At 42.5% G+C, this 144,179-nt stretch overlaps 1 protein-coding gene and 1 long non-coding RNA gene across 6 annotated transcripts; one reads left to right on the top strand and one right to left on the bottom strand.

Annotated features, from left to right (window-relative positions):
• Window positions 1-48,859: 48,859 nt before the first annotated feature.
• On the top strand, window positions 48,860-119,068 carry POT1 (protection of telomeres 1). Of its 4 annotated transcripts, XM_083699179.1 has the most exons (20): window positions 48,860-49,191; window positions 60,355-60,427; window positions 61,591-61,682; window positions 68,392-68,496; window positions 70,880-70,924; window positions 71,908-71,958; window positions 73,994-74,108; window positions 82,192-82,322; window positions 88,387-88,677; window positions 92,252-92,407; window positions 100,776-100,939; window positions 101,644-101,720; window positions 102,510-102,551; window positions 103,426-103,582; window positions 105,744-105,949; window positions 108,660-108,795; window positions 110,271-110,365; window positions 112,880-112,971; window positions 115,557-115,662; window positions 117,057-119,068. In XM_083699179.1, the coding sequence occupies exons 1-20, from the start codon at window positions 49,069-49,071 to the stop codon at window positions 117,164-117,166; spliced, it is 2,367 nt and encodes a 788-aa protein (XP_083555305.1). In that variant the 5' UTR covers window positions 48,860-49,068; the 3' UTR covers window positions 117,167-119,068. The 4 variants fall into 4 exon arrangements, with proteins under 4 accessions (XP_083555305.1, XP_083555306.1, XP_083555307.1 ...); XM_083699180.1 differs by lacking the exons at window positions 60,355-60,427; window positions 61,591-61,682 and having other exon boundaries at window positions 48,892-49,191; XM_083699181.1 differs by lacking the exons at window positions 48,860-49,191; window positions 60,355-60,427; window positions 61,591-61,682; window positions 68,392-68,496 and adding an exon at window positions 69,185-69,352.
• Window positions 119,069-127,808: 8,740 nt separating this feature from the next.
• LOC310825709 lies at window positions 127,809-139,588 on the bottom strand. Of its 2 annotated transcripts, none has more exons than XR_014555469.1 (3): window positions 139,266-139,588; window positions 138,228-138,418; window positions 127,809-128,116 (listed from the first exon to the last, which is right to left on the bottom strand). It is a non-coding gene; the product is annotated as an uncharacterized lncRNA (long non-coding RNA). The 2 variants fall into 2 exon arrangements; XR_014555470.1 differs by lacking the exon at window positions 127,809-128,116 and adding an exon at window positions 131,241-131,350.
• Window positions 139,589-144,179: the final 4,591 nt, after the last annotated feature.

The raw sequence follows: 144,179 nt of genomic DNA, 5'->3' as shown, positions 1-144,179 counted from the left end.
TCAGCAGAGAGGCCGGCTGCAGAAGCATCTCCAGCAGTGGCTACAGCAGGAACCCAGGGCCAGTTACAGTTTATTTTGTTTTTTGTGACGCAGCACATAGACTAGGGATCCACTTAAATAGAAAGAAGGAAGGTTGAAAATTGAAGGAATAAAGTAGTCTGACCATAAATGTCACATACATATACACATGCATATGCAAGGTGTGACGGGAAATTCGGTGAATGGTCACAGAAATCAGACAGCGAGAAACATCCGAATATAAAATCAGCATCAGAAACCCATGAAATGCTCACAACTGTGTACGGACATGAAGCTGTAATTCAAAAGATGGTGCATGAATGGTTTAAGCGTTCCGTGAAGGGCGGCAAACCATCAAAGATGACCCTTGGTCTGGCAGACTGCCAACGAGCAGAACGGTGGCAAATGTCGGCCGAGTTTGTGGGATTGATGCGGGATCAGTGCTTGTCCATCTGAATGATGGTGGGAAAATTGCATATTCCACGTGAAATCATTACTACTGAGGTTACTGAGTTGTCCCACCCTCCATATTTTCCCGATCTGGCCCCACCGGATTTAGGGGAGGGTGGGAGAAGCTCTGGAGCCGACTGCCACTTAGCAGGTAAGATTCACCTTCTGGTGTGTGGGCAGGATGGTCCCTCCCCTTACCTGGCCAATCCCCTGGCAACGCCTCCCCAGGCGTGATTATGTGATTGGCTGAGGTAGGCAGAGACCTCCAGGTATCCAGCCTGGGGAGGATGAAGCCAGCCCGAACTACCAGGAATCGCACTGGGATCCGGGGGGCTGCGTACGACCACACAAAAGGCATTCCCATTTGATGTGGGGAGCGGTCATTCCAAAACTGAAATCTGTGCTGAAAGGGCACAGATTTTCCAACATTTCGCACATCCAAGCTGCTGTGACGAGGGAACTGAAAGTGGTACGAAAAGAGGACATCTCCAGAAGCTTCCAACAGTTCTACGAACATTGTCAATAGTGCATTGTATCAGAGGGAGGCCTGTAAGGTATGCATGCTTGAATATTTCTCGCTGTTTGATTTCTGTAACCATTCACCGAACTTTCTGGTCACATCTTGTATATCTCCTTCCCTGTTTGGAGGAAAGCATCTTGAGGAAGGTGAGTTTTGGATAAACTAGTTAAGCATACACCCTGTTCCTACAACCATATTAAGTGTCTTCTTGGCAATCAGAAGACACTCCATGTTTTCTTCTATGTCACATCTAGTTTGGCCCTTAGAATTACTGATCAGGCTTACGTATGTATATCTCATTTGGGGAAGGGCTGTAGGTCACCAACCATGCCTTACATGCAACAGATCCTATGTTCAGTCCTCAGCATCTCCAGGTAAGATGCAGAAGGACCACTGGCTGAAGCCTGAAGACACAACCGAGTGAGATGGACCAACACTCTGAGTTGGTATAAGGATTTCCTGAAGCCCCTACATGTAGGACCACTACCACGACATTCCCCACCACCATGCATATTCATGTTGAGCTCTTATAGTGCCTAGAAAGGCCTAATAGAACAAGGAGTTACATATTTTTATTTTTATTATAAGATTTCTAACCCATCCTTCACCATAAGGTCCAAAGGCAATGTGTCTCATGTTGCAGACCAGAGGTAAAAGTGGATCCAAGGACTGAAAAAAAATTGTAGACAACTTGTGCAGAAGACTGCATGTATGCTTTCATCAGTCGAATGCACTTACCTTTTCATCTTTTTTTTTTAAAAAAATCAACTTTCCCTAAACAGGTATTCTGTCTTCTTACTCTGTGATGAGTAAGAGGAAAGAGGGAAGGCGTGGTATTGGTTAGAACCGATCATTTGCTCTCCAAGCCAGATGAAAAAGAGCTCAGAACCACCAGCCTTCCATGCAAATATTAGAGCTCAATAGACTTTGGCCATCACAAAAGTTCTTTGTTGATGGCACTTATTTTAATTTAAAATAAGAAAGTTGCTTCAAGGAGGAGGCTAACCTTGAATGCTGGTCATTCATGTTCTTGAAAGGAAATCTCTGCTTTTTCCTTAGACGACTGCTCATGTTCTGAAATGAAAATCAAAGATTATGTTCTGGCATGAATAGAGATGCACAGTATGTAGAATGAAATGCAGTTTATTAACAGAACACTGGGTGGTGGGTGATGCCTGTTTCAGGATATGCAAAACTCAAGCCATGCTGCAAGTCAGCCAATAGTGGATGACACTTGCTCTTCCCATCTTATGCCTTAGGAAGAATATTCGTTACTCAAGCATCCTTAATATGGTTTCTATTTCTGTCATATACAGTGATACCTTGATTCCCAAACGCCTTGGTTCCCAAATGCCAAAAACACGGAAGTAAGTGTTCCGGTTTTCAAACATTTTTCAGAAGCTGAACATCTGATGCAGCCGTCAGCTAATGTTTCCAGGGCACCTGCACCAATCAGAAGCTGTGCCTTGGTTTTTGAACATTTTGGAAGTCAAAAGAACTTCCGGAATGAATTAAGTTTGGCACTTTTGTTTTTGCTATTTATTTTCTGTTTCTGAGGCTTTTTTGCTTAATTTGTTTTTATGACTGTGTGGAACCCAGTTCAGCCACGGATTGATTGTGCGACTGCGGAAATGGATAAAAGCCCCCACATCCAAACAATGACTATCATCAGTGCAGGTAGGGGGAAAATTAATTTTAATTTTTATCGTCTACAATACTGTCTTATTTATTTTATGGTACAGTACATTGATTATTGCTTTCATTTTATGGATCAATGGTCTTGTTAGATAGTAAAATCCATGGTAAATTTCTGTTTTAGGGGTTGTTTTCTATGGGATAGCATGCCTTGGTTTTGGAATGCTTTGGTTTTGGAATGGTCTTCTGGAATGGATTAAGTTTGAGAACCAAGGTATCACTGTACTACCATGACAAATGGCCAAAGTATTTTGTAGTCACAGTACAGTGGAATTCTACAAGCAGCAGCAGACAAAATGTAGGTACCGTATCATATGCATTTGCATGTCGAGTGAGTGACCCTTGTGTGATTCTTGTCCTTTATTAAATGGAAGTTGCAGAAGTCATGATCCAGATCCATGTGAGATTGTATGTGCATGCGGACATTTGTGCCCAGTTGCTATTTATTAAAGAAAAACTAGGTCAATGTATTAACGTTACAATTTTTGGCCCTGAGTTCCACCATAATCGCTAAATGCAAGCACATCCCTATTATGGACTACAATTTGATGGGTACAACTATTAGCACAGATCTGGGCTGAAGGCTCTAAATACAAAATGGCTGGGTGTTACTTGTAGTAATTTCAGGATCGTTTTTCTTACCAGAACAAAATTGGTGCTGTACTCTGCAGGGAGAGCTTTGACTATAATGTGTTTTCCAGCTTATTTTTCAGTATGGCATAGGAAGGATTTTTATTTTATGTGTTCAGAAGGCACTGAGATGCTTTTTTCATATTCATCCAAAATCATGAATCAATATATGTTCTTTGGTACTCCAAATCCATTTGTTCCGGGTATCATTGTTATATATTTTCTTAAGAGATGAAATTGCTTGATGTCAGTTGTGTTGCTTATTCTGAATTAAGAATCAGGTCAAGTTCTGGGCAAAGTTTGGGTGTGTCTTCTTCTTTTAGTCCAATCGTTTTATTCAAAAGAGAGAAACATGGTTTCTCCCCTAGATGTCAAACCCTTATTATCTCCTGAAATGACTATAAATTGATTTCAAATGCCTGGGCCCAGAATGTATGAGGGAATTATTCTTTTCCAAGCCAGCGCTTGTTCTCTCCTTCTGAGTAGATTGGAGCCATAACTTCAGAATCATACAGTCATACCAAAAACCACTTGGATAGCTCGACTGACAATATACATTTAGCATCACTATTCCTTAGGCGTTAGCCAATAGATGCTTGAATATACCTGTCAGTGATGGAGCCTTAAATGTCTCCCTAGACAGAACCATACACTGTCCCAATTGCTGTAATCATTAAAGACTTTTCTTCTTCTTAATAGCTACCCGAATCCTTTCCTTCTGTAGCTCCAGGCCATTGCATCTTGTCATACATCCTTCTGAGACTGAATAAATCCCAATCATTCATTCTTTTACTGTTACCTTGACTGTATTTATAGACTATGCTGATGCCTCCCATGAGCCTCCTCTCCTCCTTCTCTTCAGATCAGGGTAAGGTAATACTATTGTTGCTTTTCTTTATAGCTTTCTTCCTTTGTCTTTCTGAGCTGTGGGGCTAGAAATGAATGGCTCGCAGCAAAGTGCCATTGTGAAGTCCATTTACTCTTTATCTATTGCTCTTTCTGAGGTATATATACCAACGCTCACAGTCTATTTTCCCTGCAAAGCCTTTGTCTTGCTGTGATGATTGGTGCTGGTGACAGCACAGGCGTGTGGATGGGTGTATTTTAGGTAAGTTGTTTTGCAGCCTCCTGCAAGATGGTATTGGAATGGGTTAGAGAACTAAGAGAACTCAGCCCCTACATGGGAAAGGTGACTTGAGTAACAAAAGATAATGCCAGCGATGAGTTTTTTAAAAGAGTATTCCAGGTATTCCGTTTGCCAAATAGCATTATCTAAGAAATCCTCCAGTTAGAGGAGACCTGGTAGGTCATCGAGTTAATGGTGGATGGTCCATTAGTGTACAGTGGTACCTCGGGTTACAGACGCTTCAGGTTGTTAGGATTTTTATCCACCCATGCTGCTCAGTAGTAGAACTATGGTTGTTTATATCTTGTGAGTGTCTGAGAGTGTGAGACCCAGGAAGTTTTAGTACTGTTGGAGTATTGCGTGGACAGGCGGAGTCCCCAGATCCCGCCGGTCCCCCCGTCATGTGGAATAACGACTCAAGACAACGTGCTATGGGATTAAATTGGCCACAACTTTATTAAATTTCAAATGTGGGTAGACCTTGGCTCAGGCATTGGGCGTTCTCCCTCCCCAGTCCCCAGCCGGGGACCTAGGGAGCATCAGGGTTATCCAGTGTGGGGGGGGATGGGCCGGCTCTGGAGAACATATGTTCAAGCAGAGATAGCCGCCCCCGTTACACCGCCGCCGCAGGGGAGAGCTATGACAACTTTCGGCGTACGGTCAAAGCCTCCCTTCAGAAACCCCCTTTAATGGGGAACCCTGGTATCGCCGCCGTAAAAAGGAAGATGGACAAAAGGATTCCGCCCAAGGCCTGATACCGCCAAATTTGTGACGTTTTGCTACGGGAAAGGCAAAACCTGCCAATGCAGGGAAATTCCTTTCCAGCCCTTTAACAGCGACCTTAACGTAGCAGCGCCCACATACCTGTGAAGAAAAGTTAACCTGCAAAACCTGTGAGGAAAAATTAACCTGCAAAATAAGACATTGACTGAGGGTGGGTAGGATGGGAGAAGCTCTGGAGCCAAGTGAGAATTCCCAGGTAAGATCCTCCCTCCTTTGTGTGGGCAGGTAATCCCTCCCCTACCTGGCCTGGTCTCCTTGGCAACTCTTCCCCCAGGTGGGATTGGACAGGTGACTGAGGTAGGCGGAGACCTCCAGGTATCCCACCTGAGGGAAGGCAAAGCCAAGCCTATGCTGTTGGAGCTGCTCCAGATCTAGGGGCTGCACGCGTCCACGCAAAGGGCGCCCCCCGTTTTAAGCGGGGAGCGGTCATTGTTGGAGAGTTTGGTTTCACTTTCGTGTGTGATGCTTTTCTGTACTGCTTGTGATGGCCTGGGAATCTGATTCAGAGCCTGAACCTGAAGAATCCCAGCCTGCACAGGAGTCCCCACCTCCAGGGCCGGCTGAGCCGGGGCTGGGGCTTGAGCCTGAAGGGTCCTCACCTGTGCCGGATCCTCAGGTGCAGGCATCAGCTGAGTCTGCTAGGGCTCCTGAGGTGATCGAGGACCCATTGCCTGCAGGTGCTCCTCTCCCAGCCCTGTCAGGGGAAGGTGAGGTTGCCTCTGGGTCCAGTACCCCTCCAGCCTCTCCTGAGCTGCAGAGGCTCAGGGCAGAGAGGCAGAGGGAACTAAGTTCCCGCAGGAGGAGTGCTCACCTTCAGGCCAGGGGAGGTGAATCACCTGTGGGCCGGGACCGCCCTAGGCCTCAGAGGAGATAAAGGCCAGCCAGCCCAGTCCCAGGTTGCGGGAGCAACTTCGTTGGTTACCTGTTCCTGCCAGCACCCTGTCCTGCTTTCTGCCAGAGTTCCTGACCACGCCCGACTCCCTACCTTGGACCCCGCTTCTGGACTCCCGTTCCTGCTCCTACTCCACTGTCTTGCCCCTGGTCACGACGTCCTCAGCCAGGACTTTGACCGCCCATAAACCAGACCATGACAGTTCTGCTAAATGTATCACCCTCCTTGTTCTTGGAGACAAGGGCAGAGGGAAGAGGACAACAGTGAAACTGACAGGTTGCTGTGGATCCATCGCAGCCTCAGCCTCCTCCTCTGCTTCCTCAAACGTGTTGCATGCTCAGTCTCCAACCCGTCTGCACCTCCTTCTTCCTCTGATCTGTCTCCTGCATCCCACCACCATTCTCCTGGCTTGGGGCCTTCCCACTCTGATGCTTCCCTGGGGGTGATCCCCAGCTTAGCCTTGCACCATTCCTTCTTCGTCTAGCCAGTCCCTTTCATTTATCCTATTTCAATGCACCATTTCTACATTTCCTTTGGCCACTAGAGAAAATGCCATTCCCAGGATTGATCCCTGGGTAGGTTTGGAGGTCTTTTCCCATTAACACTCTTCCTCCATAGTGCACAAGATCAATTTCTAATCTATGCTAAAGTATTTTTATTCGGCTGGTATTTATAAATTTACTATATGGCACACTATCAAATGATGTGCTGGAAGGCCGTTATTGAGCCACTCGGCTCCTGTTATCAAATAAATCAGTAATTTGTTGAGGATATTACTAGACGATAGATCTGCTTGCCAGGACTTGTTTGTAATAAATGTGTACTGTTGGTTAGCCATTTGTCCTCCTCCCCCTCAAATGTATACATAGTTGAATCACTTTGCATCAAATTTGCTGCTCCGTTCTGGAATGAAAATTCATTTGATGTTTTTGTCCTAGTCATTACGGAATGCTTGCTTTGCATTACTTCCATGGAGGTCCAAGGCAATACAGCACTATGGAACTTGTGGTGAACCTATGGTCCTTTAGAAGTCATTGGACTCCAATTCCCAACCTTAACCACTGGCCCTCCTGGTTAAGGGGGTTAAGGTAGGAGCTGGGCTGCAACAGCATCTGCACCCAAGGTTACAGATCCAAGACGCTGGTAGAAGGGGGCATCGGGGTCCACAGGAACTATGAACACCTAGCCAAATATGTAAGGAATAAAACAGAAGAAAGGCATTGCCAGACCAGAAAGGTCATCGGAACATGAGAAGTTGCCTTGTACATAATGACAGTAGCTCTCCAGGATTTGGGGCAAAGCACATTCTCAGTCTTTCTTGGAAACGCCAGGAATTGAACTAGCGACCTGCATGTAAAACTGTTGCTCTGCTACTGAGCTACAGCATACACCTCGACTGTCCCGGTAAAACTGGGACATCCCATTTTTTTCTCACCAGAGGACAGCAGCCATTTTAGGGACCATGATCTTGTGTTGCAATCTCGCCAAGAAAAAAAAATGAGTCTTTCAGGGCCAAGATCTTGTGAGGTTCCACATGGCTCATGTCAGCGAAGCTCAGATCCTGACAGGAGGAGAAGAAGCAGACACAGAGAGAGAACAGTTAAAAGCAGAAGAGGAGGGGGAGAGCAGCTGTAATCTGAGCTCTGAACAAAGGGGAGACAAAAGACAAGGCTGGAGTGACAGGCTGCTGCGTGAGAGCTCTAATAGTGAGTCAGATGTTGGAATGCAGGAAGCATTGTCTCCCGAATCTCATAGGATCTCAAAAGTGGCAGAGACGCACAAAAGACACGGGAAAAGAAGGTGGGGGCTTCCGTGTTGGGGAAGGGGGAGGAGCTCAGTCCGGGCAACTCCATCTTCTGGGTAGGACAATGAGTAGAGGAGCTCCATCCTAGTTTGTTGTTTTATAATTAACAGCCAGAGTCGTCTCACATTTGTGGAAGAGACCAAACCATAACAGCTCATGTGGGAAGATGCCTGTCCAGAGTGAAGTAGAAAAGCGGAACGCTGGAAAGAAGGCAAAAAAATTCAATGTGCAACTTCCTTGAGTCAAAGGCATCTCTCCCAGCCTACCTTCAGCCAACCTGCCCAAGATGGAACTCTCCCTTTGTTCTCTCCTTTTTTAGCACACCTTGTTAAAGACTGTTCTCCTGTCACCTCACACCCAGTTACCCTGGCAATCTTCCAAATCCCCAGTCTCTGTTCACACTTAAGGGTGGAAGGTAAGGACAGTTCTCCTGTGTTGCTAATGGCCCTAAAATAGCCCTGTATTATTTTTTTAATGGTCCTAGCTTAGCCAGGTCATTTTGCATAGGCTGGCTCAGGAATTCCTCTGCAGCTTGTATTCCTCCCTTCACACCCCAAATAATCAAAACCCTACCATTTATCTATTCCTAGGGTTTAGGAAGGGACGCAGGTGGCGCTGTGGGTTAAAGCCTCAGCGCCTAGGACTTGCCGATCGAAAGGTCGGCGGTTCGAATCCCTGCGGCGGGGTGCGCTCCCGCTGCTCGGTCCCAGCGCCTGCCAACCTAGCAGTTTGAAAGCACCTCCGGGTGCAAGTAGATAAATAGGGACCGCTTACCAGCGGGAAGGTAAACGGCGTTTCCGTGTGCGGCTCTGGCTCGCCAGAGCAGCGATGTCACGCTGGCCACGTGACCCGGAAGTGTCTCCGGACAGCGCTGGCCCCCGGCCTCTTGAGTGAGATGGGCGCACAACCCCAGAGTCTGTCAAGACTGGCCCGTACAGGCAGGGGTACCTTTACCTTTACCTTTAGGGTTTAGGGGGGTCCCCGCTTAGACTTATTTGTAGCTCAAGCTCACTCGGAGGGCACCATGTTGGCTATCTTTGCTATTTAGTTAAAGAAGAAGAAGCATGGGAAATGTATAGTGTGGTAGAATCAAGGCCTTATGAAACAGTGGACAGATTGGCACCATTGTTTAGGACAGGGGTCAGCAACCTAAGGCCCATGGGCCGCAAGCGGCCCACAGAGGTCATTTGACCAGCCCACAAGCCACCCCCGAACTGAGTTGCCAGCTTGTGCACTGCGCTAAACCAGCGCGGCACAGCGCGGCACGGCACAGGGACTCGCTTCCGCGGCACCAACAATCGTGTCTGCATGCGTGCAGATGCCGAAAATCACGGGCATGATCCGGCCCACGGAGGGATCTCCATGGGACCAATCCAGCCCAGGCAAGATAAACCTTGCTGACCCCTGGTTTAGGACATATGGGCAACTTGATTTAAATTGGCCCTTTTACTTGCTGATTTAAATCATGCCCATTTCCAAACCTTGAGTTGCGCCTCAGCATTCATAGCCAGAACAAGCAGCAAGGAAGTGCTGGAAGTAAGGTAGTGGAGATTCTGTTTTGTACAGGCCTGTTCTCTGCAGGCGCCCTGAAAGAAACAGCTTATGGTAGCATTGGTTAAACTATGGGCTGGATTTATTATCCTGGCCAGTAAACATTGGCTGCACTAAACCACATCCGAAGGGAAAGATTTCCAAAATGCCCAAGTTATTTAAGGGCGCAAGTATTCCTATTCAATCAGGTAGCTATCTGAATGCAAGCCATCCCACTGAGACCACTGTAATAGGCTGCCCAATTTCATGTCTCAGCTGTGAAAGCCATGTTGCCTTGCCACAAAAAGTTACACTGGAATATGAATAAAGACAGAGGGAAAAGGACCGCAAACTGCCATCGACTAATTAACTCACCAGGGAAATACTAAGCCAGATTCCATTTCCACTGGTTGCTGCTGGGAACTCTGACAACCGGCTGAAGAGGCAAGGTCAACGACTGATTTCCATTTCCCCCTGAAATCGAGGAGGCAAAAATGGCTCAGAGCTATTCGACGCAGCATGTTTCTTGCAGCAAATTCTGAATCGGCAGCATCTCTTTTATTCCGCCTCTTTGACTAGAATGTAGGGCTTGGATATTAGAGATCCCATGTCTAATTCCTGTTCTGTCACGATGTTCATTGGGTGGTCTCAGACAAGTTGCTGTCTTTTTGCTGAGCGTAACTTCTAAGATTGTTTCGAGGCAAAAGCATTGTTTTACGCTTCATGTAAAAGCTGCAAGTTACAGTATATGTCGTTCAAGCAATCCGACATCATTTGCAACAGAGCTGCAATAGGTAGACTTCAAGCTTGTTGTCTCTCCTTTATTTCATTTTTTTTTTACAAGGACTGCCAAGATTTATTTAAAACATGCACACACACCAGAGCCAGGTGAAAAAGACATTCAGTTGGAATTAATGAGAGCAGTGTCTCTGGACACCTTTCTGTGCTTAAGAATTTGTTTTTGGGCCCAGAGCTGAACTGGGCCACAATACTTTCCCACAAAGCCCATTCCTAGTCAGCTCTGGTCATTTCAGTAGCTTAACATTGACATTAGGACACTCACTTTTCTTTCTGTTGTTAAACACTTGTGAGTCAGAAACCTTTGCTGACCCATACCCTCCAACATTTCTCTAATAACAATAATAACAATAATTCATTATTTATGCCCCACGCATCTGGCTGGGTTTCCGCAGCCACTCTGGGCGGCTCCCAACAGAATATTAAAGGTAAAGGTAAAGGTACCCCTGCCCGTACGGGCCAGTCTTGACAGACTCTGGGGTTGTGCGCCCATCTCACTCAAGAGGCCAGGGGCCAGCGCTGCCCGGAGACACTTCCGGGTCACGTGGCCAGCGTGACATCGCTGCTCTGGCGAGCCAGAGCCGCACACGGAAACGCCGTTTCCCTTCCCGCTGGTAAGCGGTCCCTATTTATCTACTTGCACCCGGAGGTGACTACTGGTAGAGCCCACCTGCGTCCTCAACAGAATATTAAAAACACGATAAAACATCAAACATTAAAAACTTCTCTAAACAGGGCTGCCTTCAGATGTCTTCTAAAAGTCAGATAGCTGTTTATTTCCTTGACATCTGATGGGAGGGCGTTCCACAGGGCAGGCGCCACTACTGAGAAGGCCCTCTGCCTGGTTCCCTGTAACCTCACTTCTCGCAGGGAGGGAGCTGCCAGAAGGCCCTTGGGGCTGGACCTCAGTGTCCGGGCTGAATGATGGGGGTGGAGATGCTCCTTCAGGTATACATTTTCAATGAAAATAGGGGTGCCCTGTTCCATGATAATAATAATTTTATTATTTATACCCCACTCATCTGTTTGCGTTGCCCCAGCCACTCTGGGTGGCTTCCATCATATATAAAAACATAGTACTATACTGGGCTGCCTTCAGATGTCTTCTGTATAGTTATTTATCTTCTTGGCATGAGGGGTCACATGACTCCATACCCTCCAACATTTCTCCGATGGAAATAAGGACATCCTAAGGAAAAGCAGAACATGCTGAGATCAAATCAGAAACTGGGACAGCTTCTGTAAATCTGTAAATCTAAGACTGTCCCTGGAAAATAGGGACACTTGGAGGATCTGCAAATTGACTACTGGTGGAGCCCAATTGTCTATCTGTCCCTCAGAGAATTCAGAGCTGTTATTCCAAGGGGCTTATTACAACCATGTTTAGAGGGACGCAGTGGGGATAAGGGAAGGTGACAGTGACCTACAGCAAGGCTAGGGTGCAGGAGAATCAAAGGACCATACGATAACCCTGCTGAATCAGGCTAAAGGCCCAACTAGACCACCATTATGTTTTCCACAGGGGCCAACTACATAGATGCATGTGGGAAGCCTGCAAACCCGACCCAAGCGCAACATGCACCGCTGTCCTATTGTCATTGGTGGTGCTTGAAATAAAATTGGCCAAGGCAGGGCTGAGTTATGCCCAATCTGAGTTCAAAGTACTCACTCATAGCCATTGGTATAGGCGAGATTTCCCTGTGATGTTGTCAGCTTCTATACCATACAGACTCTCATTAGCCGGTGTTAATGAAAGTGTTGGCATGAAATCCTGTCTCTGGTCCTCTGTCTTCTGTTCTTCATTTTAAATGAGACATTGTGGCACTTTTCAAAACTTATCTACCCCCACCCTTACCAGTCCAGTCCATGCAAATAGTTTCTGGGATTATTCTTGCCGTACGAACCGAACTTGCTAGTTTCAGGTGAAATTTATTGCTGAGAGAGAAAGCTGCCCTTCAGAACACCAGATCAATTCATACAATGTGAGGAATTGCATTTAATTCAAGCTACTTGAATTATTTCATTAACTTTTGGCTTTGCTTTGAACAAATCAAGGTTGATTTGGGGCCTATCTGAGAGGTTTAATCTCTCTCTCTCTCTCTTGTCTCTGTCTGTCTATCTGTCTCTTTCTCTCTCATATAATCATAGCCCAACGTGGGGCTTGAACCCATGGAGTGTATGAAGAACTCTCTCGCAAACATTACTCTTTGTCTCCCTTCCTCACCTCTTTCCTTAGGGGAAGGCAATATTTGGAAACCTTTTGAATGAAAGCAAACACACGTTCCCAAGTTTGGCTCATATTTATATCTGTTTTTTCTCCCTTCAGTTCCTGTCTGACTTTTCCATTTTATTTTCTAGACTGAAGATGAGTGACTCCACTGCTCGCAAGTCATTATAATGTGCAAATGCCGGCGTCTCCAAGGAAGGCTGTTGTTAGAAATAACAAGGATCAAGTGCTTTTATTTGAAACACAGGATATTAAGAAAAGGAGTTGTGGGGATTAGCGAATTCACTTTCCCCTTTTAAAGTTGTCAGCCAAGAGGAAAATCAAACAGCACTCCCTTCTGTCACACACACACACATAAAAAATGAATAATAAATATTCGCTTTAACCCAAACATATTTTTTGTGTAAAAAAGGGAGGGGGAGAGCTCAGTAGGGACACCGTTGGGCTTATGAGGGAGTGTAGGACATTTCACTCCAATAGTTTACGTATCCCACTCTGCATGAAGCCACATGAGGGACCCAGCAAATCTGACCCCAGGACCTTACAGCTGTTGAGGAGTCAGCAGTTAGATATCTGCGGTCCTAAAGATAGTAATTAGCAGTCTCTGTCTCTCAAAGCATCAGGAGAAGGTGTTTGACTTTGCAGTTTATGTCGGATGAAGAAAGGGGAGGTAGGAAATAAAAGCAATCCTGTGTGTTGTCAGCCCTGCCGATGTAGCTGCGCTCACAAAAATGTACCAGTGTCTGCAGAAAGATCATGGTCAAAATGAACAGATTTGCACCTTCATGCTTTAACCCCTCAGTGCCCATGCCAAGGATCTGTACAGCAAATCTTCTCCACTTCCCAGTGGGGAGGAATTGTGGTGGACCGTGTGGCCACCTACTCCCCACCGGGGGCAGGGGACTTTGTCCCCCGTTGCCCGGAGGATCCTGACCACATCAGAGCCCAGTCAGCCAATCCGCTGGCCGGGGGCGTGGCCAGGGCAGTTAAAACTGAGGAGCGAGCCAGAGGACTTCCTCTTGACTTGCTTCCTCAATCATCCACCCTCCCTCCCTATTTGCAGCTTAGGCACTGGCCTTGCTATGGACTTTGGTTGGTCACCTTGGTTGTCCGAGGGGCCTGGTAGGAATTTTTCCACTTGGCAAATTGGCACTGGCCACTTGGTTTTCGCCTACCTCGTAGCAATCATCACAACTTTGTTAGGGTTGCGGTTAGGCATTGTTTGACTCAGAAATAGTACCTTGGGTTAAGAACTTTTCTTCAGGATGAGAACAGAAATCACATGGCGGCAGCAGGAGGCCCCATTAGCTAAAGTGGTACCTCAGGTTAAGAACAGTTTCAGGTTAAGAACAGACGTCCAGAATGAATTAAGTTCTTAACCCGAGGTACCACTGTATTTAGTTTGGAGTGGGGAGGGGAATAAGTGGAAGCTATCATAATGTTGTCACACACCTATGATGAGCCTGAAGAAGTTGCTCCTTCCTAAGCCACATCAAATCAGTTTCGTTATTTAAAAGTGGGCCTGTTGTGCTAGGGCGAAAGAACACTTACATCCACTTCAATTGCACAAGCTTAAACTTCTGACATGTTATTGAATCCCCCCCCCCCCTGAAAAATAGCAGCAGCCTGGAGGCAGCCAATAATAATGGAGAAGGAAGATTGAGAGATGCTGGCAAGCACACAGCATGCCAGTAATGTTTACAGATTTATTTTATTTTTATTTTTAAAAAATCTAACTGTTTGCAAAGTTAATAGAAGGAGTGAACAGGCTTTAGGGTGAGTTTGTGTGATTGGGTTTATTTGTTCACAGGCAAAGAGCAAATACACAAATTTCACACCGTCTGCTTTTATGTTGATCATACTTCCCCCTCATACATTTCTTAAGTGGTTGGCAACTCTTCTGCCTGCGTATCATTTCCATTTCTTATTGGTTTGAATATTCTCTCTGAACTCACGCCGTGAGAAGGGCTAAGGGAAGCCACACATTCTCAGACGAAGCAGAAGGCAGGGGTTGATGATCATTACAACTGTGCTTTTATAGGCACTTGAAAACAGGGCACTGGAAGAGCTTTCTTTAAATCACTTTTTTTAAAAAACAAATGGGGATTTAGGGAACGTTTCACGAAAATATCTCTCTCCGACATTTATTATTTGAAATAACAAAAAGGGTAAGTTTTAAATTCAGAGATGAAAGGACATTTATGCTCTCATTTAGAAACTCAATTTTTCCCCGCATGGCTGTGTTGCATGGTGAATTTAATCAACACATACATTGGGTAGGGAGGGCAGGCGGCCGAGATGGTAATCTTCAGGCACAAAAGAAAACGGATTATGGCAGAAAATAGTCAATCCAAACTGCATAGGTTGATTTCATTTTAATCTCGATGACACCATGACTGGGCAATGGTGTCACAGCGCTTCAAAACGATTTCCACATTGGCCAGTGTCTCTTGTGAATCTGTGACTGGCCAAAGGTTTAAAGTAGCTATAGGCTGGTATTTGATATGGAAAGTTAAAACACACACACACACACACACACACACACACACGACTCTATGATAGCTATCGTTTTTTTGCAGATGATAGAAGCCTGATGTTGCTTCAGATTTCAGCAGAGGTAGGAGCTGGGCAAGGTTTTAAGTTCTGCTGTTGGATTAATTCAAGAACCCTTTGCATATGTGTGCACAGAAAGAGTGGGGGAAGATATAAATTAATGCAGTCACAGGTGGTGACTTATGCCCATTGAGCTTGCTGGAACAGATGTGCACCAGCTCTAGGGGGCCCACTCGATATTTGTTGGAAGGGGGCAGCCCCCCTCAATGTTGAGGGGCCTCAACATGCGGGTACATATGTGAAATCACTCACAACGTGCAATGTGGGTCACGGCTTCAGTGGCCTGCCACCCCAGTGCACTTGGCCTCCTAAAGATGTGATGTTGTGTGTGCAAACGCTCGCACCATGCGCCACATGCATGACATCGTGTGTGCACGACACACACCCTGTCCCCTCGATCTTGGGTGTAGGAATAATGGAGGACGACGGGAGGTTGGATGCAGGTGAGCCATGCAGAAGCAAGCTGGCAAGCATGCTCCAAGTAGGCTGCCAACTAGCTGTGCAGAGGCTCCTTTTATTAACAGACATCAACAATTGGAAACAGTAGTGAAACCACTCTGAACATGACGTATCTCCATCTAAACGCATTTCCAGCGTTATCAAACACACGTGTCAGCAGGTGTTTCCCTAAAATGTTTTCCCCGATACTTGATTACATCTGCGTCCCTGGTCATGCTCCAGCCAAGCGTTATGTCTAGTAACCAAATCTGTGAGAGGACAAACGGTCAGGGGGAAAACCCTGTTTACTAGCTAAGAGGCCACAAGTTCAGGGAGAGTGGGCGCGAGGCTCCTTGGTACGTTGTGGCAAGCCAGGTGTGAGGTGTGGCTCAGCACAGGCGGAGCCTTACTCCCACACTTTTTTTAAAAAAAAATAATTTTTATTAACCAGCCAATCAAATCAAATTAAATCACATCACATAAATTCCGAATTACAAAGCCGAATTTTAATTTTTTTGTTGGGGGGACCCATATTTCAAGATCCGAAGGGGGATTCTGATCATCTTCTTGCTACTGCGTTAATGTCCAAATCAGTCCAAATCAATCCAAACAGAGTTCATAATTCTATCCAGTCTTATCTTGCTGTTTCCACATCACATCTTGTTCATATATTTTCTCTTTTTTCTTTATGATCTCTTCTGATAGTCTCCTTAAGCCGATAAACACCAATAATAATCCTGTGTGAATTTTTCCGTTCTTCCAATCCTCAAATCGAGATGGTTTCCATATATCCTTGCCTTCATAGATAACATTGCTCTTTCCATCATTAATCTCGCAAAACTGTCACTCTTAAGTCCCTCTGAGGAGTTTCACCCACAATATAAAAACAGCTCTATTTCTCTATTTCTCCTCCCAGACTCAAGACCTCCGACAGAACTTCCCAATATGGCGACAGCATTTTTAACTGTGTCATTCCAAAGCTCTTATACATTCCACGCTCTTCTTAAAACATGCTTTGGTTCAAAAGTTTATCTCCACACAGCCTTAAATCCACAGCTTAAGTCCTTAATATGACATTTCTGACTTGTGAGGGGAGGGGATTCTTGTTTAATCACATAAGGAAAGAAAGGAAAGTTTTTTTCCCCTCCCCCATCAGTCATTTGCCATACCGAGTCTTGGCGTATCTTCTCATATTTATTCTTGTTCCTCCGACTCGTCTTGTTTTATCAGAGATCTCTTCTGTTAGCAGTCTTTACTCCCCCTCCTTCCTTGAGATATGTGCATTCCTTCATCCAAATTGTTTCTTTTGAAGTTCTTGCAGCTAGTAGTGTGGATCAGGGATGGCGTCCAGGAGTGCCGAAATCCCACAGGAGGGCTTTGTGCCTAGTGCCCCCATCCCCACAAATTTGGGGGTGGTATAGGGCAAAGCAGGTAAGGGCAGTCCCCCCCACCATCCTGGGGGGGGAGGGAGGCTAATTACTCCCATCAGAGCCTCCTAATTACCTCGTGATCAGCAAGCCCTAGGCTCTATAGTTTAGACCACAGCGCCACCCGCGTCCCTATTATTATTAAATAGGATGGCCCTGTTTTCATTGGAGAAATGTTGAATGGTATGTGTACATTGACTAGTGAATTCAGGATCTGGAAAGGGGTTGAGGGGTTGTTGACAATGCAGGGCTGTTAATGTTTGCTTGCAATGCTGTTTCTTTTAGCCCAGGAAAGGAGAGGGATCAGGGAATCTGTACCTAAGATGACAGTGGACATCTATTTCGCTGTGCCTGAACAGGACATCTGTATGCACATAGCACATACACTTCATGTGCAGAAAAGCAAGAAACACTTGCCTTCTAAAGCTAAAGAGCTATTGAGAACAAAGTTGTCACAATTACATAGAGAGGCATACAGAAGAGCCTTTTCTGTTTTCTAAAAGAATTTTTAAAAAGCAAACCCATGGACATAGAAACATAATATCATTTCTTTCCCCCATCTTCTTCATTTAGTTATCTTTCAGTAACTACCGCATTTCATCATTTAGCTGAGAAATTGGATGCCTTGGGGCTTGGCTTTTATCACGCACTAATAAAATGAAGAGAAACAGACCTTTTAAAAATAATCACCCAAATAGAGCCTGTCAGTAAGCATTAGATTCAGATGTGGCATCAGCTCAAAAAGGTTATGTTGCAATAGAATACATTAAGCTTATCTCATTTGCTTCATGCAGGTAAAGTTGCCTATTGTTTACATATTTTCAGATTTTGGCAGGCACATTCTCGGCTATTTTGCAATTTTAGAAAAATGCTGGTAGGCTGAGAGATGCTTAAAGCTAGTAAAATATATGTTACTAAAATGCATGCCCAATTGGTAGAGGGTCAGAGCCATTTTGATTACACAAGAGACTATTTATCTCCATAGCTTGCCTTCTAAAGTCACAATCCTATATATACTAATATATCCTGTATGTACTAATGCATGCTTACATGCCCTTAAAAGCTATAAGAGCTAAGCACAGGCTCTCCATATCGCACCTTCAATTCGGAATGCATTCCTTTGACCAACGATTGCCAACGTGCTAGAAATGCCTTATGTGGAGAGCCAGTGTGATGTAGTGGTTAAGAGCGGTAGTCTTGTAATCTGGGGAACCGGGTTCGATTCCCCGCTCCTCCACATGCAGCTGCTGGGTGACCTTGGGCTAGTCACACTTCTCTGAAGTCTCTCTGCCCCACTCACCTCACAGAGTGTTTGTTGTGGGGGAGGAAGGGAAAGGAGAATGTTAGCCACTTTGTGACTCCTTTGGGTAGTGATAAAGCGGGATATCAAATCCAAACTCTTCTTCTTCTTCCATATATTAATGGACTCTAATGCCTGTCAGGCCGACACAGCATGGCCAATGGTCAGGGAAGATGAAAGTTGTAGTCCAACATCATATGGAAAGCACTACATTGGGTATCCTTGACCCAGTGGTGTGGCGTGGGCTGCTAGTGCCCGGGCAAGGCAAGTATTGTGCCCCGTAAGCTGTAGTTCCTGGTGGCAAGGGTGGCAAAGAAGGGTCTTCCCAGCAGAGAGAGTGAAGCTGGGGAGGGGGCAGCAGCTGTGGTCGATTATATTATATTATATATTTATTTATTTATTTAATGGAATTTTTACACCACCTCCTTCACACACACTTTTTAAAATGCACCATGTTCTGTATCTGATGGTGTAAGGCATCTCATTTGGTACTTTTGTGTGATACAGCCTGCATTCTTTTCATTTGTCAAATCACAAAGAAAATTATGTTCCTTGCTATTTAATAGTCATCCCAGTAATTATTTCAATGATTTTGGTGTACTTTTTGTTATGTATGTGTACATTGTATGTGGTCTTGGGTCATGCCTGAACCCATCTACACTTCACTTTTCGCAGCTTGTCTCTTTCTCTCAGATGGATCTTCCCTTTTAAATACCAGACAGGTGGTGTGAGACCAAGATAGGGTGGGGAAAAAAACCTATTACACAGATGGATGTATCTATTTATTGCAAAGCACACAGGGGTTGTATTCCTCTGAACCGCTGAGGATTGTTTGTTTTATAGGTCACAAGAAAAGACAGCACAAGTCATCTTTCAGCTACCCATAGTCTTAGAAGGATGCCAGAATAACCCTATTTGTTCCGATGCTCCAGTTTAAGGAATAAGTTGACTTAAGCCTCATAAGGAAAGAAATGGGCGCTTTGGTTTTGGACAGATATCTCTCAGTTTGTTTGAATGCCAATTAACACAACACAACACTGGAAGAACTGGATTCATGAAACTGATTTTGGGCACGCAACAAAGCAGTAGTTCCTACGATGTATGTCTTAGCCTAATTCTGATAATGTGTACAGATATTTTAATATCTCAACACGACAGTGACCTCTGTTCCACAAATCTGTATCAGTTTTATCTCACTTAAACTTCCATGTCGTTCCCCCCAAGAATTCTGGGAATTGTTGTTCAGTGAAGGTACTGAGAATTCTGTTAGCTAGAGATATCCCTAAGCCAGTATGGTGTAGTGGTTAAGAGCGGTAGTCTCATAATCTGGTGAACCGGGTTTGATTCTCTGCTCCTCCACATGCAGCTGCTGGGTGACCTTAGGCTAGTCACACCTCTCTGAAGTCTCTCAGCCTCACTCACCTCACAGAGTGTTTGTTGTGGAAGAGGAAGGGAAAGGAGAATGTTAGCCGCTTTGAGACTCCTTCGAGTAGTGATAAAGCAGGATATCAAATCCAAACTCTTCCTCTTCTTCTTTTCATAGAACTACAAAGTTCTCTGCAGGGAACAGGGTATTAAAAACCAGTTTGGATCTATAAGTGTAGATGTGCCCTGAAAGTTGATGGTGTGCTAAGCTGCCTTTGAATATTGAAAAATTAGCATTCGGATACACAATGTCCCTGGCTTAACCCGCATTTTAGTACATTTCAACGAATATGTGAATTTGAGCTTTGGTGCTCAGTATAGTGGCATCTGTAGGATGTTATGAAGAGCACATAAAATAACATATCTTTAACCTCAGATTTGGTCCGTGTTTATTCCACAATCTCTCCCAGCAAAATTGAAGTCAATTCTATAGCTCTAAGCAGATGTGATTTCAAAAGAAGTGCCTGGATATATACACACTTGGAAACTGCATGAAAGGGAAGCACACAAGAGGCAGTCAGGTTTCTATGGTAGAGAAAGATTGGATTCTCATGACTTTTTAAAAAGAAATCAATGCAAGGGAAATAACTTTTTGAGTAGATGTGCGTATGTTGAACCAATATTGTGAATTAATCCAAATGTTCTGGAATGTGCTCCAAACCAATTTGTGATAACATCATTATCATTAGTCAAATGGACTCAGTAATGGACTGTATCAGAGCCAATAGGTAAGGTAAAAAACAAAAAGTAAAGGACCCCTGGACGGTTAAGTCCAGTCAAAGGTGACTATGGGGTTGCGGCGCTCATCTCACTCTCAGGCCGAGGAAACCATCATTTGTCCACAGACAGCTTTCCGGGTCACGTGGCCAGCATGACTAAACCACTTCTGACACAACGGGACACTGTGATAGAAGCCAGAGCTCACGGAAACGCTATTTAGGATCCTGCCACAGCAGTACCTATTTATCTACCTGCACTGGTGTGCTTTCAAACTGCTAGGTTGGCAGGAACTGGGGCAGAACAATGGTAGCTCACCCCATCACACGGATTCGAACTGCCGACCTTCTGATCAGCAAGCCCAAGAGGCTCAGTAGTTTAGACGACAGCACCACCTATGTCCCTCAGTAATGGGCTGTTTCAGAGCCAATAAGCTGAAGCTGAATTCTAGGAAAACAGAGGCCCTGTGGGTGCTTCTGAGGTTTGGGAGATTGGTCAATTGTTCAGGATGGGGTTGCACACCCTCTGAAGGAATGAGCATGGAGCTGGCTTGTGGGCACTCCTTAAACTTTGTGTCTTCTCAGGTGTCTTCTTCGCCCAGGAATGCCTTTACTAGATACACTCATATCAGATAAACGTGTTCTTAGACAGGAATAGCTTGGTGATCATGGTCCACACATTGATAACTTCTGGGCTTCAGTACTGTAATGTCGTTTATGTGTGGTTGCCTTTGAATGTAGCCCAGTGGTTAAAGGTAAAGGGACCCCTGACCATTAGGTCCAGTCGTGGCTGACTCTGGGGTTGCGGCACTCATCTCGCTTTATTGGCCGAGGGAGCCGGCGTACAGCTTCCAGGTCATGTGGCCAGCATGACTAAGCCGCTTCTGGCGAACCGGAGCAGTGCACAGAAATGCTGTTTACCTTCCCACCGGAGAGGTACCTATTTCTCTACTTGCACTTTGACGTGCTTTCGAACTGCTAGGTTGGCAGGAGCAGGGACCGAGCAATGGGAGCTCACCCCGTCGCAGGGATTCGAATCACCGACCTTCTGATCGGCAAGTCCTAGGCTCTGTGGTTTAACCCACAGTGCCACCCGCATCCCAGCCCAGAGGTTAAACGAGGGCAAAACATTGCTGCTAGTTTGTTGTCCTTGGCTGCTGGCTGCCACTTTCCTACTTTTTAAGCAGAGGTTGGATGGCCATCTGTCTTGGAGGCTTTAGTTGATATTCCTGCATTGCAGGAGTTGAACTAGATGACCCTGGGGCAGGAGGTCCCTTCCAACTCTACGATTCTAATATCCCTATTCAGGTAGATGCATGGTTGTAAGGGAGCAGGTGGCGCTGTGGTCTGAACCACTGAGCCTCTTGGGCTTGCCAGTCACAAGGTCGATGGTTCAAATCCCCACAACGGGGTGAGCTAACATTGCTCTGTTCCAGCTCCTGCCAACCTAGCAATTTGAAAGCTGTGGACGTTGCTGTCTGTGGACAAACACTGGCTCCCTCAGCCTGAAAGTGAGATGAGTGCCGCACCCCATAGTCGCCTTTGACTAGACTTAACCATCCAGGGGTCCTTTACCTTTTTCAATTTAGATACATGGTTATACTACTTGTATATAAAACTTTGATGTTGTTTTATTTTACTGTCCTGAGTTTCCCGGAGGAAGAATAATTGGTAGGAGAAATTCAGAAGTCGATTGATTCTTTTCAAGGCACCTGGGATGACACTCACTGGACCTGTAGCTTTTCTCGTGATGGTTCAGTATATCTGAAAATAATCCTCTGTGGCAGTATTAAGCACTAAGGGGAGAGCAAAATAATAAAGAACATGTACAAAAATGCATATACAGTGGTACCTCGGGTTAAGTACTTAATTTGTTCCGGAGGTCCGTACTTAACCTGAAACTGTTCTTAACCTGAAGCACCACTTTAGCTAATGGGGCCTCCCACTGCCGCCATGCCGCCGGAGCCCGATTTCTGTTCTCATCCTGAAGCAAAGTTCTTAACCTGAAGCGCTATTTCTGGGTTAGCGGAGTCTGTAACCTGAAACGTATGTAACCTGAGGTACCACTGTATACTGGAGTGAAGTGTGCACCACAATGAATATATTAGTGAAAATAACAGAAAATGCATTCTATCAGGGACAATTGCTTGCACAAGTGTGTATAATAGTAAAAACCGCAGACAAAATTTTTGTTTGTTGTTGTTAATTAATTACTCTTTGGTACATAAACTTCAGCTCCCAGAATGCTTTGGGATGGGGAAATGTGCTTTAAATGTATGGTGTGTGTGCAGCCTGAATTCCTTGAGTATCCGTACTTGGGAGTGTCAGTGGTATAAATTAAAGGAGCCACTATCCAAAGCAACAAAATGGCCTCCAGTTTTTTCTTCTTCTTAAAACTGTAGTATCACAGCGACTGTTTTATGTATAGCCAGAAGCTACTGCCCCTATAACAGGGAGTGCGGGACCATTTACATATTATTTTGCTCTCCCCTTAGTGCTTAATACTGCCACAGAGGATTATTTTCAAATATACTGAACCATCACGAGAAAAGCTACAGGTCCAGTGAGTGTCATCCCAGGTGCCTTGAAAAGAATCAATCGACTTCTGAATTTCTCCTACCAATTATTCTTCCTCCGGGAAACTCAGGACAGTAAAATAAAACAACATCAAAGTAGGTTAGAAGGGTTACCTGCTTATAAGTCACCTCTGCTGTTTCATAAAAATCCTTACCTGTTCCTTTCGGGGGGGGAAATGCAATTTAATGACAAGAGAGCTGTAAATTAAAATTTTAAAACCTGAAGTAAAATTCAGAAGGGATATCTCCAGTCTTCCTTACATAAAAATTTCTGGGACACAGAGGTCAGGCTGCTGGCTTCTGTTTTTAAATGAGACCTGAGAGTGACTCCTTCTCTGTCTCCCTTTTGTAATAACTACAAACCACACTCCTGTGGTAATATGATATATAGTTTTTAATTCAAGGCTTTCCTAGCTTCTACGTTTATTAATTTGGATTGATGAAAGACATTGCAAGCTTTCGTCTTATTTCTGAATATTGCCATTTTCCACCCTCGTTATTATTGTCATCACCTGACATTTACATTTCGCCTTTCCTCCAAGGAGATCAAAACAGCGCATCTGATCCTCCCCTCCTCCATTTTATCTCCACAACAACCCAGCGAGGTAGGCTTAGCTTATGTATCATAACTGGCCCAAGGTCACCCAAAGAGCTTCATCACAGAGTAGTGATTTGAACCTATTTCTTCACAGTCCTAGTACAGAGCTACACTCATGGTTTTTAACATTAAGGGAGAGTTAAGGAATGGTTTTGATAACACGGGTCCTAGTTTTTACATTCATAATGTGTTATTGCCTTGTCTTTTTATTGCTTAAATTTTAATCATGTTATGCTATTATATCGGTGAAACTCTGCTCATATGTCCCTATGTAGTGTTTTTCCTTTCTTTACTGTATTCAAACTCTGACCCCACTCCAATGGTATTCGAGGGGTGCAGATAATAAAGGACAGGGACGCAGGTGGCACTGTGGTCTAAACCACTGTGCCTCTTGGGCTTGCCGATCAGAAGGTCAGTGGTTCAAATCCCCATTGCTCAGTCCCAGCTCCTGCCAAACTAGCAGTTCGAAAGCACACCAGTGCAAGTAGATAAATAGATACCACTGCAGGAGGAAGATAAACGGATTTTCCGTGTGCTCTGGTTTCTGCCAGGGTGTTCCGTTGTGCCAGAAGCAGTTTAGTCATGCTGGCCACATGACCCGGAAAGCTGTCTGTGGACAAACGCTGGCTCCCTCAGCCTGAAAGCGAGATGAGCGCCGCAACCCCATAGTCACCTGTGACTAGACTTAACCATCCAGGAGTCCTTTAGCTTTTTTTAACCTTTATAACAAAGGACAAAGAGTGAGGGAGGAAGAATTAAAATATGATACCAGAAGGCAGAGCAGAACAACCAGCAGGGAAAGAAACAGTGTTTTGGGGAAATGGCGTAACCAGGTATTTCTGACATTTGACCAAAAAAAAAAAAAAAAAAGCCAATGTAAAAAAGTTTTAATTAACAAATATGTCCTGTGACGTTTTAGAACAACATATCTAATAATGTCCTAATAGGGGGAAATAACGTTAAACAGGTCTGTGTAGATCCAGCCCTAGTTTGACACAGTAACCAATGCACCACACTGTAAAGATTCGTAGACTTGGATGTCGGTCTCATTAACAGTCCAATGTGGGTTATTAGGATTACTTATGTAATGGAGTGCTCTTGGAAGGCTATGGCCTAATGCCATTCTGTAATGTTATTTGATATAACAGTCTTTAAGAAATGCTTTTCAGATGTCATTCAGGTCAACAGTATGTGATTTTCATGGCATCGCTTCTGAACTTGCCGCCTTCTGAGCCTCGAACAGAACAGAATCCTAAATAAGGTGCAGAAGCACCTGTGTGGTTTCAGGTATAACCGGATGAAAGAAGGGAGAAAGGTGACCTCCAGAACAAAGCTCTTTGTAGTGGATTCCAGGGAAAAATATGGAGCCTGAAAGAAATTGCTGAATGTGACTACTTCGCTGTTATACAACTTTTGCTTTCTTTAAAACATCACACATGGCCATCCTCTGTTTGGTTCAACAAACAAGATGGCCTGGAACATAGGTAACCAAATAATTCAATTTAGAGGTCTATATACTAGGCCTTGTTCAATCTCCAAGGTGATATTTCTGTCACAAATCTGAGGCTCTCGGCTATCATTTCAAAGTTGGCACAAAGCCTTATGCACAGGGAAACGTGTCTGGAAGAATGAGACCATGTTTGACCCTGCCAACATGAATAAGGAAAAGAAAATAGCTACGCATAAAGTTTCTGTGTATGTTTTCAAATTTAGTGGGGCTTACTCCTTGAGAAGAAATCCTCCCAGACCCTCCAAGTGTCCCTATTTTCCAGGGACAGTCCCAGATTCACAGAAGCCGTCCTGGTTTCTGATTTGATTTCCAGATTTTCCTTAAGACATCCCTATTTTCATTGGATAAATGTTGGAAGGTATGGAATTACGTGATCCCCAAGCCAAGGAGATGAGTAACTATACAAACTTTAGAAGACATATGAAGGCAACCCTGCATACAGAAGTTTTTAAATGTTTAATGTTTTTTATGTTTTCTTTATATGTTGCAAGCTGCCCGGAGTGGCTGGGGCAACCCCATCAGATGGGCGGGATGTAAATAATCAAGTTGTTGTTGTTGTTGTGGAATAGGATGTCTCTATTTTCATTGGAGATAATTATCAGCATTCAGTGACACTTTCCAGACAGGCAAAAGCCCTCGAGAAGGATGTGAAACATCAAAAAGGATGTGAAGCTAGGCCAGTGAGAAGTGTGGCTTGGGGAGAGTCCCAGGAGCCAGATAGAGATGCTTGGAGGGCCACATTAGCAATAGCATAACGTGGGTTGCCAGTGTCCGGGGCAAGGCACAAAAAAGCTGAGGCATCACCATGGGGAAAGGGGGCTAGCATGTTGCTGTTGGTTCTTCTCTTCCATTTTTAGAGCAACCTCTGTGATGCAGGGTCTCCCGGGAGGTGCCAGATGAAGACTCCAGCAGCCCTTCTGTGCTCACCCAACACCAGCCACTTCATTTTCCCGTAACACACCCAAAGGAAGCTCTGCTGGTCTTGCCCAGGAACTGGTGTGCTGGAAGCCAAGACCCGCACAGTAATCTCTTTGTCTGCACCAGGTGCTCCAGCGGTGCCATTCTGTGCCTGTGGCTGCCTGCTCCCATACACAGGCCTGGGCTGGGGGTTCTGTGGCACTGTAGGGGTCCCAGCCACCTCCATCCCCAAGCGGGGGCAGGAGGAAGCCAAGGGGGCCGTCCGGTACAGCAGCAACCCATCGCACCTGGTAGTAATGTCAGCCATGGCATGAAACACGTGTGGTGTGTGTAGCCTGAGAGTGAAAAATGTGGACCTGAGGCATTGAAGGGGGCAGACAGTGAGAGGGGACTCCACTCTGACAGGGGAGGGCCTGGCTAGCCCCCTGCTCCCTGCTTGCGCAGGAGATTGGTGCACTGTGCACACCACATGTTGTCAGGCCAGAAAAAGAAGCCACCTTCCTCCAAGTTTTGCAGAACCTTTGGGATTGCTGTGGCCCAGTGGTATAGCGTGGGTTACGCCCCTACGAATTTTGCACCCAGGGCAAGCGCCCCTGTGGCTCCCCACAGCACACCGCTGCATGTTGGGGCCCCAAACCTGAGGTTCTCCACACCTATCCAGGCATAAAATGCTTCCTGTTCCAGTTCAGCCTTGCTTTTTGCTTGAGAAACATGGTCTTCCTGAACTCTGGCAGATTCTTGTATCCTTGTTTATTCTTTGGTTCTGTCTTCTGGCTTGTGCATCGATCCTGACTCCTGCCTTGCCCTTCAGGTCTGATTTGCTCTTTGGAACTGATATCTGGCTTGTCCTACATCAGGGGTCAGCAACCTTTTTCAGCCTTGGGCTGGTCCACGGCCCCTCAGACCATGTGGGGGGCCAGACTATAGTTTGAAGGGGGGAAATGAACGAATTCCTATGCCCCACAAATAACCCAGAGATGCATTTTAAATAAAAGCACACATTCTACTCATGTAAAAACACACTGATTCCTGGACCGTCTGCAGGCCGGATTTAGAAGGTGAATGGGCCTCATCCGGCCCCTGGGGCCTTAGGTTGCCTACCCCTGTCCTATATCTTCTCACTTGAGACTGCTTTCTCCAGAGCAGCCAAGGTGGTATTATCCGTTCAGAGAAAACAGGCAGCTCTCAGGAGTCATCCTAGGTCTGAAAAATATGCGAAGCAGGCCGCTTGGATTGGGGTCTCAGAGGGAACGGTTGAAGCCTTTGTGAACAAGTCACTTCCCATTGTAGCGGGTGCCACGAACCAAGAAGAATTCTGTCATTTTGTTCTGCTTTCCATCGCAAGGACAGAATGTCAAGCTTTTGGTATTTACAGAGCTGCTGGGGGACGCGGCAGAAATTGATTCCCAACTTCCTGTGAAATATTTTGAGCAGGAGCAGGCTGGGTTTGTGAAAGCGGGGAGCCGCTCTGCACTGCAGACGAAAATGTCAGCGATGGTGGCAGAAGTCAAAATGGCTGAAATAACATTTGCACAGCAGCTAACGAGAGAGAAAGGATTTCGTGCGACATTTGGGCTTCTTGACACATAATTGACACAGTAATGCCAAACATGCTGGCTAATGCTCTGGCTCTTGGGCAGAAGCAATTGGGCCCAAAATTGCAAGTCACATTTCCGGCCTTCACAGGGCTGCAAATCCTTCAAGAACTTTGTTGGTTTTTATGGCTATCAAATGACATTTCTCTGTAGGCCTGTTCAAGAGCTCACTAGCTTACATTGCTGCTAATATCAGGATGAAAGAGAGCCATGTGTGGAAAGGGCTTCTCCTTTTAATGAAGAGTTCGCTAACTTGATTTGACACTGAAAGCAGTTTAAAATGACAAAGTCACACACACAAAAAGCTAGCTTTATTGCTCAGATGTTCTTTTCACACTCCTGGAATGAATTTGTGAAAGCAAAGTAGAATGGTACATCGTGTTTTAATATATACAAGTACAATAAAACATCAGAATAATAAGTTTGGAGTCAAAGGTGCACAGTTGCGCAACATTTCAGGAAAGTCTGTTTAAACAAAAACATTTTGAGTACATGCTGAAAACTTTGCACATTTGACACCTTCCTGATATCAATGGGGGGGGGGAATCCTATCATTTCTCTGTGCATTCGCTGCATTTACAGGGTCCCAGGTGGAATCAAACACACATAAAAAAACCCGCTGTGAAAATGCTAACATTTTGAACAATATATTGAATTTGCCATGAGCTCAGCATCGCCATCTAGTGTCACATTTGTATAATGAACTTAAAACGTTATATTTGCAGCTGTGTAGCTGAGTCCCCAGAATGCAAGCTTTGTGCGTACAACTTGTATGCATCCGAACTCTGTGCATACAGGGGCAATGAAAACAAGTGGAGCACAGGGACATAGGAAGCTACATTATGCCAGGTCATATGCTTCTACATGATTTTATATTGCCATGTTATTGATAAATGAGTAAAGGCTTTAAGGTTAAATGTATTACAACAGCAACCGCAGGTCTGCAGAACATGCACAGTGGTCCATGCCAAATCCCCCAAATTAAGCAAAATTATCAGAGCCATGCAAGTTCAGCTGGATTTACTGAATACAGCTGTATAATAATAATAATAACAACAACAACAATAATAATAACAGCAACAACATGCAGTGAAGATCCCAAATCTCACTAATTCTCCAAATTTAGTCTTTTAGCTAAGACATTCTAGCAGATCTGTTAACAGCCCACACAAGACACCACCACACTGCAGTATTTTACTAATTTCATAAAAATGTATAAACCGCTTGATTGTAAAAATCCTCAGAGCAGTTTACAAAAGGAAACATGACTTTAGACATTATAATACAGGGAAACATTTAAATGTATTTTGCAACAGAGAGGATACATACTATTTAGATCTTCCAAAACTAATGCTACCGTTTTAGCAGAGTCTATTCTTGCAACAGCAGCAAAAAATGCAGTAGGTTTTAAAATTCATGTGATGGAGCATCTTCTCTGGCCTTCTTAAGCAGCACAGTCTCCCTGGGAAGAAGCTGGGGATAATTCTGCCTTCAGGAGTAATATTTTCCGCAAGCAGCTTGTTCAAGTCTACATCTTCCCTACCAATTCACTGTTGTTTTTGGGAGTAGCATCTCCTGGAAGCTCCAGCATCTCTGCTGTCAGATTTTCCAACACTGAAGCCATGTTAATACTACTTACAGGACCTGCACTTTTTCAGCAGGGGGGCGGTCCACAGTCCCTCAGACCTTGTGGGGGCCAGACTATATTTTGAAACGAAATAAAAATGAACAAATTCCCACAAATAACCCAGAGATGCATTTTAAATAAAAGGACACAGCATTCCATGCAAGAGCACCATGCAGGTCCCACAAATAACCCAGAGATGCATTTTAAATGAAAGGACACATTCTACTCAGGTAAGCCATACCCCCCACCACCACCTACTCTCCCCTCCCTTCTCCACAGCACCGGACAAGCCCTAGTGGCTGCTTACCTGTGTCCTGCGAGTGGCAGTGGCTGAGCCCTGCCCCCTTCCTCTTGGCTCTAGGCAAGGCAGGGAGAAGCCAGGAAGAGGGAGGGAGGAGGTGCCGCTGAACGCGCTCACTGGCGCAGCCCCAATGATCAGATCCACACTGATCCACGCAGCAATTCCCGGACCGTCCGCGGGCCGGATCCAGACAGTAACTGGGCCAGATCCGGCCCCCAGGCCTTAGTTTGCCTACCCATGCATTAGGCAGTTGAATGTGCATGCAGCCTCTGTCCATTTCCCCGGGCACTGGTAACCCACAGTACGACACTGCGTACCCTTCAACATTTTCTACTGCAAAACTGGTCTGATCCTCATAGAACTGGTTCTTTCTTAAAGTCATCAGGCTTTGCAAGCTGAGCCAAGGCTGCTGCCTTGTTTATGCAGGCATGGCCCCTCTCTTCATTGCAGTCGAGAATAAGTTTCTACACTCAAGAGAAACCTCCCCCTATCTTCCGGATCCTCAAAAGACATTTTCAATGAGTTTTGTTTTTGTTTCTTACAATAGGTAAAAGACATTTACATTCTATTAAATAATTAAGCAATCACTTTAAATCTGGACGGTTTCTTATTTGTTTTTAAAAAATCTTTAATAAGATATTATGGCATAAACATTTTCAGGCATATGAATATTGGCCTCGCTGGAGAACACTGGGCTAGCAGCTGTTATGGCTGTTTAAAGTACTATTTCTCATTAGCCGACTGCCTCCTAAGCAGAATATTGGAACATGATTTGATATTGGTTCACAGGTGACATCTACTGATTTCTTTAATTCTACTTCTCCGAAGCTCTAAGCTTTCCTTTAGGAGACAGATAGTGCTTGCAACTAAAAGGACATGGCTCTCCAGCCCTCTAGTGGCTCTTGATACTAAGTACAGCACGTTGACACAACCTTGATGGCAGAAAGTGAGGAGGAATTAAAGAACCTTTTAATGAGGGTGAAAGAGAAGAGCGCAAAATATGGTCTGAAGCTCAACATCAAAAAAATGAAGATAATGGCCACTGGGCCATCACCTCCTGGCAAATAGAAGGGGAAGAAATGGAGGCAGTGAGAGATTTTACTTTCTTGGGCTCCATGATCACTGCAGATGGTGACAGTAACCACGAAATTAAAAGACGCCTGCTTCTTGGGAGAAAAGCAATGACAAACCTAGACAGCATCCTAAAAAGCAGAGACATCACCTTGCCAACAAAGGTCCGTATAGTGAAAGCCATGGTTTTCCCAGTAGTAATGTACGGAAGTGAAAGCTGGACCATAAAGAAGGCTGATCGCCGAAGAATTGATGCTTTTGAATTATGGTGCTGGAGGAGACTCTTGAGAGTCCATGGACTGCAAGAAGATCAAAGGCATCCATTCTTAAGCAAGTTAGCCCTGAGTGCTCACTGGAAGGAGAGATCCTGAAGCTGAGGCTCCAATACTTTGGCCACCTCATGAGAAGAGAAGACTCCCTGGAAAAGACCCTGATGTCGGGAAAGATGGAGGGCACAAGGAGAAGGGGACGACAGAGGATGAGATGGTTGGACAGTGTTCTCGAAGCTACAAACATGAGTCTGACCAAACTGAGGGAGGCAGTGGAAGACAGGAGTGCCTGGCGTGCTCTGGTCCATGGAGTCACGAAGAGTCGGACACGACTAAACGACTAAACAACAACAACACAGCACGTTGGCCTCTAACCTATTTGCTTCTTTAAATCTAAAGGTGAATGCCTGGCACTCCTTTAAAAAAACAAACCTCTATAAACACTACCAACACCATGGTTTTCCTCAGGGGGCTTCCTAAGAAGTAGCTGTTCCTGCAGATTGCCGTTGATTTGATGGACTATGAAAACTCAGGAGAAACTGCCAAATTTATCAAGCCTGAACTGGCACATAAAGTCAGATTGTTTGACAAAAGAAGTCATGTGAAAGCCATTTTCGGGGAAACATTTGACAAGCTGACAGAGCTTCCTTTGAAGATGTACTGGGCAATGTTACTCAGGGATAAAATGGTGGTTGTGTTGTAAGAACTGCTGTCAGCTCTGGTCTCCGAATGCTGCTTCTCAAAAACTGCTGCTGGGTGCAGTTCAACCTTTGCAAAAATCCCGCAGATCACAGGCAAAAGGCATCCTCACTGTCACTTTGGTTTTATAGGAAAACTATGTTTATTAGGTTGACCTATTCTATGACACACCTCAAGCCTTAAGGCAGATCATATAATAGGTCAAGTCAATTAGACTTAAGGTCTTCCACATTCAAGTTGATGCAACCAACCTTAGCCAATGGGTTCCTTCAGAGGATGAAACTTCCATCAGTCTTGGCCGCCACAACACAATTCAAAGTGTTGGTGCTGACCTTTAAAGCCCTAAACAGCCTCGGCCCAGTATACCTGAAGGAGCATCTCCACCCCCATCATTCAGCCCAGACACTGAGGTCCAGCTCCGTTCTTAGGGCCTTCTGGCGGTTCCCTCACTGCGAGGTTACAGGCAACCAGGCAGAGGGTCTTCTCAGTGGTAGTGCCCGCCCTGTGGAACGCCCTCCCATCAGATGTCAAGGAAATAAACAACTATCTGACTTTTAGAAGACATCTGAAGGCAGCCCTGTTTAGAGAAGTTTTTAATGTTTGATGTTTTATCGTGTTTTTAATATTCTGTTGGGAGCCGCCCAGAGTGGCTGAGGAAACCCAGCCAGATGGGAGGGGTATTATTATTATTATTATTATTATTATTATTATTACCACCCATTTTTATAGATTTCCACACAGGAAGTGACAGGAAGTTTAATGCATGAGGTGACCTTGCAGTCACTAGTCAGGTGGTCTTGGTGATGGCTAAGCATGGGTTCTGAATGCAGTAATCCAAGTCTAACAATTGACTATGGAAGCTTGGTGAATCTTCATATGAGAAGAGGAGAGATGACGTTCACAGAAGTCATCGGGCAATTTTAGAACCATGAACTTTTGATTCAGCCCCAGCACCTTTCCAGAGAAGGACACAACTACATAATCAAGGACACAACTACATAATCAGCCCATTTTCTGTCTCATCCCCCTGTTCTGCAGCCAAGGTAGATGTAATCTTCCTTCTCTGAATCTTGGTGGAGGCTTTTTAAATGTAGTTAAGGAGACTGTAATTACTTTTACATTGATTTAAAGGAAATGTATTATCTCGGTCAGACTTTTAGTTCAGCTTTGAGGTCTCACAAGGCCCACCAGCTGTTAACATCTTTTAGCTTTCATGCCAAGTTTATAAAATATTAAAACTCTACTATGGGGATTCTACTTCTTAAATGATCAATATCCCTAACTCCTTATTGTTCATCTCTTGCTCCTTGAAGAATTTAATCAAGTTAATTTATGCCCTTAAACAAGAATGGCATGGTTCCTTCGTCCACTTTCAATGATGTATATTTATATACCTATACATGTGTATACCTAATTTACATTTTATATAAGTATTTTTTTGGAGGGGGGGTTAAAACCCAAAAACCTGCATTTTCATCACACATAGTCCATGGCAACCGAAAGCCAGCTGGAATATTTAAAAGACAGACACTGCTTCTGGAAAATACTCAGACACAAGTTTGGGAAAGTCTCCAGAACCAGAGATTCCACAGCTGGTATATGCGTATACGATATGAACAGCACTAAAATGTAACTAAACATTGCAAAGGGGAAGAGAGGAGAGGTGTTAAAATACCTTTTTTGGGACCAGGTTCATATCTAATTAAAAGGAGAGCCACTGCCAGTCCAAGTCGACAACACTGGTCCAAATGTACCAGTACAGTGGTACCTTGGTTCTCAATCAGTTCTGGAAGTGCGTTCAAAAACCAAAGCATTCCAAAACCAAGGCATGCTTTCCCATAGAAAGTACTGCAAAACGGATTAATCCGTTCCAGACTTTTAAAAACAACCCCTAAAACAGCAATTTAACATGAATTTTATGAGACCATTGAGCCATAAAATGAAAGCAATAATCAATTTACTGTACTACAAAATAAATAAGACAGTATTGTAGATGATAAAAATAAAAATTACATTTTTTTTTCTTACCTGCATTGATGATAGTCATTGTTTGGATGGGGGGCTTTAATCCATTTCCGCAGTCACACAATCAATCATTCACTCACTCACTCAATCAATCAATCAATCAATCAGTAGCTGAACTGGGTTCCACACAGTCACAAAAACAAATTAACCAGAAAGCCTCAAGAACAAAAATGCAAAACAAATAGCAAAAACAAAAGCTGGAAACTTAATCCATTCTGGAAGTCCGTTTGACTTCCAAAATGTTTGAAAACCAAGGTGCAGCTTCTGATTGGTGCAAGCGCCCCAGACACATTAGCCGACAGCTGCATTGGATGTTTAGCTTCCAAAAAATGTTCGAAAACCAGAACACTTACTCTGGGTTTTCGGCATTTGAGAACTAAGGTGTTTGAGGACCAAGGAGTTTGAGAACCAGGGTACCACTGTAACCCAATTCAGTTATAAGGTAGTTTCATATATTCAAACTTGGGTACATTATATTGCATGTCTTGATGTCATTGTGCTCAGCGACAGCCAGTGATGTTGAATGGGAGCAGGGAATTGAAAAGAATATTAGGTTCGTTCTACTAGATGTTATGCAGTAGGGTGCTGGAGTGACGCAACTTGGGGTCAACATTTTTTTGTAACAGCTCTACCTTTCTGTTTGGAAACTTTTAGTTTTGTCCTGGTACATACTTGCTTTGCATTATCTGCCCTTATAAAATATATACCTGCAGTATATAAATTCAATAAATAATCCTTAATATTTTTCAGAGAACAACATAAGTCTACAGACCTCCCCGGATTTATAGAAGCTGTCCCGGTTTCTCATTTGATCCTGGAATGTCCCGCTTTTCCTTGTTGTTGTTGTTTAGTCGTTTAGTCGTGTCCGACTCTTCGTGACCCCATGGACCAGAGAACGCCAGGCACCTCTGTCCTCCACTTCCTCCCGCAGTTTGGTCAAACTCATGCTGGTAACCTCAAAAACACTATCCAACCATCTCGTCCTCTGCTGTCCCCTTCTCCTTGTGCCCTCCATCTTTCCCAACATCAGGGTCTTCTCCAGGGAGTCTTCTCTTCTCATGAGGTGGCCAAAGTACTGGAGCCTCAGCTTCACAATCTGTCCTTCCAGTGAGCACTCAGGGTTGATTTCCTTCAGTATGGAGAGGTTTGATCTTCTTGCAGTCCATGGAACTCTCAAGAGTCTCCTCGCTTTTCCTTAGGACATCCCTATTTTCATAGGAGAAATGTTTGAGGGTGTGGAGTTATCAGACCACCAAGTCATCTGAAGGCAGCCGTGTATAGGGAGGTTTCTTAATATTTTATGGTTTTTATATTTTTTTTTATATGTTGGAAGCCACCCAGAGTGGCTGGGGCAACCCAGTCAGATGAGTAGGGTATAAATAATAAAGTTGTTGTTGTTGTTGTGCAATAAGACGTCCCTCTTTTCATCAGAGAAATATTGAAGGCCATGGGTCTATCATAATCACATCAAACATCACTTCATCTTGGCACAATGCACTAGGAATGCATGCTGTGCCAAATTTATGGCAATGGCACATTTCATATACCCTTTAACAGCTCTGACAGAATCTGGAAGTAAGAATTGTTGAAGGAAATGTGGAGTGATGGGAACGTATTGTCACATGTGGTGGGATTGGCCATTAGTTAATGAATTTTGGAAAGGGATTGGTATAGAAATATCGGGAATTGTGGGTTGGAAGGTGGGAATATCTAAATTAATGGTTCTTAATAGTCTGAGTGAGGGACGCAGGTGGCGCTGTGGGTTAAAGCCTCAGCACCTAGGACTTGCCGATCGAAAGGTCGGCGGTTCGAATCCCTGCGGCGGGGTGCGCTCCCGCTGCTCGGTCCCAGCGCCTGCCAACCTAGCAGTTCGAAAGCACCTCCGGGTGCAAGTAGATAAATAGGGACCGCTTACCAGCGGGAAGGTAAACGGCGTTTCCGTGTGCGGCTCTGGCTCGCCAGAGCAGCGATGTCACGCTGGCCACGTGACCCGGAAGTGTCTCCGGACAGCGCTGGCCACTGGCCTCTTAAAGTGAGATGGGCGCACAACCCCAGAGTCTGTCAAGACTGGCCCGTACGGGCAGGGGTACCTTTACCTTTACCTTAATAGTCTGAGTAGCACCGGGTTAAAAACAAAAGAGGAATGTAAATGGGTAAAATTGATGGTAATTGCAGCCAGACAGGTTATAGTGAGTAATTGGAAAAATGCAAAAGAGCTAGGGGTGAACCAATGGAGGAAAAAACTGAATAATATTATAATTTTAGAATATCTAACAGTGAAGATACACAGAGTGAAAGGGTTTAAGATCAGTGAAAAAGAGGAGGATTGGTTGAGAAGATATTGAATTATTTGGGTAGGTTTGAACAATTTGGGGCAATTAAAATGTTAAAAGTTAAATAAACCTTGTGGATGGAGAAGTGTTAACGTATATAAAATTGTACATATGGTTGATTTGAGTATGTTATTATTGATTATGTATACCCAGTGTATCAGCCGCCTGGGAGGTTTCACTGTTGGTGTTTGGTTGTTGGTAAAAAATAAAAATTTAAATATTTATATATATATATATATATATTTAAAAAAAACAGCTCTGGGATACAGTTCTAAGGAAGGCATCAGTCCTTGATTCCTGCCTGTCATGTAAAGTGAATGATTCCTCATTCTAGAAGACTGCCAGCCCTAATCACACCCAAGCAACCCTAAGTAACATAGTGCATGCAGAAGCATGGAGAATCCCCACCGATAAGGTCATCAAGCCATAGCAGTGCTCCACTGACCTCCTCCCTAAGCAAACCTTTCAAGTGAATTCTGCTTTGAAGAACTCTACAGCCTTTGCAGTTTCATCAGATTCCCAGCTGGCTTCTTTCAAGGACATAGCCGAAGACAGAATTTTAACAAACGTGCCCGACCCAGCATAACTATTATCTTTACCGAGATAAAATGTCACAGCCATGAAGACCCTTTGAGAACGAGGACTACATATGTTTGACAGCCTGGAGTCGGAAAACCCATCAGAGCAGAGCCACAATAATATTTAGGTGAATCATCCTCCTTTACAAGAACAGCAACACATTTCTTGCCAATCAACACCTGCCCAAACTGAGACATGCAAGCTTCATTCAAATTATGAATTGTGGGTGAGGTGCTTAATCTGTGTAGTGAACCTGCTAAAAACTTTGACAGTGGATGGCTATTTGGAAGTTCATTGAATTCAGTGGAATTCACTCCTAACTAAGTGTGCATGGGACCTCAGCCTTACTTACATACAGTGGTACCTCAGGTTACATACGCTTCAGGTTACAGACTCCGCTAACCCAGAAATGGTGCTTCAGGTTAAGAACTTTGCTTCAGGATGAGAACAGAAATCGTGCTGCAGCGGTGCGGCAGCAGCAGGAGGCCCCATTAGCTAAAGTGGTGCTTCAGGTTAAGAACAGTTTCAGGTTAAGAACAGACCTCCAGAATGAATTATTTAACCCAGGGTACCACTGTAGTTTCCATTTAAAATATGATGTTACTACCAGCCCCTAAACGTACATACAACATCAGCAAACCAGTGAAGCAACAGTCCAAAATCCGCATTGCTTTTATGCACTCGGGTTGGCGCCTTGTATTGTTGGGAATTCCATTCCACCCTTACGGCAGATATGTGGGATTGTTACATGTCACATGTCTGTTTACATTCCAGCACAGATTGCTGGAGTCCTGTGAGCAGAACATCTGCTCTGAATTGCTTTTGTTTTTCTCTCTCTCCGAGAAGAATCACAAGGAGCAAAGTCATGTTTTCTTTGTCCTGATTTATGTACAATAAACGTAGTCTAGTATCCATGCCTTGAGCCGGATCTCTTGTGTGTTTATTCTGCTGAGTAATGTGTGCTCATGGATTCACAGCAGTGTGAGTTGCGGGTGTATGTCGGAGGAGGATGACTGATGGATCTCTGGAACAGCAAGGCTGAGAAGGGAGACTCTCCGGCTGTGGCCAAGCCAGCTGGCTTTCCATTCCACAGTTCCAACATGTATATGATGATGATGATGTTGATGATGATGATGATGATGATTTATTTATACCCCACCCATCTGGCTGGGTTTCCCCAGCCACTCTGCGCAGCTTCCAGCAGAATATTAAAATACAATAATTCATAAAATATTAAAAATGTCCCTAAACAAGGCTGCCTTCAGATGTCTTCTAAAAGTCCGATAGTTGTTTATTTCTTTGACATCTGATGGGAGGACATTCCACAGGGTGGGTGCCACTACCGAGAAGGCCCTTAGAAATGAGCCTTAGAAATGGCACAAATAGAAAATCAATAGTGAAGGCTGTTAGGGCTACTAACATTTACATTATAGACTTCATAAGATAATAATAATAATAATAACAACAACAACAACAACAACAACAACAACAACAACAACAACAACAACAACAACAACTCAGAGTGGATAGCACAGAGTCTGTTAGTTAGCTATGAAGCCCATACTGCATTAATGTTCCATCTCTGGGCAACATTGCATGTTAAACAAGTTTATATGCCAACTTGCTTTGCTATGTCTATAATCCCTGATGGATCGTTGACAACCAAAGCTTTATGCAGGATTCCAAAATAATAAAAATTATAATGCTACGTGAGCAGATTTGTGGGATAATTAGGCATAAAGCAGTACTAGGGGTGATCTTATGGGTTGTTGGTGTTGTTGCTTAGTCATTTAGTCGTGTCCAATTCTTCGTGACCCCATGGACCAGAGCACGCCAGGCACTCCTGTCTTCCACTGCCTCCTGCAGTTTGGTCAAACTCATGCGCTGACTATGAGGGCCACTCCATTTCTTTTACGGGATTCTTGCCCACATATCTTATGGGTTAGCATTCATGTATTTAGGAAGTCGGTGGCATTTCCCACACCCAGTGATATTCTCTTCTGGAAAAATAGATTGTGACTAGAAAGTATCTTGTTCAGTGCTGTCTTGGATTTGATGCCCGTTAAACTTCTAAACTGTATAATGCACTTAAATTTTAGATTATAAGATGTTCAGAGTAAAATTATTTCGGGAGTGTAAACAGTCAGAATGACTGCTATGCTGCTATGCACATAGATAGTAGTGAGAAGTAAACACTGATTTAACGCAGCCACCTTCCACCTTAAGATAAAATCAACTTTTTGAGTTCCATATGGAGTCAGCATGCAGCAAATTAAAAAATACTTTCAAAACCTCTGTTATCTGCTTTTGACACCTCAAATCCAAAATTGCACTTTCTTTCCGAATAGACAATATATGCAAATAACAACCTTTTTATTCAGTAGCTGAATTTTTGGAAGGTACCTCGGACGATTCACTAAGATGGAATGACATTCTGCAGTTACCAAGCCAGGTAAAAAAACCTACAACAGCAGGGTAGACATTGTCTACTGAAAACTCAAAATTTGCCTCAGGTATGTTGAACATACCTGAGGGACAAGGGTGGCGCTGTGGGTTAAACCACAGAGCCTAGGGCTTGCCGATCAAAAGGTCGTGGTTCAAATCCCCACGAAGGGGTGAGCAACCGTTGCTTGGTCCCTGCTCCTGCAACCTAGCAGTTCGAAAGCACCTCAAAGTGCAAGTAGATAAATAGGTACTGCTCCGGCGGGAAGGTATGCGGCATTTCCGTGCACTGCTCTGGTTCGCCAGAAGCAGCTTAGTCATGCTGGCCACATGACCCGGAAGCTGTACGCCAGCTCCCTCGGCCAATAAAGCGAGATGAGCGCCACAACCCCAGAGTTGGCCACGACTGGACCTAATGGTCAGGGGTCCCTTTACCTTTACCTTTATGTTGAACATCAGGCCACCCCAGAACAAATTTCTCATTCTCTTCTTACGTCTCTGATTTCATGCCACTGAAATAAAAAGAAAGCCAGTTAGCTAGGATCACCTGACAGGTTCATCATTCTGCTACTGATTTGATTGAAGCATGTTGAGTAACAAGGATTGCTTCCATCCATGACAACTGCTAACCACATACACATGAAAAACCCTACACAACTGATATTTATGGCTATACAGTGGTACCTCGTGTTACATATGCTTCAGGTTACAGACTCCGCTAACCCAGGAATAGTACCTCGGATCAAGAACTTTGCTGCAGGATGAGAACAGAAATCGTGCTCCAGTGGTGCAGCAGCAGCGGGAGGCCCCATTAGCTAAAGTGGTACCTCAGGTTAAGAATGGACCTCCGGAACAAATTAAGTTCTTAACCCAAGCAGTGGCGTAGCGTGGGTTGTCAGCACCCGGGCCAAGGCAAGTAATTTTTGCCCCCTAACCCATGGATTTGCGCCCCCTAACCCGTGGATTTGCGCCCCCTAACCCTAACCCCCAGATGTTGCGCCCAGTGCGGCCGGCCCCCCCTGCACCCCCACGCTACGCCACTGAACCCAAGGTACCACTGTATATGTTTTAAAACATTGAACTATAGTTATAAAGTAGATACACCAATCCTCTGAAATTTCCAGAACTAAATGGTGAAAAACCAACCATATTGGGGGGGGGGGGTGTAATATTTAAATAGGCTTCTTGAAAAAATACAGAGAGAGTGGAAGACTACTTTTACGTGAATACAGTGGCACTTTATTGAATTTACTAATTATATTATTGGGCTTTCAGTTATTGTACTTTACTACCTGCATGTTCTTGCTAAATGTCTCGTGCCATAAGCACCTGTCATTATAATGGATGCACCACTGTACTATAGAGGAATTTTAAATATTAAATGTATTCTGTAATCCCATTTTCATTTTAATTAGCCGACATATAGCAGTGCTACATTTATTCCTGAGTTTGCAAGGAAAATAAAGAATTCATTGCTTCTAAACTGTTTTCTTCGTTCCATTATTGTAATCCCAGGATATGCATCACACAGGGACATTTGCTCAATGGGAAGCAATCATATATATATATATATATATATTTGCTTTATATATATATTTTTTTTATATATATATATGCATGCATGCAGTGGTTTCGGTAACCAATTTAAGGACACAGGCTGCTTTATCAGTGACAAAACCAAAAAAAACTACTGTCACTGTTGAGACAGCTGAAGTTTTAGTACAAAGAACTATACAGAAATATCTTTTCAGCAAGGGAATATTACAACAGAATGCAGAGCAGTTATTATACCCAAAGATAGATACAAACAAAAACTAGACTATTGTTCATTTTAGCAGAGGGCTATTGGGACGACAAGATAAGATTAATTGAATCATTTGCGAGTTTGACAATAGGATGACACAGCTAAACTAATTAGGCAAGTACAGAAAGGCAACTGGAGGATAATTAGCAAGTGTATTAATTTAGCAAAGGAGATATCTCATTTTAAACAAAGACACTGCCTTAGTGTACGATGGAAAAAGCATTTTCAGATTTTAAATTAATGTTTTCCAATTCTCCTGAAGGACTTGATCCCAAATCTAATGAACTCAAAAGAACCTCTTCTGATTCCATACCCATTTGGCACCATCGACCCAAAGCTAAGCATTGTCAAGTCCCATTGATTTCAACAGAAGAGTTTAAAGCACATACTTTGCCGCCACCCCAACTGAAATTAAATGGGACTTGAAAATCCTTGACTTTGCTGCATGGTGGCTGCTGTGAGCAAGTTGGCTAAAGTGGCTTTGTACATGCTATGCATGCATTTAGCATAATCTGAAAATTGCTCTCACAAACTGGGAAGATACCATGATATGGTCAGTGCATTAGTTGTGCTCACTTCTATCTGTATAGCTCAGTTGGCTAGAGCATTGTGCTGATAATGCCAGGTTTGCAGGTTCAATGGGACGACTGCATATTCCTGCATTTCAGGGATTGGACTAGAATATAGATGGGACTCAGGATCCCTTCCAACTCTAGGATTCTTGCTGAAACACCTTGACCAAGGGTTGCATATGCTTATTGATATATAAGAATCAATTAATCTGAAAGAGCTACCCTTAAGCTGCTTCTATATGTAAGATATCTAAACAAACCAAAAACCAAAAATATGTTCCTTTTTGCACCCAGAAGTTTAATTTGCCCAATTGTTGACTCTGGCTTCCATTTCTTGTACAGTGGTACCTCTGGTTGCGAACAGGATCCGTTCCGGAGCCCCGTTCGCAACCTGAAAGGAATGCAACCCGCGTCTGTTTCTGCGCATGCGCGTGACGTCATTTTGCGCATCTGCACATGCACGAGTGGCAAAACCCGGAAGTAACCCTTTCTGGTTCTTCCGGGTCGCCGCGAGACACAACTTGAAAAGACATAACCTGAACTGAATGTAACAAGAGGTATGACTGTAATCGTTTAGGTTCTCAACCTAGAGTCTATCTAATCATAATTTTAACCTACCCTAGAAGCATTCTGTAACTCCTTGCCAACACTCAGTCATTTATTAGTGTCAAAAATATGGCCAATTTTCCAAGATATTTTTTTCCAGCTGGCCAGCCTACAGGACGCAGAACAGCAGTGCGTACTAAGTGCCAAGCAGTGAAAGCCTGCTCCAAAAGTAGGGAACAGTTAACACATCCAGCCAATTCTGCCTTTTTAACCATTTGTGCTTCTTAAAAACAATTGTTTTAGACATACAATATAATCGGAAACATTTAACAGTATGCCATGACTCGTGAAGAGGAGTGCTCTGATGGTGTTTCCTGCTTGGCAGGGGGCTGGACTCGATGGCCCTTGTGGTCTCTTCCAACTCTATGATTCTATGATTCTATGAAGAGTTGTAGTGCAATGTAAATTTTACGTATGCTAATGCCAGATACTGCTACTTGAGTTAGCAGTCCAAATTCCAAATTCAAATGAAAAATATATTTGTTGAAAGAACAATAATCTAAAGTCCAATGGCCCAAACCTAAAGCATGTTATGTCTACCTTTTGCCAGGCTTTGGGAAATCAGATCCCTCACACGGTGGCAGAAAAGACTCAGAGGAAAACAGAGAAGAGTTCTTACCAATTAGTTTATTTAATAATCATAGAGAGAGACAAAGGAATGGGGTCTCTCTCTAGAAATAGCATTGCTCCAAGGAAAGTCCCAGCCCACTACGTCATCCCTATTCTTTGTCACCCCTGCATTGGTTAATCTGAGCTTTCTGCTTCTGAGCTTTCTGTTCTACTACCCTCAATGCCTGCCTGGTCCTGGGAGGGGGGTCAGGAATGCTTTCCAAGGACACTGTCAGCTCTCTCTCTCCCCTTGTGCTTCTTCTTCCTGATGTTCCTCCTCCAATATTTTCCAGCTTCTCCACTCTGCAGCCTCTGAACTGTGCCCTTCTGCAAACCGCTGTTCTAAATCTATACTGTCCTCCTGTTCTCAGGAAAGTTCAGGAGAAGTGGGGGGTGGTCCCCACCATTCCTCCTCAGTCCAGACCCAGACAGCTTTAAGCCAATATATCTGACTTTTAGACATGGCTATGTGTTTTCACTTGCTGTGTTTTTCACTTGCTGTAACCTGCCTTAGGTTTTTATAGTGAAGGGAAGGCATGAAATCAATTTGACACCAGAATTCTAACTAGATGGACCTTTGTTCTAGTCAGTGCTGTTTTTCTAGAAAAAGTGATGCCGGAACACACCATCAACACCTCGCTTGTTGTCTTAGAATGGGCATGGTGCCCACCTGAGAGGTGCTGGAACCCACCTGTGAGGTGCAAGAACTGAGTTCCACTGAGTACCAGCTGAAAAAAAAGCCCTGAACTAGTTGAGCAGGACTCTCCTTATATTACTTTATGCCACAGAAGTCAATAGATGTCCTTTTGGGTGGGACAATCTCAGTCTATGGGACTGCCATGGTTAATCATCCAAGTGCCCACATGCTGTATTTCCATGGCTCTCGGGATTTTGTTACAGAGAAGCCAAATGACGTTTGTTCCTTTAGCATTCTCACATTTAGGCAGTGGACTGTCATATGTCCTACTTTTCAAAATCTTGCCTAGAATTAAGCTACTACAATCATGTTATGTTATGTATGGTACACCACTAAAAACTGGACTTTGAGTGAATGATATGTATGCATCTCAGAAAAGCAGATTTTATTGTCCAAGTGTCTGCATGTGAATTTATGCACCTCCATATGTGTCAATTGAGATCATAGAACAAATCAACATCAGGATTAAAGGAAATTTTTCTTTAGTGCTCTACTACTGAAAGAAACATGAAAGTATGGTTACTTTCGGGCACCTATTTGACAAGAATACTCAAAAAAGCATATAAATGTTTTGGGGCCAAAGACTGGGGAGTGAAATATACTCGGAGTCAAGTGTGGATTTCATGCTCTTTATAGTGGTGAGGAGGAATGGAAGTTTCCCCAGAATGTCTGCTTTATGTACATTATTTACACAATGGGCCCCACGTGATTGGCTAATTCTGGGATTCACCTGTAGGCCAATCAGGTTGCAGATTCACTTCCACCTGGAGCTGGATTGGGTGGCTCTTGTGGACCAATCAGACTGCTGCATTCTGAATCCTATTGTTCTAGGACCAATCAGAATGCTGCCTTTTGGATCCTATTCAACTCAGTACATAACAGGAGAGCACCCAGGCAAGTAGCTTCATCCTGACAGAACAGAAATAGGCTGCAACTCTTATTCTAAGGCAATGTCCTGAGCAATGATAGTGCTCAGCTCATCTGCTTAGTAAATGAAGGGAGGAATCCCAGCCTGATTCAAATTTGGATCACTGCTTGTTGTAAACAGGGCCAATACCTGCAGCAACATCATGTGATCTCCATCAGGGCATCAGAAGAGTTCTGCCGCATCGGACCATAAGTTTACCTAGTGGCCAACCAGATTTCCCCAAATTTATATGGGTAGCAAGGGAAATAAAAGTAATGTACCCCACATTGACAGCAGAGAGATGATCCTAAAGCTGTCTGTGACACTAGGGTAAACACTATTGCAACCAAAATATTTAGTTAATCTACAGTAGTTTGTGGCGGGAGTCAGGAACCACTGTGTCCCAGCCAGCATGTAGAAAGAGAGTTAAAGGGACACAGGTGGCGCTGCGGTCTAAACTACTCAGCCTCTTGGACTTGCCAATCAGAAGGTCGGCGGTTCAAATCCCCGCAATGGGGTGAGCTCCCGTTACTCTGTCCCAGCTCCTGCCAACCTAGCAGTTCGAAAGCACACCAGTGCAAGTAGATAAATAGGTACTGTTGCAGTGGGAAGGTAAACAGCATTTCCGTGAGCTCTGGTTTCCATCAGTGTCCTGTCGCGCCAGAAGCAGTTTAGTCCTGCTGGCCACATGACCCGAAAACTTGCTGTGGACAAATGGTGGCTCCCTCAGCCTGAAGCAAGTTGAGCGCCACACCCTCTAGTTGCCTTAACTGTCCTTTTACCTTTTACTAACTTCAGATAATGCCCTAATGAATTTATTGCAGGTACTCTTGGCACATTCTTTGATGAAATCATTTAGTTTCCCTCTCCCTACGTTAGATTTATTTTGTTATTTACTTGTTATTTGTTTTCTGAACCATTAGGTCAAGATAGGCTTCCTTGCTTTGCAGAACAAACTACTCCAACCCATATGCTCACACTAAAACACACACCAGTTTTTTGAATTAATTTGGACATTTGAAATGCCCCCCGTGCTTTTGGTTTAATGGTTTTTGAATGCATTTGCAGCTGTGAGTGACAAGAGATTTCCTTTAACAAACAAAATATAAAAAGAATCCATTTTGTAGAACCTTTTGTGACAGAGGGCTTTAAGCAAGCTTTTGCAATCAGAAGATTTCTAATAAGCATGTGGGAATTTTTCACCGATGGTACTGGGCCTCTGTATTTCAGAATGAAACTTAATAGGACATTTCCTCCACTGACTTTCCTTGACATTCCTATGTTCCACAGTTGTGGTGAATGAAATAACAGTTGAGAAATAACTTGACCCTAGGTTCTCTACCTCCCAGCACTTATAGTCACAGACCATGAAACTAAGTTTCAGTGCTTAGTGAAACTGAACTGATTTAATTCCTAACGGGCAGAAAAGGAGGACTAGACCAGGGGTCAGCAACCTTTTCCAGCCGTGGACCAGTCCACCGTCCCTCAGACCATGTGGTGGGCTGGACTATATTTTTTTTTGGGGGGGGGGGGATGAACGAATTCCTATGCCCCACAAATAACCCAGAGATGCATTTTAAATAACAGCACACATTCTACTCATGTAAAAACACCAGGCAGGCCCCACAAATAACCCAGAGATGCATTTTAAATAAAAGGACAATTCTACTCATGTAAAAACACGCTGATTCCTGGACCGTCTGCAAGCCGGATTTAGAAGGTGATTGGGCCGGATCCTGCTCACAGGGCTTAGGTTACCTACCCCTGGACTAGACATATTAAATATTTAGTTTCTTTGGAGCCATAAATTCTGGGTAAAAAATAAGAGTTCAGCTCCTAAAGATTTCATAATACATCATTACTCTGCCACATTTTTGTGAGCATGAAGGTTTTCTTAGTGTCTTAAACAGTGTAATCCTATCCAACCCTACTCAGAAAAGAAAGCCTAATTGACTTCAATAGGACTTACTTCCAGATTAGTGTGAATAAAATTGAAGCCTTTAATAGTTTAGCAGCGGACTGCAATTTTGTAGCACATCCATTTTGTTAATTCTGTTGAAAGTTAAATGTTACAAACATTAAACACTACAGTATGTGCAACTACATTGAACAATATTATTTGGTTAATTCCAGGATGCATAATCCTATGCATAGTAGATTAGACGTAAAACCAGCTTTAAGTGTAAGGTATGTGTATGGGATTGTAGCCTTCATTATATAAAGGTGTTTATAGCGCAGTCTTAAGGATGTTCACTGCATACATCTTTAAGTCCATGTCCAATGGGATTCACTCCCTACCTAGTGTGTTTAGGTGTGCAGTTCATAAATATAATAGAATCATAGTACTGGAAGGATCATCTAATCCAGGCATCCCCAACCTGCAGCCCTCCAGATGTTTTTGGCCTACAACTCCCATGATCCCTAGCTAACAGGACCAGTGGTCAGGGATGATGGGAACTGTAGTCCAACAAAACATCTGGAGGGCTGAAGGTTGGGGATGCCTGATCTAATCCAACCCTCTGCAACGCAGAAATATGCTGCTGTAATTTTTTTTGCAAAAGAATGTTCAGAAATTGAGGACTATCTGGGCATTATTTCTAACGATGACCTTGAAATTCTGGAGAACATCCTGGAACAGCCAAAAAAACAACCCAACATTCTATTCTATTACTAGATCAATTTAATTATGCATGTTTACACAAACTGAATACATTATCAAAATTACACAGAGTAGGGAAATTATTTTATTCAACAGCCCAGCCATAAACATGCTTATGCAGAAGGAACTTCAACTGAGTTTAGCAGAACTTGTGTCTGAGTAAACATTATAAGAACTTGGATGCAAGTTAATCAGATTTCATTCTACCCCTTTCATTAGACTGAATGATAATTGCAACCGTTTAAATACTCTTCTTAACAGCAACCCCCAAAGTAGATTAGGAATTCTTTCCTAACTGCAGATGGATGAGGAAAGAAAGAGCTATTTAATGGGTGAGACAGAACATAATTAAGTGGTGTGTGTTGGGATTAAATAATGATGATGATGATTCTAATTTCATACATGCATCGATGAGATGTGAACTGGCTGTAACTATTCAGGCTGATAGCCCTATTTTGTATTTTTATGCTGTGAACCGGCCTGAGATCTTCAGATAAAGGCAGTAAACAAATTTAATAAATAATAATAATAATATGAAAACCTCAAATTTGTGTGGACTCTTTGCTCTGTCTTGAAACAGAATTTATTTTTATTTGTATTATTTCCAGGCGGCTTACAAATTCTAAACAAATAAAAAAATGTCCAGTAGCACCTTAGAGACCAACTAAGTTTGATACCCAGGACAAACTTAGTTTGTCTTTAAGGTGCTACTGGACTTTATTGTTATTATTATTTTGACTGCATCAGACCAACACGGCTACCTACCTGAATCGAGATTAAAAACAAGAACGGCTAAAAACACAGAAAAAACTAAAATTACAGTTTTCATTTCACTTTTAATTTGTATACTGCTTTTCTATATAACATTCAGCCCTTGTATATCAACGGGGAACGGGTGGAGAGGGTGGCGGAATTCAGGTTTTTGGGAGTGACTATCGATCAGGGCATGACTTGGAGCGCAAATACCACTGCTCTGGTGAAGAAGGCCCAGCAGAGAATTTATTTCCTCAGACTTTTAAAGAAGAACAATCTGAGTGAGAGACTGCTGGTGTCCTTCTACCGAGGCTCCATAGAGAGCATTCTCACATACTGTATTTGTGCCTGGTTCTCCAGCTGTACAGCTAGGAAGAGGAAGGTGCTCCAGAAGGTCATAACCACAGCCCAAAGGATTATTGGTCATCCCCTCCCATCTTTGGAAGAACTGTACGGTTCCCGTTGTCTTAGGAAAGCAAATAATATCCTGCAGGATGCATCTCACCCGGGACACAGTCTGTTTGTACTACTGCCTTCTGGCAGGAGATACAGAAACATCAAGTCAAGGACAAATAGACTGAAAAATAGTTTCTATCCAAGAGCTGTGGCCTTTTTAAATGCAGTAACTCGATAGTGTGACCTGGGAGTTTGATGGGTGTGGGTGTGGGTGTGGCTGGAATGTGGTTTGTTTGGTTGTTGTTGTTGTGTTGCTTTTGTTGTTTTTAAGGGATGGCATCCAATTTCGTTGCACTTGTGCAATGTTGCACTTGTGTAATGACAATAAAGAATCTATCTACATTAATACCCAAGGTGGTTTTCAGAAACAACAAAATATCCAGCAAAGAACATACGCCTTATAACAATCTGATCCAATACAGAAATTCATAATAAAACATAATATTCAACAATATTAGAATAGCACAACATGGGCAGTTCAACGCTGACAGAATTAAAACCATATACATGTATAAGTAGATAAATAAATATTCCTGTCTTTGTGCACCCAATTCCCAATACAATCCTATGTATGTCTACCCAGGAGAAGCAAGTTCCACTGATTTCAGTAAGAATCTCATTTGTGCATTTCAACCAGTTGTTTCCCATATACTTGGGTCTCCAAGCTACATAACTACATTTCCCATCGTCCCTCACCGCTGGGCCCGCGAGCTAGGGATCATGGGAGTTGTAGTCCAAAAGAAAAAGAGAGCTGGAGGAACTCAAACCTCCCTCCCAACCGTTACTTCCCTCGCTGCTCGCGTTGCCCGGCGCTGCGGAGCTTCAGTTTAGCACAGTGCGCGTGCGCCTGGCTCCGTTGGTAACGTCTGGGCGCCGCGAACCATAGAGAAGAACGAAGCCGGTGCGCACGCGCGGCCGGTAACCCACGAAGCGTTTAAAAAGCCCCTCAGCCCCCGGGCCCGGTTTGCCATGTAAATAAGGCTGCCTAACGGACGAAGTGGTCGCTCCTGCCTTGCCTTCCTGTGAGGCCTGACCTTGCCTTCAAAACCTGGGTTTGCAGCGGGAGCGCCATGCCACTTGAAGAGATCAGGGGCTCCTTCAGGGTGTTTGAAAACTCTCTGCGGGGAAGCCTCCAAAAAGTTGGTTTCGAGCATTTGCAGGTGGGCTGTGACTGCGCCAGCAAGTATGTCCAGGTAAACTCTTTACAGTATTATTATTATTATTTCCAAATATATTTTATTACATTTCTACAGATTCCACATAGAGTTCCAATAATTATGTGTCTATGTGTGTGTGTGTGTATATATATATATATATATGCTTTCGTAGATTTTCACGGGTACAGGAATGCAGGTTTTGGTGTCCTCGGGTGTCTTCCCGTGTAAAAGTTGGGGTGTCTAGGCGACGTTTCGACGAGGTCTCACTCGTCATCTTCAGGCTGGTGCTTTCGGCTTCTTGTTACTGGAACAGAGCGGGATCTCAATGTTTGAGTTCCTATAAATACTGTAGAGGGGGTGTGGTGTCTAGCCTCCAATGTTCTGGGCAGAGAGGAAGTTCCCAGGCTAGTGTGCCTTTTCTTCTTTTGTTCCTTAATTACTTGAGAGATACCTTGAGTGATTTCTTGAGTGATATCCTGAGTACCACTTAGGTGGGTCATTAGGTGTGGATTAGTTGCTAAAGTCTTTGTGTCTTGACCTCTTGAACTTTGTGAAGGGTTTTCCTGAGAAGATGGCTGTATTGCACTTAGTTGTGCTTTGGCTTGGCTTCGTGTATAGGGGCGAGCTGTGGTTTTGTGGCTTGTGTCAGCCAGATCTGTGTAGGGATTGCAGGGGGGTGCAGCATCCGGAGGTGCCACCATGGACTGGCTACTGGATGGTGTCAGTAATTCATCTGTGGAGAGGGTCTGGGTTTGGGTCTGGTGTGGTTGATTGGTGTTGGCGTTCTGTGTGCTCTTTAACACGGAACATCACCACAAGAGAATAATCATGGAAGCCATCGAGATAGAGAAACACCCTCACAACATGAACAAGCGTGACGACACATCCCGCTTGCCAGACATCTGGAAATTAGCCCTCCCCACAAAAACTGACACCAGATCCAGAGGCACACAGAACGCCAACACCAATCAACCACACCAGACCCAAACCCAGACCCTCTCCACAGATGAATTACTGACACCATCCAGTAGCCAGTCCATGGTGGCACCTCCGGATGCTGCACCCCCCTGCAATCCCTACACAGATCTGGCTGACACAAGCCACAAAACCACAGCTCGCCCCTATACACGAAGCCAAGCCAAAGCACAACTAAGTGCAATACAGCCATCTTCTCAGGAAAACCCTTCACAAAGTTCAAGAGGTCAAGACACAAAGACTTTAGCAACTAATCCACACCTAATGACCCACCTAAGTGGTACTCAGGATATCACTCAAGAAATCACTCAAGGTATCTCTCAAGTAATTAAGGAACAAAAGAAGAAAAGGCACACTAGCCTGGGAACTTCCTCTCTGCCCAGAACATTGGAGGCTAGACACCACACCCCCTCTACAGTATTTATAGGAACTCAAACATTGAGATCCCGCTCTGTTCCAGTAACAAGAAGCCGAAAGCACCAGCCTGAAGATGACGAGTGAGACCTCGTCGAAACGTCGCCTAGACACCCCAACTTTTACACGGGAAGACACCCGAGGACACCAAAACCTGCATATATATATATATATATATATATATATGCATATGTATATGTATGTATGTATGTATATTTATTTATTTATGTATCTCTCTGTCTCGACATAATTACTTCAGGTAAACTTTTTTTTTTTAAAAAAATTCCAAATATATTTTATTAAATTTCTACAGGTTCCACATAGAATTCCAATAATTATGTGTCAATGTGTGTGTGTGTGTGTGTGTGTGTGTGTGTATATATATATATATATATATATATGCAGGTTTTGGTGTTCCGTGTTAAAGAAGAAAAAACTTCCTCTCTTTTCCAACACATGAAAGAAACAGGACACGAAATTAATTTTGCAGATTCCAAATTGCTCTTTAACACGGAACATCACCACAAGAGAATAATCATGGAAGCCATCGAGATAGAGAAACACCCTCACAACATGAACAAGCGTGACGACACATCCCGCTTGCCAGACATCTGGAAATTAGCCCTCCCCACAAAAACTGACACCAGATCCAGAGGCACACAGAACGCCAACACCAATCAACCACACCAGACCCAAACCCAGACCCTCTCCACAGATGAATTACTGACACCATCCAGTAGCCAATCCATGGTGGCACCTCCGGATGCTGCACCCCCCTGCAATCCCTACACAGATCTGGCTGACACAAGCCACAAAACCACAGCTCGCCCCTATACACGAAGCCAAGCCAAAGCACAACTAAGTGCAATACAGCCATCTTCTCAGGAAAACTCTTCACAAAGTTCAAGAGGTCAAGACACAAAGACTTTAGCAACTAATCCACACCTAATGACCCACCTAAGTGGTACTCAGGATATCACTCAAGAAATCACTCAAGGTATCTCTCAAGTAATTAAGGAACAAAAGAAGAAAAGGCACACTAGCCTGGGAACTTCCTCTCTGCCCAGAACATTGGAGGCTAGATACCACACCCCCTCTACAGTATTTATAGGAACTCAAACATTGAGATCCCGCTCTGTTCCAGTAACAAGAAGCCGAAAGCACCAGCCTGAAGATGACGAGTGAGACCTCGTCGAAACGTCGCCTAGACACCCCAACTTTTACACGGGAAGACACCCGAGGACACCAAAACCTGCATTCCTGTACCCGTGAAAATCTACGAAAGCAAATATATATATATATATATATGAATATGTATGTCTATTTATGTATCTCTCTGTCTCTCTTTCTCTCGACATAACGACTTCAGGTAAGCTTTTTTAAAAAATCCTAAATATATTTTATTAAATTTCTACATGTTCCACATAAAATCCCAATAATTGTGTGTGCGCGTGCGCATACGTGTGTGTGTGTGTGTTATATGTGTGTGCGCGCACGTGTATCTCGACTTCAGGTAAACATTTTAAAAAATTCCAAATATATTTTATTAAATTTCTACAGATTCCACATAGAATTCCAATACATCTGTCTGTCTGTCTGTCTGTATAATATAGACTTCACATCCCATTTTCCATGTTTTTCTCTCCCCCCCTTTGCTGCACCCCATTTCCCTCTTTTATATCGTAACCATAACACAAAAATAACCAGTTTTTTTCTGTTGCTCATAGTTCAAATCCTGCTCGCACATTCTTCATACTATAATATCTCTTTAAATAATGTTCAGGTACCCTCAGAAAAAAGCACTGGTTATTAATTTGATTTATATACTGCCCTTCAGCATAAGATTTCAGGGTCGTTCACAGGATAAAATACAAGGTAAAAGCACATGTAAATAGTCAACAAAAATAGCAAAACAATACCCCCTGCCTTCTGCAGTACATGACTGGGGCCTGGGATCATTTTCATGGGTCACAAGTTGTGTAGCACTGCCATGGCCTTTTCTTGCTATTTTTAAAGGACGGTTGAGTGTATGGCCATGGAAATAACTTTATTAGGCTTTATGTTGCTGCATATTTCTAGGAGAGACTGATGTTGTGCTCAATTTTTGCTTGTGGGCTTCCTGTAGACATCTGTTTCATCACTGTTAGAGCAGGATGCTAGACTAGATAGGCCTTCCATCTGATCCAGCAGTGTTGTTCTTAGGTTATTTATTTAATATTTTATTGTTTCATAAAACCTACACACCGCTTTATTGGTAAAAACAACAACAACCCTCAAAGTTGTTTATCACTAGGTTAGTGCTGAGCAAGATCTAGTGACATTCTCACCAACAGTTGCTTCAAATTTTCTTTTATGCAATAGTTTTGCCTGCCTTCTTTCTGTAGCCATCAGCTTCTTATAGATTTAAGTTAACTTGGGTTCCATTAGTTGAACACTCCTGAGAGTTGCTCCACTGATCTTTCCTGCCCTGTAGGATGTGAAGGCTCCCATATACATGTGAACCACTCCTGATCTGTAGACGTTTTAAGCAGAAGCTTGTAATTTTAAGTGCACTTCTCAATCAGTTAAAAATTGTAACATGTTACAGTGATACCTCGGTTTTCGAGCATCTCGGAAGCCGAACGATTCGGTACCCGAATTCTGAAAACCCGGAAGTAATTGCTTCCATTTTTGAACACGTCTCGGAAGTCGAATGGCTTCTGCTGTGTGTTTTTCTATTTTTTCCATTGACTTGGACAACCGCCCTTTGATTCTCGGTTGCCCAACGTTTCAAAAGTCCAGCAGTCTTCCGGAACAGATTACATTCGACAACCGAGGTATGTACCACTGTACTTGTGAATATTTATTTCATTTATTAAATTTGTATACTGCTCCCTGTCTATTCTCATTTCCTTTTTGGAGACATGGTAGCCCTACTCTTATAGTCAGATCCTGAACAAGCTTACTTGAAAGTAAGTCTTAACTGAGTGTTGCTAAAATTAAAAATATCCTGTGCTTTGTCTTATCTATATAGTCATAGCATGCTCTCTTTCTAGCATTGCTTTTTTTATTACTGGAACCATTAGTAAACTTGGAAGAAAAATATAGATGGCTTGGGAGCTTTTCATTTAAGGCATAAACTTAAAAAAGTGTTGTGATAAAAAAATTTCCAGTCTGGTGACTTAATGGACTTCTTTTTTCTTATAAAAGAATCAATGGAGTCTTCCAGATTTATGGACATTTTTCAAAAAACTGGAGGAACTGCACCACAATGTAACTTTTCTTTTTTATTTCCTCAACATAAAATCAGCACAGTTTGCAGCAATAATTTTCAGCTGTCTAGTAGCTGTTTCAGAACAAGGAATACGCGTTGTATTGCTCCATCTGTGGCTTCAAATGTGTTCTAAATTCAAGTGCTTAGTGCTGGTGGTACATTAGGCCTCTTGTATAAACTTTACAGAGTAGAACACATGAGACCAGTCTTCTTCAACATGTTTGCTTTAATTTGATGATGATGATGAATTTAATTTTAAAGCCTTTTATCATTACCGGCACTTGGGGGTGTAAGCTGAGAATAGTACTGTTAAACTTGAATTTTGTTTGCTGTGGAAAAAAGCTTTTCATCAAGAGCATGCAATTCAGTCATCATTACGGTTTCTTTGCTACTTTTATCTCCATGTACAGCATAAAGCCAAATATTGTATTTTCGCGTCACAGCAAACTGAGAATTACAAAAGAAAAAATCAATACAACCTTTTACTCTTTATGTAGGGTAAAATGGAGGTTAAAAAGACTCATGAATTTTTGTGATGTCAGGTATTTTTAATTCACACTCTTCTCCAGGAATACCATTTTATCTCTAGCGCACGAAGTTCACAGTACAGTGGTGCCCCGCAAGACGAAGGCCTCACAAGACGAAAAACCCGCTAGACGAAAGGGTTTTCCGTTTTGGAGGCGCTTCGCAAAACGAATTTCCCTATGGGCTTGCTTCGCAAGAAGAAAGCCCATAGGGAAATCTCCGGGGACCTCTTTTAAATGCTAGCGGTGGGGAGCAAAGCCTTCCCCCCCCCTCCGGCCTTCAGAAGAGGTCCAGGAAGGCCGGCGGGGGCCGAAAGGCTTTGCTCCCCACCGCCAGCATTTTAAAAGCAGTCCGGGATAGCAGGGAAGCACTTCCCGCTATACCGGATGGCTTTTGAAGGCAGGCAGAGGGGGGGAGCAAAGACTTTCGCCCCCCACCGGCCTTCAGAAGAGGTCCTGGACCTCTTCTGAAGGCGGGCGGGGGGCAAAAGTCTTTGCTCCCCCCTGCCTGCCTTCCGGGAGAGCGGAGAAACGCAGCGCTGCGTTTCTCCGCTCTCCCGGGAAGGCAGGCAGGGGGGACAAAGACTTTTGCCCCCCGCCCGCCTTTAGAAGAGGTCCAGGACCTCTTCTGAAGGCCGGTGGGGGGCGAAAGTCTTTGTCCCCCCTGCCTGCCTTCCCGGGGGCTTTTAAATCGCCCCGGGACAGCGGATAATTCCTCCACTGTCCCGGGGCGATTTTAAAATGCTGGCGGGCAGCAGCGCTGCCGCCCGCCAGCATTTTAAGATCACCCCAGACAGCGGAGAAGTCCTCCGCTGTCCCGGGGCGATTTTAAAATGCTGGTGGGCGGCAGCGAAGGCTTCGCGGGCAGCAGCGCTGCCGCCCGCCAGCATTTTAAAATCGCCCCGGGAGCGGAGAAGTCTCCGCTGTCTGGGGTGATCTTAAAATGCTGGCGGGCGGCAGCGCTGCTGCCCGCGAAGCCTTCGCTGCCGCCCACCAGCATTTTAAAAACCCCGGGACAGCGGAGGACTTCTCCGCTGTCTGGGGTGATCTTAAAATGCTGGCGGGCGGCAGCGCTGCTGCCCGCCAGCATTTTAAAATCGCCCCGGGAAGTCTCCGCTGTCCCAGGGGCTTTTAAAATGCTGGGGGACGGCAGCGAAGGCTTTGCTGCCGCCCGCCAGCATTTTAAGACCGCCCCAGGACAGCAGAGAAGTCTCCGCTGTCCCGGGAAGGCAGGGGGGGGGAGCAAAGACTTTCGCCCCCCACCGGCCTTCAGAAGAGGTCGGGGGACAGACTGTCCCCGGACCTGGTCTGAAGGCGGTTTCCATAGGAACGCATTAATTGATTTTTAATGCATTCCTATGGGAAACCGTGCTTCGCAAGACAAAAAACTCGCAAGACGAAAAGACTTGCGGAACGAATTAATTTCGTCTTGCGAGGCACCACTGTAGTTATCTTCATACATTGGAGACATTCCTTGGATGTAGTGCTTCAGGAGAGGTATGGAGGGTGTAAGGTCCAAGGCTCAATATCAGTTTTCGATTAATAAGCTGCAATTTGGGAAGAGAGCTTTTTGACAATGACCTTGGCAACATATCAGTGTTTCAGCTGCCACTTCCATCTTCTTTCAGTGAGGCATGGAGAATGGTTGTAGGGTATACAGTGCGTCTTCTGCTTGGATTGAAAGCCACATGTTGCAAAAACGGCTGCATCCTTCTTTTTCTTTTTTAACTGTGGCCACACCTGCCAGCATGCACGTCTCATCCTCCTGCTGGGGGTTCAAGAGTGAACATGGCCCTCTGGTCAAGAAACGTTAGTCACTTGCTGACGGGGGCATTTAAACAATCAGTGTTCAAAATTAACCAGGTGCATTTTGTACCTGGTTTTTGACCACCTACGACCAACTGAAGCTGCCTGGGCACCAGGATGGTGCCTGACATCTCTATCGTCTGGAGGTGCATGCCTGGGAATCATTGGATCTTGTCTTTTCACACACTTATACCCCGCACTGTAGAATTCTATCAGATTTATTTTATCTGCACTTTCGGAATGAATTTCAGGAACCAAACTGCTTTTTCTGTGCAGCTTGAGCAGGAGTAGTCACCATTAGGAAAAAGAGGTCTGAACAGGACCTGGATCAAGTGACTTTTCTTCTTTAAGTCCTTTAAGTTCTTTAAATTCTTAACTTAGCTAAAGGTTATCATCTGAACTAGCCAGATGTTTAACCGAGAATTAATCACAGTTGGTCCATCATTTGAAAAATCAGGCGTTTGAGCTGTCTTACCCCAAAATAGTAAGTAACTAGACATTTCGTTTTGGCAATTGTAACGTTGGTTTAAGAATCCATTTGGCATCTAGTTTATATATATCTGAGTTTCTAACACTGCTGATGACATGTGACACCCTTATTAAAACATCTGCACTGGCTGCCCATCTACTACTGAGCCAGGTTCAAAGTCTTTGTGTTAATTTACAAGGCCCTGTACAACTTAAGTCCAGGATACCTTATGGATCACCTAAACCCTTATATCTTAGCTTCTTTACTAAGATAATCTGCAGAAGGGTTGTTGTTTATCCCCGAAGTTGTCGAGGCACATCTGACAACAACAAGAAACCAAGCATTTAGTGTCATCAGCCCAGTCCTGTGGAATGTATCGGTACAGGAATATAATCTGTGGCTGATTTCTAAAATAGATATGGGGCACCGAGGTGGAGGTGGGGGGTAGAATGCCGTTTAAAGTTGTTAAAGATCACTGCCACAGTTGGTTTGTGTTCAAAGAGAGGCTATTTCTCGTTGTGCTGGCGCTGGCGCAAAATATATGTTCAGTACTCCATTTGATTGTGATAGATAATTTCCTCCGAGGAAACTTGCCTCATGGTGAGGAGAGAATTTAATGCATCTGAAAGCTGCCTGAAGAAGCAAACAAACTAGGTGACTGTGAAAGGCTGGCACAAAGAACACGGTTAACAAGGAAACTAGCTCTTGTTAATTTGACAGAAGCAGTTATTGGGGCATCTGCTAATGTGCCAGGGATTGCTCTGGAGGACGCACATCTGCTTTCTACCTGGAAGCAGCTTTCAAATATATTATGATGATCACAGTGGTTGTACTGCATATTTACTGTTGTTCAAGTGTGATTGCCGTGTAATACATAGGCTCAGAACAGACAAATATATCCTTGGTGTACAAGCAGAGATGCCAGAGGAAAAAAGGCAAGTTGTAATTCAGGCAGTTTAATACACAGTTCTGTTAACTACTCCTGACTCCTTCAGCTGTGTATAACATGTGCAGCGTTCAAGAAATTCTGCTATTCTTGAGAGAGACAAAGAATATGCCATGTATCAAACCAGGGGAGGAAAATTATTTCCGGATCTGGCCCACATTCTGAATTGGGTAGCTTGGAGCATCCCCACAGTTGCCTTGCTTTTTTGCAGTACTCCCAAGCAGTGTTGGAAGCTCAGATATATAAGCTAGGTAAAATGGCTCCTTAAACCAGGGTTACAGTTGCTGAAACAGAATGCCTATTTGCCATTTTGGGGCCAGACTGATTGACAGTCATCGTTTCTGTACAACTCTTTGGTTCCTGAAATTCGTTGTGCAGCTAAAGTATCACAGATAGAATTCTGCAGGATGTGTTGCTAGTACAGTGGTACCTCGGGTTAAGTACTTAATTAGTTCCGGCGGTCCGTTCTTAACTTGAAACTGTTCTTAACCTGAAGCACCACTTTAGCTAATGGGGCCTCCTGCTGCTGCCGCCACGCTGCCGGAGCACGATTTCTGTTCTCATCCTGAAGCAGAGTTCTTAACCAGAGGTACTATTTCTGGGTTAGCGGAGTCTGTAACCTGAACCGTATGTAACCCAAGGTACCACTGTATGTGAAAACAGTCAAGATCCAAGGATCCCTAGGTATGCACCTCCAAGATAGTGCAGACATCAGGTGCCATCCTGGCACCCAGACATCTTTATTGGTCACAAGTGACCGACAGCCTGGTGCGAAGCACGCCTGGCAAATTTTGAACACTGCTCCCAAGTACAAAGTGAAACAGATCTGCAGGGACCATATTTGCCCACTCTTCTGCCCCAAGGTTGGGATGAAAGGTTGGGCGCATCATGATCCGCAGAGAGCAGTGGAAAATTCACCATGGCAAGCTTAAAAGTGTGGACCTTGGTTGGTCTATCCTGAGAAATCATAGAATCTTAGAGTTATACAAAATCTTTTTTTTAAAAAAAGAATTATAGAATCATACCATTGCAAGGGTCCAACCCCCTGCAATGCAGGAATCTCAACTAAAGCATCCATGACAAATGGCCATCCAACCTCTGCTTAAAAGCTTCCAAGGAAAGAGAGACCAAATGTAGAAGCTAGGTTTGGAGCCCAAATCGGTGGCATTCTTATGCTTATGTGATGCTCTGCTGAAGAAAGGGGAGGTGATTTTTTACACATTCCTGCTCCTCCTGCCCCCGAAAATCAGCTCTGGATTGTTGGGGGACCCTCCAGAACAGCATGGCTAGGTTTTGCTAGTCACTACAGAGTGAATCAGCAAAAATTAATTCCCTTGGACTTTGTTAAGTGGGAACTGCTGGGCAAATGTTCCTCCCACAAATGGAAGGAGCCTTTCCATTCACAGAAAAATGCCTCTAGATCCAGTCCAATGATTTTTAAAGATATTTTCTGTAACAGTATTGAAACACGACACAGTTTGACAAACTATTTGGTTACATGAGAATTGCTCATGTAAATAAATAAACATTTACTGAATTTAAAACACCAAACTCCTTAAAAGTTAAAGGCTGCCATGGCATAGGTTCAGATGGGCCATATTTTTCATATGCACAGGAATTAATCCTTAGTTGAGAGAGGGGGATATGCAGAGCAAGAAAGAGCAGTATTTCGGGCATTCAGGCTGAAAATTCTTCGGTATTTGGGCTGAAAATTCTTCGGCAAAAAGTGTGCGCTAGACCCACATCCTAACATCACAGTGTGCAATTAGGTGTGTACATTTCATTCAAACTGTCCTGCTTTGAGTGGGAAGGCCTGGAGTGGGCTACAAAGGACATTAAGCTGGCCTGGTTAAAAGCCTGTTAACACACAGGAGCTCTGGTAATACAGCAGTGTTTCCCAAACTTGGGTCTCCAGCTGTTTTTGGACTACAACTCCCACCATCCCTCACCTGCTAGCTAGGGATGATGGGAGTCCAACAACAGCTGGATACCCATGCTTGGGAAACACTGTAATACAGGATCCCTGACTGTGGGGAAGCTCCTAAGCCAGGTATGAAGAACCTGTGGCCCTCAAGATGTTACTAAACCATACCTCCCATTGTCCTTGGCAGTTATTGGCTGGGGGTGATGGAAACTGTAGTTCGGCAATTTCTGAAGGGCCACAGATTCCCCACCTCTGCTCAAGACTTGTTCGACCAAACGTGCTTAAAAAGTCCCTTCACTTTCCCACAGGGATATTGGAGTATGGGGCTGGCACAAGGGTTGGGAATGGAGGCTAAACACCTGAGGAGGGTTTAAGTTTGTCATGTTTTATGCAGAGCACAAATGAATATGGGATGTAGTTGGAGTAGGAGTGGCCACCATTCAGCTGGAAGACTAGCTTTTGTTGGTCAGCTGCAAACCATAAAAATGAATGTTGCCATTTATTTGGAAGTTATTGAGGATTCTCTTGAGAGGCACAGGACTCTCTGTTCTACCAACATTCTTTGGTCCAGAAAGTAGTGGACAGATATTGAGTAGTTGGTCCCGCCATGCTTCTCCATTTGTAAAAGGAGGCTGACGATTGACTGCTCAGGATTGCAGTTAGGTTGTTAGATACAGATGAAGAAAGCAATTATAGGTTTGTATATTTTATGAAGCACTTCGTTAATTGTTCTGCCACTGTAAAACCTGATGCGATGCTGCTGTTGTGGAGATATTGCACATAATCCGAAAGGTCTGGGTCAAGTAATGAATATGATTGATATTTTCTATTGGAAATATTTTCGACTTGCTAATTAGGACCCCCTCCTCTCCAAATTTCTCATTTCAGGGAACAGTTGCTGCTTCCTATCCATTAAGTAAAGTGGGAAACGGGACATCTTTCTTCAAGATTATACTTCAAGGTATTTTAACATATAGTTTTTGGTTGTACTACTTGTGCTCCACAGGCAAAAGTTGTAGGACTGTAATAATGGGGGTAATAACAGATATAGTGGAAGATCTAAAAAAACAACAACCAGTGTCATATGCTTTTACAAATGGGAGAGATGATTTATTTGAGGAGGCATCGGGAATTCTGAAGTCGAAGTATTTTGCAAATTATAATAATATTATTTATTTAACCTACCGTTCACTTTTTAAACCAAGTACGTCAAACCACTTTACAACAGAAAAAGAATAACAAATACAGTAAAACTAACATGACACTAAGAGAGCAAAATCTGAAGCATTCATATTTTTGAAAAAGGAAGGTCTAAAACATCCCATCCCACTGAAGAACACCATGGATTATCAAAAACTAAAGGCCTGCTGAAAAAATAAATGCTTTTGCCTGGGCCTAAATAAATAATGGTGGCTCTTCACTTGGGAGAGCATTCCATAATTGGGGAGTCGAGACTGAGAAGCCTGCTCTTTTGTCAATACCTCCCTTGCAGGGGGAACACAAAGATGGGCCTTGAATGATAAGCTGTTGCTCTGGGTTGGTTCATAGGAGGAGAGGTGGTCCTGGAGTTACTGGGGTCCTGAGTTGTGGAAGGCTTTATAGGTCAAAACCAGCACTTTGAATCAAGCCAGGAAATGAATTGGTAGCTTGCCATCTCCCTGCTGAATTCGGCACCTGCTGTAATTTCCAAACCATCTTCAAAGGCAGCCCTACATATTATGCGTTGCAGCCGTCTATCCTAAAAGTTACCAGAGCATAGACAACAGAGGCTAGGCCTTCCTCTGCCCTTTTTTAAAATTTCACAGTCCTTATCTTGTCTTTTGATGTCGGTCCTCACCAGCAAGGTTATCTGGACTTTCAACTACAACCTGCTGCTGTGTGCTTCATTGATTGCCTGGTAGAATAGAGCTCATTTTGTGGTCCTTACTCTGGCCTTTCGGGAGCCGCCTTATGTGCAGAGATCCCCCCCCCCCCCCCTAGTTTCATAGCTCACAGGCGTGAGTGTATTTTAATGTCCCTGGCCTCTCAGCGCTTGCGATATCCCTATGAAATCAGAGCTGCAAGGCTTTCCTTTAGTATATTCAGATAAATGTTACAGTGTCACTGTTCCTGTGTGTCTTTCAGAGTCAGAAAACCCATGTTCTAAGGCCGGTGCTATCAATACTTATATGTTTGGGAAGTTGGCAGAGGATTGTGCCAGCGCTGTACATCAAGGGGTAAATGCTTTTATTTCTTTCATTCTTGGATGTTTATTTCTTCTTGTGAACTGTTTTTCTACTGATCTTGTTGACCTAAGTGTGTTTACACGATCAATGCATGCGGCTGCCTTTTTGACCGGGTTAAGGTGCTGACTTGTGTTCAAATGAGTAGCCTCTGTGGCCCGAAATCCCTGGGTGCTATTCACCCACGCATTTCGTGTATTAAAGCTGTATTTGTGTTCCTTTTCGTCACTGGAATCTGATTTATTACTGTTTGCTTGAACAGCACTATGGCATCACCTAATGGCAAAACAGAAAGAAACACCTCTTCAAAATAGTACTCTTTGTCTTCCACCTCAGTGACAGGGAACCAGATGTTGTCGGATTCTAGCTTCCATCAGCCCCAGCCAACATGACCAGTGGTTGGGGAGGAGCACAAGTTTCCAACCCTTGCTGTAGTTACTTACATACCCAACAGGTCACTGAGATCTGTTTTTCCTTCAAGGTCTATAGATCTCAGAAGCCTGCTCCACAGTAATGCATAGCAGGTAAATTTACAGCGTCTGAAAGCCAGCAGGCGCATTTTGCTTAATGTCTGCACCATTTGGAGCTGCATGCCTTGGGATCCTTGGATCTCAGCTGTTTTCACACACTAGCAACACATCCTGTAGCATTCTATCTGTGATATTCTAATGGTGCAATCGGAATGAATTTCAGGAACCAAAAAGTTGTATTGCAAAACATAACTTTTGATCCGTCTGGCCCCCCAAATGGCAACTAGACGTTCCGTTTTGGCGACTGTAACTCTGTCTTAAGGAGCCATTTGGCTCCCAGCTTATATATTTGAGATTCTAACACTGGTTAGTGGGGCTGCCTGTTCCATGGAAGAGTATTCTTGTTGAGATACAGCAGACACCCATTATCTACACTTTCTGGAACAACTGGGATTGCCTTTAAAACTGTTTTCCAGCTTTAGCTATCTGACTATCTATTTAGCCTCTCTTTCTGAAGTCCAGTATGAGCCATGGGTAGTCTTCAACTAAATTTTAAGTAGATCCACTGAAATTACTGTCCATGACTAAGTTAGATCTATTGATTTCAGTAAGTCAACCCCAAGAAAACTTTACTTACTTACTTACTTATTGAATTTATATACCGCCCTATACCCAGAGTTCTTAGGGTGGTTCACAGAAAAGATCATAATATATAAAATCAAAAGAAGAACAATAACCCAATAACACCCCTCCCCAAATAGAGCCACATTTCAAAAGGGTATTGAATAGCTGAACACCCCTTTTTTCCCTAAATGCCCTTTATAAGTAAACATCTTAAGACTAGTTATCTGCCCAGTTGAAACCTATCTTAATTACCAGTCATGCCTCTGTCATTCTATTTAGTCCTCCCCCCCCCCCATTTGTAATGAGCAGCTTTGCTTGCTGACTTTTATCCCAGCACAGCAAAAGATGTGTAAAAGGAAAAAAGAAAAGAAAAAAGGGCCCTGTGGTAGTGGTGGTCTACCTGCCAGTATTATAGTATAGATTGGGCACTGAGAAATGATTTCAAGTTAACTCTTCTACCACATCGTTTAAAGTGTCTGAAACTTAATTAGCGCTTTGCACCATTCTTGATAAAAGGAGAAGTAGTAAAACAAGGCCCAAAGCACCAATTAGGAGATCACAGAGATCAGTACTGAGGACCTGTACTGGAAACTACAGCCCTTGAGCTGGAAACTTCAAACAGAGTTGAACTAGCAACAGAATATTCACACCTCCCTTGTGACTTGAGCCGTGGTTATGTGGACTTGTTCGTGTGGTTTTTAAGAGGCTTACTATGAATATGATAGAGGGAGGATAATCTCAGTTCCTTTAAAAAAACTCAAAATTTAGTGATCAGGCCATTTTAGCAAGCCTGTTGAACTTTCCTTCTTTTTAAAAAAGTCATTGATTTAAATAGTAAATTGCAATGCAAGGAATTGGGGGTGCCCCAATGGGAGACATAAACGGTAACATAGGAGAGTATATGCATATTGTTGCTCCTATGAATACCACTATTTTCAAAAAATTACAGAATATAGCACCAAATGTGCTTGATGCTTGCATATTAGGCATATGTAGAAGATATACCTGTGTTATGAATTTCTGTATTGGTAATGGGTGCATTTCATAATTTAGTGCTAAGAGCAAAAGCACCATTCTTCGTGAACTAGACAGTCAAGTTGCGGAGCCATCTTGGTGTAAAACTTAAGAAATTATTAGATTACATTCCGAACTACTTCATTCTGCACCAGTCTAAAATTTATCCCCATTAAATTGGGGGATTTAGTCTAGTCAGCTGTCCAACCCTGACTTGGCAACCAAACTCCAAAATAACTTGTGCGTGCAGTAACATCTCAAAATGCTGGAACGGGAATGAAATATCCAGGAGCATAGCTCTTTTGGTTTACAACTTACTTTACACCAATTTTAGAAATGTACATTGCAGTTCTGTGTGTGGCTTTTCGGAACATATGCCCTGTTGAGTTCATTGGAGATTCCTCCATTCATTCTTTCAATTTCTATGCTGCCCATCATCCGAGGATCACAGGGTGGTTTACAGTATAAAAACACAAAAATACAAACTATGGAAACAAGCAAAAACAACACACACACACCCCAGTTTAAATGGCCAGATTGTTTAATTAGCCAAAGGCTCAACAAAAGACAGTTTAAAATCGCTTCTTTGAAATATCAAGCAGATATCGTGCCTGAGTTAGGTGCCTTTTTGATAACTAAGGAAGATTGTCCACAAATGCTTCAGGTTTTCCGTCTCCATTTCTTAAAGGCAGGTTGTGGTTCATATGTAAGAAACTTTACCCATGGATTTTGTATTTGTTTTCTTAACAGAGATACTTCTCATTTTTATTGAAAGGAAAATGGAACAGTGGCATAACTAACTCCCCTGCCCCCCTCCCAAAATGGTGGTACAGAATAAAATTCATTGCACCCCGGTAATTCCATTGCACATTAAGCTTTGTTGGAATTTGTTCTAATTCTTTTTAAACAATTGAATCTGTCTGTATCACTTAAGTTAGCAGTCTCCCACCCACCCCGGAAAACATTAAGGTTTGGGGTTTTCAGTCATTTAAAAGAATATCATCAGAGACTGCTGAAGTAGCAAAAAGAGTAATCATAGCGCCACAGTTTGCTAAAAATTCAGCCTTAATCGGAAAGCTCTTTTATTTATTGTAATCAAATAAAAACACGGACAAAAGACATGCAGTAAAAGCTAACGGGAGTGTTGTTGGTACAAGATTGAATGCAAAAGATGAAGGGCTGAGGCTAAAATGCTTCTCAGGAAGAGCACATCCATCTGGAAGTACTTAGGGGGCGCAAGCAAAATTGAGACGGCGCTTTAAAACCCAGACAATGCCAGAAATAACTATGGTAAAGGAGCCTTTAACTTGCATTGCAATTCCCTGTGCTCAGTTTCATTTTCTCAGGTATCTAGCTTAGTTTCCCTGCCTGTCAGTAGTGCAGTCTATCAACCTTCTCTTTCACCCCCTCCCTGCTTCCATGGGAGTTTGCCATGTAATAAGCTGAGGGATGAGAGGCAAGTGGATAGCTCTCTTTTCCTCTTTCTTTCTCTTTAACCTGACTGCTAATGGTCCAATAACTGCTGACATCTGCAATCTTAGATGGCAAGTGCTGCATGCAGAAAATCCAGTACCTTTAACTTCTTCACTGCTGAAAGATATCCAGCTGCTCACTCATAGCAAGCAGGTGGATCTGGGCCAGCACTGAAGATGTTAATATACAGGGCATTTGACTCTCAGAAAGAGAGAGAGAGCACTTAAATCTAGCCACCAGCTTGGCTTGACTTAACTAGAAACAGCATTGTTGCTGTAACTCCTTTGAGTCAATAGGGATAAACAAGGTGCTATGTTTGGACATAACAAGAAAGCAGTGAAACAGTATTTCAGTAGTTTGATGCCCTGCTTCTTAATTGCTTTTCTACTAAAGAAGGCTGACCCTGAGAAAGCCACAGTTCACATACGGTTTTCTAAACAAAGCCTGCCCCGTCAATAATTTTAACTGTGCAAGGCAAGCTGAAATGAATATAGCTGTGCAAAACTTGCAAGTGTGCTTTCCCAAAAGTTGCAGTTGTTGCTGGTGCAAGGTAATTTTCTGGGAGATCCCGAGCTAAGAAACTAAGATCTTCAAGCAGTAATTAAAATTTGGGGCTTGCCTTTTGAAAGTTATGTCCATGTTTCTTAGTAATTTGGGAATACAATTACAGAATGTAAATGTATTCTCTTTTACTCTCTACACATTTTCTGTTTTAAGTTTGCAGGCTGAGATACTGTGGCCCCTCTGGCTGTTACTGAACTACAGTTCTTTTCATCCCCGCTCATGCTGTCTGGGATGATTGGCGGTGGAGTCCAAGAACATTTGAAGGACCACAGATTCCTCTCCCTGATCTCCATAGTCAAAAATCTATTTGAATGATGTGTTAATTTAACAGTTCTGCAGTTTGTTATTCATTCCCCAATATCATCAATATAAATGATATGTTACTACATTTGATTTTGATTATTCAACACACCAGTCTTTGAGAGTGATAGATCGTTAACATTTGGCAAGAGGATGCTACCTGGCACCGATTGTAGTTTGGCGTCCAATAGCATCTGCCAAGCCTACAGGTTTTCACACTTGCTTTAGATAATGGGTGGAGGTTTCTCTTTCCTGTTTTTGTTAAAAGTGAGCTTTAAATACCATGTGCTCCCTAGTTAGTGTTAGAAATTCAGATATATAAGCTAGGTGCCAAAACAGAATGCCTAGTTGCCATTTTGGTTCCTGAAATTCATTATGATTGTGCAGATAAAATGTAACTGATAGAATTCTGGAGGATGTGGTATTAGTGTGTCAAAACAGTCAAGATCCAATGATCCCCAAGCGTGTACCTCCAGATGGTGGAGCTGTCAGGCACCATCCTTTCACCCAGACATCTTCACTTGGTCGCAAGTAGCCAACAGGTGCTAAATGTGCCTAGCTAATTTTTTTACTGGAAAAACAAATATGAAGTGTTGCTGTTTAAGCCCTCTGTGGTATAACTATATTGAATTTTGTGTATACCACCATCCCTCTGTGGAGTTGGAAAACCTAAGTAACTACTCTATGGTAGTTTTTTGTTTTGTGAATGGTGCTACGGACCCCCTGGGTGGGTTTTGCAGAGCCACTGGGGTCCGCGGACCTCCAATCAGGAACCACTGCTTTATCATATCCCCCCCATTTTTATTTTAAACTAAAAATCTGCAAATGATACACAACCCTCCTGAGTCTCCCTTTGCCATGTTGGATAGATCAGATAGGGACCTCATAATAACAGAATCAAGTAATAGTGATTTGCTAACTATTCTTTCTGATTTGGGCCACTAATCGGAGAGAGTGAAGTTTGACTATGTTGTACTGAAATGAATCAGATTTCAGTGTTGAACTGTGCACTTATATTGATTTTAGTGGGGTGCATTTACCTAACTTTATGTAGATTACATCCCCTTTTTGACATTAGCTTCAAAAAAGATGCACAGAAAGAGTTTACCCTTTGTCACTTTTCTGTAGAAATCAGAAAATGTGTGTATGTGTTTTACTTTTCCTGTTTGAATAATAACTTTCTACACTACTTATTCTTGCAAACTGGTACATAACCTCCACCCCCAATCCAGGACTATTTCATGCTAGTGTTATTCCATTATTGCTTCGGCTTAGATTTCAAATCACTGACATTTCTTTTTTAAAAACAAAACAAAACCTACACTACTTAAAAATGCTATAATGGAAAGTGCCATTACAAAAGTCAGTCTCCATAAAATGACATCCTTTGACGTTAACGTCAGTATGGCTGTTGAGCAAATACCTTATTTGTATAGGAGGAAGCAGAGGGATTGCAGTAACTATTTTTCTTTCTGATTTATACTACTGGCAAAGAGACCTTTTAGAATTGAGTATTGCACTCATCTCAGAATTTTTATAACAAATATCTTCTATAAGTGACTTAGATTGTTCATCACCTTTCAAGCTATTTGAATTTTTCAGCTTGCTAATATTGTTTTGTTGGAAGAGTTGTTGTTGTTGTTTTTTACCCTAATTTTCACAGTACCGAAAAGGCCATTTTGCTCACTCCAGTCATCAGATATCAGAAACCAGTTCTTCGGTGCATTTTTTAAAAAATTCCATTTAAGTTCCATATGATCGATTCTCTTGATTTATCAATTTCTTGTTTGTCACAGATAAAATATTTAGCTACTCTTTTGTTATGTAAATACTGGCAACATTCAGACCATGAAGCTTTGCCCCATTGCCCTAGTCTTATGAAAGATGAATTGTAAGTTTTCGTATTGTAACATCTAAGTTCACTGATGACCTGCAGATCATTGGAACACCTGTGTATGCTAAAATATGTAATTAGAATCATAGAATTGTAGAGTTGGAAAGGAAACACTATCCTAGCTAAAGTCAATGACACATGTCAGTGGAAATTTTAGACCTGGATATAAATATTTCATATTGAAACTTTGGTTGCATCATACTTTTACATTTTTCTTTTCTTTTCCAGAGGGTTTCCTAATCAGCAGGGATTTGTCATATTTTCTGAAGATCCAGGGAAATGTTTCATCAAATGATCTGATCACTTAAGGACTCTGAAAATATGATAACTAATAGTAATAATGATGCATTTTCTCTCTCTACAGGACATCATGGTGGTAGCTGGATTCAGCATGGCTAAGTCCACCAGTGAAGCTGATGGGCATTGCTGTCGGCTAGAAGTCTCTGACGAAGCTGGGTCAACTATTTATGTATGTTTTTCAAGCTTTTCTTCTCTCCCTTCACTCCAAAACTTTCTTAATAAGAGTCTGAGAGGCTGTGGATTACTAAAAAGCACATCAAGGTCTGCTTTAGACTTGCATTTGTGTATCAAACAGCAACCCACCAGAAATCTTAGAATTGGAAAGGGACCACAAGGGTCATCTAGTGCCGCCCAGAGTGGCTGGGGAAACCCAGCCAGATGGGTGGGTTACAAATAATAAATTATTATTATTATTATTATTATTATTATTATTATTATTATTATTATTATTATTATTATTATTATTTATTATTATTGTTGTTGTTGTTGTTGTTGTTGTTGTTGTTCTTATTGTTATTGTTATTATTTTGCACAATGTGGAGCTCGAACCCACAACCCTGAGATTAAGAGTCTCATGCTTTACCGACTGAGCTATCTCTGGTGATAAGGAATCAGATGACAGCAATCATAGAGTTTGTGGCATGTGGAAAACTATTTTTGATACTGAACAGGGTTTCTAAGCAATCTGACACACTACGCGGGCCGCTGCTGCCCAAAGGGAAGAAAGTTAGCATTACTCAAATGCTTTGAAATGTGTGTAGCTCATACAGTGCTGTCTCTTTAGCAGTGTTTATAGGGTAGTTTTTGAAATGTGTAAAGTCCTATTACTTCTCTTTCTCATAAAAGTGTAAGGCTGCCATTGCTGGGCCTCCATTGGAGGATTTGTAGAGCCACATCACAATCCTGGATTTGCATGATGTCGGAACAGGGGAGCAAACACGAGGCAGGATTTAAGATGGAGTTTTAAAGAACAGCAAAAAGTTTGAGTAAAGCAGAAATAGAGGGACACAGAGGAGCTGGGGCAGGTAAGGGGCTTGAAGGGGCTGTGAAGGGAGTGCAGGGCTTGAGGGAGTGGAGCTGCAGAGCTAGAGAGGCTGGAGTTGTTTTGTGGGAATGGGGTGGCTGAAGGAGGCGATGGCGGATTCGGGTGATGAGGTGTGAAGGGAGGGATGGGACTAGCAAGGAGGGTGGCAGCAGCAGGGAGCTTGGTAAGCAATGTGAGCCGGGGCAGAAGCATATATATTTACAATGGTACCTCTAGTTACGAACTTAATTCGTTCCGGAGGTCCGTTCTTAACCTGAAACTGTTCGCTAATGGGGCCTCTTGCTGCCGCTGCACAGCCGGCACATGATTTCCATTCTAATCCTGGGGCACAAAGTTCTCAACTCGAGGTAACCGGCCTGAAAGTGAGATGAGCGCCCAACCCTGTAGTTGCCTTTGACTGGACTTAACTGTCCAGGGGTCCTTTTCCGTATATGCACACACTCCTGGGAGAGTATTGGATGTTGCTGTGGGAACCCTAACTATTATGACTTGGGCCTATAAGTCCAGTTGTGCTGTATTGAAGTACCGTATTGACCTGAATATAAGCCATACCCAAACATTTAAAATTGGAGGGGGGGAGGAAAAAAGAAAAAACCACCCAAATATAAGCCGCTCCATTCCTTGCTGCTCCTGGCTGCAACCTTGCGGGGGGGGGGGGGTGAGCCACACTGCGTTGCTGGCAGCCTTTCCCCTTCCTCGCTCTCTCCCTTCCCAGCCTTGGGGGAGAGGACGGGGAACTACTCGTGCAGCAGGCACTGCTTTGTCGCACTCCTGGCACTGTTTGCCCCGCACTCCTGGCTGCATACCATAAGGTCGCGAATATAAGCCGCACTTTAAGTTTTCACGGTCGGAATTTGGGAAAAAGGTGAGGCTTATATTCAAGCCAATACGGTAGTAGCAATCTACAGTGTTGCTGCTTTAGTTAATGGGGAAAGGCCCCTTGCCAGATTTCCAATAGTATTAGCCTTGAATTGACATAGACTTGGAATGTTTGAGATTGTGCTGAGTTGGCAGAGTGTAGCATACCTTTTCGGTGCTTTGTGTCGTTTCTCTGGGATAGCAAATATGCTGTAAATATATTTACATAGTGATAGCTTTATTTTGGAGAATGGATAAGAGAACTAATATTTCTATAGAGTCAATGGATTTTAGCTCTGATCTCAAAAAGTCATGTTACCGTAAGCCCGTCTTATAGTACTTGGAGGGATGGTTTTTGTAATTTATTTACTCAAAATTGTTTTAGGCTGCTGCTATAGGTGCAAGAGCAAGACCAGAAAAGAGGTGGCAACACTATCTGTAGTCAACGGAATTCTGCCCAAGGTTTTCACTCCTCGCTAAATACATTTCATAAAGATAATACACGAGTACTCATACTGGACTCTAAGCACCCAAGGATAAGTGGTTTTGACAAATGCAACTGAAATGTGAAAAATGAGATGCGCACATTTTGTATAAAATTTAAATTTGAAATTCTTGAGGGATTTGAAGTCACTTTGTTGTTTTGTAGATAAAAATGAAGAGGAAAATTAAAACCAGAGAAAGCACCCACCAAGTAGGTATTCTGTTACTGTATCTTTGTAGCATTGAGTGTTAAAAACGCTGATAATAAATTCATTCATATTATTTCTTAAAGACTTGTTTTAAATTGAAAGAGCTACTTTGAGTGAAGTTCCCTTTTGGATCCACACGGCAGTGTAAAAAAAATGCTATGGTTTGTTGTGTCATCCAAACCTTGACCATGGTTTGTTTTCAAACAAATCACTCTGGGTTTTTATCACATGACAAGCCATAGTATGGCTTGCTTGAGCTCTGTGGATGGGAAGAATTCATTCTGGGGCCAGCATGGCAGAATAAAGGCACATCCATTATTAACTCATATACAAAGCCAGGTAAACTGACTTATCATGACATGCAAACTAGGTCCTAGGTAGCCATAGAGTACATTTGTGCAGTATGTTTTATAATATACAGAAATTTAAATTACCAAGGGAAGAATTATCCCTCAATCTATCCCAGTACAGCCTGGGAACCTTTAGGAATATTTTAAATCCTACCCATTTGATTTGCCTTTTTTGAGCTCAGGGCTAAGTTGTGAAAGAATGGAGGGGTTTTAGTGAATTTTTCTTTACTTCAATTTTATTTTGATATTGGCCATAATAGAAATATGCATTATTAAACTATTCTGTTCTGTTAGTTTGTGGGCTTTTTTATACTGACCCCAAATGTTTGAGATAAAGTAGTCTATAAAAATATAAATGTTTGTTAATTAGAATTGTTGGTTTACATAAATATTTAGGTAGTATTTGCTATATGTTTGACATAAGACAATTCACTTATATTACAATGTAATAAAAATGCATACATTTATTATTTCTATCTTTGAAGTTACCTATACATAATAGATTAACTTCCAGCCTATATTTGTTCAAAGAACAAAGAATGTCCATCTTAAAATATTGGAATAAAAAAATCTGAAATGATCCTTATTGTCTTCCAGTTTGTTCTAACAATCTTCAGTTCTGTTTTTCTCCGCAGGTTTGTACTAGGTCATCCAGTACAATTACTGGTTCAGAAACTGTAGCCATGGTAAGTTTTGTTTTGGTGTTTCTTTTATTTTTGTTTTAAATTGCAGAAGGCATCGCGAGTTCAGTGCCTGAAACAAGTTTTACAGCAACTTTAAGATGGCCTGTAGAAATGGCGGTAGATCTCAAAATAATTTTGCATTAGCTGCTGTGGGGAACACAATTACAAGAGGAATAAGGCAGAGAATAGGTGTCCAGAAATTTTGAATAAATCCAAACACATGCTAGGTTTTCTCGTTTGGACATCTTTCTTTACACTGTGAGGCTGGGAATGCTTTATGAATGTGTTTTCCAGCTACTTTAATTTGTCTTACGTATATAGAAAAATTCTTTTCAAGCAGCCCCTCTAAATAAAAAAATACACCAGGCTGTAGAGGCTCAGAAACTCTGGCAAGTGTGCTAAATTTCCTGAACATCTTGGAGGTGGTCTGCAAGTATTATGACTGTTATTAGGCTAGCCAGCAGAACAAGGTGATGACAGAAATAATTAAAATGCCTGTGGCACCTTCTACTGGTTGCTGGAGAAAGTACAAAAATTCATGTGTTCCAACAGCCTTTCCAAAACCTTATTAAAGCAAATTTGCTGTATCAGGAGAGGGCAACATGTAGATTTTTTGACATGTGTACAACTGGTTGGCAAGATTCTATACTCACTAGGGCCAGACTGAAATTCTAATGTGTCAAAAATCAATTGGGAAAGATCAAAAATCAGTTGGCTTTCTCATTCTATATGTTGGACCCATGTGTTTTCTCTTCTCATGTAAGTAGCTTACACACTTATTTCAACCACAGAATGTACAGCAAATGGGTTTTTTAAACATCCTGTGAAATGATCAATCGACATGTGTGATAACTATTAAAACCATGGAAATTAATCAGTGCTATTGTACTAGAAACATTTAACTTACAATTGGACCTGGTGGTTTTTTTCTGTTAAACTATACAGATGGTTTAGTTATACAGCAACATAAAGATCTGTGTCATTGTATGGTGTTGGCAACAATAATTTTGTTGGCAGATAAATGAAGTTCAGCAATGATACCAACCATTAATAAATACAGAGAGAAAATGTAGGAATTTGCTTCAATGGCCAAGCTAGCTTGTTATGTCAGAGAACATAACAAGATGAATTTGCAACAAATGAGTAGGTGCTTATTAAATATAGCAAGGATTTAATCAAAACATGTTGTGGTTTTACACTGTTTTGAAGTTTGGTTTGTTGAGGATAATTAAACTAATTATTTAATCTATTCTTGTAGGTTATGATATAGGTTCTTGTCTCTTTCTTTTTTCCACTTAGATTAATGCCTTTTGAAATAATAAACAAATTTGTATCTGCAAACGTTTTATAGCTTTAACTCTGCAGTTGTACTATTTAAACTAGAAAAGCAAAAAAAGCTAGTGTTTCTGGAATGGTCTGATATTTGCTGTTTGCCAGGAAATAACACTTGGCTGTCTCATAAGAAGAGTCCTGCAGGATCAGACTTGCAACATATATAACAGTCATAGCTTGCAGCAATTGATAGCCTTATATTCCATGAATCGGTCCAATCCCCCTTTAAAACCACCCAAACTGGTGGCTGTCTGCCTCTTGTGAGAGCAAATCCCATAGTTTAATTATGTACTGTATAAAGAAGCACTTTCTTTTTTCTGAGCTGAATTTCCTAACATTCGGCTTCATTGGTTCCAGATTCTAGTATGAAAATAGTCACACACACCCCAACAGCATTTTATACATCACAAAGCAGATCCACTCCCTGCTCACCTTTTCTGTACAGTAAAAAAAAAAAATAACACCCCACCCCAAATTGTTATAACCTTTCCTTATAGGGGAATTCTTCCAAAGGAGGAAGGAATATTCTGGTGGAATGACCAGTAGCAAAGAAAAATGTTTTGTTTGATGTTCATAATGGACCTGATATCTAGGCCCTGTACATAAAGAAAGTTTTGGCAAGAGAGAGAAGAAGAAGCTGCTTGCCACTTTAAAATAGCTACAGAATTTGACTTGAATGTGATCGCTTTCTGCTCTGTCTTGTTAGTCTGTTGCCCCCAGCTATACATACACCCCTCTGAATCTTGTTAAAGGCGGGACTATTGTCAACCTCTATGGTGCTGTGAAATTCTTCAAGCCTCCATATAAATGCAAAGGAACGGGTATGTATTATTAAATATATAAAACTCACAAAGTGTTCTGCTTTTAAAAAAATGCTCATAGCAAATATGATTATGGGTCATTGTATGATTTCTGATCGGCTTGCCGATCAAGAAGGTCGGCGGTTCGAATCCCCATGACGGGGCGAGCTCCCGTTGCTCGGTCCCTGCTCCTGCCAACCTAGCATTTTGAAAGCACATCAGAGTGCAAGTAGATAAATAGGTACTGCTCCGGCGGGAAGGTAAACGCGTTTCCATGCGCTCCTCGGGTTCGCCAGAAGTGGCTTAGTCATGCTGGCCACATGATCCGGAAGCTGTCTGCCGGCTCCTTCGGCCAGTAAAGCGAGATGAGCGCCGCAACCCCAGAGTCGTCCGCAACTCGACCTAACGGTCAGGGGTCCCTTTACCTTTACCTTTATGATTTCGAATAAACTGCTCAATGCTTCCTGGATGCTTGGATTCCTGTACAGCAGCCTTTCTCAACTTGTGGGTCCCCAGATGTTGTTGGACTACAACTCCCATCATCCCTGAGCTCTGGCCTTGCTAGCTAGGGGTGATGGGAGTTGTAATTCAACAACATCTGGGGACCCACAGGTTGAGAAAGGCTGCTGTAAAGAATGCTTGCTCAGATTCACCTTGGTGAGCCACCTTGGTCTGTTCCACTCTTTCAGTAGCTTCTTTTACGACATTCCCACGGCAACTTTTGGGTTCAGTGCTGTGTGCAATTGTGCACATATTGGTCGCTCCTAAAATGGGGGTTGCCTGTTGTGCTCAGTATTCTCACTAACTCCACATCAAAGTTTGGAAATGGGAGCTGCTTGTATCATAACTTGGAGTTTATAGTGGTTAGGGCAGATGAAACCCTGACCATGGTTAGCTTTGAAAAGGAAAGAAATTCATGCTAGCATGGCTAGGAGATTAGGCAGCCCAATGTCCTCGGCAATAGTTGAAAGTTTTATTCATTTGTGGAGAAGCTATGGAAACCTCCCTATTCATTGCACACCATTTGATACAACGGTGAGAAACTCAAGAGGGATTTCTTTGCTCTTTGCATTGACAAATAGAGGAACATAGTCTTTGGTCATGGTGTTTGAAAATGGATCCTTCCTTCACTTCTTTTGTTTAAAAATGAACATGACTTTAGTCGCACAAACCCAACATGGTTTGTGGTAATGGTATTTAAACATAAAACTGTTGGAAATATTGAAAGATAAGTGTTTTCACATCCCAGCTAAGAAAAATATATATCAATAAAGCACCATGAGGTACAATAATTTATATGTCAGACTTTTAAAAAATGGATGGGGTAATTAAATTTGGTATCAAGAACTGGTAATGGTCCATCTGTTATTACAGATATTACACCATATGCTTTGTCTATTTTTCCACAAAATGAAATTAAAATGAATATCATTAGTTTCATCTCATATTCACTTATAAACTAAAATTATATTGCAGGCATGAACCTGGAAAATAATGTGTCTGCTCTAATTTTGGGGGGAATGGAGCGATTTGCATATTGGTCGTTAGTTTTGTGATAATTTGAGCTGATGATAGAAGACTTACTGTCATAGAAAGAACTTTCTAAACTGGTCAACTTCTTTCATAATGGTGATCTTGTATCCTGGCAAGGCAGACTGTGGCAGTAATGAAAATTATTTTTATCCAGAATTCCAAGGAAACTTTTTTTTTTTTTTTTAAGTGAACCCATCTTATTCCTTTTGCCAGGATCTCGGGGAACAAAAGCAATACTTCTGTAGATGATAAGTTTTACAAACAATTTGTTAAGTTTGACCATTTGGGGAAATAGTTGTGCTGGATTTTGTTTTGTTCTGGTTTTTTTTTTTAAGGCTGACTACCTTCTTGTGATGGTAACCCTTACTAACTAGGGTTTCTTTAGAATGATTCAAGATCTTGTTTTGGCTAAAACTGGAATGAGTTGCATTATAGCTTGTAAATTTCATAAAAAGCCCACTTATCTGTTCCCCCATCATTGGATCACTGGGGTACTCATAAAGCAGATCAGGTATTGCTATCTATCTCTTCTTGAATTAAATTTAGGAATAGAAATAGATTTAAAATAGATGTTTGAAAAATAGTGTTGCCATTATTAGGACACAATGATCTGCTTCAAACATAATGCTAAACCATAGCTTTAGCACTATGTGAACCCTACCTAGCAGCTTAACTATGCTTTGTTTCCTGACAACAATCTGAAGCCATGGTTTGCTGATAATTTGCAAACCTTAGTTTGTGTGAATTATGATCTGGTGCTATGTGTGAATGCAGCACTCTTCCTTAACCATGTTGGTTTGGCGAGCATCTCCAGTGGTCAATCTATAAAGGAATGAGTTTAGTAATTGGAAAACAAACTAAATTTTGGAGAAACAAGCATACTTGTCTGTTTGTGGGACAACTGTGGTTTCACTCATGGTTTGTTAAGCAAACCATGGTTTAATGTTATGTGTGAACAAGGCCTCCATATCTTATATTGTGTCTGTGCTGTTCTCCTATGTAGTTTGTAGAACATTAAGAAAAAAGTATGTAAAGCCAAATACAATTCTGATGTACAAGTTATATCAATATGGTTAACATTTACTAGTTCTTTCTGTATAGGAATTGTCTTCCTGAAGCCAAGATGAAACTTTTAGATTCTTATACTTCAGCATCTTTTGATGCTTAGTTATGCTAGGTCTGTAGGTTTGAGAAAACTGCATTCACTGTGAGATTTTCAGTTTTTAATTTTAATAGGGATATTTTTTTCCCTTTTGGAGAGCTGCAGAGAGCTGAAAAGATTATGATTTTCTATCCTTTAGGATATTGCAGAAGGTATTGCTGATTTTTAAAATGTTATTTCTGGATAGGCAGATATCCTCTTATTTCTCTTTCCTCACCACTTGTAGCTTTTAAATGTAAAATGGTCAAAACCAAAAGGGCATGTAGACAATCATTTGCAGAAAGGGCACCTCTCGACTGAGGATATCAAATGGAAATTTAAAGTTGGCAACCCCCTATTAAGATATCTGAAGACTTCACAGCTGATGGTAGAAAATTTAATCCATGAAATGGCAATTGGATCCAGGCTAGGGTCTCTAATGACATAGAAGTAACTGTAGCTCCAACTACTGCTGTGAGGGCTTAATATTTCCCTGTTCCTTCTTTTGCAGTTAAGCCAAGCAAGCTTACAGTAGCTGTTAAGTAATTTTGTCAGGTGTTACAACTTACTGCTTAAAGTCATTTCCATAGGTGGTTTTTTTTTTTTGGGGGGGGGGGTTGCCATTCTTAAACAATGCTAATACAATTAAATTATTTCATGGTAGCATAAGTTTGCGACTTACTACAGAATAAACTAACCTAACCCAATTGATCTAAATCACAGACAATACAACCTGGAACTTTACAAAAGCCCAAATTTGGAAGTGCAGTGTTCTAAAAAGAAGAGCTTCAGTGGCCCGAACAGAGAGCTGAGATACCGAATAAAGATGAACGCTCACTTCCATTGAATTGATTGGTAAAAATATATAGATCAGCAATGGCTTGCAATTTGGTGTGGAGCTGTTACACTGACTTCCTGGCACCTGAGTCGCTGCTGCTTACTGGAAGGGCAATGTAATAGGAAAGTTGGCATGACCAGCAGAACCCATCCTATCACCTTGCTCATGCTGGTAAGGAACTGTGATGCACTTGCTCGAAAGCTAGCGTTGCAGATCTATCCCAGTTGGGAAGCTGCTTCTGGCATACATGTAAAACTGTAGCTGTCTGTTGGTCTCAGTGGAAAGTCCCATAGAGGTTGGAAACAGAACATGTATTTTCATTTTTGCATATATGTATGCATGTATTTTCAAACTGCTATAGCAAAACTATTAAAGTTTCTCTGTTTTTGGAGTGCTTGTCTACCCTGAAATCCATTCTGGATGTTTCTGAAATAGAAACTGCACCTGGTGTGTCATTCAAAGCTTCTTTAGCCACTAAAATACTAAATGTAGTTTGTGTTTCTTGTGTTACTGATTTCCATGTTGAATAGCATTTTGGACTTTCAATCTGTCTTGTGCTAGGGGCCATTTCATGCACTTTAGAATGTCTTTCCTAGAATATGTGCTTTCTCAGGGAGAAGTGTTTTGAGAAACATGTGTACCTATGACATACATCTTGCCTTATATTGCATGTGTGTGATAGGTCTATTAGAGAGTTCAGTGTCCCCCACTCACATATATGGAAGAGCTATTCCAGTAAGTGTATGAACTAGACTCCCAGCACTGGTGGGTTTCACTTACTTTCCATACAACATGCCAGGATACTTTCAACATTTAGAACCAGGACATGGGTGGCGCTGTGGTCAAAACCACTGAGCCTCTTTGGATTGCTGATTGGAAGGTCGGCGGTTCAAATCCACGTGACAGGGTGAGCGCCTGTTGCTTTGTCCCAACTTCCACCAGCCTAGCAGTTCAAAAGCACACCAGTGCAAGTAGATAGGTACTGCTGCGGCGGGAAGGTGAACGGTGCTTCTGTGCCCTCTGGTTTCTGTCACAGTGTCCCGCTGTGCCAGAAGCATTTTAGTCATGCTGGCCACATGACCCGGAAAGTTGTCGGTGGACAAACCACCGGCTCCCTCAACCTGAAAGTGAGATGAGTGTCGCACCCCATAGTCACCTTTGACTGGACCTTGACAATCCAGGAGTCCTTTACCTTTTTTACCTTGACATTCGGCATGTCATGACAGACGTGTAGGACTTGAAAAATACAATTTCATATGCAGTAACAAGCCTAAGTGGATATAACTATTCCAGTCACCTGATGTGATAAGGTACCTGGGAGAGGCTAACTCCCTATATTCCAAATCATGAGATAGATTTTTTTAACTAACAATTAAAGCATGAGAACATAATCTACAGATGGAGAGCAGTATACAAATTTAATAATAATAATAATAATAAAATAAATAAAAAAAATGGTTGGAATCTTCATTTGGCTTTAGGTCTGTGAGCCATGCAAGCTGTTTGCTTTCAAGTTGTTTTTTTCTGCAATCCCACATGTTTTGAAACAAAAATGTAAGGTGAGATTATTAGAGTGCTAGGAAGAGCCTTCAGGCTATGGAAAGAAAGTCACCTTGGAGATGCATTCTATCCAACACATTATAAAAGAATATGGTAGAGTGAATTTTTATAAGCATTTGTTGTACTTCAGTGCCAGATTTTGGTAATCCATGAGGATGTATTAGCATTAGTTTTGCACTGTTGAACTGACACGGTTTCTCTCCTTAAGCGATGGCGAGATCCCATGTTTTGTGAAAGTATTTTACACTACGTACTGTCTTGCTTGTCTGAACTGAGATAACCCTGTAGTGACGCACAGAGCTGTAACTTGAAGCAGCCTGTATATTTGTCGAGTTTTGAAAATATTAGATTTAAATTTGAGTTACCTTAGAACTTGTATATCTTGCCAGCATGCAATTTTTCACCTTTTTAATTAAAGTGAGGTACACAGTATATAGGTTTAAAACAAGTTGTCAAATTTTAATGAGCTTGCTAAAATGTATTATTCCTACTTGCTTTTTACACCTCTGTGGCACACTTAACTGTACTTTGATGCTATTTCCTGAAGATAATTTGCAAAGTTAAACAAGCAGCTAATTCAGTATCATACTTCTTAGGCCTTGTTTCTTGGGACTAATCCTTTGAGAATAGTTGCTTTACAGTAAGTAAAAAATTAAACTAAAATATTTTTTGTAGTATTAGCTGTTGGCTTAAAGCACCTCATTGGAACTATTCCCTAACTATTTGTTGAACATGACATTCCTGTCTCAAAGTTAACTCATTTATACTGTAATCCTAGAGTGTGTTGTGCAATGGTGGCAGAGAATTACAAATAAGTATTTGTAATATGCACTGTAGACTATTATATTCATGGCTTCTTTGATTAAAGGCTTGGCTTAGAGATACTAGCAGGCCTTGCAATAAAACTACAAAGCAATTTGCACTTAATCTTACAGAGGAAATTAGGTGAATTGCTCAAGATTGTTTCTAATACCTAACAGAAAGTTTAATTTTTCAACTCTTACACATTAAGATCTAGTTAGCACTATTTAATCCAAAAATGTTAATGGTTTCCAGTATGATGGGCAAATCTAGTAAACTATATCGAAACTTGGTGTTGTTTTAGCCCAAAGGTTATACAGTGGTACCTCGGGTTAAGTACTTAATTTGTTTTGGAGGTCCGTTCTTAACCTGAAACTGTTCTTAACCTGAAGCACCACTTTAGCTAATGGGGCCTCCTGCTGCTGCCGTGCCGCTGGAGCACGATTTCTGTTCTCATTCTGAAGCAAAGTTCTTAACCCGAGGTACTATTTCTGGGTTAGCGGAGTCTGTAACCTGAAGCGTATGTAACACAAGGTACCACTGTATGTTGTTTCTGCCAGAGCCTGTAGAAATAATAGATTTGTCCTTTGCATTAGAAATTCATTTTTTAAAGGATGGTGTCCTGAATATGAAAATTGGCATTGATACCCAATACTTTTATGGACTGTAGTGCTTAGAGGATCAATGACTGGGCAAGCGCTAACTAGGCTTTAGGAAGGAGGCAGGAGAACTCTAGGAACCTGGCAGAGTCCTCAAGCTTCCTTCCCAAAGCCCAGTGCCTCACTTACCCAGCTTTGGGAAGGCACCATGAGGGCTAGGGCATCAAAAGTTGCTGAGGGCTGCCAGAAAAGGGATTGAGGGCTGCTTGCAGTCTGAGAGCAATGTTGGACCACTCTGGGTTAGACTATTAGACTAAAACCTGGAACAGGGGTCAGCAAACCTTTTCAGCAGGGGGCCAGTCCACTGTCCCTCAGACCTTTTTTTTGGGGGGGGGTGGACTATATTTTGAAGAGAGAGAGAAACACGTATTCCTACGCCCCACAAATAACCTTGAGATGCATTTTAAATAAAAGCACACACTCTACTCATGTAAAAACATGCTGATTCCCAGATCGTTCGCGGGCCGGATTTAGAAGGCAATTGGGCCGGATCCAGCCCCCAGACCTTAGTTTGCCTAGCCATGACCTGGAACACCTTCAAATCTTCAATCTGCCTTGAAACTCACTGGGTGACCTTCAGCCAGTCACCATCTCTCACCCTAACCTAACTCACAGGATTGTTGTGAGAATAACATGGAAAGAGGGGCACCTTGAAGGAAATGTGGAATATAAATGTTATAATAGTAAGATATTTTTAGGTGTATTAAATATGTTTTTATTGTATTTTTTATTTGTTTTTTTTAAAATCACTGATGTCTTTGCTGCTGTGTGCTCCTTTGAAAGGAAGGGCAGGATATTAGTGTATTAAAGTTATAAGAATTTTGCAGAACATACATGTTTCTCCCGAGTGTTCGGTCTTCTTAAGGGGGTTGATTTGAGTGCTGATAGAATCATAGAGTTGAAAGGGACCCTGTGGGTCATCATAATTCAACCCCCTCCAATGCTTCTCTCTAAAGTCTAAACAGTCTGTTACTTACTCTGCATGAACAGGAAGTGGTTTAAGCCATTTGCCCTTTTAATATGGCTGTTTTAAGTGAGGGCAAAGCTAAGCAAAAGGAGACTTGCCACACAACTGGCAATTATTAGCTCTCTGGAGACTAACACCTAAGCTAGATTTGAAGAAATGGAGCAGTACTGAATGAAAATTAGACTGCATGCTAGGCAATCATTCCTCCTTGCCTCATGTCACAGAAGAAAGTGTCGTTGTCACTCTTGGCCAATTAAAGGGTTGGCTGACCATTGTACTTGATACCTTGAATTAAAATAAAATACTTTCTCTTCAGTGTTAAGATTTGTTAGTAATTTTATGAAAGTTTCAAACCCATTCACATCTGTAGACATGTCAAGATTACTGAAAATGCATGCACTTTTTAAACAGAGGTAGGTGTAAAATTTCTGGCATGGCTAATCTTAGGAAATTGTTTTGCTTTCTTAAAAGCATATGGAATCCTATAATCTCATCCCTGTATTTATTCTCATGATGTTACCTGACATCATGATCCTTTATGTATTATTCTGTGCTTTTAGAAGTATGGTGCCAACTTTTTTACATCTATATTTTCTCCTTTACAGATTATTGCTCAGTGATAACCATTGTGGACCAATCGGATGCCAAGCTGATATGTTCACTTTTTAATGTAAACAAAGATGCCCTTCCACAAATCTACAAAAATGGTGACATTGTTCGATTTCACAGAATAAAGGTACCTTTGCTGTATTTACCATTCATTGTAGGGAGGTATCCATTTCTGTTTCTTCAGTTTTTGCCATCATACTTATCATGGACTTCTAATACTGAAGGTTGATCCTTTCACATATCAGGTTATTTAGTGCATTTCCAAACAGACCAGGTTCTTTTACATGCTGCGGAAGATGGAGGAGACTTAGGTAGGTAAGAAGCAACAGGAGCTAGAGGATTTGTTGTACAAAGAGGTCCTTGCAACCATGTTTCAGGAATGCTTGGCAGGGAATCCCAGTCTGTATTCCTTGGCCAGATACCCAAATATATTCTGTATTCTAAAACATTTGAAGGTACCTTCCCAACATCAAGCCCTGAGTATCCTGTTTGTTTTGTAATCCGATCAAATGCAGAAGCAGTGCTACCATCAGTTGCATTTCTCCTTGGCATCTTGGATCCAACAGATTTGAATCGGATGGCAGCAAAATTAGGTTGGTCTGTATAATCTCCCAGTCCTTTAGGTTCAGAAACAGATACACCAAATATGCCAATGAGAAGAAAGCCACAAGCAAGGAAGGCATTGAACCCTTCTCTTGTGACAGCGCCCTCCCAAGCGGTAGAGGCACATCTTGCTTTCGCAGTTTAGAGTTGTACTGTGTGTAGCGTTATAATAGAGGAATTACAATGAGCTGATAAAGTGCAGAGTCTTAAGTCCCCACTTATGGCCGTGGTTATGTTCCGGGCCCCTGTGCGCATAAGCGACAATCGCATAAGTGGGGAGCGCCCTCTAAAAAGCCTGCTCTCTAGCTCTCTCTCCTGCTCTCTCTCTAATCCAGACCAAAATAGCTAGAGTTGAAGTTCTAGGGCCGGCTGGAGGATGTGTAGGAAAGTGGCTGTGGCAGCTGCTGTGCTACCCCATGCGCCAGCTGTTAGGTGGGGAAGCTGAGCAGCCTAAGCAAAGCTCCACTGCACCTCAGGGGCTTCCACTTTGGGGCTTCCTTCACTGGTGCCCTCTTCAAGCCCTGGGGTGGGTCTTCTCGTGAGCCACGAGGACTCCAGGACTCCCTCCATTTCGTGGTATGAATTCCTATCCATTAATTTATTTCCCGACGCACAAGCCAATGGCGCGTAAGTGTATGTATGCAGTTTCAGAAATCCCTTTGCTCATCATTCTAAAATGAAGTATTTCATAATAATAATAAAAAATCCACTTTAGAAAAAGAAAAAGACTTGGAGGGAAGTGGGGGAGGAAAAGAATCATTGCACCAACCCTAACCCTTCCATTCCCATAACATTGGATATAACCCAGAATTTAAGGCACAATGAAAGAAAATGCAACTTTGTTTTGTTGCTTTTAAATGGCAACAAATGTTGAACACTTTTAAAGCAGGGTGCTACACTTCATTTTTCTGTTCCGTTACTGTTCACATATTGTGTGTTCTTTATAAGAGAAGCAAAACATTTGCAATAAATGAGTTCCACCCATTAGCTCAACCACAATTGTTTGAATAAGAGCATGTGGAAAGCAGGAAAATATGTGCCAGCTTTCCTGCTGTGTTTCTAAATGTGTAGCTTTGGTCACTTCAAGGCAGTTGTATCTGGGTAAGTATCTTGCAGCCATTTATCTGAGAGTACAATTTAGCTGCGGTCAGGGTTCAACTGGCAGCCAAATTTAGAATAGTAAAAGTTTAATTAAGCTACTTAAATATTATAGTTTTAAGCTGCCTAAGTAAATTATAATTTTCCTTCTTTTCAGTGCCTGAAAGTTACACGTAAAATATCTGCCCATTATTTCAGTTAATTAATGTGCTTCCAAGGCAAAATCTTTTTTTCTGTAATAGAATTTCTTCTTATCCCATTATCATACATGATCGTAAATCGCAATTAGAGTCAAACGTTCCATTTTTAAAGGTACCTAGATTGGAGTGTTATTTAGTATGTTTTTAAATGTATAGCTTTATATATGTTAATCCCAATCTATTGAGAAAGTTTCATTTTCTTGGATTCAGAACATTCTTCTTGCAATGAAAAATAAAAGGTTTACTTTGTCTTTAGTACATATACTTCTGAATGTCTTGTATTTTTTTTTAAGTCTATACAGTCGTACCTTGGTTCTTGAACAGAATGCATTCTGGGAGTCCGTTCGACTTCCGGAACTGTTCAGAAACCAAGACGCAGCTTCTGATTGGCTGCAGAAGCCATGCCAGATGTTCGACCTCCGAAAAATAGTTCAAAAACTGGAACACTCCCTTCCGGTTTTCTGTCATTCGGGAGCTGAAACGTACGACTTCCAAGGCTTTTGGCAACCAAGGTACAACTGTATTAGCTGTGCTGGCTTGGTTGTGGGTTTGACTGCATGAGTTGGCCCTTCGTGTCAGTAAATTCTGTAAAATGCTTAACAGTAGCACCATAGATTGGTAGACCATTGGCCCAGCTTGCTCAATAGGGTCTACACTGGCAACAGTTTCCCATGGTCTCAGACCAAAATCTCTTCCAACCCTACCTGGAGCTGGGACCTTTTGCATGCAAATCCCTGAGCTAGGTTTCTTTCTGTTACGTTCATAAGGCACATGTAACTGAGGTGGCATCCTTTAGCGGCAAAAATTGCAAGCTCCAAAGTCCTTGGTTAAAATATTGCCTCAGCTCTGACCTTGCTAGCCTTAGGGAAACTGTGCTCTCTGAACCTATAATTATTTCTCTTTCAAAGCTAACAGGGTTCTGTTCTGGCCCCATCAACTTCTCAAAATATAACTTAGCATTTTCACCTGTATAATAAATTAAGTTTTAGTATTTGTGTGTGGATATTCCACTTTAAAAGCACCACAGTAGTTTTGTGGGGGGGGGGGGTTGTGTGTTTTTTGCTGCTATATCAAAACAAAAACAAATAAATCACAAAGCACTGCAGGGCGTCTATTATACCCCAGAAGTAAATTTTACCTTATGGGTTTAATTCTGCTCCAGGTTGCTTTACCTTGATACATGAGTCAGTATTTTGCCACTGCAAATTTGCTGCAGTGATTTCTTATGTGCAGTGTGTGTGGGGGGGGTTCGGGAACAAGAGCTTATTAGGCTAGGGATTGCCAGTGTGACCATTGGTCCATCTTGCTCTGCACTGACTAGCAGTAGCTCTCCAAAGTTTCAGACAGGGTCTCTCCCAGCCCAAGCTGAAGATGCCAGAGATTGTCTGCCATCTGTGCCGCAGTAACCGCTAGGGTAAAGGTAAAGGGACCCCTGACCATTAGGTCCAGTCGCAGACGACTCTGGGGTTGCGCGCTCATCTTGCTCTATAGGCCGAGGGAGCTGGCGTTTGTCTGCAGACAGCTTCCGGGTCATGTGGCCAGCATGACTAAGCCACTTCTGGCGAACCAGAGCAGTGCACGGAAACGCTGTTTACTTTCCCGCCAGAGCGGTACCTATTTATCTGCTTTCACTTTGACGTGCTTTCGAACTGCTAGGTTGGCAGGAGCAGGGACCGAGCAATGGGAGCTCACCCCGTCGTGGGGATTCGAACCGCCGACCTTCTGATCGGCAAGTCCTAGACTCTGTGTCCTATACCTTCTGATCGGCAAGTCCTAACCCACGGCGCCACCCGTGTCCCAACCGCTAGGTTAGATTACTGCAATGCATTATACGTAGGGCTGCCTCTGAAGACAGTTCGGAAACTTCAGCCAGTGCAGAATTCAGCAACGACATTGCTCGCCAGGACAAGACGGTATACACTGTTCCTGGCTCAACTGCACTGGCTGCTAATTAGTTCCCGGGCCCAATTCAAAGTGCTGGTTCTGAACTATGAAGCCTTAGATGGCTCAGGACTGCAATACCTCAAGGACCACTGCTCTCCATAGGAACTGATCTGGACCTTGCAATTATCCACTGAGGTCCTTCTTCGTGTGCCTCCTCCACAGGAGATCCTGAGAATGGCAACACAAGAACTGGCCTTTTCTACAGTGGCTCCCCATTTGTGGAATGCTCTCCCTGAAATTTGGCTGGCACTTTCATTATACATATTTAGGTGCCAGGCAAAAACTTAACATCCACTACCCTCTTAAATGTGTTGGAGGGGTATTGTTTTGTCTTGTTCTTGTTTTATTATGTATTTTCTGTTCTTTATATTGTATTCTATGCTGTGAACCACCCTGAGAACTATGGATGAAGGGCAGTATACAAATTTAATAAAGAAAAAAAAAATTGGGACCGTCTACATGCAAGGCTGATGCTCTTTTGCTGAGCTATGACCTTCCCCTGTCATGCTTATTAATTTCAGTAGGGCACTGGGCTTCTTTGGGTAGGGATGGCAGGAAAGAAAATTACAGTAAGGGAATTGTGCAAACTCTGAGTGGGTTTTGACAGGCGTCTTGAGAGGAGAAGAGATGTAGCTCTACACACGTGTCTAGAGAGTCAGTTTGAACCAGGAGGCAGCAAAAGGGGGCAATTTATTTCAGATCTTATTATTGCAAATAAATACATAAAGCTTATGAAACAAGACTTTGCTTTTTCTTGGTCAGTATACACTCCTGAGCAGTAATGGAATATATTGCTGAAGTCAGCTGAAGAATCAGAAGCTACCCATTTATCACAGCTTCACAATATTTGTTAGAGAAGCTGCTTTTTGTTTTCTTTTTTTAACTATGTCAGAGATTGGGAGTAAGGGAGAGAGTTTACCTAGTTTACTTTACCTAGAAGTTAATTAATTTTAAAACTGCTATGTTTCTTTGAATATCATCTTTGATACTTTTTTTTTGAAAAATTAAAATATTCTGATCATTTGTTTATTAGAGTGGTCATGTTTGAGTCAGGAATGTCAGCCTTCTTAAGCTTAGACACCCCTAGTAATAGACACACATTTACTTGGGACCAGCTCACCAACCATTCTGTACTATCCAGCAAATGACCTTCATAAAATACTCATTAGCATGCATTTGAAGCTTGAATAAACTGCAACAAGTTCACACCAAAAAAGTTAGCAGTGTTTTCAATAGAGTTAAAAGGTAAAGGGACCCTTGACCATTAGGTTCAGTCATGACCGACTCTGGGGTTGTGGCACTCATCTTGCTTTATTAGCCGAGGGAGCCGGCGTACAGCTGCCGGGTCATGTGGCCAGCATGACCAAGCCGCTTCTGGCGAACCAGAGCAGCACACGGAAACGCCGTTTACCTCCCCGCCGGAGCGGTACCTATTTATCTACTTGCACTTTGACGTGCTTTCGAACTGCTAGGTTGGCAGGAGCAGGGACCAAGCAACGGGAGCTCACCCCGTTGTGGGGATTCGAACTGCTGACCTTCTGATTGGCAAGTCCTAGGCTCTGTGGTTTAACCCACAGTGCCACCCGCGTCCCTTCATTAGAATTACATACGTTCAAATTAAGGTTGGGACTAGGTAAAAAAGTAAATGTTAAGTTCAGTCAAAGGTGACTATGGGGTTGCGGCACACATCTTGCTTTCAGGCTGAGGGAGCCGGTGTTTGTCCACAGACAGCTTTCTGGGTCATGTGGCCAGCAGGACTAAACCACTTCTGGCACAACAGAACACCGTGATGGAAGCCAGACTGCATGGAAATGCTGTTTACCTTTCCTCCACAGTGGTACCTATTTCTCTACTTGCACTGGTGTGCTTTTGAACTGCTAGGTTTGCAGGAGCTGGGGCAGAGCAATGGGAGCTCACTCCATCACGGGAATTCAAACCGCCGACCTTCTGATCTGAAAGCCCAAGAGGCTCAGTGGTTTAGACCACAGCACTACCTATGCCCCCGCCCGTTTGGGACTAACCTCCGGTTTGCATGGGTTGGATTCGACTTGGTGCACCCCAAGAATGTTGGGCAGCGGAGCGCTTTGCCGAGCTCATATCTTGAACGTTGAGAGTCAGACTTTTCAAATACATGCTTTTCAAATACAAAACAATGTGTTCAAAGATGGATGGACTGGCGTTTGTTGCTTTCTAAGCCGGTACATGTCTTTCATCTTGTAATTTGCGATAATTAGTTCAAATGCATGTGATAATCATCCTACATATTTGCTTTTCCCCCGCTGAGTTCAAAAAGCAGTACACTTTTATTTTTCCTTACGGCGTTGCCTTTTTGTTCTTGTCGCCTAGATCAAAGAGTTCAGCGGGCAGTTGCAAGGGATTAGCAGCAGTGGATTTGCAGCACTTACCTTTGATGGCACTGTAGGAACACCAGTGGTTCCTCGAACGTCCAGCAAATTATTCACATTTACAGATGAAGACAGAAAAACAATAGAAGACTTGCGCATTTGGGTGGCATCTAATCTTTTAAACTCTGCAGTCGTAGCAAAATTGTCTGACATCCAGCCGCCTATGTATTTTGATCTCACTTGCCAGCTTCTAGGAAAAGCAAAACTCGACGGATCTTCCTACCTTCTCAAGGTTCGCTGCTTTCCTCGCTCCCCCAAAAATGTGTTAATTCAAAAGTTCTTTCATGTTAGTATAAAGGCAGTATGTTATAACTAATGCACAGTAAGTTTTCTCCCTTCTTAGCAGCACTGCCAAGAATCAAACAATACTTACTTTCTACTCCTAGAGCTGCTATATTCGAATCTTGACATTGAAACTCTGTCGTTAGATTGGTATGGGAAATTTATATGTATCTGCTGGTTTTTGCACATTTTACTTTCAAGTTCATGCCTTCAAACTGTCCTGGGTATGTTTGGCAAGGAGCAGAGGGAATAAGGGAAAGAGCATGGAGATTCAGCTGACCTCTAGAGAGGGGCGTATCCTTGGCCCCTAAGAAAATGGTGGTGAACCTCTGTCTTGTAGGCCTAATTTGGCCTGGAATCCCAACCTCACCTGCAAACAGACAACTTCATAGGGCCTTGCTTTAGTGCAAGTCAGCTGATTGGCTTTGAAAGCAACCCCTTTTGAAGGTATCGCCTGACAGCCTAATGACATCACATGATGGACAAGCGGGCAGCCCCTAACTACCTGTCAAAAATAGCTGAAAGATGGCCAGTTTCTTATACAACCCTTGGACTGAGAAAAGGTTCCCCAAACCCTACCATAAGAGGAATAGTTCAGCGAGCCATGCTTTACACACAAATAAGGTGGCGCTGTGGGTTAAACTACTGAGCCTAGGACTTGCTGATCAGAAGGTCGGCGGTTCGAATGCCCACGAAGGGGTGAGCTCCTCTTGCTCAGTCCCTGCTTCTGCCAACCTAGCAGTTCGAAAGCACATCAAAGTGCAAGTAGATAAATAGGTACCGCTCTGGCGGGAAGGTAAACGGCGTTTCCGTGCACTGCTCTGGTTCGCCAGAAGCGGCTTGGTCATGCTGGCCACATGACCCGGAAGCTGTACGCCGGCTCCCTCGGCCAATAAAGCGAGATGAGCGCTGCAACCCCAGAGTCAGTCACGACTGGACCTAATAGTCAGGGGTCCCTTTACCTTTTTATAAGAAGCTGTAGTATTTGTTTGCACTGACTGGCAGCAGCTCTCCAGGTTTTCAGTAAGGACTCCTACCTGGTGCTGCAAGGAGATGGTAGGAATTGAACCTGAGATCTGCAGGGAACACATGTGCTCTGCCACTGAGCTACCACTCTCCCTTAGCTTAACGTGTGAAATTTTTGAGCAGAACAATTCGTTCTCCCATCCACCACCCCCTTCTTCAAATATTTTGTAGGGCAGGCAAGCATTGATCCAGATTGAAACCCTGGTGTAAGGAGAGGTACATAGGAATAACCCTTTGTCTTCCAGTGCAGACTGGATCATGCAATTAAAATTGCACTTGAAGGCCACCTGACTGGTGTAACATGTAGTTTTCCCATGAGATGCCACAAAACATCAGATGCATTCTACACTGTGGGTGAATGACCACATTCAGTGCTCTGTTTCTGTATTTTGGAACATTAACCAGACACATGCAGAAATTTCAGTGGTGATAGCCTCATTATTTGGGCATTCACCCATACATTTGAAAATTTCAGTACAGTCACACCTCTTCTTACGAATGCTTCATGTTGCGTTTTTTTGGGTTAAGAACACGGCAAACCCGGAAATGTTTACTTCTGGGTTTTGCTGCATGCGCAGAAGCGTTTTGTGCGGTTTGCGCATGCGCAGAAGCGTTTTGTGCGGTTCGCGCATGCGCAGAAGTGTTCTATCACACTTCGCACTGCTCTGGTTGCGGACTTTTCGGGGTGCAAATGGCATCCCAGAATGGATCGTGTCCGCAACTAGAGGTACCACTGTAAAAGATAAATTAAAAAAGGAATCCAGCGCTTGGCTCTTCAAACCAAAAGTTGTAAAGTACAGAGGAGGGGAGGCCAAAATTTTGCCTTGCAGAATGATTACTATTGATTAGATTATTAGGGTGCTATTACATTTGTGTCAATGGATATTTTTATTCTGAATTTCACAAATGACCATTCCAATGAATATGGGGGGAAATCAAACAAGGTGCTGCCAGGGATTTATTAACTGCTGGGGTTTATGTACTTTTTAAAGTAAATAAATTCATAGGAACAAACAGCAGAAAATACAGTTATCTAAAAAGAGGTAATAATTTTGGAGGCAGGGGGACAGAGAAACCCATGAAACCCGATTAGTTAATTTTTACTTCACAAACAAACTGAAGGTAATGTGATTAAAAGCTTATTTTTCCTTGTGTCTGGTCGCATCACAGTGCTGGATAGTCCTATCACACTTTGTTTGAACTGGTAAATTGAAATATTGTAATGCTTAGGTAGGAGATGACCTTCCCTTCCCTTTGAAAATGCAACTTATTAAAAACTGGAATTATCACTAGCAAGATAAAAAAAATGGTTGAAAAAATATTTTGCAGGTCCTTTCTGTGTATATATTATGCATGTTCTAGTTATCTCTTTGGCTTCATTTTCAAGGTGAGATCTTAAGGGCCAAGTGTTTCCTTCCATGTGTTCACTGCAAGTTCTCGCCACCAAAATTCTTTCCTGTACAATCATCTTGTAACCTAGAAATAAGACCCTCTGGAACCACACAAGGGCCTTCAGTCAGAAGTTGAAAATAGGGAGATTTCCCACACACGCATGGAAGGGAACACTTAAGGCCTGTGTTCACAGACAGCACATACATGCATCTTTTTGATTGCGCAGAATGTTCACATCGTGACACTGTTTCTTTGCCTTTTGGCTAAGATCAAGTGTGGTATCATAACCAGATGATGTCCATTATTTGGATTGTTGGTCTTCATGACTTTATGACTCAGAAGATCCAGATTGTTGTAAGGGGATTACATAAAGCCAGTCTTTCCCAAAAATGTATTTATTGTATGAGGAATGTTACAATAGCAATAATAGCAATTATTTTTGTTGTTGTTGTTATTTTATTTATACCCCACTCATCTGGCTGGGTTTCCCAGGAATATTAATATTTTAGGAGCTTGTCACATTTTGAGAAATGCTACTTGCATAGGTGATTCATTCATTATTTAAAACCATTTATATTTCACTTTCAAACTAAAGAAAAATGATCAATTAGTGAGCCAAGTCTTTGTGTAATTTTGGTCCAGAAAAACCAGGAAATTGCCAGATGTATCTTTTGGGGCCAGTCTTGCACCAGCATTTTTAGACACGCCAGCAGCCTTCTCTGATTCCACCCTGTCGCCAACACTGTTTCAACCCTCATCACAGTGAGTTGGGGTGAGATTTGGTGAAGCCAGAATCTCAAAGCTCCTCATGACGTTCACAAAAGATAGTGAGATCAGAAGGGTCAATAAAACCTACTTCTCCACAATTTTGTGATTCTAAGCACAGTTAGTTCAAAGTGAACTCAGTTGGCTTTGGTCGACCCTTTTAAAGCAAATGTTCTTAGAATTGCAGCCTTAATCTGTAAAAATAAAAAAGTTCCAGTTTTTTTTAAAATTCTTTTTATTAATTTTCAATAACCAAACAAAGAAAACAGATAAACAAAACAAAAAAGAAATAACACAAACGTTCCAGTTTTAAAAGGAGAATGAATTTTGTTTCATATCAGGTATGGGATGGCACAAAATGTCCCTTTTCGTATTGGAAGGTGGTTGTTACAGAAGGTGACCTTGAAGGTGACAGTGTTCTCATTCATCGACTAAGAAACCTGATAGTGGATGTTGTCGTTTACGATAATCATGTGCAGTTGGCAAAATCACTGAAGGTAAGTCCTCAGCAGTGCTTTACGTTATGTGTGTGATCTTACCAGAAGCTAGCTACCCAGCTCTGTATTTATTTAAATTGTGTACTTTTAGCTTGTTTAATCCTCCTAGTAAGTCAAACCTTCTAACCCACCCCCCGCCCACAAAAGACTAATTGCTTTAATATGCCACATATAAGTGGTGTCCTAATTAAGCAGCTTTATTCCAGATATTGTGGTATCATGCAGTTGTGAACATATGCGAAATGTCTTCCGTGACTTTAAATTATTTCTTGTAAATGAGATAAAACATAGTTTAATTTGTAGTCCCCATTATAAGCAATATTTTTATACTCTTTAAAAGCCTATTGCTCATTAAAACTGCCATTAATAACTGTTTGAATGTGCAGTCCACCATTTCTTAAGTGGCTTTGCAATATTGATAATTTTCGAGGAATGAGAACAGTTTTAACTAACGTTGCTGAAGTGTATCTTGGCAATTTTGTGCTCAGCCCCCTGTCCTTAGTTGCTCTAACCTGCAGAGCTTAGTATACTCCTCGAAGGCATCTAGCCTGCGCCAGTATGTCAAATAGGCTAGATCAATTCTGGCTGTATTTAGCCTGCGCCAGTATGTCAAACAGGCTAGATCAATTCTGGATGCAACAGAGAGGAGGCCCAACTTGGCTCTGAGGTGGGCTGCTGGTGTCCCACAGGGAAGCCCCCAAAACTGCCTCATAAATTTATTTTGTGGGATTTCTATTTCAGATTTAACACCAGTTCCCCATATCTCAGCCCCGTAGAGCATTTGGGCTATGATTTTAGAGACAAAGCTCTTAATAGCTGGGTTGATTAGCTGCCCGTCATTTGAATGGAAGAACCTATATAGCTGCCCAGTAGAATGACCAGATATTAGCTTAATTGCTTCAAGATGTGGTTTCCATGATAACTTCTCATCGATAAGTAATCCTAGATATTTAAATCTGGGTACTTGTTCTAGGGTGTGACCGTCTAGAGTTCACCTGGACTTGGTAGTCCTCTTGCCAAATACAGTGACCTTGGTTTTATCATAGTTAAATTTTTAGTAGATGCTCTTTTTTGCACAACTGTCCAAATTTAACCAGCATCCTTTTAAATATGATTTTGTTCTTAGATAACAAAACTTAAGTCGTCGGCGTAGAACAGATTTGGCACTTTACGATTCCCAAGGGTGGGGGCAAAAAAGGAGGGGATGCAATATCAGGGATTATTTATATAGTAATTAAATTGGAAGGGTGCCAGTATACATCCTTGTTTGACACCTCTGTTAGTTAGAATTGCCTGTGAGAGGGCGCCTTGAAGGCCCAGTCTCACTTGCATGAGGTCCCCTTTGATTCAGTTGTTGGATGAGCCACAGAAGTCTTTTATTGATATTTGAATGGGCCCCCCAACTGGTTGTTCTATATAAATACTTCCTATGTACAGACTTTCCTTACAACTTAATGATAAGATGCTTCTCATTATACATTGTGCTCACCATGTCAGAGCTCTGTATTAAGAATTCCCCGAGACCTACAGGTATAGGGCGGTGTAATGATTATATGGGGTTGCTCGTGCGTAAGTTGCCGCCACTCCTGGCTAGGTTGCCTGGTTAAACCTTTTCCTGGCTGGACAGCCCTTCACTCCGTGGCTGTTTCAGTCACTAGCAGAATCCGTCAGTGGGCGTTTCTTGAACTTCTTCCAGCAAAGAAGTTCTTTGACGCCAAGTCTATGCCTACTTTCCCTGCGCAGAAGTCTTCTGCGCAGGGTGGGTGTGGGTAGCGGAGGACCTGTGCTCTTCCCGCTGGTCTCCAGCGAAGAGTCCTGGAGCCCCCTTGCCGATTCCCCCATCTGCCCCCCTTTATCCCTGGTGTTATGCTGATTTCCTTTCCCAGTCGATGAGTTCCCTCTCTCCCTGCTGGGCCCTTCTCCGGCATCGCTTGGGAGCCTTGTCTCCACTACTGGCTCCGATGTCAGTTCCCTGACAGGTGGTATATAAATTCTATTATTATTATTATCATTACTACAGTAATAATTCCAAACATGGACAGAGAACGCTGGAAGGGATAGAAATTATACAGCCCAAAGAAAAGCCGTTTGCTTCCTTTCTCTGTTCTCTCTTCTCCCAGGGCCTTAGGCAAGCTGCCCCAGTAGGCTCTGGCAGTGCCACCTTGCCAAAATATCCCCTGGCATCAACTTGGCAACTGCATCACCCCATTAGGGTTACTGGGCAGGAGCATGCAAGAACTTTAGAGCCCGTTGCTGAAAAGAGCCAGAGGGCTGCAGCGCTGCCTTTTCCATTTGTCTGCAACTCCTCAGGGCCCCGACACAATGTCACTGTTAGGGAACAGGGCTCAAGCCATAGTGGGCAGGCGAATAATAATCAATAGAAAAAAGACTGTCACGGAATTGAGAAATTGCACAAAACAAATGAAATACCGTGAAAATCCCTGAAACGAGAAGTAATCGACTAGAAATATTATCTTGTGGAAATCAACTAAATGATAAAAATCAAAAAGCTTAAGGAAAAAATTAGAACCTAAAATAGAACAAAACTTTAACGGGATGCTGGCTACAAACCTCATTTCACTGAACTATTTAGTTTCCTCAGAAGGAAATAGAAAAATCATAAACTTTAAATGACCAAAATTCAAACATGGCCCAGGTGTTACTGCAGCGTTTCAGCCCTGTTCTTGAGTTTGTTTTAAATCTAAAACAGCTTTATCTTGTATTTCTTTCTTTCAATTTGTGCCATTTGGGTTTTTAAACCTTTTCGTAAAAGCAGCACTAGAATTTTCATAGTGGGGCAGGCGGGCATAAAGATAGCAAACATTTGCAGCTGCCAAGCTCAGTACAGTAATACCTTGGTTGTTGAACGGCTTAGTTGCCGAATGCCACAAACCTGGAAGTAAGTGTTCTGGTTTGCAAACGTTTTTCAGAAGCTGAACATCTGACGCAGCTTCCACTTGAATGCAGGAAGCTCCTGCAGCCAATTGGAAGCCGCACCTTTGTTTTCGAACGGTTTCAGGAGTCAAATGGACGTCCAGAACAGATTAAGTTCAAGAACCAAGGTCTTACTTTACTTCCCTTTCCAGTGCCAGAATCTAATGTTCAGTACAGGATGTGTGCATCAGCACCAGTGAGCTATACCAATTGCTTATGCCAGACGTCTTACTTATTGCTTCATTTAGCAGGAAGCAGTGTTTCTGCTCCCTCCAGCCTTTTCTGCTTCTTCTGGGAATGGGACATGGTTCTTGCATGGTAGCAAGCCTCTGTCATACTTTTGTGTTGCTTTTCCAAACTGGAATATACATGTTAAACTGTTTTCCTGAACAAAGGCCACAGCCATAGGGGTGGTTTTTAACCTCTTTTCTGCATTTGAAATTTCTTCAGGATTGAGTTGCTGTGTAAATTGTTGGTCAAATGGCAGGTGACTCTACTCAATAGCATCATGTTCATTTTTGCAGTAACAGCTGGAGTTTGGAAATGGTGGTTTAACGTATAAATCTGCTTTGTGCTTTCTTGCTGCCACAAAGACAATAGCAACGTCTGTATGAAAATGACATGTTTAATTTTATTTTTAAATTATACATATTTGAAAACTTGGTGCTCAGTGTGAAGGCACATAAGAAGCAGAAAACATGGGGAAACTGGGTGGTGGAAGTACATTATGTTTCACTTAATAACAGCACAGTGTGAAATTTATATCGCTGTGTTCCTGCCAACAGCAGTTTGTCTTAAAACACTGCATATTTTTCCCCTTGAATGCAATACAAAACTTTAATTTCACTAAATTGCATGCTACTTGAATGGTAAATTATGTTGCTGCTTTTTATTTGCTACTGATGAAAATAGGTTAGTGGTATTGATGGCTATATTTACATTTCAGGTCTTGTATGTTTCCCAGCCTCGTGTTGCATGGCACCTGGATGTGCTGTGCACCAGAATAATACTTATTTGTTTTAGTATTTGTAGACCATGCTTCAGCATATGCTCATGCTGTATACAGACATTAGTATTTATGTATCATTGGTAAAGGCCGCTTGTAGCCAACACCTTCCCAGTCCCATCCCAGACAGCAAGGCCAGTAGTCAAAGGTGATTAGATTTGTGGTCCATTACATCTGGAAGACCTCTCCAGTATTTTTGGACCAGCAGGGCCATTTTGAATTTTCAGAAAATGTTGTGGGCTCCTGTCAGGACTGCCGCTAGGTCCCAGCTCACAGAGGACCAACGCCCAGTGGATATTATATACAAAAGTCTTTATTGAAGTTTAGTTTCCATTTCCAAGCTCTGGGCGCGCAGACCCACGTCTTAACGCTAGACCGGCTAAGTCCCCTCTGACTCACTGCTCCACCCACACCAGTTTAAGATTCTAGCCCGGCTCCACCTCTTGCGCTGCTCTTTCCTGCGTTGGGTCCTTCTGCCCTCTGGGGTTCCCTCCTTCCTGGACTCCTCTGACGCGGAGCCTCCTGAGTCTTGCCCCTCCCTCCGGCGGGCTTTAGGACCTGGCTCCCTTCCCGGGCTCCCCGCTGTGCCGCGCTCCTGTACATTTGAACTTGGCGCGCGCGCCCAGCCGGTGACTTTCCTTCTGACCGTTTCCCCGCTTCCTGATGTGGGTGTTGCCAAACCTGACTCCTCTCCTCCCTCTGGTGGTGAGGACACTGGTCCCGACTCCTGGGACTCCCCCTCCCCACTGCGCTCTGGTGGAGACGCTGGCCCTGATCTCCAGCTGCTGTTCAGGGACTCCCCGCTGGCCCCTCCCTCTTGAGGTTTCTCCCTTGGAATCTCCCTTGCTCTGGCCACCGGCGCTCCCTTCTGTGAGTCCTCCGATTCGCTAGAGAGGCTTGTGGAATAACTCTGGCCACTGTCACTGCCTGCGCCCCCCTCGTACTCCTCCTCCTCACTCTCCATTTGCTCCCCCTCCTGTGTCTCTCCTTCTGAACCCCTGACAGCTCCACTCACAAAATAGCTGCAGTGGGGACGTGGCCCTAATGCAACATGGGACATGGGATAGTACAAAATGAGAGAGAAGGCACCAGACAACCTCCATGGGAATTCAGCTGTGTCCTGCTGGTTCTAAATGTGAAGCTCGCACAATATTATCATAGAATTATAGGGTTGGAATGGCCATCTGGGCCAACTTCCTGAAAGGCAGGAATCTCAACTAAAGCATCCATTCCTCACTCACCCTGCAATGGTCTGAGGCCATTCCATGCCCACTGAGTGCGCTCAGTCCTTCAACTGTTTTGCGTGCATGGGTTCCCCCTTTTTGGCTTCAACCAAAGAGAACATTGCTGGCTGGCTGGCTGGCTGGAGCAGCGATCCTGCCAAGTATACTCCACACTGCCAAATTTTGTTTGACATCCCCCTTAATGTAACTGTAGTAACAACCTGAGCTAACTCTTCTGCCTGGCATTTGGGCAAGCATTTGCGGAATAGCACTGGTGGTTATTGTCTTTGCATCCAACCCAATTTTTATATGGAGTTTAAACATAAAACTATCTTGCTTTTGTGTGGGTGGGTGTATGCAGACTCATGATTAGAATTTGCTCTTTACAAACCAGAAGTATACAATGCTGCCCTCCAACGGAAAATTCTTATATTGCACATACTGTTACATGACTACAGCCTCTGCTCATTTGCTGGGCTATGTTATGAGATTGTGAACATATTTTTTTTTTAATCTGATTGCATCAGCTTTGCTTAATTAGACTTAAACAAGACATAGCAAAAAAGATACATACAAAACATATATTTCTATTAGAAATAAAATATAATTCTATTATTTTATAGTTTGAACAATTATTCTTTCATAATCGTGAATTCTCAATGTTGCACAGCAAGTATCTTCCGAAACTGAGTGGAGCTTCAAAAGCAGTTCATGTTGTGGGGCTTCTACTATTTAAAAATGGGGAGGCATTAAAATGGAGTGCTGGATGTGATTAAAGAAGCTCTTCAATTACTTATCCATCTCCTGGAAAAAAGTAAAGAGAAGCCAGGCCAGCAGATTCCAGTTAGGCTCCAGAAGGCCAAGTCCCCACCCTGTAAGAGCAACAACCTCCTGCTGCAGACCCCTCAAGGAGGGCAGAGCAGCCAAGCCTTTTCTCAAGGGCCCAACCAGGCCTAGTTTTAGAACTTTGAGCAGTCTGCTTCCACCCCGGTTGATTAATATGAGAACCTGGTAACATAAGTTTGCTTGATTTAATCTTCCCTTCTCTCCCCCCTTTTTTAGATTGCACTAGTTGGTGGTTACCAGTTAAATTGATGTGTAAGCTGTTTGGGGAGCCTTTCTGGCTGAAGAGTCCAATATAAATGCTTTGAATGAATGAAGTTTTATAGGCTAGGGTCCAGAAGATTACTTTGCCAGGGTAATGGTGCCCCCTACCACCACCAGTTTTGTTGAATTACAGTGCCCATCCTGACTGTAGGACCTGTTGTCTGAGGATGATCAGATGTTGCTGAGCTCCAGCTCCAGCAGCTTATCCTGCAAAGCTCAAGAGCAGGCATAGGCAAACTCTGGCCCTCCCAAACATCTGGAGGGCTGGAGTTTGCCTATGCCTGCCCAAAAGTTTCAGGGAGATTATCTCCACTTCCATGCACCAGTAGGACTTCAACCTCCCTCGCCCTATTGAGTTACAGAAACCTATGCCAAACTGCTTATGAAATCCCCCTTGGCTTTTAGAGATGTTTGCATGCCACAAGGGGGAATGCTGCATTTAGTTTGCATCCCCTTATGCACATGGAACTAATTGCATGGTTCTTTGCCTCAAGACACATAGAGTTTGATAGAGACAAACCTCTCTCTTTGAGTTATGCTGCCATAAGATATGCTTTAATAACATTGCTGCAAACTTCCATTTTCAAGGCCTGCCCGGTAGCTATAAAGATCACCCTTTAAGGATATTTATTTTGTTCAACTGCAGGAATTGTCCATAAAGTAGGATTTTGGGGTAAAAAAGGCCAGTTACTCAAAATCCAAGCATCCTAATTTTTATGTAGTTTTATCTCTGCGAGGCAGGGCATTCTGATCTCACTGAAATGCAGGAAGTGTCTGTGATACATTAACACCATCTAATGGATGTTAAAGGAAGCAGCAGTAGCTTTGAGAGAGATCCCTTGGCATGGTGCTAAAAGAAAAAGGGGGATATTAACCTTTATTTAGGTGACTAAGAATCCACCACAACAATAAATAAACATCTCCAGTTAATTGATGCAATTTCGAGTAAATAAATGTTTACTAGACACCATCCCTGACCATTGGCCTTGCTTGTCCAACAACAACTAGAGGACCATGGGCTCCTAAAGGAACTGTTGGAAGCTGACTTGAGAGAAGAAAGTTGAATGAAAAATTAGCAGACTGCTGCTTGATACATAAAAGACAGGGCCCTTTCTATTGCACCCTGGCTGTGAATCTTATTCACAACTATAGAGATTTGGTTGGTCCTTTCTCTTTTAAGTTTTAGGTGAGCTTTTATTTTGTTTAACCGACAGTCTACTGTGGGGTGAACCCCTGTGCACCCCTGTTTTTATACTGAGTTGTTTTATCCCGCTGCTGGTTTTGGCATGCAAAATCAATTTTAGTACCGTATTTTTCGCCCTATAGGACACACCGGCCCATAGGACGCACCTAATTGTTTTTTTGGGGGGGGAATAAAGAAAAAAAATGTATCCCCCCCCCCAGCCGCGGGGGAAGCCCGAGCTATTAAAAACACACCTACCATAGTTTTTAGAGGAGAAAAGGATATCTGCCCGAAGCGTGGGACACTCTGCTTCAGCGCGCCCTGCGCTCTGGGCGGCAGGCTGCGGATATCTTCCCGAAGTGCGGGGCCCAGCGCTCCGGGCGGCAGGCTGCTATCCGCAGCCTAGGGAGCCCTGCGGGAACTCCCGCGGGCTCCCCAGGCTTGCTGATAGCTTCCTGAAGCCTGGAGAGCGAGAAGGGTTGGTGCGCACCGACCCCTCTCGCTCTCCAAGCTTCAGCGAAAGCCTGCATTCGCCCCATAGGATGCACACAGATTTTCCCTTCATTTTTGGAGGGGGAAAATTGCGTCCTATAGGGCGAAAAATACGGTAATTTGAACTGTTTTATGGTGTGCTAATGTATTTTACATTTCTTTTTTGTAAGCTATTCTGAGTTTATTTTCTAAAGGGTGGTGCGATATAAACTCATGTGGTATTTTATTTTACTCACTTGCTGGTTTTGAACAAAAAGTTCTGAAAGCAATTTGTATGCTAAAAAGGAGACAACGTGTTCAGAAAAGTTGTCTCTGGCACAGTGCGGTCTAGTTGCACGGCATCATCTTCCTTAACTCTCTTTTATAGATGAAAACAACGAGTCTTGCTTTGCCTTCTGAAATAACTGTTTTATATATTTCAAGGTTGGAAGCTTTATTAGATTGTACAGTTTGCATGCAAAATTCCTAAGTCCAGAAGATGAGCCTAATGTTTCATATCTACAATTTCATCTTCATGGTGGTACTACGTATGGCCGTGGGATTACGAGCCTGCCAGAAGGCCACGCTGATGTTGACGATTTAAAAAAGTAAGTAAATAGAATTCAAGATAGGGTTGTGCCATATGCCCAAAATTTCCTGGACATAGCTGGAATACTGCAGTCGGAAGCAGTGTCCAGGCAGAAATCGCAAAAAGCTCCCAGGAAATCTGGACGTATGGCAACCCATGTTGCTTTTGACGATTTCCCTAAATTGCTCAACGACTTTGGCAACCCTAATTCAAGACAGCTGTCATTTGGAAGAAGAGTAGGGAATGAGAGAAGCCCTTCATGTTACTAATGGTCAGCCTTTGTTTGCCAGTATTCCGAGTGATGGATAGTTCTAAACTCTATACGCATGTTATTCAAATGAATCAATATGCATAAGAGTCATTGTTGTGGTATGATCGTGCATAGAATAAAAATCAAGCAACATTAAGGAACTACAGAAAAATAGCTGTGTTTCAAGGCCCTGTCTTTTAGGGAGATGCTATCATTTTATCAGCGCATGCAGTACTACTTTGTATTTATAAAACTCAAGTCCAGCAGCGCTAACAATCTGGCTGTATTAGCATGTGAATTCAGGGAGTCATTGCAGCATGTTCAAATTCTGTTATTGAACATGGTCCCATCACAATGGAATGAGAAGCACAAAGTAGATTTCATCTGAGTTAAACAAAATCCCATCTGCAAGGCCATTTATTTGTTTACTTCTGTGTTTTGATTATTTTCTTCAAAACCTTTTTCATTTTCAGATTCCTGAACTCTGTAGACTTGATGGAAGATGAGTCTTCAGAAAGTCCTTCAGAACCCGAGAATGCTTACTTTACATGTAAATAAACTTGAAAACAACACTCAACTCTGTCTTCCTCGCTTTATAGTATAGTACTTCCATGTTCTTTTTATGGAGTTGCCTACCGTTTCTTTTAACACAAGATAAAAATATTCAGGAAACCCTAAAAATGTGTGGATGTGAGCTGTGGTCTATCACTGACTTCTTTGATCTCAACAGCTGATTAAAAATAGCTGATTTACATAAGATAGTTTTGCTTTCTATGTTTATGTGCAAAATTGTTTTCTCTGTCATCTCGGGTAAGAAAATATATCCTAAGATTATACAACGTTTAAGTGACAAGAAGGTGGCAACATTTTGCACCTAATATCAGGATATGTGGGACCACATTACATTTCCTGCCAAATGTAATATGCAATCTACGTGTGAAGCATGATTGATCATATCTAAAAAGATCTATTTTTTTCCGTTTTTAAAAAGATTTTATAATGTTATTATGTTAATGATTTCATTGTACACTATCATACTTTTTAAGAACCATAGAACTGTACCATTGCAAGGACTCCAAGGGTCATCTAGTCCAACCCCCTGCAATGCAGGAATTATTTAATGAGTTGGAATTTTAGAAATCCTCTTATAAATAAAAATTAAGTGATAACACTGTAAGTAGTCATGGATGCTGTTGCTCAAACATACGGCTTCTTGTCATCTTAAAACAAGATGTTTCGGTCTGTGTTGAAATTTGTTGTGGCATATGATGTCTCTTGCAGTTTACAGGGAAATGTAAGTGGGACAAAATTAATTCCCCCTTTTTTTTCTTTTTAAAAGTAGGATCTTGTTCAGAAGGATGCCAGCAGTTATCTGTTACAGGTAGGACCCACAGATTCAGTATACCTTTGATCCAAAGAAGTTCTTCTTGCACAGTGTTGTTTCTTGCAAAGTGTTCTCCCCTGAAGCACTCTGTGCTTCACCAAGCCCACTTTTTCAGGTTGTACCCACTCTAGAATGGCTCAGTGTGTGGCATGGGAAACTGCAGCAGAATAGAAAATCAATAGAACTAACATTCTGCTCAGCTAAGGCACCTTTTGTATTGATAGTAGGGAGGCCTGAGATATTTGAACTTTGCAAATTTTGATAGGTACTGACCTGATCCACATCTCCCTGACTAACATGCTGATTGAACCGCAATATCCATCAGATTTATACTTTGCAAATATCCCAGCTCAAATATCCTCTGCTCAAAATGTATCACAATACATTTTCGAAACACATGTGAAAATATGTTTTGAGATGCACATTTTGAGATGGAAAAAGTTTTAAACCCCTATTTAGGGTGGATTAAAAAAGTAGCTGATGAGATAGCATATACAGTCTTATGAGTGAAGACATGCACAACTGACATGGATCAGAAATAAATTGGTTTTACCCATTGAAACACTTCATATTTCTGCCTGTTAGGCCATCAGTTGTGCAGACCTAGGGTGTGCCCACTCTTAGTTTTGTAAAGAGCTGGACACAACAGATGTGTGTATTTTTAATTTCAAAACATGAAGTGTCTATTCACATAAGTGCACATTCAGAATTGTCACGTCTAGACCACAGAATGAATCCAGATCACAGAATGAATCCAGAACTTCCAGCAATTTAATAAAGCTTTGTTTAAATTTACTTCTGAGCTGCTATTTTCTTCTCATTTTATGTTTGTTCACATCAGTACAAGCCTTGATATCTTTGTGTTTTACAGTGCTGAGAGATCACCAGCATTTTGAAGTGACTGCACTGAGTACTATTTTGAACAGCAGGAGTCCTCAGCCGTATCGCATCAGAGCTAAGCTGAGACAATTTGAACCTGAAAAGCTTCATCAGTCTGTTAAACTTCATTGTCCCCAGTGCAATTTGTTGTAAGTGCCGTGATACATTTTTCTCTCATGCTGCTTTGGAGATGTTGCTTACAAAGTTTCCTAGAGCTTTGGATCAGTGGAACTTGGATGTACAGCAATGTCAAGGGATGGTTATCGTATCCTTTTGTCATTATATATTCCACCCTAAATATGTGCTGAAGTTCCTGTCTAGATAAAGAAACATGATATTAGCATCTTAAAAATTCACTGCTGTTAAAATATAACATGCACAGTAGAGATTTGTTTATTATTAACAAATGTTTAATTTGCTCTTGCACAAATAGCAAATACAGTCCTACCTCTACTTATGTATCCCTCTGGATACGGAATCTTTGGGTTATGGCCACGGCAAACCGTGCATGCGCAGAAGTGCTCAGTCACACCGTGCGCAAAAGTGCGCTTCTATTTACATTATTTTTGGAGTGTGAATGGACCCCCGGAATGAATTAAGTTCGTATCTGGAGGGTCCACTGTATTACTTTTTTTTTTTACTGGGTAAGGTGTTTTTGCTTCATTGTGTGGTGGGTGACATTTATGGTATCAGGCAAATTGACCGACAGACAGGAGAAGCTTGCAAGTATTTCAGGGTGTTCCCTTCCCCCATTTTTTTATTGAGAGACTTCTGTATAGAAGGCAGAGAATGATTCCTCCATCCCTAATATCAGCTTAGCTTCTTAATTACTCTACCTTATTAAGTAGCAGTCTTTGCTCTCACTTTTATAAGCAAAAGCAAAAGAAGCTGGGGTGATCACTTTGATTCATGTTTAGTCCTAACTTCCTTTTTAAAGTGGGATGCTCCAGTACTGAGTAATATAAGGACCTTAAAACTCCAGCGGCGTGCCGAAAGAGGGTTGCAAAGCACCACAAAGCATCAAAACAAAGAAGAGATCTGGTTCCAGCGCTTAGTGGTACAAGGCTTTTATTTTACCTCTACATATTTTGGACTTCAATACTCCTTCAGGAACATGAAATGCTTACAAGTTCTTTAAATTTAGAAACACCTTTTAATGAAAATCTGAGCTATTCCTTTAACCACTCTCAGCACCACTATTCACTGCGGAGATGTGGAGAAAATAAAATGGAGTCTTAAAGCTTGTTTAAAAGATAGTTCTTAAGCTCAGATTTTCAGAACAAGGCATTTCTGAGCCTGTTCTCCGCTTTCTTAAAGGCCCGCAGCCTGCTTTCGCCAATTACCTTGTGTCCAAACATGTGTGCGGAAAAGTCTAGCCAGTGGCGGAGCTTCATGCTCCAACACTGGGGAGCAGAGAACAGGCGGGGGCATGGCTGGCGCGCGTCCCGCAGGGGCGTGGCGGCCAGCGCGGGCCAGAACAACAGCCGTGATGGCGGTGTGCTCCCGCTGCCCCCCTCTTCCTCTGCCAGTGAGTCTAGCTATTGTAGGATTTCTTTCTGGGCTGACAGAGCCGCAGCAAGATTCTCCCAGCAGCAGAGTCAGTGCCACTTACCAGGAGGGGCAACTTGGCAAGGTCAAGGCTGTGTTGATGTGCCAGCAGAGCCAGCTCAGTTCTTCAGCCAGTGTGCCCACCTCACCTCATTGCCACTGAACCCCTTCCAGTAACAGGCAGTGAGTCCCCTGGGGCAAGCTACTCCTGAATTGCACGATCCGTTAAAATATCAAATATGTTGTTGTTGTTTAGTCGAGTCTGACTCTTCATGACCCCATGGACCAGAGCATGCCAGGCACTCCTGTCTTCTACTGCCTCCCACAGTTTGGTCAAACTCATGCTGGTAGCTTCGAGAACACTGTCCAGCCATCTCGTCCTCTGTCGTCCCCTTCTCCTTGTGCCCTCAATCTTTCCCAACATCAGGGTCTTTTCCAGGGAGTCTAATCTTCTCATGAGGTGGCCAAAGTATTGGAGCCTCAGCTTAGCATCTGTCCTTCCAGTGAGCACTTAGGGCTGATTTCCTTAAGAATGGATCAGTTTGATCTTCTTGCAGTCCATGGGACTCTCAAGAGTTTCCTCCAGCACCATAATTCAAAAGCATCAATTCTTCAGCGATCAGCCTTCTTTATGGTCCAGCTCTCACTTCCGTACATCACTACTGGGAAAACCATAGCTTTAACTATACATCTAATATATTCCACAACATCATTTTGAGCAGGCTTTTGTAGATTGCTTCAGACTGTTTTTTTCCCCCCCAGGCAAGAGGTTCCGGATGGGAGTGAGCTTGATCTAATTATACAGGAAGCTTCAGCTACATGTCCAATGTCCGATTTGCAAAATACATCCTTCTGCGAATCTGTTGTTTGGGATACTGAAAACCAGGGACAGCGACGTGTGGTTATTCATTTTGTAAAGCATGATGAACTACTACAAGACCCAGAAGACAGTTTGATTATGATAGAAGGTTAGTTAATACAGCTGTATGTAAGAGATCAGATGGTATGCTACACAATATCTTTGTCTTTTTAAATAAAGTTTAAGAAATACTTAACTATTTTAAAAAGTTTTGATCCTGATAAAAAGTATCTGTCTCTTGCTGTTACCCTCGTGTGATTCCACTAAACCAGAAAAACCTCACAAGAGAAAATGTTTGCAGCATATATATACAAGTTTTGTTTTCAAGTTGATTTGTGCACTTAAAAAAAATCAATTTGCGAGCAAACTTCATGCACTGTGGAATAGTTGTTAATTGGCAAGCCCCATATATAGAATGGACTCGTTCATAAAACACATTTCTCGAATCATTCCCATGTAGTCTCTTACCTCTTCAAAATCTTACCTTGAATTTTGCCGCCAAATCTGCTTTCTTTCTCATAGTTCTGGAAAATACTTAATGGTGTTTGCATATAGGGTTGAAATAGAAAAGGGGAAACTAAGCTGGAAATTTAGGTAGCACTCCTTGATTTGAATCTGTGAGATACATTTAAACATGAGAAGAGAAATGGGGAGGACAAGAATAATCTTAGGAGAGAATTGCTATATAGCGAATTGTGAATGAGACACTGAATAATAAATCCAAAGCTTTATTTCTTTTTTTTTTTACAAATGTCTTTGTACAATTTACCTTTGGTTCCATTTTAGTTGGAATTCATATTCTGCCCTCTAAAAAGTATTTTACTACTTCTAGTAGCTGGATAATATACAAGCCCAAAAGCCTTTCCTGTTGCAAACGTACTGTACTTAGTCATCCTCTGGATGTCAGTGTTTTCACAGAGATAAAGCTGTGCTACTGTGAGAAAAGCAGTAGGCAAGCTATGTTTTGTTTTTATTCACGAGCCTTGCCTTATGTATTTTGGGCACACGAGCCTCTTCAATGAATGGCATCACCCCAAGAAAAGGAATTACTCAGTCGCCATTCATTTTGTGGGCTTTTACGAGAGAACCTCCTAGTGGACTGTGCCCATGTGTTTCTATTATAGCTTTTCAAACAACAGTTGTTTGTTCCAGGAGCTCTATATTTTTGTGTGAAAAATGCAAGTAACAATGATTGAAACAGATTTGATATTAATTTGTATAAATATTTATGAATCGCCTCTCAGAGCATACTTCACCTTAAGGTGGTATTCAAAATACAATATAAAAGAAAACACATGAAATCAACAACTATTATCAGCTTGCTTCACAACTGGACTAAGCAAATTGACCTATGCTGAAAGCTAGACAGAAGAAGTACTGTATTTTTCTGTCTATAAGACTCCCCCATGTATTTGGGGGGGACTCAGATTTTTAAAAATGGGGGGAGATGTATCCGTGTATAAGATGTCCCCTAATTTTCGACATTATTTTAAAGGAAAAAGCCTAGTCTTATACACGGAAAAATATGGTATGTCCCTCTTGGTTCAGCTGGATTAATTAATTGGTCCTCGGCTGCCGAGTCTTGAATTTGCAACATACCATTCACTGGTATCTTCCATGAAATACATTTCATCATGTTTGCCACTTTATGAAATCCTAATGAACCGTATCGGACGTTTGTGTATTTTATATTTTTAAGCTTGTATTCCATGCATGGTGTAGAGCACATTTATTTCAGTTATTTCTATACCGCCTTCAGGATACCAATCATCCTATGGTGGCTTACAAGTAGTATGACTGTGTTCTACTTCCACTGTCTGAACACCAGTTGCTGGAAACCACAGGAAGGGTGACTGGTGTTGCACTCGGGTTCTATTTGTGGACTTCCCATAGGCATTTTGCCACCCACTGTGAGAACAGATTCCTGGTTATTCTAATTATTATTATTATTATTATTATTATTATTTATTTATTTGTACCCCGCCCATCTGGCTGGGTTTCCCCAGCCAGATGGGCGGCTTCCTCAGAGACAAAAAATACACTAAGATGTCACACATTAAAAACTTCCCTGAAAAGGGCTGCCTTAAGATGTCTTCTGAATGTCAGGTAGTTGTTTCTCTCTTTGACATCTGGTGGGAGGGCGTTCCACAGGGCAGGTGCCACTACCGAGAAGGCCCTCTGCCTGGTTCCCTGTAGCTTTGCTTCTTGCAATGAGGGAACCGCCAGAAGGTCCTTGGCGCTGGACCCCAGCGTCCGGGCAGAATGATGGGGGTGGAGACGCTCCTTCAGGTATACTGGGCCGAGGCAATAGAATTGTAGTTTAAGAAGACGATTGTTGGGTTTTTTTCCAGGATCCTTTCTACAGAGTAGTTGGTGGTAGGAGCCCTGGTGCTGGTAGTGGGGCACAGACCAGCAGGAGCAGGTCCTGGGGTCATCTTCACCTGGCTCCTTCTGGCTCCTGGAATCCTTCGTCCAGCTGGAACAGACTTTCAGGTGGATTTTGCCCACCTGCCTGCTTATTGGCTGGATAGCTCTGTTGGTTAGAGCATGGTGCTGATAAAGCCAAGGTTACAGGTTCAATCCCCGTACGGTGTATATTCCTACATTGCAGCAGGTTGGACTAGATGATCCTTAAGGTCCCTTCTGATTCTACAATTGTATGATTGTCTGTCTCTCTTGGGATCCAAATATATATGTATACACATTATATACACAAGGATGGTCAGGGATAAATTTGATAACTTGGCTCACTGCTGTTATTTAACGTGTTATCAGAGTATTAAAGTAACCTAAATATAGCTATTTCTGTTTATTAATAGGAGGCACACTGGAGGAAATCTTGAAGCTCTCGACAAAATTTAAAGGAATTATACCCGTAAGAGCCACGGAAGACAATCTTGTGTTGCTGGATCTTTCAGCTCCATTTATTTGGCAAGGGAATATACCACACTATGGGTAAATCTAACACACACACACACACACACACACACACACACACACACAGAGGCTACAATATCAAACCTGGCTTCTTAGCTCCAGTTCTGATGCTGATGTTAGTCCTTTGGAAAATTAGTTACTTTATCTGTCCTTATATCAAATAATAACATTGAAGAAGACAGGATGATAAGTTCCTAGCTGGGTCCAAATTTACACGTCGGTGTTATTTTTACACCCATGCTATGGGCAGGATAGCAAATCTTACGTGTGCAAAGTGCACAACTTCTGCCTCCTTTGAATTAGATTGGGAAGTTGTTTCATACTCTAGAGTTGTGCATGCGTTACCAATACTCTCAGATGTGCCACGTGCCGCTAGATTACTGGGGCAGGATTTAATCTGTGGCAACAAAACCTGCAAAGATGGTAAAGGCCTTTTTATGGAGGCATTTCTAAGCCATGAAAGGTAATATCGCATTAGTTGTGCTTCATTTGTAGTACCGTGTCCACCTCCGGGCAAAACCATTTGAAGAAGTTCAGGATGACAGTGAAATCCATATGGAAAGCAAGTCCTATGAGGAAAAGGTTGTGGGAATTGGATATATTTAACTGCCAGAAGAGAAGACTATGAATGGCCATAATAGCACTGTTCAAATACTTGAAATACATGGAAAGGGCGCCAAGTCTTGCTTGCTACTGCTACCCCAGAGGGTTAGATCTACGTAATGGGTTTCAGTTACAGGAGGGTAGAATTTGGTCAGACATTAGAAATGGTAACAATGGAGCCAATTTCTTGAGGGAAGAAATTCTTTGCTACAAGGGAAGAAGTCAGTGGAACTAATGAAACTGAAGTCACAGTCTTAATTCATCTTGACTTAGATCCAATTATATTGGACAATAACATTCACTTTCTCTACACTAACAACACTTGGTTTATTTTCTACAGTCATCAAAAGTTAAAAGATGTCTTTTTAAGCATACAAGCATTTGCATTCTTTTCTTACCTGGAAAAATAGTTTTGTTGCAGCTCTCTTTTTAAGACCTACAAACATCATTTTTATGTTGATGATTTTTATGGCTATAAAAATGTTCCAAGTTCTTTTTTTAACATTGCCAAAGTACTAAAGTATAAAATTATTTACTTGTTAGGGCATGGTTAAATTATTAATTCAGTCATGTTTTAGCATATTGCACCATACCAAATTTATTACTTCTATTGCATGAAGCAGTTTTGTGTCATTAAACAACAAGAGCAGTGTTTAGAAAATATATGCTTAGCAATGTATCAGGTTGCATGACATTCTTCAGTACAACTGACCAAGGAATTTATTTTTGTTGACAGTATCTTATAAAAGGCATTAAAGTTTACTGATTTTCTAGGCCATATAAAATATCTGTCTATAAAACAGCAGGAAAATGTTCTTCTGACAAGTTTGATTCTGAGAAAAGCTAAATATACAGAACAGTTAATGCTATTGTTTTGTTTCAAACATTAGGTGCAAACACTGTTCAAATCCGAAGGCAATAGCAAGCTTGAGTCCCCTTGCTGCACAGAAAGATCCATTGTGGGAGCCTACTACCATAGCACAAGGTTAGTTTATGCTATTATCCATATTTTTATTCAGAAGTATTTTTATTCAGAAGTCCTGAGTGTAAATAAAACTACCCAGTAATGTCCGAGTAAGGGGAAAGCTGTGAGAGGCAGTGAGAGATTTTACTTTCTTGGGCTCCATGATCACTGTAGTTGGTGACAGCAGTCACGAAGTTAAAAGACGCCTGCTCCTTGGGAGAAAGGCGATGGCAAACCTAGACAGCATCTTAAAAAGCAAAGACATCACCTTTCCAACAAAGGTCCATATAGTTAAAGCCATGGTTTTCCCAGTAGTGATGTATGGAAGTGAGAGCTGGACCATCAAGAAGGCTGATCGCTGAAGAATTGACGCTTTTGAATTATGGTGCTGGAGGAGACTCTTGAGAGTCGCATGGACTGCAAGAAGATCAAACCTATCCATTCTTAAGGAAATCAGCCCTGAGTGCTCACTGGAAGGACAGATCGTGAAGCTGAGGCTCCAATACTTTGGCCACCTCATGAGAAGAGAAGACTTCCTGGAAAAGAGCCTGATGCTGGGAAAGATGGAGGGCACAAGTAGAAGGGGATGACAGAGGACGAGATGGTTGGACAGTGTTTTCGAAGCTGCCAACATGAGTCTGACCAAACTGCGGGAGGCAGTGGAAGACAGGAGTGCCTGGCGTGCTCCATGGGGTCACGAAGAGTCGGACATGACTAAAGAACAACAACAAGGAGAAAGCTGCATAAATCTGAAAATTAAAAAAGTTATTGAGTCCAGGAGAAAGAGGGTGACTTGCAGTTCATTCCAAAATAATTGTTATATTGAAGATGCTTCTCTCATCATTTGTGCCTTGTTCATGTAGGAGAGCAAAGTTATATTAAGTTGAATAAAGTGTTTCTGACATTAATCTCAAATTAGATTGATTTAGGGTACTCGAAGCAGCACATTAGGCAGTGCTCAAAGCCTGCCCCTCTTTGTGAACAGGCCTCTTGTTGTTGTTTAAATAAGGGCATCATTGAGATGTAATAAATGGCTGAGTTGGTAGAGCATGAGACTCTTAATGTTAGGGTCCTATGTTTGAGCCCTACACTGGGCAAGAGATTCCTGCCTTTCAGGGTTGAACGAGATGGGATGATCCTCACGGTCCCTTTCAACTCTACAATTCTGTGCCTGCAAGAGGCAATTTGAGTTTAGCATACAGAGCTTTCCTGGAAAAGAGCAGGAATGTCCCTAGCTTAATCTCAATCTGATACATATTAGTCTGGCTTCTGATGCATAGGAAATAAAATATGTAGCTTTAAAGTTCTACAGAGTCCAGTGCTATTATTATATGCACACGTCCAAAAAGAGATCCTGCAGAATCATTTGATCTGAATTAAGTAATAGGGCTTTTCTGTTAGCCCCATAGCAGAGTGCAATGGTGTGTAAGCATTATTATTATTTTGTAAAGGACTTCCAGGAATGGTTAGCTTCCAAACACAGCATTTCGTGCTGCGGTCCCTGTGCATAGAGCTGCGCCCCCATGGAAGTGTGTTATGTGAATTCCCGAATTTCTGGAAGTAAAAGAAAGCATTATTAGCTTCATCACAAGCAATAAATGCAGGGGAAGCTGATTTTGATAGTTGATTTATGTAATTATTCACAAATTACCACAAGTTCCATTTAGGGTGGCTTTTGTTCTCGAGAAATGACCTTGATGCTGATTTATGTAAATAAGAACAAATGCTGGTTTCTTTGTTGCATAGCAGTCACCTTTCAAAAGATCTGCATTTGAGCAGGCAAGAGGAGCTGAAGTGCTCTGTCTTGCTCCATGCCTCTACTATGTTCACTCGTTTGAATCTTGTCCTAGCAGAAGACATAATGGCGAAACACAACCATCAGCTTTCTGTTCTCCTGCCCCACTGTAATCTACCTAAACAACAACAGCAACAAAAATGAAACCAGAATTGTGTTAAAACACTAACATGGAACTAGAAAACTTAATTCAGTGGCTGTTCATATCTTCATTGGACTCTGTATTTAAGCTATACAAAATAAATTGGTGGGTTAATTTAATGGGATACGTAGCAGAGCAGTTCTCTGCAGGGGACCATTCTTCTGCCAAAGAATCAGTAGCGCTTTCCCTTTCAGATTTCCTTAGGAATGGAACTGGGCAGAACAAAATGAATCCACAATAACACTGCCAAGATGTCTACTGGCTATTGGGAAATAACTTACAAAGCCTACACGAAATTAAAATTTTCAATGGATGCAATTGTGTATGTAAATGCTATTGAGCATCTTCCACAGCAGTGTTACTATGTTACAAAGGTGCAGTATAGATAGCTTGTGTGCACATCACTGCGCAATTCACTTCAATAGAGGGAGCCGTTTAGTTGGGAGCTGTTCATTCACACTGGAATCCTCTACAGCATCAGTGCATGACAGTGGTGTTTAAGTTGTCTGTATTTCACTGATAATATATTTTTAGCTTTTTAGTCTTCGCTTATATTGAGTAATCTCTAAACACAACTACTTATTTTCCTCCTGCTTAGCTTTAGGACTTGTGCCCCTTGAATATGTCTTTGTGATGAAGTTTGTGCTGGACGATGGAACAGGAACCCTGAATGTGTATCTCATGGATTGCGTAAGAGACCAAAGCATTGTACTCTGAAAATGTTCAGTTTGAATATAAGTGTGTGCTTGTATATGGCTGTTCTCTTAAGCGACATGGAGAGAGGGCAGAGTTGCAGTAGAAGCAGTAAGAACTATGATCTAGTTTAAAAATGATTTAGTTAAGCTCATGTGAAATTGGATGAAAATAGCCACTTTCAAACCTTGATTTTTAGATTAAATACAGCAGCAGCAACAGACGTAGCAGGCCCAACATTGAGAGGGCCTGACCTCAACACTAAATGCTAGACACAAGCAATTGAGCCTGTTGTTCTTCTTGACACTGGATGACCGCTAACTTTTCTTTGCCCAGATTTGGAACATTTTGGAGCATCTGTCGTTTTAATCCCCCCCCCCCCAGTGTCTCTCTTTGGCAGTGGTGTAGCGTGGGGGGTGCAGGGGGGGCCGGCCGCACCGGGCGCAACATCTGGGGGTTAGGGTTAGGGGGCGCAAATCCACGGGTTAGGGGGCGCAAATTACTTGCCTTGCCCTGGGTGCTGACAACCCACGCTACGCCACTGCTCTTTGGTGCTATGACATGCCACCATTCTGGAACTACAGTGCGACACACACTGTACTTGATTCCTTATGTAGCCTTCTCTCATCCCCCTCTTCTCTTTCTCTTAGTTTCTCTCTCCTCCCTTCCTTTCCAGCTGAAGGAAAGGGCTAGAAAGAGTTCCTTTAAAAAGTACTTCGGGAAGCTGCCATGGGATGCAGTGGTGGCCTTTAAAAGAGAATCAGACTTGGATGGCTTTAAAAGAGAAATTAGACAAATTCATGGGGGAAAGGGCTATTGATGGCTACTAGCCATGGTTTCTGTGTTCTGCCTCTGTGGTCACAGGCAATATATCCTTCTGAATATCAGCTGCTGGAAGCCACAGGAGAAGAGAGAGTGTCCTTGCGCTCAGTAAACCTACAAGCATTTGGTTGGCTACGATGAGAACAGGATGTTGGGCTAGATAGGTCTATTGCATGATCCAGCAGACTCTTCTTGTGTTAATTTAAAATTCTCGGGGTGGGGGGGGGTAATAATTAGTGGCCCCTTTCTACTTGGGGACAGTTTGCCCATCACTAGTTAGAATTTAAGAGGGACGCGGGTGGCGCTGTGGGTTAAACCACAGAGCCTAGGATTTGCCAATCAGAAGGTCGGCAGTTCGAATCCCTGCAACGGGGTGAGCTCCCGTTGCTCGGTCCCTGCTCCTGCCAACCTAGCAGTTCGAAAGCACGTCAGAGTGCAAGTAGATAAATACGTACCGCTCCGGCGGGAGGTAAACAGCGTTTCCGTGCGCTGCTCTGGTTTGCCAGAAGCAGCTTAGTCATGCTGGCCTCATGACCCGGAAGCTGTACGCCAGCTCCCTTGTCCAATAAAGCGAGATGAGCGCCGCAACCCCAGAGTAGGTCACAACTGGACCTAATGGTCAGGGGTCCCTTTACCTTTACCTAGTTAGAATTTAAGCAAAGCCAAATCAGAAACAAGATGAAAAAATGTTCTTCTATAAAAAAATGATAGAATGGCAGTCAACCCCCTCACAGAGGAATTTGGGAAGCATGTAAAAACTTGTCAGTCTTGACATGCTTGAACAAAAATGAAAAAGTAAGGTTATTACATATACAGTGGTACCTCGGGTTAAGTACTTAATTCGTTCCAGAGGTCCGTTCTTAACCTGAAACTGTTCTTAACCTGAAGCACCACTTTAGCTAATGGCGCCTCCTGCTCCCGCTGTGCTGCTGCTGCACAATTTCTGTTCTCATCCTGAAGCAAAGTTCTTAACCCAAGGTACTATTTCTGGGTTAGCGGCGTCTGTAACCTGAAGCGTGTGTAACCTGAAGCGTAAGTAACCCGAGGTACCATTGTAGATCGACATGAAAATTACAGGGGGAAATGTTTTCATTTCTCTTTAACTTACCAGTTCTTTATATGGTGAAGCATTGCAACAAGGTACAGTATTTTAACCTCCAAAAATATTTAGAATCTGAACCCTTCAATTACATAGAAGCTATAAAACAGAGATAATGTGATTACATCTACTCATACCAAATAGCACTAATTGGCACCTGTAATTTCTCTTATTTTTAACTTAGTGTTGGTACACGGGTTTATAGTGCAGTAGATGAGACTACAGAGTATTCTGTGAGTTAACTGCATATTGGTGGTAGAAATTGCTCAACATACACTTGAGACATACATTCATGTTTTATTAAGATCTAGCCTGTACAAATGTGGTAGATTATTTCTATTTTAGCTATGAATTTTAATAAAGCTAAGGTTGGCATGAATTCCTTTGAGAGGGTGAATTTAGATTCACTTATGAATTGGATTAAAGTGAAGATGTTTTTTAAAAGGTGCTCCTTCTTGTTATACCAGAACGTTAAAAACAGATTTAAATATTAGGCTGCTTATGTGAATAAACAATGCTCCTCCCTTCTGTTTTTCTTTATTTGCATTGTGTTAAAAACATGAAGTGTGAAACATGTTTTTGTTACATGTAATTTTCATTTCTTTGCCAAATATCTATTGACTAATTTAATTATATCTGCATCATTTTTCCTGTTCTCCAGAAAGATTTCTTCCAAATTCCAGCTTCTGAAGTCTTGTTCAATAATATTTTTCAAGAGAACATAGAAAGAATCATGAAAAAACTTTGCCCCTCAGACACAAATCTAGGTGAGATAATTATCATAAATTTGGAAGCATGGTTAAAATCTACATAAGTTTATCTTTTTAATTTTTACACTCTATAGGAAAGAGAATTAAATTACATCTTTTCCTGCTGTACCACAAAACTACACTGGTTTGTAGGTCTGTTCTTTTTAAAGATACAGATGTATAATTTCTCCATTGGCTGCAATTGTCGAAACAGAGAATTTGGTACAAAGAATAACTATTCTGTACAGCATGGTACGTTTAAACTGTATCCTTAAAGAGCAACCTAGCACTTCAGCAGCACTGAAAGGTGTCTTCAAATGAAGTCACAGATGGTATACTTCAGTGGCCCTTCTGTTCTCTTATATATGCTGAAACCTCATGAAACTATCTATAAAGCCTTTAGGACCTCTGTACATTTGCCAGCCACATTTAGTCCAATTGGTTGCCAGAGTAATTTAAAGTTGCCTTTTCCTGTACAAGAATGTGACTGCCTGTATATACTTCTGAATTAAAACTGTTTGTGTTTGTTGATGACAAATGCTAGCTTCTTGTGCCTGTGTATTACTGAGCCCAGTTTCATTGTATGAGAATATTGTGGATTGTTTTGAGATTTTTTTCCTCCCTATTAGAACTTGAGAAATACATTCTGGCCTTCAGAATTTAACTGTGCATAGTGCAAATATCTGATAGACTCAGCAACAACCATGACACTTTATTGATTTTATGCCGAATTTGGGGGGGAGGAGAAATGAGAAAAGTAATATCTGCCATGCTAGCAAACACAGGAACATTGATTTCACTTGGCAGCGGTTCATGTATAAGGGACATTTTTTCGATGCAGAGTGCTTCAAACAGAAGCCCAGCTGAATTTTTCATGACTCACCTAACCAAGTTTTTGTTTCACGTGAAGTAGGATAAGTGCTTTCTTTGGCATCTTAAATATGTATACAGTCATATCTTGGATCCCGAACGCCTTGTGAGTTCAATGTTTTGGCTCCTGAACGCTGCAAACCCGGAAGTGAGTGTTCCAGCTTGCAAATGTTCTTTGGAACCTGAATGTTGGATATGGCTTCCGATTGGCTGCAGGAACTTCCTGCAGCCAATCAGAAGCCGCACTTTGGTTTCCAAGCGTTTTGGAAGTCGAACGGACTTCCGGAATAGATTCCGTTCAACTTCCAAGGTGGATTGTAGTGTCTTGGTTAAGACATTGCAGTCCATGGTGCTTTTCCTTTCTGCGCTACATGAATACCCTTGTATTATAGCCACACTGTATGCGACACTGTTTCTGTCCCACTGCTGTGATTCTGATATATGCTTAATGTTTCGAAGTCTATACAAGTTTTGTTTTTTTGGTCACAATTCTTGAATACAGAAAATGCACATTAAGACCAGTCATTTGCTTTTGATTGTAGACGACTTGCCGTGGCTGGACTGTTTTATCAAATCCTACTATGTCACGGATGGAAGAGAGCAGCAAATTTGCTATCGGGTTTTTGACACTACGATTGCTGAAGATGTCTGATATCCAGCTACTTCGAATATTTAAGGGTTTGTAATGTTTGTCGATTTCATTTGAATATATAAACGATCCAGGGGATGTTGTAAGGTGTTTGCTTTTTTATTAAATGTGTAAAGAAGTACTTTGTTCTGAATCAACATATAACTTAAAATGGATTTTTTATATATACTGTTTGTGTTGGAAAATTCACATAAGTTCTTTGCAGTTCTCCAGGTAACACACAAGAGTCATAACTCACAATTCCCGCCCCCTCAAAAAAGAGCTTATTAGTTTGTTATCTTCTAGTCTAGCATGACTTTCAGAGTCAAACAAAAGTCCTTAAAGTCCTTAAACTCTTGAGCCAATCCTAAAAGCCACAGTGTGGGGCCCTTCTTCAAAATGGCACAGGCTGTCTTTGATTAGAAAATATTGTTGCAGTGCAATAGTCCATGTGCAAAAAGCTTTGGGTTATGTCACAATACAGATAGGATTTTATTAGCTTCTTATCACTGTTGAAACATACAATACAATGGCATCGCATTCAGACAGATAAGAAAATATCAAGAATATCAGGCACATGCATGCATACAGTACAGTAATAGTATTTGAATCTGGACTATTCTGTACATACAAAATGAGCACAAAATACCTGCCAGCTAAGTGCTGTTTGTGATGGCACTTTCAATTGTGTTTGCCTCTCAGATCATGTTGCACGTGACCCAGGCAGCTAAATTTGGTGTTGGCTACACACTCCAGCTGATCTTCTTTTTTCCTTTGCATAATCTGATTTGGGAATCAGTTTTAGAGCTGTGGAGTTTCAGGCTAGTAAGTCACTGTACTAATTGGCTCTTAGAGTGAAACAAATTGCTCTGGGTTTCTTTATCTGCAGTCCGGTATACATATGCTCATGCAAGACTTTAACACACAAAGTTTTCATCCAGTGGGCAAGAATTGTATCTTATTAAAATGTATTACATGCTGGCAGCTACAACACTGTATTTCAAGCCATGTAAAATATTTAATATACTCTTCATAGTAAAATTGTCTTGATGCATATCATGTGGCTTTTTTATTTTTAGATAATTAAGAATAGATGGTTCTTGCAGTTGTTTGTGGACTTTTTCTATAATGGACATTATTTCTTATCCCCCAAAGCACTTAACTGCAAATCTACTAAATATAAGGGCTTTGAGCTTAGTTCTTTGCCTGGGAATGTATGACTGGCAATATTTCGCAAGGCATCTGTTACTCAGCACTGTAAAAGCAATGAGAAATAGGAAAAATTAATCAGTGGGAATTAATTCTTGCAACGGAGGGGTCTTAAAATCTAGCCCTGTTGCAAGCACTTTAATCCGATTGAAATCAATGGGATTTAATGCTCGGATTAGTCAAGGTCCACAATCAAAAACTCCATGTAAGCAGACTGTCCTATTTATTATAGACTATCTGTGCACCTGACTAAACCTAACATTCCTGAAAGTTGGAAGAAAATGGGACAGACCCTCTCTGCATAGAGCTCCGATGTATGTCAGAACTGCTGTGCGCACAGTGGAATCAGTGGAGTAAAAATCAATTGTGCACAATTTATGTCTGTGGAATCAGGTCCAAAAAGCTCATTTCCAAATATTTATTCCTTTGTACTTGTGCTTAATAGCTTAAGTGGATTTAAGTACAGCAACCGTAGCTTGTCAAGGCAAGCAACCTTCTGTTGCAAACGTTTTGTGTGCCTGCAACATTATTTCCTCTTGTGTTTTATTAAATGGATTATTTAAAAGCATTATTTGGCATACAATTCAGTGTGTTTTGTGTTGACTTTGTTAAACCTTTTCAGATTTATGTTTGTGTAATATAAGATTTGGGTATGTCGGGATGTTCAATATTGTAAATATGCACATGTTTAATAAACACTTTTCATTTTTAAAAAAATATTAATCTCCTTTTTAATGTTCATCTTAGATTTGTAATCTAGTTGCTCTTGGCAAATGAAAATTGTCTCCAAAAGGGGAAGTTTATGTAAATGGAAGAAAGTTGGTTCTTTTTCCTCCAGGCTATTGATGTAGAAATGTGTAGATGGGTAGGCTAGTAATATTTCATATTCTTATATGCCAGATAGGGGCTATTTGAGAACTAACTTTGTTCATCAATCTTACTATCAATCTGCAAATGCCTGTTTTTCCTCTGAATGCATGCACTGGGAAGTGAAAGCCCAGATCACTCCATGTGCCCAGACTTCAATAGGCACTCAAATCCCTGCTCACCCTCTATAATCATGCTGTTATCAACACATGTATTAATAACAAGGGGAAGTAGGACATAAAACAGCTTCACACTTGAGAAGAAAACTGGTTTATGGGTTATATTCTGGCATATGGGTTTCTCAAGTGTAGAGACAAAAAAATGCTTCTGCTGCTTAGTATATGCTGTTGGGCCAAATTCAATGTACATACAAAGCCTTATGCGGCTTATGACCCACATATCCAGTGGAATGCCTTCTCCCCCATTTGTGGAGCTCCTTCCCCCTTCAAATGTGATCGGTGTTGACCCTCATTTTCAGCACAGATTAAAAAGCATACATTTTCACCCAGACCTTTTGCTGAACTCTGCTTCCTTTGCACAAGCACTTTGCTTTTGTCCCTATATTGAATACTGTTGATTGTGATTTTAACTGGTTTTTTTTAATCTGTGCTGAATATTTTTGTGTTGCTGATGTAAACGACTTTAGTAGACATACTGCCTGAAAGGTCATTATTAGTATTAGTATTTTACAGTGTCCTACACTTCTAATCGACAAGTTCACACAGAGGGCATTACTGACTATATTCCTTGTGGAGCCTGTTGCTTTGGGGCATTCAAAGAAACTTGCCTGTAAGCAAATGCATGCCAACATTTTTCAAAAATACCTAGATAGGCTGATTTGCCTTGAGCTGTAGGAGCTTCATTCAATATTTTTCTTCCGTCATGACAGTGTTCAACTAGGTTTTCAGCTTTTTAAAAAAAGAAAAATGAAGCTTTCCCTCTTTGCCAATTCTCTGCAAACTCTATTTGAATCAATGTCATTTGAACATCTATTTGCATGTAAAGGGGAAGATTGTGTGTTTACATGTCATCTCACTTTAAGACAATTCAGAATCAATGAGTAGCAGTGTCGTAATGTATTCTGAAATGGATTAGTTTAGCAAAAACCACAGCAAAATTGGAGCCAGTAAGGCATTATGGGACAGGATGGAAGGGAGAGAAGGAAGAACACAGTAAAAGAAGAAAAACAGCCACTTCCTCACTTTCCTGGCTGCAGGAAAAAATCCGCACGTAGCCAGTGTTGTACCTTAGTAACAGCCACTTTGGGAGGAGCGTGCAAAGGCCGGGGAGGGGGGGAATTTGGAGAGGAAAGACACTGTTTATTTGGAGACCTGATAAGTAAAAGTGGCATGGCAGTTTTGTACTGTAAAGCAGAGATAGGCAAGCTGTGGACCTCCATTCATCGGATTCCAGTTCCCATCAGCCCCAGCCAACATGGTCAGTGGGCAGGAACTATGGAAGTTGTAGTTCAGCAATACCTGGCAGGCCACAGTTTCCCCAACCCTGATGTAAACCCTGCAGGATATAGTTGGATTTACTGACGAGAAAGCATGGCTACAATAGGGTTGCAGGGCCCTGAGTCAAGCAGGCTGGAGATAATCTTTAAAAAATCTAATGTGTTAACGGTGACACCATCAACCATCAATAGGCACACCCTTTGAAGAGCAATGAAAATGATGTTCAGTAAAGGTAAAGGGACCCCTAACCATTAGGTCGAGTCATGACCGATTCTGGGGTTGCGGCGCTCATCTCGCTTTATTGGCCGAGGGAGCCGGCGTACAGCTTCTGGGTCATGTGGCCAGCATGACTAAGCCACTTCTGGTGAACCAGAGCAGCGCACAGAAACGCTATTTAACTTCCCGCCGGAGCGGTACCTATTTATCTACTTGCACTTTGACGTGCTTTCGAACTGCTAGGTTGGCAGGAGCAGGGACTGAGCAACGGGAGCTCACCCCATCGTGGGGATTCGAACCGCCGACCTTCTGATCGGCAAGTCCTAGGCTCTGTGGTTTAACCCACAGTGCCACCCGCGTCAGTAGACTCTAGTAATTCTCATTTTATAAAAAGTTACAGAGTCCTAAAACATTATTGTACGATTTTAAAAAGTTGGAAATTTCCCATTTTTCTTCTGGAGAAAAGGGGGAGAGGTTACCATCCAAAGGCAAAATTTCAAATTTCTTGGACTTTTGCACAAGTTCCACCCCTTTACCACTCAACCACATCCCTGGGGACATTTGCTTTTGACGTCTCTTAATGACATCATGCCTTGCACCAAAATAACAGTGTGCCCTGTAACACGAGTCTTTGGCTTTGGGATGTTGGGAAACTGGGCAGTTTCGGCTAGGAATCCCTTGTGATATGATAAGCATCCTTACCACACCTGAAATTTCCATGTGAATAGCAACTAGCTCGCTGTGTGTTTGGTATTGCCAGTTAATAGCAAACTTTCTGACACTTTGACCCCAAAGTCAAAAGCAAAAGCAGTGCTTTTTTCTAGGGACTGCAGGGGTACACTTTGTTGGCAATCGGCCCCCTCGGGAAAGGCTGACTCCTCTTCCCAGGCACTTGGGCCTCTTGCCAGTGGTCAGCCTCTGGCAGATCTCCGCTCTATCCAGAGAAACTGGTGATAAGCGACACCTCCCTTTTGAGAGATGCACACTCACTTTCCCACAACATTCAATATGCTCAATAGAGAAGCCAATTGAGCTTTAAAGAGGGTTTTGAAGACAATTTAGACTGGTGCTCAGATGTAGCAGGAAAATGAAATTGCCCTGAAATAAAAAACCTATTTACATTGGCTTCAACAATGGGGCCGGCAAAGAAAAAGCATTTTATATATATTAAGAAGTCACCTATCAACGTGATTGTCTTCATCTTCATTTCTGTTGCCCCTAACAACCACCAGACAACATGAACATGACCTATATTTTCTTATCAAAATTGCTTCCCTCTGTTTGTTGCTCCCAGATTGTCCATGTGTGCTGGGTTTGTAATGTTTGTCGATTTCATTTGAATATATAAACGATCCAGGGGATGTTGTAAGGTGTTTGCTTTTTTATTAAATGTGTAAAGAAGTACTTTGTTCTGAATCAACATATAACTTAAAATGGATTTTTTATATATACTGTTTGTGTTGGAAAATTCACATAAGTTCTTTGCAGTTCTCCAGGTAACACACAAGAGTCATAACTCACAATTCCCGCCCCCTCAAAAAAGAGCTTATTAGTTTGTTATCTTCTAGTCTAGCATGACTTTCAGAGTCAAACAAAAGTCCTTAAAGTCCTTAAACTCTTGAGCCAATCCTAAAAGCCACAGTGTGGGGCCCTTCTTCAAAATGGCACAGGCTGTCTTTGATTAGAAAATATTGTTGCAGTGCAATAGTCCATGTGCAAAAAGCTTTGGGTTATGTCACAATACAGATAGGATTTTATTAGCTTCTTATCACTGTTGAAACATACAATACAATGGCATCGCATTCAGACAGATAAGAAAATATCAAGAATATCAGGCACATGCATGCATACAGTACAGTAATAGTATTTGAATCTGGACTATTCTGTACATACAAAATGAGCACAAAATACCTGCCAGCTAAGTGCTGTTTGTGATGGCACTTTCAATTGTGTTTGCCTCTCAGATCATGTTGCACGTGACCCAGGCAGCTAAATTTGGTGTTGGCTACACACTCCAGCTGATCTTCTTTTTTCCTTTGCATAATCTGATTTGGGAATCAGTTTTAGAGCTGTGGAGTTTCAGGCTAGTAAGTCACTGTACTAATTGGCTCTTAGAGTGAAACAAATTGCTCTGGGTTTCTTTATCTGCAGTCCGGTATACATATGCTCATGCAAGACTTTAACACACAAAGTTTTCATCCAGTGGGCAAGAATTGTATCTTATTAAAATGTATTACATGCTGGCAGCTACAACACTGTATTTCAAGCCATGTAAAATATTTAATATACTCTTCATAGTAAAATTGTCTTGATGCATATCATGTGGCTTTTTTATTTTTAGATAATTAAGAATAGATGGTTCTTGCAGTTGTTTGTGGACTTTTTCTATAATGGACATTATTTCTTATCCCCCAAAGCACTTAACTGCAAATCTACTAAATATAAGGGCTTTGAGCTTAGTTCTTTGCCTGGGAATGTATGACTGGCAATATTTCGCAAGGCATCTGTTACTCAGCACTGTAAAAGCAATGAGAAATAGGAAAAATTAATCAGTGGGAATTAATTCTTGCAACGGAGGGGTCTTAAAATCTAGCCCTGTTGCAAGCACTTTAATCCCATTGAAATCAATGGGATTTAATGCTCGGATTAGTCAAGGTCCACAATCAAAAACTCCATGTAAGCAGACTGTCCTATTTATTATAGACTATCTGTGCACCTGACTAAACCTAACATTCCTGAAAGTTGGAAGAAAATGGGACAGACCCTCTCTGCATAGAGCTCCGATGTATGTCAGAACTGCTGTGCGCACAGTGGAATCAGTGGAGTAAAAATCAATTGTGCACAATTTATGTCTGTGGAATCAGGTCCAAAAAGCTCATTTCCAAATATTTATTCCTTTGTACTTGTGCTTAATAGCTTAAGTGGATTTAAGTACAGCAACCGTAGCTTGTCAAGGCAAGCAACCTTCTGTTGCAAACGTTTTGTGTGCCTGCAACATTATTTCCTCTTGTGTTTTATTAAATGGATTATTTAAAAGCATTATTTGGCATACAATTCAGTGTGTTTTGTGTTGACTTTGTTAAACCTTTTCAGATTTATGTTTGTGTAATATAAGATTTGGGTATGTCGGGATGTTCAATATTGTAAATATGCACATGTTTAATAAACACTTTTCATTTTTAAAAAAATATTAATCTCCTTTTTAATGTTCATCTTAGATTTGTAATCTAGTTGCTCTTGGCAAATGAAAATTGTCTCCAAAAGGGGAAGTTTATGTAAATGGAAGAAAGTTGGTTCTTTTTCCTCCAGGCTATTGATGTAGAAATGTGTAGATGGGTAGGCTAGTAATATTTCATATTCTTATATGCCAGATAGGGGCTATTTGAGAACTAACTTTGTTCATCAATCTTACTATCAATCTGCAAATGCCTGTTTTTCCTCTGAATGCATGCACTGGGAAGTGAAAGCCCAGATCACTCCATGTGCCCAGACTTCAATAGGCACTCAAATCCCTGCTCACCCTCTATAATCATGCTGTTATCAACACATGTATTAATAACAAGGGGAAGTAGGACATAAAACAGCTTCACACTTGAGAAGAAAACTGGTTTATGGGTTATATTCTGGCATATGGGTTTCTCAAGTGTAGAGACAAAAAAATGCTTCTGCTGCTTAGTATATGCTGTTGGGCCAAATTCAATGTACATACAAAGCCTTATGCGGCTTATGACCCACATATCCAGTGGAATGCCTTCTCCCCCATTTGTGGAGCTCCTTCCCCCTTCAAATGTGATCGGTGTTGACCCTCATTTTCAGCACAGATTAAAAAGCATACATTTTCACCCAGACCTTTTGCTGAACTCTGCTTCCTTTGCACAAGCACTTTGCTTTTGTCCCTATATTGAATACTGTTGATTGTGATTTTAACTGGTTTTTTTTAATCTGTGCTGAATATTTTTGTGTTGCTGATGTAAACGACTTTAGTAGACATACTGCCTGAAAGGTCATTATTAGTATTAGTATTTTACAGTGTCCTACACTTCTAATCGACAAGTTCACACAGAGGGCATTACTGACTATATTCCTTGTGGAGCCTGTTGCTTTGGGGCATTCAAAGAAACTTGCCTGTAAGCAAATGCATGCCAACATTTTTCAAAAATACCTAGATAGGCTGATTTGCCTTGAGCTGTAGGAGCTTCATTCAATATTTTTCTTCCGTCATGACAGTGTTCAACTAGGTTTTCAGCTTTTTAAAAAAAGAAAAATGAAGCTTTCCCTCTTTGCCAATTCTCTGCAAACTCTATTTGAATCAATGTCATTTGAACATCTATTTGCATGTAAAGGGGAAGATTGTGTGTTTACATGTCATCTCACTTTAAGACAATTCAGAATCAATGAGTAGCAGTGTCGTAATGTATTCTGAAATGGATTAGTTTAGCAAAAACCACAGCAAAATTGGAGCCAGTAAGGCATTATGGGACAGGATGGAAGGGAGAGAAGGAAGAACACAGTAAAAGAAGAAAAACAGCCACTTCCTCACTTTCCTGGCTGCAGGAAAAAATCCGCACGTAGCCAGTGTTGTACCTTAGTAACAGCCACTTTGGGAGGAGCGTGCAAAGGCCGGGGAGGGGGGGAATTTGGAGAGGAAAGACACTGTTTATTTGGAGACCTGATAAGTAAAAGTGGCATGGCAGTTTTGTACTGTAAAGCAGAGATAGGCAAGCTGTGGACCTCCATTCATCGGATTCCAGTTCCCATCAGCCCCAGCCAACATGGTCAGTGGGCAGGAACTATGGAAGTTGTAGTTCAGCAATACCTGGCAGGCCACAGTTTCCCCAACCCTGATGTAAACCCTGCAGGATATAGTTGGATTTACTGACGAGAAAGCATGGCTACAATAGGGTTGCAGGGCCCTGAGTCAAGCAGGCTGGAGATAATCTTTAAAAAATCTAATGTGTTAACGGTGACACCATCAACCATCAATAGGCACACCCTTTGAAGAGCAATGAAAATGATGTTCAGTAAAGGTAAAGGGACCCCTAACCATTAGGTCGAGTCATGACCGATTCTGGGGTTGCGGCGCTCATCTCGCTTTATTGGCCGAGGGAGCCGGCGTACAGCTTCTGGGTCATGTGGCCAGCATGACTAAGCCACTTCTGGTGAACCAGAGCAGCGCACAGAAACGCTATTTAACTTCCCGCCGGAGCGGTACCTATTTATCTACTTGCACTTTGACGTGCTTTCGAACTGCTAGGTTGGCAGGAGCAGGGACTGAGCAACGGGAGCTCACCCCATCGTGGGGATTCGAACCGCCGACCTTCTGATCGGCAAGTCCTAGGCTCTGTGGTTTAACCCACAGTGCCACCCGCGTCAGTAGACTCTAGTAATTCTCATTTTATAAAAAGTTACAGAGTCCTAAAACATTATTGTACGATTTTAAAAAGTTGGAAATTTCCCATTTTTCTTCTGGAGAAAAGGGGGAGAGGTTACCATCCAAAGGCAAAATTTCAAATTTCTTGGACTTTTGCACAAGTTCCACCCCTTTACCACTCAACCACATCCCTGGGGACATTTGCTTTTGACGTCTCTTAATGACATCATGCCTTGCACCAAAATAACAGTGTGCCCTGTAACACGAGTCTTTGGCTTTGGGATGTTGGGAAACTGGGCAGTTTCGGCTAGGAATCCCTTGTGATATGATAAGCATCCTTACCACACCTGAAATTTCCATGTGAATAGCAACTAGCTCGCTGTGTGTTTGGTATTGCCAGTTAATAGCAAACTTTCTGACACTTTGACCCCAAAGTCAAAAGCAAAAGCAGTGCTTTTTTCTAGGGACTGCAGGGGTACACTTTGTTGGCAATCGGCCCCCTCGGGAAAGGCTGACTCCTCTTCCCAGGCACTTGGGCCTCTTGCCAGTGGTCAGCCTCTGGCAGATCTCCGCTCTATCCAGAGAAACTGGTGATAAGCGACACCTCCCTTTTGAGAGATGCACACTCACTTTCCCCTTTCATCTCAGCAGAAGAAAGAAACAGTTTTACTTTTATTCACAGACTGTACACTGTACACAAAGCTAGTACAAATCATGTTTGCTCTCTCACCAGCCTCCATACAACTCACTCCACCCTCCTTTGCAGCAACAACAGGAAGGTCTCAACTTACACTGAGAACACAACCTTGAGAAGAGCGTAGGACATCCTGTCTCACGCTCAGTAACATCAGAAGTATCACATGATGTAAACAATGTGCTGCTATCACGCAGCTGGTAAGCACACAAATCCCAATACACATACCCCTAAATATTTTACGAATCTTTGTACTTTTGTCCATTTACTGTATTTATTTTCCCCGATTTGAACTATAAAATGGTGATTTTCTTGAGTCAAAATGAGAGTACCCCTAAACTGAGCAAAAGTACCATATACCTTATCAGCAAATTTCAAGACGTCTGAACAGCTAATATAGCTAATGGTGAATTGGGTAATTCAAAATGCAACACTGAGCAGTAGTGTAAAGGAAGAAAAATGCTTATGAAGCCAGAATGGTTCTCTGAATGCACACCTGTATCTGCTTCCGTGTACAACGTCAGTGCCATGTTTAAATAACCACACAGTAAAGGACATTTGATTACGACTACAAATATTATGAACGGCAGCCAGCCTAAATGCAGAGCATTTTCCTTTTGATGGGCTTTCGGGCACCAACACATTACCGAGAGCTTAAAGAGCATATTTGTCCTTTTAATACCTGCACATAATTTCACCTAGTGGGCAGCTGGCTTTAATGGGATTTAGACATTTTCATCAGGAAGAGAATTTAGCATCCAGGCCTAAATTCCACAAATAATCCACCTGACGTACAGAATGGAACATAAAAGAAGAATCTGAATGCCAAATCACAGTTCCAGAAATGAGAAAAAACCTGTTGCTATTTATTGCCAAGTGATGCTTGCAAGATGGAAGCAGAAGATGTCTTAGCATCATTTCTCTAGGTGTTTACCTTGCGTGGAAATTGTAAAATACCGATCCATTGCGAGAGAGATTTCTTTATTTACTTGAGAAGACACAGTGGCAGAGCTGTCGAGCATGCGTGATCATTCTGTAAGTCCAATCACATCTTGCCACAGGGAATGCTTTTCAAAAAGATTCTCTCAGTTCTCTGTTTACAGAGCTTCTGGTCTTGACACCTTCACACCTGTAACTCCGAAGCAGCAGGGGAAATTGCTCTAAAGGAAAATATGTATATAACTTCCAGGTTTGTGCTAGATACCGAAACCTCTCAAAAGCTGTATGTGGCGTTTCCCACATAGCCTGCACATCTAGTATACAGCCAAAACAGTATTTTCCCCTTCTACAGAATCCCAGGAACGGTTGTTTGTTAAGGGTGCTGGGAATTATAGCTCTGTGAGAAGTAATTGACAGTTCCCAGGGTTCAGGGGGTGCTTAAAGGTGCTTTAAATGTAAATGTATTGGGAGCAGCTGCCAAGACCACGTAACACTGGTCTTGAAAGACCTACCTTGGCTCCCAGTACGTTTCTGAGCACAAGTGTTGGTGCTGACCTTTAAAGCCCTAAATGGCCTCTGCCCACTATACCTGAAAGAGCATCTCCACCCCCATCTTTCAGCCCGGACACTGAGGTCCAGCTCCGAGGGCCTTCTGGTGGTTCCCTCACTGTGAGAAGCGAAGCTACAGGGAACCAGGCAGAGGGCCTTCTCAGTAGTGGCACCCACCCTGTGGAACACCTTCCCATCAGATGTCAAAGAAATAAACAACTATCTGACGTTTAGACGACATCTGGAAGGAGCCCTATTTAGGGAAGTTTTTAATGACTGATGTTTTAATGTATTTTTAATCTTTTGTTGGAAGCCACCCAGAGTGGCTGGGGAAACCCAGCCAGATGGACGGGGTATTAACAACAACAACAACAACAGTCCAACAAATTGTTGTTATGTGTACACAGTCATAGTTTGCTCCTGAGTGCAAACTTTTCCTTCAGCAAATTGCCAGTGCGGGCTGTGGTGGGGAGAAGGAAAGGAAACAGAAATCTGAATTGGGACCCTGGCATAGGATGGGGGCGGGCTTTAACTCTTTGCCTTTCCTGTAGTTGCGATCCAGACTGGGCCCTGGGCCTGCAGTTTCCAAATGAGGGGGGAAATTGCCATCAGCTCTAATGGCAAATTTCTTCTAATTCAAATGGCAGAGGCAGCAGGGAGGGCAATATTGGTGAGGATGTTCATAGCTCAGTGACTTAACAAATGGATTCCTTGCAGGACCACAGTGATCGCTCATTGCGGCCTTAGTAGCTTCCTTGGGAAGTACAATACAATGGCTCCTTGTGACATTTCTAGATGTGTCCCATAGCAATATGTAATAGAAAGTATCATGTCACTATAACAAAACAAGAAAGACAACAGTTCATTCTGCATACATCAACATTTGTTGTTGTTTAGTCGTGTCCGACTCTTCGTGACCCCGTGGACCAGAGCACGCCAGGCACTCCTGTCTTCCACACATCAACATTTTTGTTGTTTAGTCGTGTCCAACTCTTTGTGACCCCATGGACCAGAGCACGCCAGGCACTTCTGTCTTCCACTGCCTCCCGCAGTTTGGTCAAACTCATGCTGGTAGCTTCAAGAACACTATCCAGCCATCCCGTCCTCTGTCGTCCCCTTCTCCTTGTCCCCTCCATCTTTCCCAGCATCAGGGTCTTTTCCAGGGAGTCTTCTCTTCTCATGAGGTGGCCAAAGTATTGGAGCCTCAGCTTCAGGATCTGTCCTTCCAGTGAGCACTCAGGGCTGATTTCCTTCAGAATGGAGAGGTTTGATTTTCTTGCAGTCCATGGGACTCTCAAGAGTCTCCTCCAGCACCATAATTCAAAAGCATCAATTCTTCAGCGATCAGCCTTCTTTATGGTCCAGCTCTCACTTCCATACATCACTACTGGACATCAACATTTCAGTGAGCTCAAAGCTCACCAGTAGGTCAGGTAAACATAACTATAATAACTTCACATCCAAAAGTAGCCCCAAAGCTCTTTTGGCCTGGAACTGATTGGTGTAAAAGTAATCTCTGCATATAAGCTTCCAAACCCACACAGCCATGTTGGAGTATAAAGGAGCACATTAATCATACTTTATGTTGGCTGGGATCCAAAGAGCTACTGTAGATTCACACGAGGGTCCTCCAGCCCTGTAGAATTGCTTTAATAGCCCACCACTGTGCCACATTGCAAACTTGTTTTTGAAATTCTGAGTTTCCAAAAGCAGCTTGCCAAAGGATACTGTTCAGGAAAAGCAAGGCGTAAAGCTCCTTTTGGGCTTGCATAACTAGTTTCATGGTTTTTGGATCCTGGCAACTGACTCCAGTGAGTCTGGACTGAAAGTTCTCATTCAAATCCTCAGAGAAATGCGAAAAAACTTCTGATCAGAGATTTCCTGTGCTTTATAAGATGCAATCAATTAGGCAGCCTTGGAAGTGAACAGTCACTTCACCTTGAGTATTGACACACACACAAGTAACTGAAAATTGAGGGATGGCATAATATTTACATAAGCAATCATCTGAAATGTAAATGAAAGGTAAGCACTTCTATCAAAAAATGGCTGCTTGAAAATGAATCATTCTTTTCATATGCTACCCCAATATATGTTGGCACTCAAACTCTGCTGAGAATGTTAAAAGTCCATCAAATTCCTCAGTTGCCTCGCTGAAAGATTCATTTCCAAGGCAGTGGAAGAAACAATAAGGGAGGTCATCTCTCTTAGACCTGGGCCTTACCAACAGGAAGGAGATTTTTTATGAAATGAAAGTACAGTAGTACCTTGGTCTAAGAACAGCTTAGTTTATGAACAACTTGGATTAAGAACGCTGCAAACCTGGAAGTAGGTGTTTTGGTTTGCGGCCTTTGCCTTGGAATAAGAACATGTTCCGCTTCCTGCTGAGTGTGTTCCATTTGTAAATTGAGTCCCCCGCTGCTATGGGAAAGCACACCTTGGTTTAAGAATGCTTTGGTTTAAGAACAGACTTCTGGAATGGATTAAGTTCATAAACCAAGGTACCACTATACAAGGAACCTTCGGAGGAAGTGTTCATGTCCTATTGGGTTTCATTATACAGAGTTAAAGGATAGCTGAGTATAGTTGGACGTGCACTTTGGCATTTACAGATGAACTGAGATATAAGAAATGGAAGAAAGAAGGAAAAGTATACAGGAGTAGCCAACAGTTGCAGGGAAGGTCAGGTGGGCCAAATCTCAGAATGAACCCAAGCTTGCAAGAGAGGTTGAAAATAATAAGAAAAAGTTTCTTTGGCTATGTTGAAAGCAAGAGGAAGATCGAGCGAGTAGTAGGTCCCTTGCATGGAGAAGATAGAGAAATGCCATTGGATGACAGAGAAAAGGCAGAACTGCTCAACGCCGACTTTGCCTCTGTCTTCACCCCAAAGAAAAGCAGTGCTCAACCTGTTGATGATAGAAATGAATGATGCAAGGAGGGTGCTAAAACCAAAGCTAGAAAAGGGATGGTAAGGGGAACACATAACTACTTTAAATGAATTCAAATCTCCAGGGCCTGATGAGCTGCACCCAAACCCAGAAAGATGGGCGGGGTATAAATAATAACATTATTATTAAAATTATTGTTATTAAAATAGATCTGGTGCAGGCCTTCAAACTAGCAGAAACTACTGTCAAACAAATAATTTACTTCTTTTACTTGTGTTAGTTATCGACTTGTCAAATAAAGTTCCCTCCATCTTTCAAAATACTGAAGTATTTAAGTAGAAGTACATAAAAAGCCTTTTAGCAAGTGTAGGAGCCAAGTTGTGGGATAATTCCTTCAAATCAAAACGTAAGTAATGTAAGCTTTCAAATTCCACAGATGACTATCAACAGAACGTTAGCCTAATTTAAAGCTTTGATGTTCAGTAGCAAAATTAAAGAGACTCCTTTTTTATCCTATCCAACAAGTGACAATTGGGACTAAAGGAGTTTGTGGGTTTAATCTCAGAACCTTTGTCTATAATCTTTGTGCAGAAGAGGGTGACCATGGTGATTGAGGGTCTGGAAACCAAGCCTGATGAGGAATGGTTGAAGGACTTGGGTATGTTTAGTCTGGTAAAGAGGAGACATGATAGCCGTCTTCAAGTATCTGGAGGGTTGTCACATGGAAGATGGCGCAAGCTTGTTTTCTCCTATACTAGAGGCTAGGACTCAAACCAAATGATTCAAGTTACGAAAAAGGAGATTCTGACTAAACATCAGGAATAACCTGTGGACAGTAAGAACTGTTCGACATTGGAACAGAAAAGAGGTGATGGACTCTCCTTCCTTAGAGGTTTTTAAGCAGAGGTTGGCTGGCCATCTGTTGTTTATAATCTTGTTGAGATTCCTGCATTGTAGAGGGTGGACTAAATGCTCCTCAAGGTCCCTCCCAAGTCTACAATCCTGTGATTTTATGATTCTATGCTACTATCATATGTACCTTTCCCTGCCCACGCCCCTCTGCAAATGGTCTACTTTCATTTTTGTGGTTGTTGGCAAGCGATTCCACTTCCAGCAGAAATCAGCAGCCACAACCCAGCACACATGGACAATCTGGGAGCAACAAACAGAGGGAAGCAATTTTGATAAGAAAATATAGGTCATGTTCATGTTGTCTGGTGGTTGTTAGGGGCAACAGAAATGAAGATGAAGACAATCACGTTGATAGGTGACTTCTTAATATATATAAAATGCTTTTTCTTTGCCGGCCCCATTGTTGAAGCCAATGTAAATAGGTTTTTTATTTCAGGGCAATTTCATTTTCCTGCTACATCTGAGCACCAGTCTAAATTGTCTTCAAAACCCTCTTTAAAGCTCAATTGGCTTCTCTATTGAGCATATTGAATGTTGTGGGAAAACATCAGAAATGTGTTAGCGCTAAAAGTGTTTTTAAGCTAGAAATATGTCTCTCTCACTCACTCGTGCTCTCTCTGCTTTTCCCTGAGCACCAAATGTTATATGGAAGCAAATGCTATTTATTATCTACATACAAATAACTCCGATATCATTCTACAATTTAAAGCCTTTACCGGCTGAGGGAAAAAGTGTTATGGCCTTGTGGAACAGATTCATGCTCAGTTTTTGCTGTTGTAAAATTATATTTATGTACAGTGCCTGACATGGCGTTGTTTTTCTGCGAGGGCTGCAGTAAGTCACTGAGTTTTATGAGAAATGCACTATAGCAATGTTTTGATTTTGTTTATATATTTACTTACTTCCTTTTGCATTTTGGTTTAAAAAGAAAAATGCCAGTCTGCGGAGCGAGCCAAAATATTTCCCCCTGTTGTGGTAAAATCAGTGAGGCTGGTACACAGAAAAGGGGGAGAAAAATTTCCTTGCTAATCGTACTGACTTTTGCTCTCTATGTCAGTCCACTCATGATAATAAACATATTTGTTTCCGAGACAGTTCTGTTACAGAACAGAGAGGACAAAATGGCATGCTTCATAGTAATTTTACCACATCAAATTGTCTGTCAGCCCTGTGACTGTAAGATGATGAATGGGACCACGATGGGAAATGATCGCTTAGGTTTTGGAGCAAATTGGACTGCATGAGGTGGTAGACAGACAGCACAATCTCACGGATGTGCTGAGTTCAGCAGAGCTTCCATGGTGTAACAGAGTAATCCTACAAGGCTGGAGTAAAGAGCAGTTGTGATGGGCAAATTGCCCAATCCAAAGCCCTGTAGGGCTTGGGCTCTTAGGCCGGCCCATGCAGAGCTTGTCTGAGGCCTGGGGCGAGAGTCTTGTTGGAATAAAATTATAAACTCAATCTGAAAAGCAGCCAGTCCCTGGAGACCCATGCCTGGCCGGCTCAGCCCTCCAAAGCCCATGGCAAGTGTACTTGGCTGCTCCCCAGCTCTGCTGGTACGAACATAGTATAGCACAGGGACACGGGTGACGCTGTGGTCTAAACCACTGAGCCTCTTGGGCTTGCCGATTGGAAGGTTGGCGGTTCGAATCCCTGCGACGGGGTGAGCTCCCGTTGCTCTGTCCCAGCTCCTGCCAACCTAGCAATTTGAAAGCACGCCAGTGCAAGTAGATAAATAGGTACTGCTGTGGCAGGAAGATAAACAGCGTTTCTGTGCACTCTGATTTCTGTCACAGTGTCCCATTGCACCAGAAGCGCTTTAGTCATGCTGGCCACCTGACCCGGAAAGCTGTCTGTGGACAAACACCAAGTCCCTCGGCCTGAAAGCAAGATGAGCGCTGCAACCCCATAGTTGCCTTTGACTGGACTTAACCATCCTGGGGTCCTTTAACTTTACCTTTAGTATAGCACAGTATAGGCTGTATCTATCCCAACATCAGTGAAGAGGAAAAATAAGCACACCCATCTCAGGCCCAGTGTACTTTCCACCCTGTCATTTCTCTGTTGAAAATAGGGGTGCCCTTTTCTATTATTATTATTATTATTATTATTATTATTATTATTATTATTATTGTATCCCACCCATCTGACCGGGTTGCCCCAGCCACTCTGGATTTCTTCCAACATATAGAAAAACATAATTAAGCACTAAACATTAAAAAGCTTCCTAGCAGAGAGGAATGGCAAACCAAGCTGTTGGCCTATGCTGAAATGGCAAAACTGACCAGAAAGCTCAGGGACCAAGAAGACAAGAAATTCTACAAAGTATCGGGAAAGTTTATAATTTATGAAGGAGACCACTGTAAGCAGTTGAAAATATTAGCAGGGTTTTAATCTCACTTGTAAATGTAACAAATACTAAGGACAATATGGAGAGATATAAAATATAGATTATGAAATAATATGCAGTTGGAAATGTTGACAATAAGAGCCATGGAAGGGGTTGGGGGGAAGTCTTGAGATTCAGAGTAATCTCTTTATATGCATGTGTATTCAGTATGGTTATAAATTTATATTTGTAAAATCAAATTAAAATGCTTTTTTAGAAAAGCTTCCCTACACAGGGCTGCCTTCAGATGTCTTCTAAAGGTTGTGAAGTTACTTATCTCCTTGGCTCACAAGTTGCATATCTCCATGCACTCCAACATTTCTCAGATGAAAATAGGAACTTCCTAAGGGACACGGGTGGCACTGTGGGTTAAACCACAGAGCCCAGGACTTTGCCGATCAGAAGGTCAGCGGTTCGAATCCCTGTGTCAAGGTGAGCTCCCGTTGCTCGGTTCCTACTCCTGCAAACCTAGCAATTCGAAAGCATGTCAAAGTGCAAGTAGATAAATAGATACTGCTCCGGCGGGAAGGTAAACGACGTTTCCGTGCACTGCTCTGGTTCGCCAGAAGTGGCTCAGTCATGCTGGCCACATGACCCGGAAGCTGTATGCCGGTTCCCTCGGCCAATAAAGCGAGATAATTGCTGCAATCCCAGAGTCGGTCACGAATGAACCTACCTTTTAAGGGAAAGTGGAAACTTCCAGGATCAAATCAGAAACCGGGACAGCTTCTGTAAATCCAGGACTGTCCCTGGAAAGTAGGGGCACTGGGAGGGTCTGTCCTGTTCCCATGAAATGCTTGAGCTTTAAGGTGTATTTTCTCTTGTTCATGGGTAATGGGATGGGGAGCTTTGGGGGTTTTCATTGGGGGGGGGGTTGGGAGTAGGATGGGTTTGGATCCCAGAGATCTGAAACCTCTCCTGATCCACTCCAGGAATGCCCCACCCAAAACAGTGGGCCTTCCCACAATAGCCAGAAGGCTTCTGAAACCAGGGAGGTCTCTGGGGACGTTATGTTCCCTGAGGGACTGTAGGATTGTGCTGGAAATGTGCACACAATTGTAGCCTCAAGTAGTAAAATGTCGAGCCTTATCAGCTCAGTCTACAGCTATGTGCCAATTAGAATGCCTAAACAGGAATTCTGAGAGCATATTTGTGTTTTCTGTTGAAAGGCGGAGACCTGCACACATTGACTTACTGCCTCCTTTCCCTTGGGGTAAACATTTGAATGAAATCCACCACTGCCCCCCCCAAAAAAAGGTAAGAAATTGCTAAAGCTACAATAGAGGAGAAAGCCTATCCAAGCTAACATTTTGTCTTGACAATTTTTAGGTGAGATCCCACTCAATTTGTTCCGCTTCTCTTTCCCGAAATGAAAACGAAGTTAAAAGTTTTCCTGTGAGGAATTTATTCCATCAGAAGTGGCGGTGCAAATTGTCCGTGTGTTTCCATTGTCTCAAACTATATAAATCTGATTTACTTTCAAACCTCCCTCTCTACACCGTTCCACTTTAAAACCAGACATAAAATAACTGGAGCCAGCTGGGATTACAGTGGCATAAAGCAGGTGCTGTCTTCCGCCACAAACCTTCCTTTTTCTTTCTTTTTTATTCCTTCTCTATTAAGAGTCTGCACTAAACGAATATTTATCTGGCTGAGACTGGGTGAATATTGATGGTTCATATGCAGCAGCGAGCCCAGAATACACGTAGGAATGATTGAAAAGACACTCTCCAGAAAGGTTGAGCGAACATAAGAATCTAGCTTTGCAGGAGGGACTGGCGCTGCATTTTCACTTACACTCTCAGCTGCAGAGGTCAGTCAAAAAGACAAGGGGAGGGCAGGGAAGCCCCACTGGAGAAGAAAAGTAACTTAACTGTTTGGGGGATAAAGGGTGTGGCACTAGAGGGGGTCCTAAGCAGGGAGGAAGCAAGGATGAGGAAGAAGTAGCAGAAAAAATTAAAGACTAGAGAGCTAGGCTATGGCACACTGGCTAAGAACACAGTGTGGAGACCGGGTCAAATATATGTTGGAAATGTAAAGAAAAAGAAGGTACTATGTATCATATGTGGTGGGAATGTAGAGAAGTTAAAAAAAAATGGGAAATGATATACAATGAATTGAAAAAAAAATGTTTCAAATGACATTTGTAAAGAAACCAGAAGCATTTTTGTTAGGGATTTTAGGACGAGACTCGCCAAGAAAAATAAAGAATCTATTTAGGTATGCTACAACAGCAGCAACCTAAACAGCATCTTAAAAAGCAGAGACATCACCTTGCCAACAAAAGTCCATATATGGTAGTTAAAGCTATGGTTTTCCCAGTAGTGATGTATGGAAGTGAGAGCTGGACCATAAAGAAGGCTGATAGCCGAAGAATTGATGCTTTTGAATTATGGTGCTGGAGGAGACTCTTGAGAGTCGCATGGACTGCAAGAAGATCAAACCTTTCCATTCTTAAGGAAATCAGCCCTGAGTGCTCACTGGAAGGACAGATCGTGAAGCTGAGGCTTCAATATTTTGGCCACCTCATGAGAAGAGAAGACTCCCTGGAAAAGAACCTGATGCTGGGAAAGATGGAGGGCACAAGGAGAAGGGGACGACAGAGGACGAGATGGTTGGACAGTGTTCTCGAAGCTGCCAACATGAGCTTGACCAAACTGCGGGAGGCAGTGGAAGACAGGAGTGCCTGGCATGCTCTGGTCCATGGGGTCACAAAGAGTCGGACACGACTAAACAACTAAACAACAACACAACAGCGGCAAAAGTCTTGTTAGCACAAGGATGGAAGAAGGAGGAAATCCCAACGAAAGAACAATGGCAAGAAAAACTGATGAGTTATGCAGAGTTGGCAAAGTTGACACATAAACTACATGAGAAGGACAATCGTGACTTCAACGAAGATTGGGAACTTTTTACAAACTACTTAAAAAAACAACAAAATGACTTGGACTCCTTGGTAGGTTTTGAATAAACATCCACAAATTTATTAATAAAATACATGACAGATAAGGTAATGATGTGTACAATTTTTAACATGCAGAGAATAATATGTGCAAATAAATCAGAGAGGGGAGCTGAGAGAAGTCTTTGGTGGGGGAGGAGAGGGAGGGACGGGGGGAATAAAAAGGGGGGTGGGGATTTAAGATGGGGCATTAGCTGAAGGTGGAAGGCCTTTGGCTACAAAAGGCGGATAAGCATGTAACCAGTATGTCTGTATGTATGCAATAGGTTAAAGAGAATGGCTGTATACAGTGGCGTAGCGTGGGTTGTCAGCACCCGGGGCAAGGCAAGTAATTTGCGCCCCCTAACCCGTGGATTTGCGCCCCCTAACCCTAACCCCCAGATGTTGCGCCCGGTGCGGCCGGCCCCCCCCCTGCACCCCCACGCTACACCACTGGCTGTATATACTGACGGATGAAGAGAAAGGATTCAGAGTAACAGAAAGGGTAAACCAGAAAATATACGGTAGATGATTTCCAGCTCAGATTAGTAGTGAGTGGACAAAAAGCACTAGCAGAAGCTACACACTACAACACACAAGACTAGTATGCATTCAACAACAACAGATTAATGAAATATTAAATATTCACATACCTTCTTTAGCAAACGGTTAGCCACCTGTTTGGATTCACAGCAAAGAAGACTGGTTTGTTTGTTTGTTTGTTTGTTTGTTTGTTTGTTTTTGTCCATCACACATGCAGACCCAAAATAGACCAACAGAAATGCGCACAGATTTCTCTACAGAAAATACTGGATATTCATTATCTGTCCGTCAGCAACCAGATCTAGCAGGAATTGAAACATAGACCCATAGAAATGTAGTTAGGAATGCAATCCTATGCACCGTACTCAAAGGAAAGCGAGCATTAGGTGCAGATTCCCTTTTTACATCTTAAAAATAAGGGGCAGGGGAAGGTTGTCCTGTGTGGCTAATGTTGCTATAAGACGTCTGATGCACATTTACATGGGAGTCAGCCCCACTGAATGTAACGAGACTTATTTCTGAGTAAGCAGGCATAGGGTGGCATGGGCAGTGTTTTGACAAAAATGCTGTTAAAATCCACTTCTTGCCATTTAATCGAGCAGCTGCTTATGGAAAGCATCTATCTTCTGCTCTTTAAAATTCCCCAAAAGGAGCCTCAGCCTTCGGTTTTGAGCATGAGGAAGTTTCAGCTGAGAGAGATAGAGAGAGAGAGAGAGAGAGAGAGAGAGAGAGAGAGAGGGGGAGAGGGAGAGAGGGAGAGAACAGGAATTGAGCAAGGGAACAGTGGTCCCATGGTGGTTATTCGTGGCCCAGCCTGGCCTGACCACCTCTCTCATCTCCTTAAGACACTGTTACAGCTGCCACATGTTACCTTTTTGGGAAATGTTGTGGGTGGCTGGAGAGGATATACTGATTAAATATTATCCTTCCTAACTCATGCTAGTGAGTGTATTCATACAGCTGAGTACATTTCCCCCCTTTTACACAGCAGGAAGCTAGTTGCAGATTTGTTATAATCTCTTTACTTAAGCAATCCAATCTGGCTTTGTTCAGATTGGGTTTGGTTCCTGGCAAGTCCCCTTTTATCCCTCCTAAAGAGAATAAAGACACAGGAAGCTTCTTTTAAAAGTAATAAGAAGTTTACTCACATTCAGTTCACAGTTGGGTCCCTGAAGGCATTCTTCAGTTTAGAGTTACAGAAGAGGGTTTGAGTTCATCCCATATGGGAATGAGCCCATGTCCTGGTGGCTGAGAGCTACCAGACAACAAAATACACCTGCATCAAGAGAGCATGGCATCTCGAGGAAGAAGAGTCAAGAAGGTGATGGCTGCGTGACTGGGCCCTTTTGTTAGGTCTGGAAGGGCCACGCCCACCTGCCTGGTCACATGCAAAGGAAGGATGCTTCAGACCAGGTGTAACAGGAAGTTCAACTGGCTGGACCAACATTCCCGTGCATGTCCACTCTAGGCAAACAGGAAATGTTGTATTTGACTGCTTATATTACATCCCACACATTTTTGGACCTCTCCTTTCATGTTAAGGTATTCTTTGAGACTTACAAGGCTGTGCTCTCCATTGCACAACAGTTCAGCTGCTTGAGACACACTTGCACAGACCACACAGCTGATCTGCAGGAGATAAAGGCATCAGGACCCAAGATTCAGGACTTGGATTCCCCCAGGCCTAACTCTTAACGAAGACCCTACTAGAAGCTTGGCAGGCAAAACCTGTGCTTGCTGGCCACTGAGCTACTTTCCCTCCCCCCTTTCCATTGTTAGTAATTATGGCCCTATCCTGCCAACTGTTACCATAAAGCAGCAATGCTGCAGCAAGCAAAGGCTCTAGCAGCTCAGTCAGCTGCAGGTGGCTGCAAAGCCAAACAGGATGTTTGTGACTGTTGCCATGGGAACAAAGGGGCAGTCCATTCTGTACTGAGCACCGGATGTTAGCTCAGTGTGTGTGTCATATGACCCGTACTGGAAGTACATGGGTGGAGTTTATTCTTACTGCTGTTGAGTGCAGACATGTTTCTCTGTACTGATGTAAGAGACAGAAATAAAGAATGTAAATAGATTTCTGTCTGCTTCTTTCCCCTCCCTGGGGAGACCAAAGGGGAGAGAGAAGAAACGGTGTGTTCTTCACATATCTGGGAAGAATCGCCGAGACCTCGCCTGCTTATCTGCCGGGAGTAGCAGTGGGGAGGTCGCCAAGGAATATCTGCCGGTGCCTACGCTGTGGCACATTCCTCTGACCCAGGCAGATTTCCAACACCAACATCCTCTGGCAGGTAGCAGGTAGGGTTATCGAGTCCCATCGAATGAAAATTTCTGCCAGGGGTGGTTTTTTCCATCGCTTAAGCCGCTGTGATTTGGGGAACTGGGGAAATCCTGTTTCTGTGCCACAGTAGCAATCAAAGAAACAGGCCACACATTCAAACATCGCCTCCGATCCCTTAGCGACAGACAGAGCCTGTGGGCTTGCAAGGACCAAGCAACCCTATGTCTGTGCTTCAGAATTTATTGTGTTGCTCAGTCGTTCTTTATATTTTCCCTTCATAGCTCTTATCACGCTTGCTGCCCAACCAGCCAGCAGAGCAGCTGTAATTGTGGGAAAGAGGTGGAAAATGTCATCTCCTAAATCAAAAATCCTATGACAATTGAGTAATGGACGAGTTGTTCCTCCGAGGCAGTTAATTCCTGGGAAATAATGTAGTAGAAATTCTGTGGTTGTACAACAGCTTTCATGCTCTCCCGAGGCACTTCTGAAAGGGTCTCTCTCTGTGAACACGCCTGATCAACAACCATGTTTAGTGAGAAGATGTGTGGTATTACAGCACTGAGTGGAGCAAGAAGACATTATCTCTCTTACTTATGCCAATATGTGTTATGATACTCCAACTGAGAACTATACTAGAAGTGATGTTAATTGTGTGCAAGCAATTAACACACACATTTTTGAAGGCTAAATAGCTGCCATGAAGGGGCAGGCAGGGCTCCAAGCAAGACCAGGAGCATAGGGGGAGGGAAGGCAACCCTTTTCTGATGATGATGAAAACCTCCTGACACCACAAAGCTGTTCTTAGACCTGGGAGAAAGGCTTTCAATGGGTCTAGTGAGAGCTTCCACCCTGGAGGTAAATTTTGGGGTGAATTTCATGTCCTGATCCCCTGGACTACCTGGCAGACAGACAGTGTGCTGAGGTGAAATTCAGAGGCCAATCCACACAAAGTCCAAAGATCAGGAAACACAGTCTGTCTGGGCTCTGTCCAAGTAAGCCAAGATAGAAGTTCAGCAGTCAGGATACAGTCCGGAGTCAATCCCGAAATAGAAACCCAAGAAGGGGAATCCCTGGTGACGTCCATCAATGTGGGCAGTTGAGCAGACCCACCACCTCAGCTCTGTTGCCTTCTGATGCTATGCCTGCTGATTGCTGCATCTGGCCTGGTTGGGCAGGTGATCCTCCTGAATGTTTGCTCTGTTGTTCTTTCTCCTCCCTTCCTTCAGGGCTCAACTATTTACATAACCTACCTGCTGCGTCTTGTCTGAAAACATTGTACAAGTATATTTTATTAGAAATGAGCATTTGATTTCAGTACGGTGAAGGTCAAGATCTCACTGAGAGTTCTCAAACTCCACAGTCTTAAGGAAGACCCCCCCCAAAAAAGTTTACCTTTCCTCATACAGTGGTACCTCGGGTTACAGATGCTTTGGGTTACAGACGCTTTGGGTTACAGATGCTTTGGGTTACAAACTCTGCTAACCAGAAAGTGGTTGCCCCAGGTTAAGAACTTTGCCCCAGGATAAGAACGGAAATCACACGCCAGCAGCGCTGCGGCAGCAGGAGACCCCATTAGCGAAAGCATGCCTCAGGTTAAGAACCATTTCAGGTTAAGAACGGACCTCTGGAACGAATTAAGTTCTTAATCTGAGGAACCACTGTATATATTTTTCTGACCTATATCTCCCTACCCACCTGTTTTGCAATACCCACCTGTGGAGCTTCTTGGGCTTCCTAACAAATATTTCATTTTAATTTAGCGGTACCTCAGAAATTCAGGGAGTGGTGGTTCAGTATAGAGCATTCTCTGTGGCAATCCCTAAGCGGTGAAAATCCCTCTCCACAGAGGTACATCTGACACCATTGCATAGCTTTCATCACACTCTGAATATGTTTACGCTGGCCTTTATATGGGTGTGTGTGTGTGTGTGTGTGTGTGTGTGTTGCACCTTCCATGTTCTTTAATTGTATATAGTTCTAAAGTATTTTAATTTTGCATTTTTGCACCGCTGTAACCTGCCCTGGCGAGGTTGAGCAAGAAATGAGTGACAGCGAGAGGCTAAAAGTTTATCTCAAAGTGAAGCCTGTTACTTTGCATTCCAGCCTTGAGGTGGGCAGTCTGCCAAATGTCAGTTATTATTATTTTTTCTCTTTACAAACTTTATTGAAAATTTTAAGCACAGTTGTCTTCCAAGAAAAATACCTGTACATATGTTAAGGCTTGCATGTAGTCCTCTGCACAGCATCAAAGCAAACTTGGAAAATCTTTTTACATTACAGATTCAGCTCACAACCGCAGGGTATACTTCAATCTAAAGCATTAAGATAATTTCTCCGTAGTGGCTGCAGCAACTGAGACAGAAAGGAGATTACTGTACTCTTGCTGATAAACGATCTAAATCAAGCCCATACAGAGCCAAAGCCCATATTTCTTTGTTATTCCTCTTATCACCCTCCAATGGTGAGTTAAGCATTCCGTAAGTGCTATATTGTATTGGGTCAAAGTTTCTGTGGTGGGAGAGGGTTTTCCCCCTCCCACTTGGAAGCATCCATCTGTCTCACTGCTGTCACAAGAAAGAAGACCAATTGTTTATGCTTAACATTTTTATCGGTATTGTTTTCCAGTGACAGCAGGGCTTGCATGGAATTGGATTCAAGATGGTGCCCCATAATGTTGTTGTTATTTAATCGTTTAGTTGTGTCCGACTCTTCGTGACCCCATGGACCAGAGCACGCCAGGCACTCCTGTCTTCCATTGCCTCCCGCAGTTTGGTCAAATTCATGCTGGTAGCTTCGAGAATACGGTCCAACCATCTCATCCTCTGTCGTCCCCTTCTTCTTGTGTCCTCCATCTTTCCCAACATCAGGGTCTTTTCCAGGGAGTCTTCTCTTCTCATGAGGTGGCCAAAGTATTGGAGCCTCAGCTTCAAGGGGCTTGAATAACTCAGAGAAGCTATGAGCTATGCCATGCAGGGCCACCCAAGATGGATAGGTCATAGTGGAGAGTTTTGACCAAAAGTGATCCACCTGGAGCAGGAACCAGCAAGCTACTCCAGTATCCCTGCCAAGAAAACTCCATGGCCAAAGTGCCCCGTAATTGCAGATGGCAATGACAAAGTTCAGAAACACTGGCAACTGTCAGTTAGACTCCTACAGTTATCTCCAAGTTGTCCATATGCCTTACTACTTCACAGTTCGACCTCCTAGTTTATATGCTGGACAGGAGGACTAAAAAGGCCACGTTTTGCTAGGCCAGCTAATGAACATTATTATTCATTATTAGCTCTCACTGACTTATAAATATAGGTTAAAGGGGTGGCAGATATAGAGAGATGGCGGAAGGTCATTAGTCAGAGAGTTTTGACTGAGAAAGTATAAAATGGCCATCATAGCAATATTTAGCGTCAGCGGAAACAGTTTGGTCAGTGTGTGCAGATTTACACATGGAAAAACCCGAGCTAGCAGCAAAGCCTAAGCAAGAAGCTGAAAAAGAAGAGTTTCTGGGCCAACCACAAAAACTGTAGCTAATCTGTGCACACAGGGGCAGGGGTGCAGCATGGGCGAACCACTGGGGTGGTTGCCCCAGGCACAAAATTGTTAGGGGTGCGTTTGGAGGATGGATGGTGGCTAAGAGATTGAGGTTGAATCTTGAAAAGACAGAAGTACTATTTTGGAGGGACAGGAGGCGGGCGGGTGTGGAGGACTCCCTGGTCCTGAATGGGGTAACTGTGACCCTGAAGTACCAGGTCCACAGCCCGGGAGTCATTCTGGACTCACAGCTGTC

The sequence above is a fragment of the Podarcis gaigeae genome, assembly GCF_964106915.1.
Source record: "Podarcis gaigeae genome assembly, chromosome: 10".
NCBI lineage: Eukaryota > Metazoa > Chordata > Lepidosauria > Squamata > Lacertidae > Podarcis > Podarcis gaigeae.
This window is presented reverse-complemented; position numbering and strand designations above follow the sequence as displayed.

What these genes read in the sequence shown, in the direction of transcription:
- POT1 (XM_083699179.1), top strand. Translation starts at nt 49,069, where the DNA reads ATGCCACTTGAAGAGATCAGGGGCTCCTTCAGGGTGTTTGAAAACTCT. An exon ending in GATGTTGACGATTTAAAAAA is followed by an intron (nt 100,940 to 101,643) that starts GTAAGTAAATAG and finishes TTTCATTTTCAG; the next exon opens with ATTCCTGAACTCTGTAGACT. An exon ending in GGGAATATACCACACTATGG is followed by an intron (nt 108,796 to 110,270) that starts GTAAATCTAACA and finishes TTCAAACATTAG; the next exon opens with GTGCAAACACTGTTCAAATC.